The following is a 144,179-nucleotide window of genomic DNA, read 5'->3' on the forward strand; positions in this document are numbered from 1 at the left end:
AAGGAAACCAAGGCCGGGGTTGCAAGCGACCCGAAACCTCCAAGTAACGCCATAGATAGTCGCGTTACTCTGCTAAGCTTACGCAATAAAATTGGTTTCGTAAGTGATACAGGTCTTTATTTTTAATCATTTGAGAAACTTGAAGGCTCCATTAACTTCAATGTCATTACAGACGATATGGTTTCGTAACCAGTGGAGAAGTGGTACATCTAACGTTTTCGGTCTGCGTAGATAACCTTCGAGCCCAGACCGTGCGTGAGCTGAAACTCAGCATCAGCTCATTTACGCATACATAGCTTTTGTTGATAACGAGTAATTCTGGTGATGAATTTACAAACAATCTCTCTTTCGGCAACTCTGTACCCGAGGTCCCTAACCCAACGCTGTAGCCGGGATGCTCGAACCGATAGAGGCCGATTGGCGTCCTGGTGGTTGAAAAGTACTCGACAAGTATGGAGAGGAGGAGTAGTGGTGCAAAGATCCTGATCCTCAATGTGTGTGTGTGTGTGTAGCGTGGAGGATTAAATAATAAACCTCTCTACGTTCCCTCACGAAACGAGGGCGGGTTGAGATGGACGTTTTTCCTTACTAAAATCGTCTTTTTTGATAGCTCAGCGGTCCACAGCGAAGTAAATAAAGCAAACAATAATACGAGGAGCGTTCAATAAGTAATACATTACATGTTTTTCTAACAGCACGTTCCAGCGGAGTGCATTCATGGCTCCAATACACCATATTCTTCCCCACTACAAAATCCTGTTTTTCAACATACTCTCTGTTCAGTGCGCCGACCTTACGCCAACTACTTCTGAGGGTCTGTATGCCAGTATGGTACCACTGTGCTGGTCGACGTCAGAGCCAACGTCCTGCTGCATCAGGAACCTCACCACCATCCACCAGCTACTGCTTCCAGAGGAGTACATCCTTCATTGGGCCAAACAGGTGGAGATCTGAAGGTGTGGGATCCAGGGTGTAGGGTGGATGACGAAGAACAGCCCACTGAATTTTACTGAGCTCCTCTCAGGTGCGCAGACTTTGTGAGGCCTTGTCGTGGAGACGGACAAGTTTGTTTGTATTTTTGTGTCGTTTCTTCAACTTCCTGAGGGTAGAACGTACACTTCTCAGTTGATCGTTGCACCTGAGGGAGGACATCAGATTAACCCCTTCCGAGCCCCAGAAGACCGTCGTCATGATCTTACGGGCTGAGACTGTGGGTTTGAACTTTTTTTTTGGAGGAGAGCTGGTTGGCACCACAACATGGACTGCCATTTTGTTTCCGGTTCGAAGTGATGAACCGATATTTCATCACCTGTGACGATGTTCGGCAAAAAAAAAAAAAAATCACACGTTCAGCCCCGTAACGCGCAAGTATCCGCAATTCGTTGCTTTTTATGTATGGTCTTCTCTTAGGTGGCGAGGAACGTAACGGGCAGACACCTTGGAGTACTCCAACTGGTGGACGAGTTAGTCAGCGCACCCAACAGAGATGTCCAGTTGAGCAGCAAAGTGTTTGATTGTGATCCGTCGGCCACATCGAATGAGACTGTCTGCACGTTCCAACATTGCAGGAGTCACAGCTGTGGGCAGCCAACGGCCCGTTAAGCGGTCGTGCTATGGTGTCGACAGACGCCATCCCAGCGACTCACTATGCTTTTGTTCTCTGCCAGGTCTTTGTAGACACTGCGCAAGCGCCTATAAATATCTACGATGCTCTGGTTTTTGCCGAAAGGAACTCAATGACAGCTCTCTGCTTGGAACGCACCTCCATTGCAGACGCCATTTTGAAGGCTACATACGTACAGCGCCGCCTCTTGTCGGAGCTAGATGAAAGCATAGGAGCTGACAAGGGAATAGTCCATGATGTCCTGAACAAATCTGCGTTTTTCCAACCGAAATTGGACGAGAAAAAACATCTATTGCATTAGTTACTGAACGCCCGTCGTATAATCACCACTAGCTTAAACTAAAGCACACGAGGAGATTCATCTAAAACAGGAACATTTACAATGCCTGACAAGAAACGCGAAGCTCCGAGAACACATGGTAGGATGTCAATGTACTTTCGTACGCATACGCACCATCGGCGGGTGTGCAAATGATTCGAATTGCAGTTCTCCGTGACAAGAAGAACCGCTGCCAGAATACATTAATGTTGTTCGTGTTTAGTGTTGTTTCCAGGCGTGGTAGTGTATACAAGCGCCGTGAACTGCGTCAGATGCTGAGCGATCGCTGCGAAGGACACGGAGATGCTGTCTATTCGAGCGAGACAATCAGCACCTGACAGAATTTGAAAGAGACCTGACTGTGGGTCTCCATTTGGCCAGCTGGTCGAATCGTATGGTATCAAGATTCTTTGGCCATTGAAATGGGACTTCGGCCCATCATTGGACTGCACGGGAACTTCAGGACAAGTAAACTCGTCGTCAAGTTTCCGATCAACTACATTGGACCATCGTGAGAGGGATCGCCGTATTATGCACCAGGCACAACGTAATTCCTTAAACTGTATGTCTGCCATATCAGAACAAGAAATGGCCTCCATGCAACATTCCGTGTCATTCTACTCTACTGGTCGAAGTCTAGCAGCAGCTGGACTAGGGAATTAACACTTGATGCATAGGAGGCACGAAATTCTCACCGCAAACATCTCAGTTCGCAGTTCTGCCATCACCGTGTAGCATGGACTGCTGATGAATGGTGTTCAGCGACGACTCGCGGTTCTGCGTGACCCTAGATGACCATTATCAAATGGCTCTGAGCACTATGGGACTTAACATCTGAGGTCATCAGTCCCCTAGAACTTAGAACTACTTAAACCTAACTAACCTAAGGACATCACACACATCCATGCCCGAGGCAGGATTCGAACCTGCGGTCGTAGCGGTCGCGCGGTTCCAAACTGAAGCGCCTAGAACTGCTCGGCCGCATGGGCCGGCGATGACCATTATCGACAAGTATGACGGTGACCTGGGGATAGGTCTCATTCTGCCAGTGACGTTATTTCTTGCGTCATGGTCTGGGGAGCCATCGAGTGAGACTTCCGGCCACAGCCGATGCTGGTTGAGGATACTGTGATGGCACAATGGCACGACACGGACGTGCTGCATCCTCATGTGTTACCTCTCACGCGACTGTATTACGGTGAGCTTTTTCAATATGGCAACGTTCGTCTACACATGACAGGAGCCTCTACGAACCATCTGCGCCCCCGCTGGCAACAAGGTTCCCAGATCTGTCCCCAATACAATTCCATCCCAGTGCCAGTACACAGGATATCAATGACCAGTTACAATAGTTGTGGGGCAAGTTGCCTCAGGAGAGGGTACAACCGCTTTGGACGCCCTTCACAACAGAATCAGTGCGTGCATCCAGGTCAGAAGAGGTGCAACGTCATACTTATAGGTGGGCTTATTCTGTCGAGGTATTTCTAAATCGGACTCGATTTTCAGATGACCAAAATAACGTCACATACCCTCTAACCCGTGAAGTTCCATTTCGTTTTCTCATCTTCTTCTGGAAACTCCACTTTTTTTGGTCGGGCGGTGGATTTTTCAAACACCACCGAAGAAAAAAACACGAAAACTAGTCAGAATATTTTAATGAATTATCTATTTCATATTGTGGCCTGGTTTTGTATCTCGAACCGTTCTGGGTAAAATAATTTAGTTTTCACCATTATACACTACTGATCATTAAAATTTCTACACCACGAAGATGACGTGCTACAGACGCGAAATTTAACCGACAGGAAGAAGATGCTGTGATATGCAAATGATTAGCTTTTCAGAGCATTCACACAAGGTTGGCGCCTACAACATGCTGACATGAGGAAAGTTTCCAACCGATTTCTCATACACAAACAGCAGTTGACCGGCGTTGTCTGGTGAAACGTTGTTGTGATGCCTCGTGTAAGGAGGAGAAATGCGTTCCATCACGTTTCCGACTTTGATAAAGGTCGGATTGTAGCCTATCGCGATTGCGGTTTATCGTATCGCGACATTGCTGCTCGAGTTGGTCGAGATCCAATGACTGTTAGCAGAATATGGAATCGGTGGGCTCCAGAGGGTGATACGGAACGCCGTGCTGGATCTCAACGGCCTCGTATCACTAGCAGTCGAGATGACAGCCATCTTATCCGCATGGCTGTAACGGATCGTGCAGCCACATCTCGATCCATGAGTCAACAACCATCTGCACGAAAAGTTCGACGACGTTTGCAGCAGCATCGACTATCAGCTCGGAGACCATGGCTGCGGTTACCCTTGACGCTGCATCACAGACAGGAGCGCCTGCGATGGTGTGCTCAACGACACACCTGGGTGCACGAATGGTAAAACTTCATTTTTTCGGATGAATCCAGGTTCTGTTTACAGCATCATGATGGTAGCATCCGTGTTTGGCAACATCGCGGTGAATGCACATTGGAAGCGTGTATTCGTCATCGCCGTACTGGCGTTTCACCCAGCGTGATGGTATGGAGTGCCATTGGTTACACGTTTCGGTCACCTCTTGTTCTCACTGACGGCACTTTCAACAGTGGACATTACATTTCGGATGTGTTACGACCCGTAGCTCTATCCTTCATTCGATCCCTGCTAAACCCTACGGGCCTTTCTGGATACAGAAAATGTTCGACTGCTGCCCTGGTCAGCACAATCTCCAGATCTCTCACCAATTGAAAACGTCTGGTCAATGGTGGCCGAGCAACTGGTTCGTCACAATACACCAGTCACTACTCTTGATGAACTGTGGTATCGTGTTGAAGCTGCGTGGGCAGCTGTACCTGTACACGCCATCCAAGCTCTGTTTGACTCAATGCCCAGGCGTATCAGGGCCGTTATTACGGCCAGAGGTGGTTCTTCTGGGTACTAATTTCTCAGGATCTATGCACCCAAATTACGTGAAAATGTGATCTCATGTCAGTTCTAGTACAATATATTTGTCCAATGAATACCCGTTTATCATCTGCATTTCTTCTTGGTGTAGCAATTTTAATAGCCAGTGGTGTACGTTAAACGAATGTACGGTGCACAACGATGCTACATTAGTGTGCTCCAAATCAGTCATTGTAGACGAATATGCTGAAAACACAACACGAAAACTTAATTCTAATCTGAAGTGCCCCCCCCCCCCACCCCCACGAACCATACACCTGTCAATATGGGGGTGCCTTGCTCGGTTCAACGATACAGAGAGCCGTATAGTAGATGTAATCACAATGAAGGGATATCTGTGGAGATGCCAGACATACCCATGGTTCCTGAAGAGGAGCAGTTGCCTATTCGGTAGTTGTAGGGGCATCAGTCTGAGTGACTGATTGATCCGGCCTTGTTATATTGCTATGTTGGTACTGCAAACAGCTGAAAATGAGACGAAATTACAGTCGCTATTTTTCCCGAGGGCGTGCAACTCCACTTCATGGTTAAACGATCCTCTTGTATAAAATAATCCCCGATTCGGATCTCCAGGCGGGGACCACGCAAGATGATGTTGTCATCAGGAAAAACAAAAATTGGCGTTCCACGGGTTGGAGCACGGAATGATATATCCCCAAAACGAGTAGGTGTGTTAGAGAAGTTTAAAAAAATAAATGGGTTGAAGTTAGACGTAGTGAGATTAGCGAAGTGTGGTGGCGAGAAGAATAGAATTTCTGATCGGGTGAGTACGAGGACGCAAATGCGAAATCATATAGGGGTAATGCGGGAGTTAGTCTAATGATAAGAAAATAGAAATGCGAATAATCCAATATGAACAATTTAGTGAATGCATTATCGTAGCCAGGATAGATACCCTCCACAGCCAAAGCTCACCAAAGTAGTAAAAGCTTGTAACTTCACTAGCTCCGCTGATGAGATGATTGAAAGTATGGTCACATAAAAATTATCCAGAAGGGAGACTAAAATTTAACTGTGGATGGGGAGTAGAATTAGACAGCAGAAAATGAAAGCGAAATGGAGTGAGAACATGGACTGTGGGATAGGAATGAATATGGAAGCAGCCAGGTTGGACTTTGCTGGCCATGGACACCATCACAGCTACAACAAGCCAATATTCAAACCAAAACTATAACAATAAAAACAACAACCAGAATTCGCTTAATGCAGTCCGGCAAACCAGCGGTCTCAGTACATTGTCTGTTCAAAATATGTGGTGTGGAACACGATCGCACTAGGCTCCAACATCGCAGAACTGCTACTACGACATCAAGGAATTTATTGGGACACGAAGCAAGTAGCAACCAGTAATTCACGACGCTGGCTACAACCTTAGCAGATCTTGAAGCCCCGCCGCTGGTTTAACTAGGACCGGCCACCACGCCGAGGGCCCACGAGGGGCTCGAACTACGGACAGAACGCCGAACGTCGCGGCAGTCCACTAGCCATTTCGCGGAGGTTCAAAATGGCTCTAAGCATTATGGGACTTGACATCTGAGGTCATCAGTCCCCTAGACTCAGAACTACTTAAACGCAACCAACCTAAGGGCATCACACACATCCATGCCCGAGGCAGGATTCGAACCTGCGACCGTAGCAGCAGCGCGGTTCCGGACTCAAGCGCCTAGAACCGCTCGGCCACAACGGCCGGCGAAAAGCGTCTAAATCTTTGGTTTCCGGTATGGATGGTCTCTCCGAGGAGAGTTGCGGGCTTGTGAAGATATAAGCAGCAACTAAGTTACTATTCCAACACCGCAACAAGTCACAAAAACAAAAGCGACAGCCGACAGGCATCAGACAAACTCTAGGAAATTCCACTGATGTTAGCGGAAGAAGTGAAATACTAGAATTTCATTACGAACACCTGAACTATACCACCCACGTAAGACAGGCAATACACAAATCCAGAAAGAGACACAATTTAATCAGACGAGATTAGCGGCAGTTCCATGAACAGTGAGAGAACAGCAGTCCACACTACAAACCTTTATCTGTCCAATAGTGGGATATGCTCAGCCTTCCAAGCGGGCGTGAACAAGCCACGACTGACAGGCTATTCTCAGGCGGAAAGACAACTTATTCGAAGTATGTTATTTACTAGTTTAACGCTCGCTACATTGGTCGCGTTTGCGTAGTAATTACATCAAAAATAATTTTATAGACATTACCGAAAAATTAATATGGTAATGAGGCGTTTCTTTTTCTATATAATTCTGACAAGGTCACTTCGTCGTGTTGACTGTTCAATAGCTTTCTTTGATTTGGTTCACAAATTGCAACACCTTCTAAACTTTTCACTCTAATTAAGATCATGGAAGCATGGTCTTCTCAGAGTGTACTTCTGACCAAAAAGTGATTCTGTTAGCTGGAGTCCAAGATTTTTGTTATTCATGCCAGTTGCGTTCTTGTGGTGGAACTTCAGTAGAAACTTTGATCGCCTAACACATGCTTCTTAACATCTAACTGAGAAGTGAAATTCCAATTTCCATGGATTTAGCTTTATTTTAACATAACAGAATATTTTCTTGAAAATTTTCATCCCCTCTTATAGGTCGAATTTCCAAAAACAGTGAAACACGTCATTTTTATTTCTAAAAACAATGAAACACGCATTTCTTTACTTCTAGCAAGAACACCAAGTACAACTTTTCACAGATTTAGCTTTGAAAAGGCTTTCAGAATGAATGATTTCACAAAACTTTTCATCCCCTATATCACTCTTTAATGAGGCTGAATTTATAAAAACGCTGAAAGCCGTATTCTTTTATTTCTAGCTGAGAAATCAAATACTAGTTTTCATAGATGTAGCTTTAAAAAAGCTTTGGTACTTCGGTAATAATGATTTATTTTCAAAAAACTTGTCACACGCTGTTTTACCCCCTTAGTGGTTGAATTTCCGAAAACGCTGAAACATGTATTTTGTTATGTCTGACTGGGAAACCAAATAGAAATTTTCGTATCCATACCTTCAAGATTGTCGTAACAGCGACATATTTTCATTAGACTTTCATCCCCTATTTCATCTCATTAGGAGTGGAATTTCCAACAATCCCTTTTCAAACGATGCCTACAATATAAGATCAACACCCTCTCCAAAAATCAAATTTCTATAATTAGCGGTTTGCGCTAGGCAGTGATCAGTCAGCGAAACAAAAAATGGTTCAAATGGTTCTGAGCACTATGGGACTTAACTTCTGAGGTCATCAATCCCCTAGAACTTAGAACTACTTAAACCTAACTAACCTAAGGACATCACACACATCCATGCCCGAGGAAGGATTCGAACCTGTGACCGTACCATTCGCGTGGTTCCAGACTGTAGCGCCTAGAACCGCTCGGCCACTTCGCCCGGCAGTCAGCGAAACAGTCTGGCCCTATTCCACCTCATTAGAGGTTGGATTTCCAAAAACAATGGAACATGTTTTTTTTTCATGTCTAACCGAGATGCCAAATATCAATTTTGAAAGATTTAACTTCAAAAATGCTCCCCCAGTCAAACAGTTTCATAAAACATTTCACCCCCTATTTAATCCCCTTAGGGATTGGATGTCCAAAAACAGTGAAATTAGTATTTTTCTTTATTTCTAGCTGAGAAGACGATTACAAGTTTTCATTTAGCTCCAAATATCTCATAACGAACTATTTCCATAAAAGCTTTCATCCCTGTTTCACCTCCATAGGGGTTGAATTTACAGAAATTGTGAAATGCATTTTTTTAAATTACTAATCGAGTAGCCAAATACAGATTTTAATACGTTTAGCATTACAAATGCTTTCATAATGAAATATTTTCATAAAAGATTTCATCCCTTATTTCTCCCCCTTAGGCGTTGAAGTTCCAAAAACATCGAAACGCATGTTTCTTTCCTAACTAGGAAGTCAAATACCAACTTTCGTGGATGTAGCTTGAAAACAGTTTAGTAGTTCTTTCATTACGATTTTTTTTTTAAAAAAAGAACTTCCACACATCATTTCTCCTCATTTCCAAAAGGGCTGAGATCCTTATTTCTTTATTTCTGACCGAGAAACCAAACACAAGTGCTCGTAGGTCAAGCTTCAAAACTGTCTTAATGGCGATATATTTCAAAAATCTTTCATCCCATGTTTCACCCCCTTAGGGGTGAAATTTCTGATAATCACGTCCTAATCGACGCGTAAAGTATAACATCAACAACTTCTGCAAATTTCAAGTTTCTGTCCTCAGTGGTTTCGGCTGGGTGGTGATGATTCAGTGCGTGAATCCGCCCGCCGGGACATGGCCTTTTGTATGCATATAGAAATTTATTGCTCCCATCAGACCTACTTTCTCAATTTATATAGCATGTCGTGTTTTTAACATTTCTTGAAGTTGTTACATGTGTCTCAGCATAACGATTAAGTAATGGTAGAGAATGTTATGTAACAGTAACGAGATTAGTTGACAGATTACATACATTTCTGTTGACTAAAAAGATGACAAAGTGAAAGCTTAAAAGAAGAATGAATACTAGGCTCAATATTTAAGGACAAACGGAGGCCAAAAGCATTCTTGCACTTAAACATATATCTCCAAAAATAATACAGCTAAAATAGTAAAACTTGAGGTTGTTATGTACAACATAATGCTTAATATTCTGCCCAGTTTTTGTTTGAAAATGCGCATCGACACACATTTGATAAGGATTTGAATTTTTAATTACCATTGTTTCTATAATGTGCCTTTTCTCGTAAACTAATCAAGCAATAAAACTGGAATATCACAGTTTACCTCTGCATAAGAGGCTAATAAAACGCGTGGAATAGATTTTTGTTTAAGGTCATAGTTGGTTTGAAATTGATTTTTTAGTTTTGTGTTACCCAGGATTGCTCTGTTTTTCTCAAATTTTAAAGGAAAACTTTTCTCAAAGAAAAGGTAACGGAAAAGTGCTGCACAGGATGTTTTGAAATTAATTTTTCAGTTTTGTTTTACTCGAGATCGCTCTGTTTTTCTCAAATTTTAGAGGAGAACTTTCTCAGAGAGAAAATAACGGAAAAGTGCTGCTCAGGATTATTCTGTAAGTAATTGTTAAGAACTGTGCTAAATTTCAGGCCGTTGGCTTTTGTAGTTCCTGAGAAAAAGCACATTACATCTCAAAAAAGTCAGTTTACAGCAATTCGTATTTAAAGTTTGTATTTCAATTTTTGACAGTATTGCTACCGTCTGGTGACTAATGCTGTCCATATCCATAATCGTTATTCGCTTCCTCGTTTTTTCTTCAGCCACCTGAACAGATTTCGTCAGATCACCAAAGTTAACCGCTGTCGGGCTTGGGTAGCACTTGGATGGGTGACCATGTGGGTTTGCCGAGCGTTGGTGGCAAACAGGGTGCACTCAGTCCCGTATGAGGCCAACTGATGAGCTACTTGATTGAGAAACAGCGGCTCTCTCTCTCTCTCTCGCTCTGTGTGTGTGGGGGGGGGGGGGGGGGGGGGGGGGGGGGGGGGAGGGGGGTGAATGGGTGGATGGGTGGGTGCACGCCCGCGCTCTGAAATGACGTCAGGGCTCATTACCGTTCTACCACTGCCGTTACATGCACCTTTTGGTGTTTTAAAAGTCTCAGAAAAGCATCGGGTCTGTTAGAGGCTCTGTACTACACTTCATGTGTTACGCACCTCCCTTCGTCAGCGTCCCCGAGATGTAACTGGATGCTCTGCCGACGTGGGGATGATGAGGTCCTCAGGGCTCGGCCTCGTGTGGTGCTTTGATCTTGGTTGCACGCGCAGATCCCGTAACGCGACACTTGCTTTCACATCTTCCTCGACACCAGATACACTCGTTTGAGCTTCGGTATTCATTTTCACGCTTCTACTGCGATACAGTGCCGGACGGGAAAACTTTTTCACTGTCGTACCGTTGGCAAATTTTTCTTTTTCATGGCGAGAAATGCTGTTAGCTACATTGCCGATCATTGTTATCCATTCGTAATTTCTTAAAAATTCGTGTCGTCGTGTAGTATTTAGTCTCCGTTGGTTCCCTAACATTCTGCATGTCGAAGTTAAAAATAATGTGGTCAGGTTATAAACACACTATTATTCAAACTCTGCGCCACTACTATTAAACATAGAGATAAATCCTTCGCTACGCAACCGCCTTTGGCTCACCCAGCGTACGCCTTCCACAGCCTCTCAATAACTGCCTCTGTTTGCGACTCTCGGCGCCACTGGGCATTGTCGCCCTCCAAAGAACAACCACTCACAGATACTACACACCAGTACCCTCACAAGGTGTACAGATCAACTAGATAAGGGCCGTGTCCCAATAGGCAACGTACCACGCCCTGACTGGGGTTTACATGGCCAAGACCTTCGCTGCCGCGAATGTACGGGAAAAGTTGGTGGTGGACTCTCGCCCTATTTCACTGTTGCCACAGCTGTTCTGCTGTCGGTTCAGAAGTTGAGCTGAAGTTGATATACTTTTTTCAAAGTGCATTACGACTCCATCACAGGACACATAATGAATGCGTTTAGCAATCAGCTGACATGAAACCCGTCCACACTACAACGCATCTCTCTGGTGGGTAGCATGTCGATCTTTGTAATGAACTTCTGCCTCTCAATGTCTCGTAAACACAGAGCCACCACTTCAGAGACTCTACTGTGAACATTATACACAATAGTTTTAAACACTGTTGTTGTTGTTGTTGTGGTCTTCAGTCCTGAGACTGGTTTGATGCAGCTCTCCATGCTACTCTATCCTGTGCAAGCTTTTTCATCTCCCAGTACCTACTGCAACCTACATCCTTCTGAATCTGCTTAGTGTATTCATCTCTTGGTCTCCCTCTACGATTTTTACCCTCCACGCTGCCCTCCAATACTAAATTGGTGATCCCTTGATGCCTCAGAACGTGTCCTACCAACCGATCCCGTCTTCTGGACAAGTTGTGCCACAAACTTCTCTTCTCCCCAATCCTATTCAATACTTCCTCATTAGTTATGTGATCTACCCATCTAATCTTCAACATTCTTCTTTAGCACCACATTTCGAAAGCTTCTATTCTCTTCTTGTCCAAACTATTTATCGTCCATGTTTCACTTCCATACATGGCTACACTCCATACAAATACTTTCAGAAATGACTTCCTGACACAAATCTATACTCGATGTTAACAAATTTCTCTTCTTCAGAAACGCTTTCCTTGCCATTGCCAGTCTACATTTTATATCCTCTCTACTTCGACCATCATCAGTTATTTTGCTCCCCAAATAGCAAAACTCCTTTACTACTTTAAGTGTCTCATTTCCTAACCTAATTCCCTCAGCATCACCCGACTTAATTCGACTACATTCCATTATCCTTGCTTTGCTTTTGTTGATGTTCATCTTATATGCTCCTTTCAAGACACCGTCCATTCCATTCAACTGCTCTTCCAAGTCCTTTGCTGTCTCTGAAATAATTACAATGTCATCGGCGAACCCCAAAGTTTTTATTTCTTCTCCATGGATTTTAATACCTACCGCGAATTTTTCTTTTGTTTCCTTCACTGCTTGCTCAATATACAGATTGACCAACATCGGGGAGAGGCTACAACCCTGTCTTACTCCCTTCCCAACCACTGCTTCCCTTTCATGTCCCTCGACTCTTGTAACTGCCATCTGGTTTCTGTACAAATTGTAAATAGCCTTTCGCTCCCTGTATTTTACCCCTGCCACCTTCAGAATTTGAAAGAGAGTATTCCAGTTAACGTTGTCAAAAGCTTTCTCTAAGTCTACAAATACTAGAAACGTAGGTTTGCCTTTCCTTAATCTTTCTTCTAAGATAAGTCGTAAGGTCAGTATTGCCTCTCGTGTTCCAGTGTTTCTACGGAATCCAAACTGATCTTCCCCGAGGTTGGCTTCTACTAGTTTTTCCATTCGTCTGTAAAGAATTCGTGTTAGTATTTTGCAGCTGTGACTTATTAAACTGATAGTTCGGTAATTTTCACATCTGTCAACACCTGCTTTCTTTGGGATTGGAATTATTATATTCTTCTTGAAGTCTGAGGGTATTTCGCCTGTTTCATACATCTTGCTCGCCAGATGGTAGAGTTTTGTCAGGACTGGCTCTCCCAAGGCCATCAGTAGTTCCAATGGAATGTTGTCTACTCTGGGGGCCTTGTTTCGACTCAGGTCTTTCAGTGCTCTGTCAAACTCTTCACGCAGTATCGTGTCTCGCATTTCATCTTCATCTACATCCTCTTCCATTTCCATAATATTGTCCTCAAGTACATCGCCCTTGTATAGACCCTCTACATACTCCTTCCATCTTTCTGCTTTCCCTTCTTTGCTTAGAACTGGGTTTCCATCTGAGCTCTTGATATTCATACAAGTCGTTCTCTTATCGCCCAAAGGTCTCTTTAATTTTCCTGTAGGCAGTATCTATCTTACCCCTAGTGAGGTAAGCCTCTACATCCTTACATTTGTCCTCTAGCCATCCCTGGTTAGTCATTTTGCGCTTCCTGTCGATCTCATTTTTTGAGACGTTTGTATACCTTTTTGCCTGCTTCATTTACTGCATTTTTATATTTTCTCCTTTCATCAATTAAATTCAATATTTCTTCTGTTACCCAAGGATTTCTACTAGCCCTCGTCTTTTTACCTACTTGATCCTCTGCTGCCTTCACTACTTCATCCCTTAAAGCTACCCATTCTTCTTCTACTGTATTTCTTTCCCCCATTCCTGTCAATTCTTCCCTTTTAAACACTAATGGCTATAAAATCTGGCACTGTGTAGTGAAACCGCCGGCCGGAGTGGCCGTGCGGTTGTGGGCGCTACAGTCTGGAGCCGAGCGACAGCTACAGTCGCAGGTTCGAATCCTGCCTCGGTCATGGATGTGTGTGATGTCCTTAGGTTAGTTAGGTTTGATTAGTTCCAAGTTCTAGGCGACTGATGACCTCCGAAGTTAAGTCGCATAGTGCTCAGAGCCATTTTGTAGTGAAACGGAAGACGACACATCACATTTCTTTACTCCAAGACTGAGCCGTGCGTGGCTCGTGTTCCCGCTATCATGTAATTTACACCATGTTTTTAATGTCCTTCCACCTCACTACGTTAATTTAAATTACTACTGTCGCTGAGTTGCCGCTTCGCCTGATCGTGAGCGGCGTTAGCAGCGAGTATCGATACATCGCCTCTCGCAGTATCTTTGCTCAACTGCTATTACTTACCGGTCGTTGTCTTTCGCAAGCGAGTTCGGTCGCGAGTTCGGGCTGCCAGTCAGTTGGAATGCGTCTGGAGCGCAGTCCGGACCTGCCAGTCGGGGAGTTAACAACGCAGCACTAGTGCAGTCGGCTTGGAGCAACAGTGAGGTCTGCGTCGACATGGCTCGCCTGACCATTGCCGCCACGCATCACTTGAGCCGGGCCACGGTCTTGGTGGATCGGCGGTCGGTCGCCCTACCGTTGGGTATCGTTCAGGTCTTCGTGCAAGTGTTTGTCAGGTTGTGTGTGTAAATGGCGCTATTTCCACTGACGACTATTTTAGATGTTGGCATTCTGAGAGGAGTCCAGGGAAGTTATCTCCACGCGCTGCAGTCGGCTGGGTCCGCTGGCAGTCCCTGCACTGTATCGGAGCATGTGTGGAGCTGTCCAATCGCTACGAGCTTCGTGCTTCACCGACCCAGGACGTCAAAGTTGAGTAGTGGTTTCAACTACCCAAGCCACGTACATTCATGTTGTCCGGTTCATTTCAGTGGTTCGCTGTTGGGGAGGTTTTCCTGTGAGCAACACCGAGTGTTCCTATTGCTGAAATTTAGCCGCCATGTGGTGCAGTTAACTATATTGGTTGTGTGGTGTCACCGCCAGACACCACACTTGCTAGGTGGTAGCTTTTAAATCGGCCGCGGTCCATTAGTATACGACGGACCCGCGTGTCGCCACTGTCAGTAATTGCAGACCGAGCGCCGCCACACGGCAGGTCTAGAGAGACTTACTAGCACTCGCCCCAAGCCGACGTTGCTAGGAAAGGTTCACTGAGAATTACGCTCTCGTTTGCCGAGACGATAGTTAGCATAGCCTTCAGCTAAGTCAATTGCTACGACCTAGCAAGGCGCCAATTATCCTTTGCTATGTATCTAATGAAGCATGTACAGTAACAAGACCAATGTTCACCAATTGTGGATTAAAGTTAAGTATTCCAGCAGCTACGTACTTTTCTTTATAGCATTTATCACGTATCCTGTTTCAGACCTCACGCCAGCCTGCGTGAGTTAAACGCGTGCCTTTCGGTTACCCGTCACTGTGGATTGGCTGTCTTGCCAGTCCACAACAGGTTGACTGCAATTCAAGTGCACCAGCGGAATTTTCTGCCTTGTGGCCGTTAGTGTTTTGGTCACCTGCCCTGGCCACTGACATATATTGAGGCAGTATTCCTTTTGGGTGAAGTTAACTACATTACCGTATTTCGAATTCAAGTGTACCAGTGGAATTTTCTGCCTTGTGGCCGTTAGTGTTCCGCTTACCTGCTCTGTCCACTAAGGTAATTTCAGGCAGCGTCCTTTCCTCACCTGTTGTCGCTGTCCAACATGGTGTGTAGTTTTGACAGCTAATACATATTTCATTGTGGATAATAAGGTTCGTAACTTTTGGTGTTTGAGTTCTCATGTACTGATTTGTGGCAAGCAAGTCGTTTGGTCAGTCGGTCTGTGGCTGTCCCCTGGTTGGGTTCCGACAGATCAAGTGTAGTTGGGCTCACCACCTAAGTGAAAGACGGAAGGCCGACCTCCCTGGTGGCTTCTGAGTGCCGTTTTCTTTATTGTCCTTCTCACAGGTGTTTAATTGTTTATAATCTATCATAGCCAATGAATAAAAAAATTCTTGCTTTTACTGGATTTCATGTATTTTTGAATTTTGGAAAAACAATTGTGGCCTTTCAGTCACTTAAATCCTTATTCTAAAAAAAAAAAAAAAAAAAAAAAAAAAAAAAACATTGCGGCATTCTGCCTTTGAGAGGTTATGGTCATTTATTTTAAAATCTTGAAAATTTTATTGTGGGCCTTAAGCTGTTTGTATTGCATCTTGTTTGGATTCGTCTATTCACCCTTGCCTTGAGGCTCTCAGCCTTGCTATGTGTGTGTGTGTGTGTGTGTGTGTGTGTGGTTCAAAATGGCTCTGAGCACTATGGGACTCAACTGCTGTGGTCATAAGTCCCCTAGAACTTAGAACTACTTAAACCTAACTACCCTAAGGACATCACACACATCCATGCCCGAGGCAGGATTCGAACCTGCGACCGTAGCGGTCGTGCGGTTCCAGACTGTAGCGCCTTTAACCACTCGGCCACTCCGGCCGGCTGTGTGTGTGTGTGTGTGTGTGTGTTAATTATTTTATTTATTTTATTTGCAATTTTAACTGCTTGTTTTTACCAGTTGAGATTTATCTTGTTGCTTAAAGATTTCTCGTTTGGAGGCCTTCAGCCGTGAAATAGTAGCCTTTTTGACACTCGTAGTACTCAAGGGAGTGAGATAGGGTTGTAGCCTATCCCCAATGCTATTGAATCTGTATATTGAGAAAGCAGTAAAGGCAACAAAAGAAAAGTTCGGAGTAGGAATTAAAATCCATGGAGAAGAAATAAAAACTTTGAGGTTCGCCGATGACACTGTAATTCTGTCAGTCAGCAAAGGACTTGGAAGAGCAGTTGAATGGAGAGTATAATATGAACATCAACAAAAGTAAAACGAGAATAATGGAATGTAGTCGAATTAAGTCGGGTGATGCTGAGGGAATTAGATTAGGAAATGAGAAACTTAAAGTAGTAAATGAGTTTTGCTATTTGGGGAGCAAAATAACTGATGATTGTCGAAGTAGAGAGGATATAAAATGTAGACTAGAAACGGCAAGGAAAGCGTTTCTGAAGAAGAGAAATTTGTTAACATCGAGTATTGATTTAAGTGTCAGGAAATCGCTTCTGAAAATATTTGTATGGAGTGTGGCCATGTATGGCAGTGAAACATGGACGATAAATAGTTTAGACAAGAAGAGAATAGAAGCTTTCGAAATGTGGTGCTACAGAAGAATGCTGAAGATTAGATGGGTAGATCACATAACTAATGAGGAGGTATTGAATAGAATTGGGGAGAAGAGAAGTTTGTGGCACATCTTGACTACAAGAAGGGATCGGTTGGTAGGGAATATTCTGAGGCATCAAGGGATCACCAATTTAGTACTGGAGGGCAGCGTGGAGGGTAAAAATCGTAGAGGGAGACCAAGAAATGCGTACCCTAAGCAGATTCAGAAGGATGTAGGTTGCAGTAGGTACTGGGAGATGAAGAAGCTTGCACAGGATAGAGTAGCACAGAGAGGTGCATCAAACCAGTCTCAGGACTGAACACCACAACAACAAAAACATATCTGTGACACTTTCTCCCCTGTTTCGCGATAATACAACACGGGCTGCCCTTCTTTGGACTTTTCCGATGTCCTTCGTCAATCCTATCTGGCAAGGATCCCATACAGCATAGCAGTGCTTTTAGCAGAGGACGAAGAATCTTAGTGTATGCAGTCTCTCTGGCTTCTTTGTACTTTTCCGATGTCCGGCAATCCTATCAGGTAAGGATCCCATACCACACAGCAGTACTCTAGCAGAGAACGAACGAGCTTAATATAGGCAGTCTCTCTAACAGATCTGTTGCATAAATGTTCTCTCAATGAATCACAGTCTTTAGTTTGCCTTCTCCACAACATTGTCTACGTGTTCGTTCCAATAAAGGTTGTTCGTAATTGCAATTCCTGGCTATTTAGTTGAACTGACAGCCTTTAATCTCTATAGCCGCGAAGGTTCGTCCGAAGTAAATTGTATTGAAACTGATATTCACAAACGATAAGGACACAAATAAGTCAAAAATACAGAGAAAAGTTTTATTTTTCATTTTTACATATATTTTGAGATAGCCCTACAGTCTATGTTAATACAAAGAAATACATATGAGTGTTACAACAAAATTATTCTTAACATATAAAATAATCCTGTTTTTGTATAAGAAACGTAACATAAGTGCAATTTCACTTCTTGTGAAAAAGAGCAAAAAGAGCAAAACAATTTCTTTCAGATGTAAAGCGCAGGAACATTTGACATTTGCTACATCGTACAGAAGTTAGACCTCTACAACCCCCTAACCTGCATTTTGATCTCTTTTTCTGTATGTTGTTCATCATCTCAGGTATGTGCTTAGCATTTGATACCCTGAATGGCAAAGATGGTAAAGCTTTTGGTGCTCTTGCCCATTTTGCTGGTGGACCTTCCTCATCATCACCCACATCATCATCACTGATAGAGTCTGATCTTTGCTCATTTTCTGGCACACCACAGAAAATAAGATTTTGTGCCACATCATGCTTGAAAACTTGATATTGCGTGATGACTTTTCTCGTAAATTTATCACTTTGCGTTGCTTGCCTATAGTCTAGCCAAGCTACTGCAACAGCAAAATCTATGAAGTGATGTATCACGCATACTGTGCATTTGTTCTGTTTCTCATTAGTGATTTTCCCACTACCCTATACAGGTGATCCATACCACCCATATATTTGCTGTATTTGGTAACCGCATTTGGCCTATGAATTTGGACATAAATCTTATCATTGTTTGACCAACGTTGAATTTGGACAGTGGGATGAACACCAAAAGCAGAAGATGCAACGTAAATGGGTTTATTGGGAAACCATTTCATTGCAGCCATTTTTTCGTCACTCCTTACAACCTGATCAAAAGAACTTCTCCCCTCCCCTTTCAGATCTAAATCTCTCTTGAAATTTACAGCTTTTGGATGACGATTAACCATGGTAGTCCCAGTTGCTAAGATTGGCCTATGATTTAGGAGACTATCTAGTAAGGGAACAGATGTATATTACTGACCCAGGTGGCAAGGAATCTGAAAGCTTTAGAACAACTCGTCCTCCAAATATCAAGGTTGTCAGGTACAGGGATTTTTCCAGACGTGATATCTTTACCCTTTCCTTGGTATAGCAAAAAGTCAAGTGGTATACCGTTGGATGTAGGTAGCACAAAGTTCTTCAAGCCAACTGGGTGAGGTTTACCCCTGGCATACTGGCTTACTTGACCCGTAAACGGTATCATCAGCTCATGTACATATGCATGAGTTGGTCGGGGATGATTTCTAAATGCATTTCTTAGTCTCTCCAGGAGTGGTCGTATCTTCCAATAACTGTCACTTCATTTGGTTTCCTCTAATACATCATTGTCATCAACCACTTTCAGATTATCTCTTATCAGGTAAAACCTGTCCCTGCTGAGTGTATCTTCAATCAGTGAATAACGTGTTCGCCTTTCCCAACAGATTCTCAATCTAGTTAACTCCAGTAATGCAATCAGCATACTAACCCCTCAAAACTTCCTTAATTCTGCTCTACTACAGTCTATTGACTTTCCTGTTAGTGTAACATGACGTAAATTTATGTAATAAGCCATATCATCAAATAATGTTTGTCAATATATTGTGTGAAATATTCAAATGGTGACTTCACAGTTGGAATTTCAGGTGTTGCAAATTCTGGTACTTCAGGATTAAACCTAGAAATTAAAGTAAAATAACATAAATCTTTGCAAACTATACGTTAAATATGCCATATAAATGTGTATCTAGCAACTACTTACTCTGTCATGTGTCTCCATCTTGCACCTCTGTATTGGCTCTCACTTAAAGATATCCCAACATATTCTGATTCGGATGATAACTCATCAGCTGCTGCAGTTTGCGACCTGACAGCTACATAAAGCTCATCTTCTTCTTCAGACAGCCAAAATTCAGAAATATTTGGATCTTCAAAAATGGCTCTGAGCACTATGGGACTCAACTGCTGAGGTCATTAGTCCCCTAGAACTTAGAACTAGTTAAACCTAACTAACCTAAGGACATCGCAAACATCCATGCCCGAGGCAGGATTCGAACCTGCGACCGTAGCGGTCTTGCGGTTCCAGACTGCAGCGCCTTTAACCGCACGGCCACTTCGGCCGGCTAATTTGGATCTTCCATTGCCAAAAGTTCCGCTATTCCTTCATCAGTTAGCCCTACAGAAAGGAAAAATGGGATTACTGGGTTCATTATTTTCATTAAAGTAATACAATAAATACCCAATATATTTACAAGTAAGGGAAACATAATTTAGTACAGGATAACGACAGCAAACAGAAGAACATTTAGCAAAACATGAAGAAACAAACACATTCACCACTATAATGAAGTAAATAATGGACCGAAGATTTATAGTGATACAGATCCGAGGTATCAGGGTTGATATCTGCAATTATGTAGAACATTTTGTTCATGAAGAGTAGTTTCTCGGCAGAGATATTTATTCACTGGATAAATGAACCATTTGTGACTATAAATATGCTTCTAAATGTGTGAAATTGCAAAAGATAAGAATATTTATCTTTTTTTAATTCCCGAGATGGTGCATGTCGTTGTAACACTTACTTTCCAGCTGCTGCTGCCATCTGTTGATGGATGGCGTGAAGAAGTTTAAACAAATGACGAACAGAATGCGCTGAATGTATACTCTGTGATACCGGCAGGCGCTCTCCCTAAAGCGGTCGAAAAACGCGTAAAGAGATTTTAGACCAGAGGTATAACATATGGCACCTACGGACGCTAGAGGTTAAATCTGTGTGATCTATCGCGTAATCAAAATTTAACAGATTTCTTGTCGTAATCTTGTGAATGACGTCGCACTTTCCGTTCTTTGGAGCCAGCTGCCACGTTTCGCAACATACGAATATTGTGTCTGTCATTCTGCAGTTGGTTCTGAGAACCCCTGTCCTCATCAAAATCAAATCACGGAACTTCTATGAAGCCTCTCACATCAGGACATCAGTTCACTTGATCGACAAGATTACCCACAATTAAAAACGCCGAGAAGTACCAACAGACGTCAGTTTAGGCACCTGTAGTCATACCGTACTTTGTATCTTATAAAAATCCTTCTGACCAGAAAACGGAGTGTCACTGAGACTGTGGTTCTTCTTTAGCATCAGTCGACAAGTCGGACCGTCATTTCATCGACGCACCTGATGAGAGTGGTATGAAAGACCACCAGAATGCTATGCCCTTGGAAACCGAAAACCGGCAGTAAACCCATGAGTTGTTTTATTATCTCATAACATTTCAGCACGGAGCAGTGTGTTTGTCGCCCCGTAACGGCTAAAGCAATCTTGGCACGCGCTACTAAATGGCTTATTCTATCGCTTTTTAATCACGATAGCAATAAGGTTTTCTATTGTAGCGCATACCATTCTGAAAGCAAGCAGTAGTGCTTTAAAAACCATTCTCCCTGCGTCGGCAAATTACGTTTTGTATTCCATCTCGGCTGATTGCTCTTGACTTTCCTGTTACGTTGAAGCTGTGCTCGTTTCAGGTCTCTCACGAAAGCGGCGATAAAAGTCTTAAACGACGATCTCACTAAATTCATTTCCTCTAGTTGGTAGTTTAATGTCAGCCCGAAAACGAACCCATTAAAGTAAGGGCAGTAGTTTCGTTCGAGAGAATGCAGAAGGGACCTGGCCCTGTCTTTCCCCTATTGGTGGTATCATCAATGGCCGAGCGGTTCTAGGCGCTTCAGTCTGGATCCGCGCGACCGCTATGGTAGCAGGTTCGAATCCTGCCTCGGGCATGGATGTGTGTGATGTCCTTAGGTTAGTTCGGTTAAGTAGTTCTAAGTTCTAGGGGACTGAAGATCTCAAATGTTAAGTCCCATAGTGCTCAGAGCCATTTGAACCATTTAATATGGCCAACATCCTGTCTTGGAGCGCGTCCTTCCTTTTTTCCTTTCGCACGACCTTATCGCCAAGTACTTAGAATAAGTCTTTAACTCGTCACTGAAGTATACGTTGTATTTTATTTTTACGGATTAAATGTTTTTGCCAGACTGGAATCGAACCTGGAGCCTTGATTATCGTCGAAAATGTTTCGGTGAGCTGTACAGGCACACACGGAAGCGGTGTACCCGGTAACTCTCTCCCTACCTCTAATGGCATCGGCGCAAAAAATCCGACCAGTCTGGTAATAAGATACAGTAGATCAGGAAGTTTAATTACAGGTTCAGTTTGACGAAAAGTGATAGAGGTTTGGTTTCCATTTCCAGAGGATCGAAATGTTAACCCTTCAGGCAATCTAGTAGTGGTAGGTGAAGAAATGGGGTGTCCTACAGCTACCAATAAAGAAGGTAGTATAAAAATATTATTTTATGAGGGGGTTTGTTTGTGTTGTTGCCTCAGATGATGATTAAACGAATATTTTGTCAGGATTTGTAAGTGGTGGGTCCTTGAGGTACGGCAATACGTGAACACGGGAAGTACCGGGTGATCAAAAACTCAGTATAAATTTGAAAACTTAATAAACCAGGGAATAATATAGATAGAGAGGTAAAAATTGACACACATGCATGGAACGACATGGGGTTTTATTAGAACAAAAAAAGTTCACAAAATGTCCGACAGATGGCGCTGGACAGCAAAACGTCAGTTACTCCGCATGACAATCGTGTATAAAAGGAGCTGTAATGAGAGAGAGAATCTCCCCACTCCTCCCCCGGGCTTCCCCTACCCCCATTCCTCCGCTCCTACTCCCGTTTCCTCTGCCATTGGCATCTTTGCTCACCCCTCTCCCTCCCCCCTCTTCACAGGTCCCTGGACTCGCACACGCTACGTGGACATTCGCGCGCCGGAGATCATCGCCATCAGTTTCTCATGTGTGTGCCGTCGTGTTTGTGTTAGTGTTCACCGTCACACTCCAACGTTCACATGTGCCATCGACATCTTCAGTGTTTGTGCGCCGTGCCAACAAGTTTCAGTGCAATTTTCGTCGAGTGTGAACAGCTCTGCGTTTTGTATTTCTGTGTCTACTGTTTTTTCCCCCGTCAATCTATTATGTATCTTCTTCATGTTTTTTCTCATTGTCAACTCGAACGCTGAAGAGCAGCGTAAGATGCTGCTGCCAGCCTACGTATGTATATGTATAGGTATAAAAATTACAATAAAAGAAAAAAAAGAGAGAGAATCAGATGCGCCAGCATTTTTACGATCCTATCGCCATAGGCAGGGGTTCGAATAAGTAAAGTCCGTGACAAATGCAGCTGTGGCGAGAATGATTTCGAAGTTCGAAGCCATGGGTTGCTTAGATGATATACCCTGTAGTGGTCGACCGAGCAGAAGGCATAATGCTGCTGAGACAGTTCAGGAAGGAATGAAGACTGTAGCGGATTCGTCTATGCATGGGAAAGTCAGCGCTCAAGCAGTCACACGTCGCACCGGCATCCCATACACAACTATTTGGTTGGCACTGAGGCGTACCCTCCGATGCTATCGATACAAAATCCATCAGCTTCATGAACTGTTACCTGGCGATTTAGTGAAGCAGAGAGCATTTGCAGTGTGGGGGTTTGAAAAGTTGGCGGAAGATGACGACTGGTTGAGTAGTGTGTTGTGGACCGACGAAGCTCATTTCACGCTCCGAGCGTCTGTCAACGCCCACAACTGCAGAATTTGGGCTACCGAAAATCCTAGGACTGTCGTGGAAACTCCATTGCACGACGAGAAAGTCACGGTATGGGTTGGATTTACCACATCTACCGTTATCGGGCCTTTTTCTTCGAGGAAATGCGTGATTCTGGTTTTGTAACTGCTACCGTGTTGGGTGAGAGGTACGCCGATATGTTACAGAATCGCATCATCCCCAGCCTGGCTGATAAACACGTGCTGGAACGTACGATGTTTATGCAGGTTGGCGCTCCACCCCATATTGCTAGACGCATGAAAGATCTCTTGTGTGCGTCGTTTGGTGATGATCGTGTGGTCAGCCGCCACTTTCGTCATGCTTGGCCTCCCAGGTCCCCAGACCTCAGTCCGTGTGACTATTGGCTTTGGGGTTACCTGAAGTCGCAAGTGTATCGCGATCGGCCGACATCTCTAGGGATGCTGAAAGACAACATCCGACGTGAATGCCTCACCGTAACCCCGAACATGCTTTACAGTGCTGTTCACAACATTATTCCTCGACTACAGCTATTGTTGAGGAATGATGGTGGACATATTGAGCATTTCCTATAAAGAACATCATCTTTGCTTTGTCTTAGTTTGTTATGCTAATTATTGCTATTCTGATCAGATGAAGCGCCATCTGTCGGACATTTTTTGAACTTTTGTATTTTTTTGGTTCTAATAAAGCCCCATGTAATTCCAAGCATGTGTGTCAATTTGTACCTCTCTACCTACATTATTCCGTGATTTAATCAGTTTTCAAATTTATACTGACTTTTTGATCACCTGGTAAGTTTAAACAGTTTTATTAACAAAGACGGATTATAAAAGAGGCATGCTACGTGCATCCATCATCACTGTGTCTGACATCCTAACACCGGCTAATTACGGTCGTATCTAAAGGCTCCGTGGTGAGCTAAGAAAAGAGACCTATTCGCGCCCGAGGCCGCGCTAGTTAATACTGCCCGCTGCTGACGACGGCCAGCCGCGTACTCTCCGTCGCAGTGCGACCAGACCCCCGTCTACTGACCAAGCAAACTGTCAGCATTCCATAAAGGTCGGCTGGCGATCGCGTGTTACGTACCGTACGGCTGGGCGCAACCCATAGAGCCTTACAGTTTGGAGGTTGTACTGTAGTTAAGACCAACACAATGGAGCTGGGCCAGGCGATTTCGGTAACGTTGAAATCAAAGCAGACATTGATCTCTGGACTGGACAAATTAAAAATGTGTGCTTCTTTTTCACACACTTACTGAAACACTCTATGAGCGATTACCTAAGCATATAGTACGATGGTGAGTCAAACGAAAACCTTAAATTTGTAATAACAAATCGAAATTTCGCACTGTTATCCTGTAAGTTGGTAAGCGCGCTACAAACAGCGTGCATAATGGCCTGTAGGTGGCAGCATAGTGCAGCTGCACACATATGGTAGCAGTATCAGTATAAAGATGGCCGCCCCACTTGCGACTTGCACCAGGCAAGAACAGTGTTCTGCTATTCGGTTTTTGCGTAGTGAAGGTGTGAAACCTATTGAAAGTCATCGACGAATGAAGGTTCAGTATGGTGATGCATGTCTGTCACAGCAGCAAGTCTAAGAATTGAGTAGGAAGTTCGCAAATGATGTGACTTCAGTGGAAAATGCTCTTCGTCCAGGTCAGGCACAAGGAGTTGTGACTCCACAGAACATTGCAGCAGTTGAAGCCATAGTGAAGGAAAACCGAGGAGTGACACTACATGACATTGCAGCATGTTTACAGATTAGTCATGGGTCAGCACACCACATTGTGCATGATGTGCTCCAGTTTCACAAAGTGTCTGCAAGATGGGTGCCACGGCAGCTGACTCCTGAAATGAGAGAACGACGTGTTGATGCTTGTGAAGAACTTCTTCGGCGCTTTGAACGAGAAAGTGATGGCTTCCTCGCAAGAATCGTTCTAGGGACGAAACCCGTTTTCACTTCCACCAACCGGAAACGAAGAGAGCGAGCAAGGAACGGCGCCATTCCTCATCACCAAAACCAAAGAAGTTTTGAACTTTGAGACGAAAAGGCGTCATTTTGGAGCATTACATGCATAAAGGGACTACTGTCACCACTGAATCATACGCAGATCTCCTAAAAATCATTTGCGGCCTGCAATCAAATCAAAGGGACGTGGACTGCTGTCAGCAGGTGTACTTTTGCAACATGACAATGCAAGGCCCCACATTGCCCGTGCAACAGATGCAACAATCACAGACCTGCAGTTTGAGTGTCTTCCTCATCCACCATACTCACCAGACCTTGCCCCAAGTGATTTCCCTATGTTTGGACCACTCGTAGACGCAATGTGAGGAAAGAAGTTCCGTTCTCATCAAGAGGTAAGCCACACAGTGCATGGGTGGTTGCGTGGACTACCAAAAGAAATTTTTCTAAAGGAATTTACGCACTTTGTAAGCGCTGGAGGACTTGCATTGAGCGTGGGGAAGATTATGTTGAAAAGTGATATAGCTTTGCACCACTTCTGCACAGTGAATAATATTTTTAAAAATATTTAAGGTTTTCATTTGACTCACCCTCGCACAATAAACTTATTCTCATCTCAGAAGGATACTATATTATTTTACAGAATCACAAAACACGCGTATTTAGAGAAGTACAAAGTAAATCCTAGGGTGTACGAAAAGTGGAGGTGTTGATGACGAATATTCTTGCACCAAGAGAGTAGGGATGGCGGTTATCGCTGAACCAACCGGTTTTTGGTTGTATCTGTATTTTTCCACGTCACTTTAATCTGGCTGTTAAAACTACTTAAAACAACCCGTTTCCGAAACAACCAATTTTTTACTTCCTATAATAAACGGAGAAATCAAACAAAAATTGACAATTTTGACTGACTCAGTTTCAAGTTACAAGATTCAAAATATTACATTAAACAGTCAAGTGAAAGACAACTAGATCATCCAGTGTTGGCTGCTTTTCTCGAAAAGTAATAAGTGGTTAAATACTAGTAAAAATCGCCAGTATTTTCCTATTCATTCTGCTTCTTTTTTTTTAACTCAGCTTAAAAATCATGTTGTAATCGGGGATCGCAACACTATTTGGACATTACGAAAGCTCAGTTCTAAAGGGTGAAAACCGAGGATGAAGAACTGTTTTTCTTATTAATTTGTCCGTCTTCAACGGTTACAAACAGGGAAAGGTGTGTCGCGCAGACACAGGCAGCAGACCAGCTACCTTCTCTTTTTATTGTATACTATGAATGAATCTTTTAAGTTTTTAATTTATTACTGTCACCATAATGTCCTTCCTCTTCTATTATTTCACAGAAATGGCAGACAACTCTAATCTTTTAAAGGAAGTGAAGCATTGTACTTCATTACTACCTAACTTCGTAAAGATATTTCAAGACTAGTAGCGGTGCCATTCTGCAATACAACTGATGTCCAGTGATGACAGCCAGTAACTACCATCCAGACAAGGTGGAGGGCAACTCTTGCACACGGCACGTACACGCGAACATTAAGCCACGACACACAGCAACAGTGACGTTATTGTCTCAGTAGTGTTGAACCGATTCTTACGCCATGTATTTGCTGTTCGATTCTGTCGACACTGTTATTAAAATAGCACTGATCGCTCTTCCCATTTTCTATAATAACGCAAGGTGTCAAACCAATGCAAATTTTACGAATGTAAATTACTCCTTTTTCTCACAAAAAAAAGGTTTATTTAAAAACGAAAAATTTTAACATTGCTGTTATAGCTAATAGATATTTCGGGTTTTTACTGGGTTATTAGTAAAAAATAATAAAAACTGTGGTAACCGAGACCAAACAAATACAGAAAAATATCGGTTATTCAGAACTAAAATACCGGTGTCGATTTTACCGAGCGGTCTTCCCAATCCCTACCAGAGAGACACTGATGCAGACTAAATTTTTCGTCTCTTGGTCTTGAGCCGTGAGAAAATATGGAGCACATAACTAGCGCTCGGTAACTATGAAGCAAATTGCGTAACCATACACCGTGTGACAGCATTCGCCTGCGTTATTTCTTTGTTTGTCGTCCTCGGTGTCGACGTACAGACCAAACATTATCCTCCTCTATTCTTTTTTTATTTCACACATTGCCATCATTATCAACTACAAATTCAAACACCCCATCCTCATCACAACTGGATTCGTCGTTGCCATCATCATTACAACTGCTGTCAGAATCAGACCCACTTTCACTCTCTATATGCTTTAGATTTTGTACCTCTTCCAGCTTTTCCTCCATTTAAGTCAATTTTGAATCTACGTTTTCATTTACTTTTACCAGTTTTTCTTCTACCACTATTGCACGCTTCTTTTCTACCGCAGTTTCTGAATCATTTTTAATGGTTAAGTTTAACTCTACTTTCAGCACAAAATTTCTTGGAAACCTCCACCTTCCTACTATTGTCATCACAAAGTTTCTGTCTCTCTTCTACACATTTACTACTCAACGTTAATTTCTCATTAGTATTATGTACTTTCTTTATGCTATTTCCCAACCTACTAATATCCTTTTTCATGCTATTTTCCATCCTACTAATATCTTCTTTTGTCGCTATATTACTCAAACAACTCAAACTACTCATAATTTGCCTTAACATCGCTTCCACTTTTCCGTTTGCCATAAACTTTCGTTCTTGCTCATTTTTGCTACTAGGTTCCCCTCCTTAAACTCCTTAATCTCACTCCCTTCAGTACCGTTTTCGTCCATTTCGCTCACATCACCGCACAATGTAGATGCCGCTTTTGTCATTTCATATACAACAGGACACTCGTCCCCATTATTCAAACTCGTATTCATGTTTGATTTATAACCACTATCGATCTACAGAACCAGTCCCACTTATGTCCTTCTGTTCATTTAACAACTTATCGTCTGCAGCTTTCTTTTCAATCACATTGTCTTGTTTGTTAAGACCATTCATTATGTATCACCTAATATAAAACGGCTTCTGCTACGAAATACCTTATTTTTCAGTCACTCGTGTCCTGCTTCTGTTGTTGCTGCTGCTGCAGTCGTCATCTCGGTCCACCGTCTGCACAGCATGGCAAGTTGTAGTTCTCTTGGTGAAGACTTGTTTATCCCAGTCAGCTGTGTCCACCTGTGTGCTGATTCGCTGCTCCTGTACTCAATGGCTGCTTCCATAGAAACCACTTGCTGATTGGCTGCTGTCATACCGTGACCATGAAACCCAAGAACTGAGTAGCTGTTGCACTTTGTGCACTATAAATCGCTCTTGATTTCACTGTTCAAAGTTTGCAGGTTCTAGTTTATTGTGCCCACATGCAAATATCCTCACACGGGCACCAATGTGTGACGGTTCGTCTTCTTTATTTCTTTGTTTGTTGATCTCGGTGTCGACGTACTGTCTGAAAAATGGGGTGCAAAAGTGCAGTACTGTCTACTGTAAATGATGTAGCTGACAGTTGCACATTGGAGTTTCATAGATGTTTTCTTGCCGGCCGGTGTGGCCGAGCGGCTCTAGGCGCTTCAGTCTGGAACCGCGCGACCCCTACGGTCGCAGGTTCGAATCCTGCCTCGGGCACGGATGTGTGTGATTTCCTTAGGTTAGTTAGGTTTAAGTAGTTCTAAGTTCTAGGGGACTGATGGCCTCAGATGTTAAGTCCCATAGTGCTCAGAGCCATTTGAACCATTTTTGATGTTTACTTTCACTTTTCACCCCCCTCCCCCACCCCCCACCCAATATACACATTTAATATGACCAGTGTACTGCTGTTTAACTTTCGATAAGCCTCATTAATAGATTTCAGGCGAACATCCACATACTGCTAAAGTAGTTTACTGTTGAATATCTATGAACAGTAAAAACATAACCACATAATTCACAGTTCTTTCGGAATAATCAGGTATGTATGGAGCAGACACTGTCACACGGCCTAATTGTGTAACACTTATTTCACAGATAAGTTGAAGCATTGTTGTTCTAACCAATACAGGTCTCTCGTCTGAAACCCAGCTGTGGACTGACTGTCTCGGGCCCAAAAATTAGGTCCTTATATATCCCCACAATAATAGGTCGTGAAACTACACATTTTTCCAAGTTTAATTTACAAAAATTAGAATAAAAACTTAAGTCATTAAATTAACTGAATACATAGAAAAATTGTTTCTTTTTAAAAGTTTCTTCTGCTACAAGGGTTAAGCCGAATTATTTGTTTGAATCATGAAATTAACATATGTAGTTACGCAAACAATTCTATTGATAAAACTGTTAATTACTTTGGTATTAATGAAGGGCTGGCTTTGCTAACATGCTTTCAAATAGAGCTACATAGATACTTCAAGATTACTAGTATTTCGTCTTCCAACTGTTTATAATTAGTACAGAATTTATATTTGTTTATAAGTCAACAATAGAATTTAAGTTACGAAACAGTTAATGATTTCGCCCTATAATGAAAGCATTAACTAGAAACAGTGAAAATAAATTATAAAATGAATTACATACATAAACTTAGCACAAAATTAGATCGGGTGTTATATTCTTTAAAACTGAAGGCCAACCTTTCTGCTTTATGAAAATGCAGATTATATTCACGTATCCAGAATGAGATTTTCACTCTGCAGCTAAGTGCGCACACTCCGCCGCAGGGTGAAAAACTCGTTCTGGAAACATCCCGCAGGCTGTGGCTAAGCCATTTCTCCGCAATATCCTTTCTTTCAGGAGTGCTAGTTGTGCGGGGATCGCAGGAGAGCTTCTGTAAAGTTTGGAAGGTATGAGACGAGATACTGGCAGAAGTGAAGCTGTGAGCACCGGGCGTGAGTCGCGCTTGGGTAGCTCAGTGGTGCCGGCACGGTAGCTCAGCGTGTTCGGTTAGGAGGCTGCGTGCTCTCTGTAATAAAAAAACTGAGTCAAGGACTCAACGATCAGCTGAACGGATATCCTGTGACGCCCGCCCAGACCAAACGCAAACTACTGTAGCGAAAAAAAAGAAAAAAAAATGGTAGAGCTCTTGCCCCCGAAAGGCAAAGGTCCCGAGTTCGAGTCTCGGTCCGGCACACAATTTTAATCTGCCAGGAAGCTTTATATTCACGTATGTTAATGGTAATTAGTTAAAAGTGGACGAACAAATTTAAGGATGCAGATGGCAAAACAAGAGGGGAAGTAAAATTATTTCGCCTTGTTTTGTCAACTGTAGTGGTTGGGCTAGTGGTAATTTAGATCATGTTATTCCTTTCTGCATTATTAAAACATATTTTCAGAAACAGCGTCCCATACGGAATACCACGACGCCGATATGTTATTCTGTTCACTTATTGCTGTGGCCACCGAACGTTCTGTGTAGGCGTTGACATATATCTTAAACAAGATTTATGCTCTGTTTGGCGGTGCACATATTGCAACCCCAGGGCTCTTTCGTTACTTCCAGCAGGGATCTAGATACATCAAATGGAGTCGCTATCGCACGCTAGTACAGTGGTACTGGACCCAAAGGAATCTGTTTCGAATCATGTTGTATGTATGTTGTACGTTAACCGGGGACCTAGAAACGGCGGAGATGCTCCGTCCCCGCCGCAGCCGCAGTGGTCCACAACCCCACGACGACTGCCGCAGTTTACTTCACCCCTCCGCCGCCTCACATCGAACCCAGGGTTATTGTGCGTTTCGGCCCCCGTTGGACCCCCCAGGGAACGTCTCACACCAGACGAGTGTAACCCCTATGTTTGCGTGGTAGAGTAATGGTGGTGTACGCGTACGTGGAGAACTTGTTTGCGCAGCAATCGCCGACATAGTGTAACTGAGGCGGAATAAGAGGAACCAGCCGGCATTCGCCGAGGCAGATGGAAAACCGCCTAAAAACCATCCACAGACTGGCCGGTTCACCGGACCTCGACACAAATTCGAATCATAGATGTCAATAAATTTGCGATACCAGAATTTGGCGACTGGGGAGGAGAAGTTGGGAGAGAGGGGGTGGCGTACACTTCTTGATTGTCAGACGTTGCGCCAAAGTCCAGCATTAATCTTCAGACCTCTCCGCAGTGTCAAATCATGTGAGGGCATGTGACGTTGTTGACGGTGATCTGTCCACCGGATGTTGACTTTCAGCTTGGCGGCCCCTTTGGTGCTATTCGAGAGAAGCGGGCAATGTGCTAGCACTGGGTTTTAAACTATCTCTTTTTCCTCATCATCAACAACATATAGGCGACACTAAAACTACATACGCATTCATCACAGTCACCTACACTCAACGTGTCCACTTGCGAAGCAATATTCACATATCGTGCCACCGTGCATGAGGAAAGAAAACCTGTCTAATTAGGCAGCTGAATCTTCCCCTCAACATCTTCCAACGAACAAGCCATACTACATTACTTTAGGTGTAATGATGGAATTTTACATGTTTTGTTTCTATTTGTAACGCATCTCTTCGGTTTGACAGAAAAGTTATCATCAACCCGCAGATTGATTTGAACCCACAGTGCTTTATCAGGTTTGGTCCTATTGGATGTGTGGTGCTCTGGACTTCCTGCATTTGAAGTGCCTTCCGTAGCGACTTACAGGGGGACTTAACAATATTGCACCATCGGCCGTTATTTTGATATTGTTTTATTAGGCTACCAGTTTCGACATTCCAATCACGTAATCATCAGGCCTGTGCGTGAATGACGCCAAGTACCACCGGTGCGTGTAGAAGACAAGGCATCATTATTCGTATCTGGTTCCACAGCTTCATGAACATCTGTGCTCTTCACACTTGTGACAGTGACTCAGTTTCAAATGCTTCAAATGGCTCTGAGCACTATGGGACTTAACATCTGAGGTCATCAGTCCCCTAGACTTAGAACTACTTAAACCTAACTAACCTAAGGACATCACACACATCCGTGCTCGAGGCAGGATTCGAGCCTGCGACCGTAGCAGCAGCGCGGTTTCGGACTGAAGCGCCCAGAGCCGCTCGGCCACCCAGGCCGGCCAAACTCAGTTTGCTATCACATGTGTGAAGACCACAGCATGCTCATGAATTTCGGGTCTCAGCAGCACATGATGCGAATATTGACGCCTTGTCTTACAGATGCACAAGTGGCACTTACGAGAGAAAATCCCCATCGCACCCCACCGAGTTTAGTGGTAACACTGCCCCATTGGACAGCCCGTCAAAAACTGAACACAGATCAGGCAAAGAGGAAGGTTGTATACTGAACTGTGGAAAAAAAGAAACAAAATAGAAGCAGTGAAAGGTTTCAAGATCAAAATGTGCAACATCGAGCTACTGTCACTGAGTGTGGAGTCGTGATCATGTCATGATATTGGGCTGCGATGGGGGAGATCCGGGTTCAGATCTCCGTCGTCCCACCACTTTTTTTTCCGCAAAATTATGAGCTGTCCGTCCGATCATTGACGTGTCTGTTACCTGTATTCAAATTTGTGTCTGTATGGTGTTTGAACATCCGTTTGCAACAGCGATATGTTACGAAGGGACCTCCAGACGTACGTACCTCCTATTTGTTCTACACAAGTAGTGCATCTTGCGTTCCGATTTGGAAGTTTTGACTCCTTAATTCCTTCGGTGTTACCATAGTTCACGCAACTTTATTTGTTGCTTTCATTTCCGCGAGAGGTCTTTGCGGCATCTCGCCTCGTGTCACCATTCATCACATTAACTTGCGACGGTAATATATTCATATCACATGACTCAAAAATCAATGACCAGTGTAGAGTATGAAAATTGCAAAGACTACAGAAAGAGAACAGAAATGTCAATGACAGGACGGACAGTTAACAAATTCGTAAAAAAGAGAAGATTAGGTATAAGGGAGGATCGAACACGGTTCTGCCGCTTTTTACTCTATCACCGTGGCCACACAACCACGGCACTGTAATTTTTGCGAGTCGCCCGATGTTACACATCTTGAGCTGGGACCATTCACTTTTTCTATTCTGCTTCTTTTCTCACAGTTCTGTACACTTTCTTCTTGTTCTCATGCTTGAACTTTCAGTGTTTGACTGACAACCCACTGAGCCATTTTAGCACTAAATCTGAAGGAGGTGTGATGTGGTGTTTCCCTTGTTAGTGTCATTCATGCGACAGGCCTGAAGATGACGTGACTGGAACATCGAAACTGGTTGCCTAATAAAACAGTATCAAAGTAACGGCAGTTGGTACAATACCATTACATTTCACCAACTAACTGCTGTTTCACACTCCAGAGCCCACGATGGAATTAGATTTGCTTAACAATGGGATTCACTGAAAGACTTCGAACCACTATACACCGTAGCAGTATTCACATTAGCGTACGACTGGCAGAGGTGACAGAGGCGGCAAGTGATATATATATATATATATATATATATATATATATATATATATATATATATATATATATATGTTGTTCACGTGGTCTTCAGTCCTGAGACAGGTTTGATGCAGCTCTCCATGCTACTCTATCTTGTGCAAGCTTCTTCATCTCCCAGTACCTACTGCAACCTACATCCTTCTGAATCTGTTTAGTGTATTCATCTCTTGGTCTCCCTCTACGATTTTTACACTCCACGCTGCCCTCCAATACTAAATTGGTGATGCCTTGATGCCTCTGAATATACCCTACCAACCGATCCCTTCTTGTAGTCACGTTGTGCCACAAACTTCTCTCCAATTCTATTCAATACCTCCTCATTAGTTATGTGATCTACCCATCTAATCTTCAGCATTCTTCTGTAGCACCACATTTCGAAAGCTTCTATTCTTTTCTTGTCTAAACTATTTATCGTACACGTTTCACTTCCATACATAACTACAATCCATACAAATACTTTCAGAAAAGACTTCCTGACACTTAAATCTATACTCGATGTTAACACATTTCTCTTCTTGAGAAACGCTTTCCTTGCCATTGCCAGTCTACATTTTATATCCTCTCTACTTCGACCATCATTAGTTATTTTGCTCTCCAAATAGCAAATCTCCTTTACTACTTTAGCGTCTCATTTCCTAATCTAATTCCCGCACCATCGTCAGATTTAATTCGACTACATTCCGTTATCCTCGTTTTGCTTTTGTTGATGTTCATCTTATATCCTTCTTTCAAGACACTGTCCATTCCGGTCAGCTGCTCTTCCAGGTCTCTTGCTGTCTCTGACAGAATTACAATATCATCGGCGAACCTCGAAGTTTTTATTTTTTCTCCATGGATTTTAATTCCCACTCCGATTTTTTCTTTTGTTTCCTTTACTGCTTGCTCAATATACAGATTGAATAACATCGGGAATAGGCTACAACCCTGTCTCACTCCCTTCCCAACCACTGCTTCCCTTTCATGTCCCTCGACTCTTATAACTGCCATCTGGTTTCTGTACAAATTGTAAATAGCCTTTCGCTCCCTGTATTTTACCCCTGCCATCTTCAGAATTTGAAAGAGAGTATTTCTGTCAACATTGTCAAAAGCTTTCCCTAAGTCTACAAATGCTAGAAACGTAGGTATGCCTTTCCTTAATCTATTTTCTAAGATAAGTTGTAGTGTCGGTATTGTCTCACGTGTTCCAACATTTCTATATATATATATATATATATATATATATATATATATATATATATATATATAATACCTAGAGGCCATCGGAAATCGAAGTGTGGTTTTCTAGATACGTAGCGTTGAACTTAACCTACTGAACGACTTTTGAAATTTATTTTCAGCCCTACATTAGACTCTTCATTATCACCTTCTTCGGCAACATAATTTCTATTAATGTCCCGTCCAACGAGCCATGCTATAACTCTCTCACTCCATGTTTCGGACACTCTTGTTCACCGATGTTTTTTTTGTGGATTTATTTTATTTTGTAACTCTTGCGCCATGCTAATTAGCAAAGAAGCACTCGTTTATTCATTACAGTTAACGTTTAAACACTAGTGTAGAACCTATTGGCCGAGGACGTCTACAATCAGTAAAAGTGGTGGGGAATGCAGTGACGAAATCCGACCTCAGAGTGTCTTACGCTAGCCGATAGTAACGGGTTGAGTTCACGACCCATTCACATTTGCTTATCACGGCGGGAATACGAAGAAAAGAAGAATAAAAGAGACCCGGGGCACAAATTACAGCAAGAGTACAACAGTCACCGAGCGCGTATATAACCGTTTACACTGTCGCGCGCCCGCGGGTACTGCAAGAACTTCGGAGGCAGCCGTGGTGCCATTAGACCGCCGTGACGGAGTTACGGATATCTGCCGCTAGTTCCTGCACGTCGCGCCTCTCCCTGGATAAGCGATTCGACAGCACCGACACCCGTCCGACTTGCTAGCGGGCATCTGTTCGGGCATTCGGCGGGCTGCCGCAGTAGTAGAACGGTTGCAGTGGAGTAAGCTGCAGTGCAGTCACCAGTGTAGGGAGTGTCGACCGAGATGCCGTCCGCCTTGGCTTCGTTCTTCGTGAACGGCGTGGTGCTCTGCATGTACGGCAGCTATGGGCTTGCGGCCATGCTGGAACGCGTTACCTCCTCCTGGGCACACGTCACTTGCACGAGGCGCAGCTACGCCCAGACAGAGGTGAGTGGACGTTCCCCGCCTTACTTATACTCGAAGGAAAAGAATAAAGTGCTGCTTTTGTCAGGTAGATCGATCGAGTTCGAATAGCCTAGCTCCACCTGCAAACAGGACCACTGTTGCTTCGTGATACGAGAAGTGCGATCAGGAAGCGTTCGTACCTTTTTCCGGTTGCAGTCGGGCGTTTCAGCGAATGTAATTTATCAAATGGCTAGCCTTAAACTTCTCATTTTTATTTGAGCGCTGTATAACATGCCACTTTCAATAAAAGGACAGACTACCATTGACAAAAATCTACCTGCAGATGTATGTCAGTTTGCGGAATTTTAAAAGTGGGCATGCTCGAATTACATAGTTTTTGTACCTCGTATTTGGTTAGTTTTTATATAGGGCGTCAGGAAGTCGTCGTTACAAACTTGTAGGGCTTGTAGAGAGGAGTGAGTACGTAATATTTTGAATAGGAACCCATGCCCAGAAACGTACTGTTTCGGTTCTACGACGATTTAGATTCAGGTTCACCCAAATTTTTTCATAAGTGGTCAGCCAGTCTCATTTCCCTGTGCTGTTCTTTTAGCTCTTTTGTGGTTTGTTTTCCCTCTTTTACTTTCTCGATTAGCTGTCTTGCCTCCTCATTGGTTTTAGTGCATATGAGAGCGTCTGTGCGATAGTCAGTGTGTGGTCGTTTCGTGTGCATGCGTGTACGACAGTTTTTCTTCTTATCGACATTTGTTTGTTTTCATCGATGTCAGGGCGCTGATAACCTCGCCGTTGGGCGCCCATAAGTTCCCAAAACACACACACACACACACACACACACACACACACACACACACAATCCAGGTGTGTAACGCGTCCACGTCTGGTGAAGGAAAAAGAAAAGTCTAAGGACTTGCTTGTCCTGGTATCTAATAGGGTAGACAGGATGACGTGCACTACTTCTTGTGACGTCGTATGCAAAGTTTAATTTACGAGACTCCTGTAGAGACAGGGGAAGACCTGCTTACAAGAGTTCTGGTCGCTGCACTGGAAACTGAAGTGACACCAAGTGGGACGTAGAGTGTAGCAGAACATGCTTTGTAGGTACAACACTGTAATAACGTCGGTGGTGGGTGCACCGAGCCGCTGTACGTACAGTATTCTGGGTCCTTTCTTATTTTGTAATAATGTAAACACGTAATGTTTAAGTTTTAATACAAACGAATGTGCTCAAGTAATACGTGGATGCTTCTTTATGTTTCCTTTCGAAATGTTGCCTAACAATTGTCCTGCGTCACGTCTAATTGAGTTCCTCAAGCAGAAGTGGATCAGTTAAACATCTGAACTGGAACCGTCATAGAACGGAAACTGTATGTATCCGTACATGGAATTGACGGAAAGTCACCGAGTAAAACAGAAGTGATTTCTGGAGCTCCTCAAGGTAGTGTTACAGGCTCTTTGCTGTTCCTTATCTGTATTAACGATTTTCGAGATAAAAATGGCTATGAGCACTATGGGACTTAACAGCTATGGTCATCAGTCCCCTAGAACTTAGAACTACTTAAACCTAACTAACCTAAGGACATCACACAACACCCAGTCATCACAAGGCAGAGAAAATCCCTGACCCCCCCGGGAACCCGGGACTTTCGAGACAATCTGAGCAGCCGTCTTCGGTTGTTAGCAGATGACGCTGTCGTTTATCGACCAATAAAGTCACCAGAAGACCAGAACAAACCGCAAAACAATTTAGAAAAGATATCGGAATGGTGCGAAATGTGGCAGTTGACCCTAAATAACGAAAAGTGTGAGGTCATCCAAATGAGTACTAAAAGAAACTCGTTAAACTTCGGTTACACGATAAATCAGTCTAATCTAAAAGCCGTAAATTCAACTAAATACCTAGGATTTACAATTACGAACAACTTAAATTGGAAAGAACACATAGAAAATGTTGTGGGGAAGGCTAACCAAAGATTGCGTTTTATTGGCAGGACACTTAGAAAATGTAACAGATCTACTTAAGGAGGACTGCCTACACTACGCTTGTCCGTCCTCTTTTAGAATACTGCTGCGCGGTGTAGGATCCCTAGCAGACAGGACTGACGGAGTACATCGAAAAAGTTCAAAGGAAGGCAGCACATTTTATGTTATCGCGAAATATGGGAGAGAGTATCACATCAATGATACAGGATTTGGGCTGGACATCATTAAAAGAAAGGCGTTTTTCGTTGCGACGGAATCTTCTCACGAAATTCCAATCACCAACTTTCTCCTCAGAATGCGAAAATATTGTGTTGACACCAACCTACATAGCGAGGAACGATCACCAAGATAAAATAAGGGAAATCAGAGCTCGTACGGAGCGATATAGGTGCCCATTCTTTCTGCGCGCTATACGAGTTTGGAATAATAGGGAATTGTGAAGGTGGTTCGATGAACCCTCTGCGAGGCACTTAAATTTGATTTGCAGAGTATCCATGTAGGTGTAGATACATGGGCTCCTATTCAAAATATTATGTACTTACACCATTCTAAAACTTGTAGAAATTTGTAACGAGAATTTCCGAACACCCTGAACGTTGACTTTGTTGCCTTCGGAATATGATTCTTATCTTCGGATTTTCCTATACGAAGAAATCTGAAACTTTTCAAGATTATAAATGTTCGATATATATTTCTAAGTGCGAAGTAATAAATGCTCACACTTGTGACTTCTGTATTCTTAAGCACTTCAAACAAAAGGGTGCCAAAGAAGTTCCATCAGCTCCCATTACTTGCAGACTCCATCTAAATACAAAACATTTTTGTCCCTTACAAACGACTTCTCACGGCTCTCTCGTAGAAGGTAAACTCCCCATCGCACCCCCTCACATTTAGTGATAAGCTAGCCCAGTGGATAGCCCATCAACTACTGAACACTGATCAAGCAAGGAAACAGGAAGAAGGTGTACTGAACTGTGGAAAAAAGAAGAAAAATAGAAACTGTGAACGGTCCAAGCTCAAGATGTGCAGCACCGAGCTGAATTGGAAGAACCCTGACGTCGTGGTTGGCGTTTGGTGACGGCGTTGTACTGCAAAACGGTAGAAACGATTTCAAATATCACTCGTGCCCCATTTTTTTCCTTTTCACAAAATTATGAATTTTTCGTCCGGTGATTGACGTGTCTGTTCTCTTTGTGTAGTCTTGGCAACTGTCCTAGTGTACAGTGGTTGTAGAATATGAGTCATGTAGTAAGAATATATTACCGTCGCAAGTAAATGCGATGAACAGTGAGAGCAAGCGTGATGCCGCATACACCTCTCACAGAAATGAAAATAACAAACAAACGGGTGTGAACTATGTTACAACAAAGGAATCCAAAAGTCAAAACTTCCAAAACGGAACGCAAGAGTCATAACATGTTGTACTTGTCTAGAACAAATACGAGATACGTACGTCTTCCTTACACCTCGCTGTTGCAAACGGACGTTACACCACGACACAGACACAGATTTGAATACAGCGAACAGGCACGTCAATGACCGGACAGACAGTTCATAATTTTGTAAGAAAAAGAAATGGGGCACGAGGGAGACTGGAACACGAAACTTCCCCTTCGTCGTCCATCACCGTGGCCATATAACTACGAACCCAGGATTCTTCAAATTCGTTCGATGTTGCACATCTTGAATTTAGACTGTCCACTGTTTCTATTTTGCTTCTTTTTTCACAGTTCGGCACACCTTCTTCGTGTTTCCATGCTTGATCTGTATTCAGTTTTTAACGGGCTACCCTTGAGCCATCTTACCACTAAATTTAGTGGTAAGATGCGACGAGGAGTTTCCCTTATTAGACCTACTCATCCCGCCAATGCAGAAAGAATAACTATTACGATTGTATACAAAGGATCTAAGTTAGTATTTAAATTAACTTATAAATTCTTCACTTCAAGATTAACAACGTTCACTGGAAATTTTGTAAATAACTTTATAAAATTTACGGCTATGTTCGTACTCACGTCAAATGTAAGCAGTAAGGCACAACACATTACGTCGACGTACAAATAGTGCTGGATGAAGCCAAAGCCCATACATGTGTAATTATCGATATCCATCAGAGGGTTCATACTACGCATTAGGCTTGATTACATCACGATATACATGTGCCGCGTGTCTTTCCTTAGAGTTGTAAAATGACTTTTCTCTGCTGTTTCTAAAGACCTTTTTAATTTTGTTTTTGTCATGTGTTAGTTGAGCTTATTCTAACGCTGGTAATGTAGTGATGGCGTGTTCCACGAGACGTTACGTTTCAACTGAACGGAATGTTGTCTAAGTTGTAACTGTATGAGGTGCTACCATGATAATAATCAGTTTGAGGTAGGGACCATGATCTGGATACGGCTGAGTCGGAAGTAATAAGTGAAAATGAGAAAATTGCATATTTACCACTGGGTTGATGCCCACGATGAAAATCGAAATCGAAAAGCACTTATTTTTGTAATAATTTTACTATCTGAACGACACACACAAGGAGCTTCATTCAGAAAGGCTGTTGAAGTGGCACCTCACACCTTGTATGCGAGCATGATCGACACACAGCGTTCGAACAACCTCGCTGTTGTCACAGGCATTGTGAATTCTTGCCAGAAGACCCTTTCAGTTTAGACATGTGATTCCTACACGACACTCGTACTCTGCCGGCCGGGGTGGCCGAGCGGTTCTAGGCGCTACAATCTGGAACCGCGTGACCGCTACGGTCGCAGGTTCGAATCCTGCCTCGGGCATGGATGTGTGTGATGTCTTTAGGTTAGTTAGGTTTAAGTAATTCTAAGTTCTAGGGGACTGATGACCTCAGAAGTTAAGTCCCATAGTGCTCAGAGCCATTTCAACCATTTTGAACTCTTCTTATGAGCCCACGAAAATAAATCAACCTTGCCTACAGTTTTGTCTCCTTACCCGTACATTAAAAATATGTCTGCCAATTTTGTAAGAAGATTCGACGCCTTTGCTGTAGCGAATATTTACTGTGTACTTCAGTTTGCAAGCACAGACTGCAGTCTTTAGAAACCTCTCCGCCTGGCCTGATCGTGTCAGTGAACACAACACCCACTCCACCAGCGCAGTTCACTGCCCCCACCCCTAATGACACAGGCTTACATGTTGATCGAGCATGCCTACACTACAATGCTGGCAATTACACTGAGATAACAAAAGTCACGCGATAGCAATATGCACGTATACATATGGCGGTAGTATCACGTACACAAGGTATAAAAGGGCAGTGCATTAGCGGAGCTGTTATTTCTACTCCGGTGATTCAAGTGGAAAGGGTACGACGTGAATTAACAGATTTTGAACGCAGAATGGTAGTCGGAGTTAGACGCATGGGGCATTCCATTTCGGAAATCGTTAGGGAGTTCAGTATTGCTAGGTACACAGTGTCGAGAGTGTGCTGAGAATACCAAATTTCAGGCATTATCTGTCACCAAGCACAACGCAGTATCCGGCAGCCTTCACTGCACGACCGAGAACAGCGGCGTTTGCGTAGAGTTATCAGTGCTAACAGATAAGCACCACTGCGTGAAATAACAGCAGGGATCATGTGGGACGTACGGTGAACGTATCCTTTAGGACAGTGCCGCGAAATGTGGCGTTAATGGACTATGGCACCAGACGACCGGCGACAGTGACAGTGGGCTGGTCAAATGAGCCCGATTTTAGTTGGTGAGAACCGATGACAGGTTTCGAGTGTGACGCAGATTCCATGAAAGCATGGACCCAAGATGTCAAGGCACTATGCGAGCTGGTGGTGGCTTCGTTATGGTGTGACCTGTGTTTACATGGAATGGATTGGGTCCTCTGGTCCAACTGAACCGATCATTGACTGTAAATGGTTACGTCTGGCTACTTGGAGGCCATTTGCAATCATTCGTGGACTTCATGTCCTCAGAAAATGATGGAATTTTTATGGATGACAATGCGCCATGTCAGTGGGCCACCAGTGTTCGCCAATGGTTTGAAGAACATTCTGGACAGTTCGAGCGAATGATTTGGCCGCCCACATCGGGCACCATGCAATCCCATAGAACATTTCTGCGACATAATCTAGAGGTTAGTTCTTGCACGAAATCCTGCACCGGCAATACTTTCGCAATTGTGGACGGCTCCAGAGGCAACATGCCTCAACATGTCTGCAGAGGACTTCAAGCGACTTGTTGAGTCCAGGCCACATCGAGCTGCTGCGCTATGCTGGGCAGAAGGAGGTCCGATCCGATATTAGGAGGTATCACCACAGTGCGTACGCAGTTCGAATATAATGAATTTCCTTGAGACAGAGAAGTTGCTGTCTATGGATCAGCACGGCTTTAGAAAGCATCGCTCCTGCGAAACGCAACTCGCCCTTTTTTCACAAGATATCTTGCGAACCATGGATGAAGGGTATCAGACGGATGCCATATTCCTTGACTTTCGGAAAGCGTTTGACTCGGTGCCCCACTGCAGACTCCTAACTAAGGTACGAGCATATGGGATTGGTTCCCAAATATGTGAGTGGTTCGAAGACTTCTTAAGTAATAGAACCCAGTACGTTGTCCTCGATGGTGAGTGTTCATCGGAGGTGAGGGTATCATCTGGAGTGCCCCAGGGAACTGTGGTAGGTCCGCTGTTGTTTTCTATCTACATATATCCTTTTGGATAGGGTGGACAGCAATGTGCGGCTGTTTGCTGATGATGCTGTGGTGTACGGGAAGGTGTCGTCGTTGAGTGACTGTAGGAGGATACGAGATGACTTGGACAGGATTTGTGACTGGTGTAAAGAATGGCAGCTAACTCTAAATATAGATAAATGTAAATTAATGCAGATGAATAGGAAAAAGAATCCCGTAATGTTTGAATACTCCGTTAGTAGTGTAGCGCTCGACACAGTCACGTCGATTAAATATTTGGGCGTAACATTGCAGAGCGATATGAAGTGGGACAAGCATGTAATGGCAGTTGTGGGGGAGGCGGACAGTCGTCTTCGGTTCACTGGTAGAATTTTGGGAAGAGTGGTTCATCTGTAAGGGAGACGGCTTATAAAACACTAATACGACCTATTCTTGAGTACTGCTCGAGCGTTTGGGATCCCTATCAGGTCGGATTGAGGGAGGACATAGAAGCAATTCAGAGGCGGGCTGCTAGATTTGTTACTGGTAGGTATGATCATCACGCGAGTGTTACGGAAATGCTACAGGAACTCGGGTGGGAGTCTCTGGAGGAAAGGAGGCGTTCTTTTCGTGAATCGCTACTGAGGAAATTTAGAGAACCAGCATTTGAGGCTGACTGCAGTACAGTTTTACTGCCGCCAACTTATATTTCACGAAAAGACCACAAAGATAAGAGAGATTATGGCTCGTACAGAGGCATATAGGCAGTCATTTTTCCCTCGTTCTGTTTGGGAGTGGAACAGGGGGAGAAGATGCTAGTTGTGGTACGAGGTACCCTCCGCCACGCACCGTATGGTGGATTGCGGAGTATGTATGTAGATGTAGATGTAATACATTACCTGAAAAAAAAAGTGATGCACCCAGAAGATATGGTCAGATGACAGTGTAATTCACGCCGTCAGCGGGTTTCTAAATGATGAAACTGTAATGCTGTGTGACAGACATACCAGCTACCAGAATGCATTAGTGTTCTTCATTTTTAGTGTTATTAATAAGCTTGCTAAGGTATACACGGGGCGTCGAACAGCGTCAGATGTTGAGTGATCGCTGTGAAGGCCAAGATGATACCGCATACTCGTCTGAGGCAGCAGAGTTGGGTAAGCGTCCCATTGCAGGTCGCCAGTTAACTGGCTAGTTAAATCGTGCAGCATTATTTGTTAGGCTCAGATGCGACAGTGGCCCGATGTTGGATTGCAACGGATCGTGAGGGTGGTCATACTCGTCGTCAAGGTTGCAGCCAATTACATTGGACCACCAGAAGGGAAGACCGCCGTATTGCGCACCAAGAACATCGCAACTGTAGTATCCTCTTCGCCACCATAGTAGCTTGTGCCATAAGGAGGCAAGGGAGAGGATGTTGTTATGGGTAGCCAGTATCTTTACTGAACTTTGATTGAGTCCGTGTTTTTGGTACAAGCTCAGCAGTAATAGCGCTGTTGCAGACAATTTCGGTAATCTTGCTATTACACGAATCTGGTTGCTATGTACTGTCCTAGTCTGTGACTCGTTCTGCGAATAACTTACAGATGCCAAACTGGAGTGTGAGTTAGTGCGTCAGTGACGCCCTCTGGCCACCGAGGGCAGCCTAAATACATGCTGTCGAGAGGACGTTGGCGGCGTGTTGCTTGTCGGTGTGTGTCTGGCCTCTCTCGTGATAGGCGCGCTTGATCCAGCGCCTACTGTCGATCTCTGTGCTACATCTTTGCCGACCGGTGTGCTGGCGACAGCTTGCACCAGTAAAGCACCTCCTTTATATCTGAGAATAAATAAGGGACTCCTTGCAATATTTTGTGTCCTCCTGCACCATTCGTCGAACTCGTGCATAGGCTGCCTTTAGCACCACGAAACGAATGGCGGCTTTTGGAGTGGTGCGGCTAGCCGCACGGGACTAGCCGAGCAGTCTGGGGAGCTGCAGTCATGGACTGTGCGACTGGTCCTGGCGGGGGTTCGAGTCCTCCCTCAGGCATGCGTGTGTGTGTTTGTCCTTAGGATAATTTAGGTTAAGTAGTGTGTAAGCTTAGGGACTGATGACCTTAGCAGTTAAGTCCCATAAGATTCCACACACATTTGAACTTTTTTGAGTGGTGCCACAGCTGGGAAGCATGGACTGCTGACAAAAGGAGTCGCACTGTGTCTAGCCACGAGTCGCGATTCTGCTCTACTTCAGACGGCCATTGTCCGTTAGAATGGCGGCGACCTGGGGAAAGGTCGTTCTTCCAATGTTTTCGGGAGACACAGTGGTTTTACTGCTGGTGTCACAGTGTGCGGAGCCATTGGGTATGACTTCAGGTCATGACTGGTAGTGGTTGAGGTAACTCTTACGGTGCAAAGCTATGTCACTGACACCCTGCGCCTTGCGTGCTCCCTCTCATATCACAATATTGCGATGCCATTTTTCAACAGTACAATGCTCGTCCACACATGGCACTCCTCTCTGTCAACTGTCTGCCTGATGTTGAGATACTCCCGCAGCCAGCTACATTTCCAGATCTATCCTTGATACAACATTTACTGCACAAGCTCGCATGTCAGATCCTTCCCAGTGTGAGAATCCAGGATATGAAGTACCGGGTGCAACAGTTTTGCGTCAACCTGCGTCTGGAGACAATAGAACAATTTTGTGACATACTTCCCAACCGAATCGGTGAATGCATGCATGCAGGCTCAAATGTCTCTGAGCACTATGGGACTTAACATCTGAGGTCATCAGTCCCCTAGAACTTAAAACTGCTTAAACCTAAGAACATCACACATATCCGTGCCCGAGGCGGGATTCGAACCTGCGACCGTAGCAGTCGCGCGGTTCCGGACTGCAGCGCCTAGAACCGGTCGGCCACCGCTGCCGGCTGCATGCAGGTCACAGGGGGTGCAACGTCATATTGATAGTAACGCTTGTACTGCCGAGTTCTTTGTAAACCTGACTCGATACTGTAATTACTGAAATAACATCACAAACTCTCTCAACCAATGAAGTTTCATTTCGTTTCCTCATCCCATTATGAGAGATTCACGTTTTTCGTAGGACGATGTAAGCGAATTCATTACATCGTAAAAACAAAGTGGCGTAGGTTCTCATATTCTTCTCGCGGAGTTATTCCACAAACATTTAGCTTCGTAATTTTCGAGTCAGTCGTTTCTCGATCAGGGTGCTAAATGCCTAACTGACGCATTTGCCCTTCTCCAGCGTTGCTGATACTCTGTATCATAAACAGAGCAATTTCGTTATCAGTTCAAAGGTACTGACAGCGACAGCAAAACTGGGAAAATAATATCTCCAGCAGCTCTACTGACTCATTGTTTGTAACACGGGAGAATTAATGGAGGAGGTAAAGAATACCCAAAGAAGAATACTGCATCTTTTCCGAAATGTCCGTGACAATAGAGGAAATAGAGTTCATTCGGAGTTTTATCGATTAATGTCTTTCCTTCGCACGAGTCGGTATAAAATAGAAAAGAGGGAAAACTGAATTGAAACACAAAATACCACCCGGCGCACACAAAAAGCTTACTTACGTGTTAGACACCTAGGGCTTGTTTGTATGTTAGAAACTATTGAAATCTTCCAGATGTAATAAAAGAAATAAACAGATAACAACAAAGATTGCGTCTGATTCGACTGTGCGTCACGCGGAATGTGAGCAGGAAATAACGTGAGAGGCGAGTCGTGACTAATCCGGGTTGGACTTCCGTTTCCATGTATACCATTGGCCCCAACATCAGATTAATTTGTTACTGTAGTCAAAGTTCAGCATTCGTGGAACATTCTGGAAATCTTAGTCATCGAAATGTCAAATAACGATTGGGACAACGTTATCAAAACATGAAAGAAAGCCGCGAGACGTCGTAACGGGACAGTCCAATAACAGCTGTCGCTGCTCTCTTGAGGTACTGTCTGCATACCACACAGCAATCATTCCTGTCCTTGTGCCGCTGTGTCATCACTTTATCGCTTAAATTGGGCCTTAGAATCCGTAGATTGCCTCAGAGCATCCGTGACATGAGTTGACACACACCACGAAGATATTACTGAGAAATGTGAACATCGGTATAAGGGAAGAAGTGAGGTTTGTCGTTGGCCTATAACATGGTCACTGAACATTTTGCTTGCGTCGACACACGAACTGTTTCGTTTATTTAAATAACGTCATATTCGTTAAAGTCGAATTCACGAATATAAAGCCGCTTATTAAACAAAACAGATATTTACTACCAAGTACGATCATAGTAATTATCGTAAGGTATTACAAAATATCATTCCAGCATACTTAAAGCATATGATACTAAGTCGTCAATAACAAGACGTAACTCACAGAATTCTGTGATAATCATCGCACAGTGTAAGAGCTATGGTAGTCATATGAACTCTGTAAAGAGGGGAGCTCAGATTGACACACTTTGTGACTAAAGCCATATGATTATAATAGCTGTTAACCGTTTGATCTTTTGTTTGTTAGAACTACAAGCGCACTGTGCTGTATTGACATTTTATGGTACCTCATGACTGCGGTGCAATCGAAACTGAAAGTAATTTTTTTCATTATTCATAAGCTTCGTGTCATTGCCTGTACGAAATATACTGTTTGGTTTATGTTGCTAAAAAAACACGGTACTTATGAGTGATATGGGGCTAGTTCGTCGTTGACACGATTCGTGATGTGCCTAGAACGAAAATAAGAGTAAGGTACTCAGTTTAGCGCTATTGCAGAACGTGACTAGAAATATTTGAAATATTTTTTGAAGGGCTACTATATACCGATGAGTGAAAAGAAAGATTTTGGCCAGAAGTTTATTTAAACTTTTCTTCTCCTCTTGGTTGACGAAGCTCTTGTTAGTTTTGACGTAGCTTACGGTGTAAGAAAAAAACTGGATCAGAGACAAAGATCATTTATCTTAGATGTCTCGTATCATCTGCAGTTTCATTTGCTCCGAGATACGAAGCAGCATTGGGAGGGGGGGAGACTGTTTTGTGTCTCGTTATGCTCGAAACTATGTTCTTACGAAGTAGCCCATTTCCTTCATTTTGAGCAAGCAGCTATCCGACCGAACTTTTTGAAAGTTGGTTACCAACATGTTGCATAAATAATTTAAAAAATTCGCTTATCGAAATGATGTAGAACAAGTCACTTTACAGGACATGTACACGTGATTAAGATTAATATTAACATAAATGAACACAATATTTTTTAGTCTTTCTTATGAGACTATAGCTAAAAATTTAGTTTTTCTTTCTTTTGCTACCTGTCAGATATTTTAGGGTATTGAGCAAATGATCGGAAATGGTCTAGTTATGTATGCGTGAGCATCATTACTGTTCTCAGATTGTGACGGATTATTTAAGATGAAATTCATTAGCTAATATATGTATTATGATGGCGCAGTTAAAATGCCCAGCTCCTTGATGAGGTAACTACATGACGAACGCTGGTGAACATCACATATTAAATAACGGAACATCAGAAAGTTTTCCCTAAAATTAGGGTTGCGACATCGAATGATAAATATCGACGTTCGATATAATTGAATTAGCCGTACTACGTAACAACGACGAATAATCGAAAGAAATTTACCGATTTTTCGATATAACGGAGCAAAAAAATTAGTTTTTAAAGTTCAGACTATAAATTTTGACTTTACGTTTTATTTCAAAGTGTGAGGTGTGGGTTTTATGAATTAATAAAAAAATTAAGGAAAACCAGATTTAATTACACATCATTTTACTAAAACTTTTGTAAGACAGATGAAACCTTACGTAGTGTAAAATAGCACACTAAAAAACTTAACTCCGCCCGAACAGGCCATGAAGGCCCAACGACACTGACTGGACGCCGTGTCATCCTCAGACAAGAAGCATCACTGGACGTGGATACGGAGTGGCAGGTGGTCAGCACATCGCCTCCCGGATAAAATGGCACACATTCTTTGGAAATATTAAACATAATCGCTTCATTTATTTTTATTCGTCGTTTTGTTAAGAAGCCGATGAGATCGAAGTAATTGCTGGACAATGAGTGGAACTGATACATCTGTTTTCGATACCAACGCTATCAGTGTACGGTTTTGACAACGTGTTTCTCGATGAGCCCGTAGCTATCAGTTTCTGATCAAAATTTTTGGACTGCTGCGACTTTAAATGCGGTTTCAAGTTTTTGATGTTGCTACAGATTCGCACAATAATTGCACTTTTATTATCGTTTTATTTAAAATGCTTCTATACATCAGTATTGAGAGGCATTTCGTATCTTGTCTGCACACTGTAGAATCACTAAAATAAGCAAACAATAATCAACGAACAACACAGACAGGAGCGCTTGCTAGAATTTCTATCAACGTTACTTTCGAGTGGGGGGAGGTTACGAAAATATAAGATTGACAGTAGTCAAAATTTCTCCAAGAACGTCAAAGTAAATATCTCAATACTACAAATAAAATAGAGTTTTCTCTGTTATGAATTGGATGATGATGACAATAATATTATCCGATTATGTCGCGAAAAATATCAATGTTATCAGTATATGTAATGGACAACATAGATAAAAAATAAATCGCTTCTCATACAGATATATCGATACTTCGATATATCCTCGTCCGATATCTCAAACCCTCAAAAAGGCCTTAATTACCGACACCACTCCATGGATGCGAGATTGGACATTACTTGCCACGGTGGTAACACCGGTTCCCGTCAGACCAACGAAGTTAAGCGCTGCGGGACTTGGCTACTACTTGTATGGGTGACCATCACGTCTGCCGAGCGCTGTTGACAAGCGGGGTGGACTCAGCCCTTGTGAGGCAATCTGAGGAGCTACTTGACGAGAAGTAGCGGCTCCGGTCTCGTAAACTGACATACGGCCGGGAGAGCGGTTTACTGTTGACATGCCCCTCCATATCCCCATCCAGTGACGCCTGTGAGCTGAGGATGACACGGCGACCGGTAGGTACTGTTGGGTCTTCATGGCCTGTTCGGGCGGAGTTTTTTTTTTTATGTAGTTGTCCCTGACTGTCCAATCCTATAGTCCTGTGATGCTGGTGTGACTTTCTTAGCCAAATACTACCGACGTCGGTAGCAGGTAGTGGGACGTGACTCGACACCAGCTAGGTAGGCCAGGACGTTCAGTAAAACGGGCAGCTGTGACCTGCACTTTTAAATCACGTCTCCGTCCACCAAAGGCTCAGGTGTCACACGTCACAGATTCTATATTGTTTGGAAGTAAATTAAAGCTGATTAAATTTAGTGCTGAGGAAATAAGATCAGGAAGTGGGACACTACAAGTGATAGGTGAATTTTGATATTTACATTGCAAAATAACGTATGGTGGCCGAAGTAGAGAGCATTTCTGTAACCGAGTAATTTGTAACAATATGAATTTCAATGTTAGGCAGTTTTTTCTGCAGGTATCTGTCTGGAATATGGTCATGTATAGAAGTGAAACATGAACGATAAACAGACAAGGAGAGAATATAAGCTTTTGCAATTCGGTGTTACAGTTGAATTCTTAATATTAGATGGATCGGTCGAACAACTACTGACGACATATTCGACTGAATTGGAAAAAAAGAGAAATTTAGATCATCAACATGGCTAAACGATTGGGTTGTTTCAAAGGACAATGAGGGTGGTCACCATGTTTCCACCGTTGGGAAGGTCAATACGCGCCATGTTGTAAGTTCTGCGAAACGAGTGTGACGTTTCCTACACTCGCCATGTTGGAAGGCCTGCAAAGCGATACCATGTTTCCACCCCTTACGTTGCCGACTTGTGCAATGTTGGAAGCCCAGTAAAACGGAGCCATAAAATCTACAGGGTGACAACTATTGAACTGTATGAAGTAAAATCTTCATAACTTCTGAACGGTTTGCGTTAGGACTTCCAAACTGCATGGTTGTCCGCGGGACATGATGGGAATTAGTATACAATGAAGCCCACTCTCATTTGGATGGGTTCGTCAGTAAGCAAAATTGGCACAATTTTGGGGACTGAGACGCGCATTTCGCTATCGAGACGTCTCTTCACCTTCAACGGGTGACTGTGTGGTGCGCAGTCCCAGTCACGGAATAATCGGTGTGACATTGCTGGATGGCACGTGACTACCGAACAGTATGTGTATGTTTTGGAAGATGATTTCATCCCCATCATCCACAGTAATCCTGATTTCGATAACATGTGGTTCATGCAAGACGGAGCTCGACCCCATCGAAGCAGGAGTGTTTGATGTCCCGGAGGAACACTTTCGGGGCCGCATTCTAGCTCTGGGGTACCCACTGGTGTGGGCCTCGATTGGCCACCGTATTCTCCGCTTCTGAACACATGCCACTCCTTTCCGTGAGACTGTATTAAAAGCAAGGTGTACTGTAATAACCCCGAAACCATTGCTGAGCTGAAAAAAGCCATTTACGAGGTCATCGACAGCATCGCTGTTCCGACACTTTGGCGGGTCATGCAGAATTTCGCCATTCGTCGGCGTCACAATATATCGAACATGTCATAACCTAAATACGAATATCGATAGTGATATTTATATTTCAAATAAAGTGCTTGAACGCCGTAGTTTGTAACTAATCTACGTTTTCTTCATATAGTTCAATAGTTGTCAGCCTATATCATCGACTTAAGGTTCCCCTACTGAACGGTATTTTATCAGTGACAGAGGGGTGAACATTTCTGACCTAACAGAAGACTCTTGTGTTGTGTATGTGTGTGTGGAGGGGGGACGCATGTTGGAGGGAGGGAATTCAAAAATAATTCAAATGGCTCTGAGCACTATGGGACTTAACATCTGAGGTCATCAGTCCCCCAGAACTTAGAACTACTTAAACCTAACTAACCTAAGGACATCACACACATCCATGCCCGTGGCAGGATTCGAACCTGCGGCCGTTGCGGTCGCGCCTAGAACCGCTCGGCCACAAGGGCCGGCAGGGAGGGAGTTGGAGAGTTTCGAAATAAAAAGGCAAAGTTAAAACATTTCGGCGTGCTACAGGGGTGACGTTCGTATAGATGCAATTTAGTTTCAGTTACGTACATATACGAGTACATGACACACGATAGCGCAAGTGAAGTGTCAGCTTGGTCTTTCTTTTTTTTAACTATGTTAGTTTTTTTTTTCTTTCTTTTGCAGCCCAGATCTCATCTCACGCATTGTTTCTCCCAGTTGGCCCAGAATATTTGCCAGTAATTCTTTTACCTCCAGCAAGATAACCATTCCATCGTAGAATTGCTTCTTTTTTTCGTTTTAACGTCAGGGTAATACATCCACAGTTAGTGAAGGCAAATTGGGAGCATGTTCCTTAACCATAAATGGTTAAGAAATGAGCATGTGATTACGCCATACTCATTTTACTCGATGCTGAAAGACGTTTAGCGTGTCTCTAAACTGAAACCACAGATGAAAACATCGAGAAAATGGACAGTGTTATATATCACTACCGGAGATTAAAGGCCTGTGGAATAGTTGACGCCTAAAAGACATCATAAGTAAGACTTCTGTATATTCCAAATGACGGGAAATTCGAAAACTAACGTTGGGAGCTTTATTTTTTTATTGGTTTGATGTGCTGATTTGAGACGTCTGTTCACCGCGATCAAAACAATGACTGAAAATCGGTGGTTCTGCACGTAAAATAGAGTGCAGATTTTACGTAACACAAACATATGGCCAGCATCATCATCTTCATCCTCTTCTTCTTCTTCTTCATCATCATCAACATCAGGGATTGTACCACCTCTGGTTTGGTCCGCCGTCAAGCACTTTGCTCTGTACATCTTGACTTTGAGTAACTGTACTTCCTTCTTCTTTGCTTTGGCTTATACTTCAGCCGTGTCTTTGGCGTTCTACATTCCGGTATCGCCTCGGCAGCCATTGCGTATGCTGGACAGGTTATGTCACTGGAACGACGAGGAATGCCTCTGGGATTTCTTAGCAGCAGCGCCAGCAAATCCTACTGCCACATCCTCGATGGCAAATGCTGTGAAGCAGCTTGACAGTGTACTCCAAAAGGGATTAGGGGATAGAATCAGTGAGGGGGGGGGGGGGATGCGATGCACCTGGCGCCTTCGAACTGAGGAAGGCAGCCCTGAATTAGGTTAAGGGGACCACAGCCTGCCTATCTAACCCATGTTAATTTAGGCAAATATTTGACCCATTTCTGAAAAAAAACTATTTGATGCAGGACCTTCATATTTTTACTGTGTGTTACACGATGCCAAAAGAGTCAACTGTACTACAATCTACTTTATCCATTGTATAGTTTTTAAGAAATACTTTTTTTAATTTATTAACAAAAATATTAAGTTTTTATGCAGGAAATATTTTTTGTGAACTTCCTAATTTGGGAATATTAATGATTGTAGTACCAGAGGTGGCTTTTTATGTTATGCAGAGTCTCTGAAAAATTCATTCATTTATTTATGATAGTTTCTGATATAATGGGGCACATGTACTGAAAATTTTAATTTCCAGGAAATTGACTTTAAAGAAAAAACTTTTGAAATTTTGTTACTTACAATTAGTTAAAACTGTCCTGCTGCATATGATGACCCTTCTTTGGCCTCTATCATGTCTTCAAGCTTCTTTTTCACCTTCCTGGATGTTTGTCTTGCTTTCTTGGCCATATTAGATGGCAGACCTGTCTGCATCGGCTATCCTCGTTTTATCGCAGTGTTGCAGCCCGGTGATCATATTTTCACCAGGATTAATGTCCAGCTTTTTCAGTACCCAACACTTCCCAATATTACCACAATTGAATGTAATAACAGCATCACGAACTCCTAGTTACATTGTATGCATGTTTTAGGAAGGCGGTTCCAAATTATGCTGTTGAAACATTCATTTGGGTTCTGTTTCCTTAGGAGGTCAGGATGAGCCAAATCTCTGAAAATAGGTTTAATTGCTCTAATAACAGCAGCAGGAAGAGAATGCTGGTGAGAATAAGATTCTCCAGTTGCCTGAGCCCTATTGTATTTGCACCACGAATTTTCTCCTGATGGACAAAATCCATGACATGGCTTATCATCAGTAGGCGACTTATGGAAGAATATGGCCCAAATATCTCTCGTCATTGCCTCCAGATTTTCTTTATCTCTTCTAATTGCCTAGTCATAGTATACCTGCAAGTTTTCTATAACAACTACTCGCAATCTCACTTGAACAAAACTAACCGCGTGTTTGAAAGCGTGTTGCTTACAAACAGCAGAAACAAAAGAATACCGACTGTTGCATTCCAAGGAGATCCAACACACTCGGGAGTAAAAAAAAAGTCCCTAACGTGCAATGTAGGACATATAAAGATTATCTTGCCGGGGGTAAAAATATAACCAGCGATTACTACTTAAATAATCTGGATGAACTGGATAAAATAGTACATGGGATGAGGCCTAGGCTCCAGAAGGGGGAAGAAAATCTCATCAGAACAACTTAGTGGAACATTCATCCTATTTATCACACTTATCACACCTGATACCCTCTAACTACCAACTATTCCTGTACCTGATGAAACTTACTGTTGGAAAACAAAATTTTTGGGTCCAATGAGTAGGTTACAAAAGGTCATATAGAATCACAGTTCAGGAAAAAGATGTGTATAACATACTGACATTGAGAAAGACACGTCGATAAATAAGAACATTTTTTACGCAAGTAACAGTACTTGGCTCCGGGAAAGCACTGGCAGCCCTTGTTTGCCCCTTTTGAATCACCTACACTCGTCGCCCAGGAACCAACTTGAGCCCGCAGATTAATGATTCTATTTGCGCAGCTGTGATTAGATCGAGCCAGAGAACAGACTGCAGTGTATAAACGTTGACCTGTTGAGGATACCGACGACTGTTTGCAAGACAAAACAATCTCCCGGCATCGGTAGAGCGCCTCTAAATATTTCATGTGAAAGGTGTGTGAACCAACCACAGGCCAGAGGTAAATGCATTAACGCCACGACTGTAATACTACGGATCTGAAATAAAGATACAGCTACGACAAGGAATAAAAAAAATCCACTATAAATTAATTTAAGTTTGTAAGTACTAACCTGATGTGGTTCACGAGCTGAGTTCATTATCATTGCCCTTATACAGGGTGTTACAAAACGGTACGGCCAAACTTTCAGGAAACATTCCTCACACACAAAGAAAGAAAGTATGTTATGTGGACATGTGTCCAGAAACGCTTACTTTCCATGTTAGAGCTCATTTAATTACTTCTCTTCAAATCACATTAATCATGAAATGGAAACACACAGCAACAGAACGTACCAGCGTGACTTCAAACACTTTGTTACAGGAAATGTTCAAAATGTCCTCCGTTAGCGAGGATACATGCATCCACCCTCCGTCGCATGGAATCTCTGATGCGCTGATGCAGCCCTGGAGAATGGCGTATTGTATCACAGCCGTCCACAATACAAGCACAAAGAGCCTCTACATTTGGTACCGGGGTTGCGTAGACAAGAGCTTTCAAAAGCCCCCATAAATGAAAGTCAAGAGGGTTGAGGTCAGGAGAGCGTAGAGGCCATGGAATTGGTCTGCCTCTGCCAATCCATCAGTCACCGAATCTGTTGTTGAGAAGCGTACGAACCCTTCAACTGAAATGTGCAGGAGCTCCATTGTGCGTGAACCACATGTTGTGTCGTACTTGTAAAGGCACATGTTCTAGCAGCACGGGTAGCGTATCCCGTATGAAATCATGATAACGTGCTCCATTGAGCGTAGGTGGAAGAACATGGGGCCCAATCAAGACCACCAACAATGCCTGCCTAAACATTTACAGAAAATCTGTGTTGATGATGTGATTGCACAATTGCGTGCGGATTCTCGTCAGCCCACACATGTTGATTGTGAAAATTTAAGATTTGATCACGTTGGAATGAAGCCTCATCCGTAAAGAGAACATTTGCACTGAAATGAGGATTGACACATCTCTGGATGAACCATTCGCAGAAGTGTACCCGTGGAGGCCAATAAGCTGCTGATAGTGCCTGCACACGCTGTACATGGCACGGAAACAACTGGTTCTCCCGTAGCACTCTCCATACAGTGACGTAGTCAACGTTACCTTGTACAGCAGCAACTTCTCTCATGCTGACATTAGCGTTATCGTCAACTGCAGGAAGAATTGCCTCGTCCATTGCAGGTGTCCTCGTCATTCTAGGTCTTCCCCAGTTGCGAGTCATAGGTTGGAATGTTCCGTGCTCCCTAAGATGCCGATCAATTGCTTCGAACGTCTTCCTGTCGGGACACCTTCGTTCTGGAAATCTGTCTCTATACAAACGTACCGCACCACGGCTATTGCCCCGTGCTAATCCATACAACAAATGGGCATCTGCCAACTCCGCATTTGTAAACATTGCACTGACTGCAAAACCACGTTCGTGACGAACACTAACCTGTTGATGCTACGTACTGATGTGCTTGATGCTAATACTGTAGAGCAATGAGTCGCATGTCAACACAAGCACCGAAGTTAACATTACCTTCCTTCAATTGGGCCAACTGGCGGTGAATCGAGGAAGTACAATATAGACTGACAAAACTAAAATGAGCTCTAACATGGAAATTAAGCGTTTCCGGACACATGTCCACATAACATATTTTCTTTCTTTGTGTGTGAGGAATGTTTCCTGAAAGTTTGGCCGCACCTTTTGTAACACCTTGTAGATGTTAAAGCTGTTCTCCCACCAACACCCTGGTGCCTTAAATAGTAATGGTGGTAACTGAATGTCCATCCTTTTGACTGGAGGTCTTGGGAACCACGGACGCTCAATATTGTAAGAAAATGGAACGCCTACAGCCGTTCTTATGATCTTATTTATTGTGTAGGAGTTGAGGTGGCAGTTAATGGTTGGAGTGCTGACCCCAAAGTTTACAGGTAATCTGCGTAACGAGTTATGTTGGCCACTGATGCGATGTATATAAAGATAGTGTTAACCCCTTTAGCATCAACTACGGCCTGAAGGTAGAGCGTTGAAGCGCCGAAACTGGTAGCTACACAATAAATAAGATCATAAGGACGGCTTTAGGCGTTTCATTTTCTTGCGATTAAATAGTAATAGTTTTGGGGGCTCCACCAACAGTGATGGAATGTCATATTCATTATCTACTTTATTATAAAAACATCGAGTAAAACGGCATAGACGGCCGTTGTGGCCGAGCGGTTCTAGGCGCTTCAGTCTGGAATCGCGCGACCGCTACGGTCGCAGGTTCGAATCCTACCTCGGGCATGGATGTGTGTGTTATCCTTAGGTTAGTTAGGTTTAAGTAGTTCTAAGTTCTAGGGGACTGATGACCTCAGTTGTTAAGTCCCATAGTGCTCAGAGCCATTTTGAAAACTGCATAGTAGGTCATATTTTCGGAACGAAGAGGTTTATAAAGACTTACAAATTCGACGGTATTGAGTTCGATTCCCAGTCAGTTCTACGGTTTTTAGGGTGTCATACCTCAGTCTGTAAAAACGGAACCCTTACAGGATCGCTTTGTTGACCGTCTGTCTGTCCGACTGTTAAGAACTATTCAGGATCGCTTTGAAGTCAGTACCGCCATTGGATTGTTTTTTTTTTTTCTTTTGCAGTGTTACATTTGCACGATCATTATTTCGGCTTTACAATGCCATAATCAAGTGTTATAATTTTATCTAAGATGGCATACTGTTGTATTTAAAATACACTATTAGACACATTGTCTAAGGGTCAATATTTCTGCTAAAAGGCTACTGCTTTGCTTTATCACTGACAAGGGAACCTCCCCATCGCACCCCTCTCAGATTTTGGTGTAAGTTGGCACAGTGGATAGGACTTGAAAAACTGAACACAGATCAATCGAGAAAACAGGAAGAAGTTGTGTGGAACTATGAAAAATAAGCAAAATATACAAACCGAGTAGTCCATGTGCCAGACATGTAACATCAAGGAGAGTCTGAGTTCAAGAGTGTCGGGGTCCCGTGGTTAGCGTGAGCAGCTGCAGAATGAGAGGTTCTTGGTTCAAGTCTTCCCTCCACTGAAAAGATTAATTTTTTTTTATTTCAGACAATTATCAAAGTTCAGGCACTTACACATAATCAACTTCACTCTCCAAAATTCCAGGACATGTTCAGATTTGCTTGGACATATACAGGATTTGAAGGTCTACACACGGAAAAATTTGAAAACGTTAAAAACATATGTTTTGACAGAGCACAGGGAAAACTGTGCGACTGTGAAACTGTTGCAGTTTATGTGAAAAATTCTTATGTTTTCATCACTTTTTTGGGAGTGATTATCACACCCACAAGAAAAACTAAATCGGGCAAGGTAGAAGAATCTTTTTACCCATTCGCCAAGTGTACAAGTTAGGTGGGTCGACAACATATTCCTGTCATGTGACGCACATGCCGTCACCAGTGTCGTATAGAATATATCAGACGTGTTTTCCTGTGGATGAATCGGTTGACCTATGATCTTGCGATCAAATGTTTTCGGTTCCCATTGGAGAGGCACGTCCTTTCGTCTACTAATCGCACGGTTTTGCGGTGCAGTCGCAAAACACAGACACTAAACTTATTACAGTGAACAGGGACGTCAATGAACGAACGGAGAGATCATAACTTTGCGAAAATAAAAAATTGAACTTTTCACTCGAGGGATGATTTGAACCAAGGACCTCTCGTTCCTCAGCTGCTCACGCTAACACGGGACCACTGCGCTCCTGAACTCAGGCTCTCCTTGACGTTGCGTATCTTTCTCATGGACTACTCAGTTTGTATATTTTGCTTATTTTTTTCATAGTTCCACACAACTTCTTCCTGTTTTCTCGATTGATCTGGATTCAGTTTTTCAAGGCCTAAACACTGTGCCAACTTATAACTAAATGTGAGGGTGGTGCGATGGGGAGGTTCCCTTGTGAGTATTCCGTCTTGACCAAGACAACGTTCAGTCTTAAAGTTTCGGCCTTATGCAACATTTATTTTTACCACTGTATTGTGTCATCCTTGACCTCGTTCTTTCGTGGAATATAGTGACGCAATATAATTGTGTCAATAATACTGAGCGTGGGACGGTCGTTTTCAGGCAGAAACATTGAGGGGTAAACATCGGCTATTTTTCTAGCTAAGTGTGGATTAATGCCTTTGCCGCGCGGGATTAGCCGAGCGGTCTTAGGCGCTGCAGTCAAGGACTGTAAGGCTGGTCCCGGCGGAGGTTCGAGTCCTCCCTCGGGCATGGGTGTGTATATTTGTTCTTAGGATAATTTAGGGTAAGTAGCGTGTAAACTTAGGGACTGATAACCTTAACAGTTACGTCCCATAAGATTTCACACACATTTGAACATTATTTTTATTAATGCCTTTCATTTTCACTTTATGGTCTTCAGGCCAAAAATCACAAAAAAGAAAAATAATTATGTCTTTCATTGCCCATTCAGTTCATGCTTTCGTGCTATCAATTTGTGTGTGCTCATACCGTTCGGAATGTTCTTTTTTTTCTTTTTCTTTTTTAATAGCTCTAAACGAAACTTGGAACAATGTGTGTAAACATTAAACGAAATGTAGTAGCAAATGAACTAAGAAAAGAATCATACCTCAAACGATTTCAAGAAGTATTCAATAAACGGAAGACTATAGAAACAATAAGCTTGTGTACCCCTTCGCGCAAGAAGAAAATAGGTAAATAATTCTCACGCTGAAAGAGAAAAAAACAATCTCCAGGATCGGATGGAATCCCTGCGGAAATAGACTACTGGCCATTAAAATTGCTACACCAAGAAGAAATGCAGATGATAAACTGGTATTCATTGGACAAATATATTAACATTTTCACGCAATTTGGGTGCATAGATCCTGAGAAATCAGTACCCAGAACAACCACCTTTGGCCGTAATAACGGCCTTGATACGCCTGGGCATTGAGTCAAACAGAGCTCGGATGGCGTGTACAGGTACAGCTGCCCATGCAGCTTCAACACGATACCACAGTTCATCATGAGTACTGACTGGCGTATTGTGACGAGCCAGTTGCTCGGCCACCATTGACCAGAGGTTTCCAATTGGTGAAAGATAGGGAGAATGTGCTGGGCAGGGCAGCAATCGAACATTTTCTGAATCCAAATGGCCCGTACTGGACCTGCAACATGCCGTCGTGCATTATCCTGCTGAAATTTAGGGTTTCGCAGGGATCGAATGAATTGTAGAGCCACGGGTCGTAACACATCTGAAATGTAACGTCCACTGTTCAAAGTGCCGTCAATGCGAACATGAGGTGACCGAGACGTGTGACCAATGGCACCCCATACCATCACGCCGGGTGATACGCCAGTATGGCAATGACGAATACACGCTTCCAACGTGCGTTCACCGCGATGTCGCCAAACACGGATGCGACCGTCATGATGCTGTAAACAGAACCTGGATTCATCCGAAAAAATTACGTTTTACCGTTCGTACACCATCGCAGGCGCTCCTGTCTGTGATGCAGTGTCAATGGTAACCGCAGCCATGGTCTCCGAGCTGATAGTCCATGCTGCTGCAAACGTCGTCGAACTGTTCGTGCAGATGGTTGTTGTCTTGCAAACGTCTCCATCTGTTGACTCAGGGATCGAGACGTGGCTGCACGATCCGTTACAGCCATGCGTATAAGATGCCTGTCATCTCGACTGCTAGAGATACGGCGCCGTTGGAATCCAGCACGGCGTTCCGTTTTACCCTCCTGAACCCACCGATTCCATATTCTGCTAAGAGTCATTGGATCTCGCCCAACGCGAGCAGCAATGTCGCGATACGATAAACCGCAAACCCGATAGGCTGCAATCCGACCTTTATCAGAGTTGGAAACATGATGGTACGCATTTCTCTTCCTTACACGAGGCATCACAACAACATTTCACCAGGCAACGCCGGTCAACTGCTGTTTGTGTATGAGAAATCGGTTGAAAACTTTCCTCATATCAGCACGTTGTAGGTGTTGCCACCGGCGCCTACCTTGTGTGAATGCTCTGAAAAGCTAATCATTTGCATATCACAGTATCTTCTTCCTGTCGGTTAAATTTCGCGTCTGTAACACGTCATCTTCGTGGTGTAGCAATTTTAATGGCCATTAGTGTGATACACGCTTTATGTGAGCACACAGATACCTACATAAGTGAAGTGTACAATGAGTCTCTCTTGCAATCAAATGGAAGTACGAAGGATACCTGCAACTGAGGCCAGAACAAAAAAGTAAATACAAGATCGCATATTGTAACATCTACCTCGATACTCCTCAAGCCCCATACGGTACGTGACGGATGGTACCCTGTTCCACCACTAGTGATTTTCTTTCCTGTTCCCCTCGCAAATAGGGAAAAACGACTATCTACATGTCTCCATATGAACCCTAATTCTGTCGAATCTTATCTTCGTGTTCCTTACGCGCAGTGTATGCTGCCGTCAATAAAATCGTAGCTACAAATGCCAGATCTCTAAATTTTCTTAATAGTGTTTTCCGAAAAGAACTTCGCCTTCTGTCCAGGGATTTGAGTTCCCGAAACATCTCTGTAACACTTACGTGCTGTAAGTAACGGTAACAAATCTAGGAGCCCGCCTCTGAATTGCTTCGATGCCATTCTTCAGTCCGATCGGGTACGAATCCCAAACACTCGAGCAGTACTCATGAATACACTTTACAGGTGAACCACCCTTCCCTCCATTCGCTTCCCTACCACAGACGTCACATGCTCGTTCCCTTTTATATCGCTTTACAACGTTAACACTCACAAGGGAATTTCCACATCGCACCCCCCCCCCCTCCCCACCCCTTCCAGATTTAGTTATGAGTTGGCACAGTGGATAGGCCTTGAAAAACGGAACACAGATAAATCGAGAAAACAGGAAAAATAAGCAAAACATACAAACTGAGTAATCCATGCACAGGATATGCAACATCAAGGATAACCTGAGCTCAGGAGCGCCGTGGTCTCGTGGTTAGCGTGAGCAGCCGCGGAACGAGAGGTTTTTGGTTCAAGTCTTCCCTCGAGTGAAAAGTTTAATTTTTTATTTCCAGACAATTATGAAAGTTCAGGCACACACACATAATCAACTTCGCTCTCCAAAATTCCAGGACATGTTCAGATTTGCTTGGACATATGCAGTATTTGACGGTCTACACACGGAAAAATTTGAAAACGTTAAAAACATATGTTCTGACAGAGCACAGGGAAAAATGTGTGACTGTGAAACTGTTACATTCATTTGTTGCAGTTTATGTGACAAACTCTTATGTTTTCATCACTTTTTGGGAGTGATTATCACATCCACAAGAAAACCTAAATCGGGCAAGGTAGAAGAATCTTTTTACCCATTCGCCAAGCGTACAAGTTAGACGGGTCGACAACATATTCCTGTCAGGTGACGCACATGCCGTCACCAGTGTCGTATGGAATATATCAGATGTGTTTTCCTGTGGAGGAATCGGTTGACGCATGACCTTGCGGTCAAATGTTTTCGGTTCCCATTGGAGAGGCACGTCCTTCCGTCAACTAATCGCACTGTTTTGCGGTGCGGTCGCAAAACACAGACACTAAACTTATTACAGTGAACAGGGACGTCAATGAACGAACGGAGAGATCATAGCTTTGCGAAAATAAAAAATTAAACTTTTCACTCGAGGGAAGATTTGAACCAAGGACCTCTCGTTCCGCAGCTGCTCACGCTAACCACGGGACCACTGCGCTCCTTAGCTCACATTGTCCTTGATGTTGCCTATCTTGCGCATGAACTACTCAGTTTGTATATTTTGCTTATTTTTTTCATAGTTCCACACAACTTCTTCCTGTTTTCTCGATTGATCAGTTTTTCAAGGCCTATCCACTGTGCCAACTTATAACTAAATCTGAGGGGGGTGCGATGGGGAGGTTCCCTTGTCAGATATTTGAACGACCTGTGTCAAGTAGGACACTAGTAATACTGTAACCGAACATTACAGGATTGGTCTTCCTACTTAACCGCATCAACTTGCATTTTTCCACATTTAGAGCTATCTGCCATTCATCACACGAATTAGAAATTTTATCTAAGTCGCCTTGTATCTTCCCAGAGTCACTCAACTTCGACACCTTACCGTACACCACACTATCATCAGCAAACAACTGCACATTGCTGCCAACCCTGTCTGCCAAATCATTTATGTGTATAGAGGACAACAGTGGTCCTATCACACTTCCCTGGGCACTCCTGATGATACCCCCGTCTCTGATGAACATTCGCCGTCTGTGATGATGATGATGATGATGATGATGATTGGTTTGTGGGGTGCTCAACTGCGCGGTCATCAGCAACCGTACAAAGTCCCATTTTTTTTTACACAGTCCAATCTACCCACTGTCACTAATGATGATGATAAAATGATGAGGACAATACAAACACCCAGTTCCCGGGCAGAGAAAAATCCCCAACTCGACCGGGAATCGAACCCAGAACCCCGTGAACCAGAGGCAGCATTAGACCACGAGCTACGGACGTTTTTGCTGCCGAGGACAACATACTGGGTTCCATTATTTACGAACTCTTCGAGCCACTCACATATCTGTGAACTTATTCCATATGTTTGTAGCTTCGTTAACAGCTTGCAATGGGGCACCGTGTCCAATGCTTTCCAGAAACCTAGAAAATAGGGGTCGCAGTATAGCATGTGAGAAAAGGACAAGCTGAGTTCCGGACGAGGAATGCTTTCTAAAACCATTCTGATTCGTGGACATAAACTTCTCATTCTTAAGAAAGTTTATTATATTCGAACTGACAAGGGAACCTCCCCATCGCACCCCCCTCAGATTTAGTTATAAGTTGGCACAGTGGATAGGCCTTGAAAAACGGAACACAGATCAGTCGAGAAAACAGGAAGAAGTTGTGTGGAACTATGAAAAAAATAAGCAAAATATGCAAACTCAGTAGTCCATGTGCAAGATAGGCAACATCAAGGACAGTGTAAGTTAAGTAGCGCCGTGGTCCCGTGGTTAGCGTGATTCCCTCGAGTGAAAAGTTTAATTTTTTATTTTCAGACAATTATTATCTGTCCGTCCGTTATATTTTCATCACTTTTTTGGGAGTGATTATCACATCCACAAGAAAACATAAATCGGGAAGGGTAGAATCTTTTTACACATTCGCCAAGTGTACAAGTTAGGTGGGTCAACAACATATTCCTGTCATGTGACGCACATGCCGTCACCAGTGTCGTATGGAATATGTCAGACGTGTTTTCCTGTGGAGGAATCGGTTGACCTATGACCTTGCGATCAAATGGTTTCAGTTCCTATTGGAGAGGCACGTTCTTTCGTCTACTAATCGAAAGGTTTTGCGGTGCGGTCGCAAAACACAGAGACTAAACTTATTATAGTGAATAGAGACGTCAAAGAACGAACGGACAGATCATAACCTTGCGAAGATAAAAAAAGTAAACTTTTCACTCGAGGGAGGACTTGAACCAAGAACCTCTCGTTCTGTAGCCGCTCACCCTAACCACGGGACCACTGCGCTCCTTAGCTCACATTGTCCTTGATGTTGCCTATCTTACGCATGAACTACTCAGTTTGTATAATTTGCTTATTTTTTTCATAGTTCCACACAACTTCTTCCTGTTTTCTCGATTGATCTGTGTTCCGTTTTTCAAGGCCTATACACTATGCCAACTTATAACTAAATGTGAGGGTGGTGCGATGGGGAGGTTCCCTTGTGAGAATATGTTCAAGGATTGTGCAGCAAACCGAAGTTAAGGATATTGGTCTGTAATTTTCTTGGTCCGTCTTTTTACCCTCCTTATATACAGAAGTCACCAACTGCGACAATGTCGCGTATACAAACAGTGATCCAATACTGTCAAATGTTTTTTATTCCAGTCTTTGATCACAATATGAATTCTTTAGACGATGACCAGTTTAGTCTGTAATGGCCTTATCGCTTTAGGACATGGTGTAAAAAGATCTGAGGATGGTCATTGCGGACTGAAACCGGTCATCGTCTAAAGAATTCATATTGTGATCAAAGACTGGAATAAAAAACATTATACAGAAGTCTCTTGCACTTTTTACAGTCTCTTGGGACTTCGTGCTGGGCGAGAGATTCACGATAAATGCAAGCTACTCTTTGCAAAACCGAACTGGGTTCCAGCCGGACCTGGTGATTTATTCGCTTTCAAATTATTCATTTGTTTCTGTGCGCCAGTGATGGTTATTACTTTGTCATCCATACGGGAGTCTGTCCGATAGTCAAATGACTGTATGTTTGTACGATTCTCCTGTGTGAACGATTTTTTGAACGTGAAATTTAAAACTTCGGCTTTCGTTTTGCTATCTTCACCTGTCGCACTGGACAGGTCAACAAGGGACTGAATGGAAACGTTAGACTTGCTTAGGGATTTTACGTATGACCAGAATTTTCTCGGTTTCTGTGCCAGATCTTTTGATAAGCTGTGACGGTGGTAGTTATTGTATGCTTCGCGCACAGACTTTTTCACAGACGCACGAATCTCTCCTAACCTTTGCTTTGTGAGTTCTCTTTTCAACCAAGAGTGCAGCAGCCTCTGCTTCGCCAGCATATTCCGAATTTCGTTATTAAATTTTGATGGGTCTTTTCCGTCCTTCAGCCACTTATTAGGCAACCGTGGCAACACGAATAGGACGTAAAATGAATAGGACTCTTTAGGTATCAGAAGGAGGACATACGAATTTCTCCCTAACATTAACGACATACTAGAAATTGAGATTCTTTCAGCCCTCGAGTGGACTGATACATTACCTTACTGCTCTTGGCCCGTATGATATGTACGTGTAGAAAATCAAAAGGCAGATTAGTGGTAGCTGCACCTCCGGCAATGTGGACACTGCATTGCGGGACTGTGCGCTCTATGAAGATGTAGCGGGTAATGGCAACACCGACTCAAAGGAAGGCCTCGGCGCTTCTTCGTGACGTCACGTCACCTAGGCACGGCAAACGCCAGGTCTGTTGCAGGCATACTCGTGATGGTGGTGTTTCCCTCTCTGACACAGGAAAACGTGAAACTATTGGCGGTAGTTGACCAGCACACATTGTTCTGAGAGATTTCTGCAACCAATTAATTGAGCAATTCATTACAGTTCTTAACAAATAGTGTACTCCTGAACTTAAATTTCCACCTGTTTTAAGGATTGACATACAAAAACAACTTCATGATACAGCAGCAACAGTATTCGTGCTTCTTTACCTTATTTGTAAATGTGAGGAAGTTACGTTTGTACTGGGTTGCTTTTACAAGAAACTGTGAACATATTGGTGCTCTTCTTTAGGTATCTTAGTTGACTATGGGGTGAGGAGCACTGAATGTTAATGAAATATCTTGCGATTGTACACGTTAGGAGAGGGGGTGGGCGACAGAAGAAGAGGCAAAAGAGAGATACTTGTTTTATCAAATAAAATTTTTTTATCTTATAAAGTTTCTCCTTTCAGTTGCAAGAGGGGAATATTTATGTTTTCTAATGTGCATGTTTAAAAAAGTTTAAGCTCAGCGGTATTTTCGATGAATGAAGCTATTTTGTTTCCTGTTTAGAATTCCTTTCGTTGGAAACGACTGTAATCTAATGACTGGCAACAGTTGGACATTTACACATGTAAATTAGTTCACATTTCCAATGACGATGTCAAACAAAAATAAATAAATAAATAAAAGAAACGAGTTCATTGTAAGGGGGTTGGGGTAAGTTTCGATAGCAAAATGGATCAAGTAAATATAGTTACTTGAATGTAAAATTTACGAATCTTGCAATGAGGCAAAGCATCTTCTCATATTGATCTACGTTTGTTTCGACAGGATTCAGTAATACAGAAATATGATCTTCATTTGTAGCTTTACAATAGTAAGAAAACCTTTCATCTAAATAAAACTGCAGAATACAAAACAATACCAAACATTTTGTCGAAAAACAAGAGATTTATAGTGATAAGCACGCCCAGGCGTTTCTACCTGCAACAGACCTGACGTTCGCCGTGCCTAGCTGACGTGACGTCACGAATAAGCGCCGAGTCCTTCCTTTAAGTCGGTGTTGGTAATGGTCGTCAGGCATTATGGGCCCTGGATCCCAGATGAGCACTGAGGAATGAATCAGCTTGGGACATCTTGGACGATACTGTAGCCGCAGTGTCCAGGCGGGCGAAGGATGACTCCACAAAGCACTCAGTTGCTCGTCAGTGTGCTGCCCTTCCGGCTAGACGAGATACGCTAATGACGGACTAAAGACAGTTGCAGCAATACACTACTGGCCATTAAAATTGATACACCAAGAAGAAATGCAGGTGATAAACGGGTATTCATTGGACAAACGTATTATACTAGAACTGACATGTGATTACATTTTCACGCAATTTGGCTGCATAGATCCTGAGAAATCAGTACCCAGAACAACCACCTGTGGCCGGAAAAACGGCCTTGATACGCCTGGGCATTGAGTCAAACAGAGCTTGGATGGCGTGTACAGGTACAGCTGCCCATGCAGCTTCAACACGATACCACAGTTCATCAAGAGTAGTGACTGGCGTATTGTGACGAACCAGTTGCTCGGCCACCAATGACCAGAAGTTTTCAATTGGTGAGAGATCTGGAGAATGTGCTGGCCAGGGCAGCAGTCGAATATTTTCTGTATCCAGAAAGGCTCGTACAGGACCTGCAACATGCGGTCGTGCATTATTCTGCTGAAATGTAGGGTTTCGCAGGGATCGGATGAAGGGTAGAGTCACGTGTCGTAACACTTCTGAAATGTAACGTCCACTGTTGAAAGTGCCGTCAATGCGAACAAGAGGTGACCGACGGGTCGTAACACATCTGAAATGTAACGTCCACTGTTCAAACTGCCGTCAATCCGAACAAGAGGTGACCGAGACGTGTAACCAATAGCACCCCATACCATCACGCCGGGTGATACGCCAGTATGGCGATGACGAATACACGCTTCCAATGTGCGTTCACCGCGAGGTCGCCAAACACGGATGCGACCATAATGATGCTGTAAACAGAACCTGGATTCATCCGAAAAAAATGAGGTTTTGCCATTCGTGCACCCAGGTTCGTCGTTGAGTACACCATCGCAGGCGGTACTGTCTGTGATGCAGCGTCAAGGGTAACCGCAGCCATGGTCTCCGAGCTGATAGTCCTTGCTGCTGCAAACGTCGTCGAACTGTTCGCACGGATGGTTGTTGTCTTGCAAACGTCCTTATCTATTGACTCAGGGATCGAGACGTGGCTGCACGATCCATTACAGCCATGCGGATAAGATGCCTGTCATCTCGACTGCTAGTCATACGAGGCCGTTGGTTCAAATAATTCAAATGGCTCTGAGCACTATGGGACTTAACTTCTGAGGTCATCAGTCCCCTAGAACTTAGAACTACTTAAACCTAAGTAACCTGAGGACATCATACACATCCATGCCCGAGGCAGGATTCGAACCTGCGACCATAGCGGTCGCGCGGTTCCAGACTGTAGCGCCTAGAACCGCTCGGCCACACCGTCCGGAGGCCGTTGGGATCCAGCACGGCGTTCCGTATTACCCTCCCGAACCCACCGATTGGATCTCGACCAACGCGAGCAGCAATGTCGCGATATGATAAACCGCAATCGCCATAGGCCACAATCCGACCTTTATCAAAGTTAGAAACGTGATGGTACGCATTTCTCCTCCTTACACGAGGCATCACAATAACGTTTCACCAAGCGATGCCGGTCAACTGCTGTTTGTGTATGAGAAATCGAATGGAAACTTTCCTCATGTCAGCACGTTGTAGGTGTTGCCACCGGCTTCAACCTTGTGTGAATGCTCTGAAAAGCCGCTAGTGTAGAATGAAACACCTACAGCTGTCCTTATGAAGCCATTTATTGTATGGCTAGCAGTTTCGGTGCCTCAGTGCACCATTTTCAGAGCTTAGCAGATGGTGAGGGGGTTACCACCATCCGTGACACGATGCATCAGTGGGCAACACCTATAACTGGCCACTGACCACTGATGCATCGTGTTACAGATGGTGTTAACCCGCTCAGCATCTGCTAAGACCTGAAAGTGGTGCACTGAAGCACCGAAAGTGGTAGCCATACAACAAATGACATCATTAGGGTGGCTGTAGGCATTTCATTGTCTTACATAAGTGAATGGCCGAGGTACCCTAGACCTCCAATTACAAGGCTGAAAATACTTGAAGACAGCTGAGATCGGCGACCACGGAACGAGATGGTTTTTGAAGAATCTACATTGCGTCAGCGCAAATGATCTCGGATGTGTGAATTCTAAGGTGTTACAGTGAAACATGGAATCGCTTGTGAAGCAGAAACGCTGCCCATGTGCTGTCCTTAAGTCCAAAGAATCCAGTGGACAAAGACAATGGCTGTTGATTGGACTAATATGAGGGCAGATCCAGGAGCGGAAACAAATATGAATAGTGTAGATGCACGCTAATACATGAACATAAACAGAAAATAATCTGTAGCACTAATACAAAATTAACAGATGAATAACTGGTTAAGGTTTCTTTTTAATGGCAGTTTTGTTGTAGTAGCATTTTCGTAGAATTATCATTTTCTTTTTTAAAATATTTAAAAGTGCCAGTAATAAATGCATATATTTATTACTATCCATAAAAATATGAGCGTATGGCTTGTATTAGCTTTCTAAATAATAGGCTTTAATGAGAAGAAGAAATGAATTAATCAGTTTGCTTTTGAGCAGTCACCTTGCGGGATTAGCCGAGAGGTCTAAGGCGTTGCAGTCCTGGACTGTGCGGCTGATCCTGGCGGAGTTTCGAGTCCTCCCTCGGGCATGGGTGTGTGTTTGTCCTTAGGATAATTTAGGTTAAGTAGTGTGTAAGCTTAGGGACTGATGACAGAGGCGGATCTTTCTGTATCTTTCACATATCTTCCAGGTGCATCCACTTGTATGATTAGGAAGCGCGGACCAGCAGTGTATGGATGGGAAAGGGATGTAAACATCACGTGACTTGCATCCTTGACACGTGCCGAGCGACGATGGACAGCCCAGATGAAGACTTAACTCGCCCCACTTGACTTCTGCTCGCCCCCTGCATTCTCACCAGAGTCAGACTCTCGCACTGTAAACGGACCGCAATTACGCATGGGCCCGGCCGGATTCATTACAGGGCAACTAATGTGAAGGCGAATTAATGACTGCTTAACACTACAAGCCGTGTGCGGCAATCTGAAGACTGTTTGCATGAGCTAGAAATCATCACTCCTGTGCAGTACGAAGGTTCACGTCCTGCTATGAAGACCGGCGCGGTTCCGTTCGATTTTCGCACCTTCACAGCAAAGGACATCATTTCTTATCTTCCCGTGAGTGGTACTGTTTGTTATATCGAAGGCCATAATTTTAGATATTACACGCTGTTACCAAGGCCACAATTGAATTTAGTGGACGGAATGGTCTTTTTTCTAAGACAAACGGCGCAACTGGAGGTTCTGTAGCGTGTTCCGGCGTTGATATAAACTTACAGCAATCATGCAGAACGACAAAAATATCAAATCGAGATGGTGAACCCTGATCCAGAAAGGAACGTGTCGAAAGTTGTAAGCGAGAACGTGAAATTTTCAGTCTTACCATTGGTCGGCTGTCGACTTTGTGATGTTCACTTTGTAACACTTTTTTTTTATCCGCGCAATTTGTGCACTTTGCTACGTTCACAAAATTTGTTCACAGAGGTGCCATCAGCTTGTACGGTCCGCAGCCCGTGATCTCGCAGTCGCGTTCTCTCTTCCCAAGCACGGGGTCCCGGGTTCGATTCCCGGCGGGGTCAGGGATTTTTCTCATTCGAACTGTTATGCTGTCATTCATAAACAGCATACCTGGTGGCATTTTCAAACAGGATAGCACTCGCCCACATGCTGCTTTTGTAACCCAACATGCTCTACAGAGTGTCGACATATTGACTTGGTCTGCTCGATCACCACATCTGTCTCCAATGGAGCACATGTCGGACATCATCCGACGAAAACTCCCGTCATCCACAAACATCAAAAACCGGCCCTGTATGACCGACCAAGTGCAACAGGCATGGAATTCCATCCCACAAACTGACATGTGGCACCTGTGCAACACAATGTTTGCACGTTTGCATGTTTGCGTTGAACATTCTGTCGGTTGCACCGGTTATTAGTGTACCAAGCATTTCACATCTGCAATGGCTTATCTCGCAGTTACATTACTGTGATCTTGCAATATCAATCACTGAAATGTAGTACCTATATAAATGCATTGTAAGGATTTCATTACTTTACGTTAATTATTTTTTGATATTGTAGCTTTTTCCATTAGTGTTGAAACCTTTAAATCGTAAGCTCTCGTCAGTAATAACGTAATTCCCAAAGCCAGAGGTGCAACATAGTAACGAGAACAATGTTTTCGCCACTTCTCTCCCTGTGCAAACAGGTGAGTGAGTAAACAGCGCCGGCTGTGTTTGCATTGGTGTCAGTAACAGCTGTGCAGTGGCCGATTCCCCATCCATCACACGTGTCAGGCGTGGACAGAAGAGGATGAATGTTTGTAAAGATATCATGCATTACCTTACATGAATCATGTTCCACACATCTCACGGAGAGAAACGTCTAGGATCACAACCCAAGTGCCACTTTTTGTTTAAGTGTAATAAACATGATGGTTTAAAGTAATGAAATATCGGTATGTTAATGAGCCTATACGAGTTATCTATGCAAATACATAAATGAAATGTGGCTGTTGTTTATGTGACCAACAGCTACTTAATCAAGCATGAATTATTTAACCTACTGTGGAGTAGTTTTGCACGAACGTAGCTGCGGAAGTCTTAGACATATTGCCGTTTCAAAATATTCACCATTTCGAAAACGTGGCCATTTGTGTGACGCCCAACGAGTTAAAATTTCATAGAGTGGCTATAGGTCCGCCATGTTTGAAGCAAATTGAAGTTCTGGCCGCCATGTTTTCTTTAGTCAAAGCAATCGTCTGCTGTGTCCCGCCCCCTTGTAACTGCGTTTGACTTACTTGAAATAGCCCATACTAGCTTTATTTTTTCTAAAACAAGCAATAGACAGCAGTGATTTCAGTGTACACTGACAACAAAAGGGATGTTTTTGTCGAAATATGGCTAAACTTTTCGATGTAGATAACACTACAAGACAACTCAAATAAGTCTGTCCAGCCACTATAACGTTACTTGTTGTCCATAAATTAATGCAATTAGAGCAGGTACCACGAGAATATTACGGTGAAACTTCTAAACATGCTGTGGTTAACTATTAGAAACAGTAACGGGCGCAGAAATGCGATATTTTTGTCGCTATGCCTTGGCAGCATAAAAGTGTAGGGTCAGGGCAAATTTCCTTATTTGCTGAGAATAATGGCATACTTTAGCACTGCACTGAAGTTCCAATAGCTTCTTCAACAAACCAACTACATGTTCACTGTTTAACATATCAGAAACTGAACTACATAGCCTTCTTCTCAAACCAGCAACTAAAGTCTGTAACTGCACTATTCTTCTTTTGTGTCGTACACTAAGTTGCTTCATTTGCTTTATCCGCTTCTTTAGTCGCACATTCTCTGCTTGTACTCTATTATATTGTGTTTTCAACTTCTTAGGGCTTCGTAGACAGTAATTGTGGTCAGCAGAAACAGATGTGGGCCTGACAGGCACTGAAAGAATGCAGTTACATCATAAGTTTATAACAGAGTTACACCATAAGATTATAATAGAAAGTATGTAATTCAAAGTAATAAGAACACGGAGTAAAATTAAATTATTGACTTACTTTGTGCTAATGATGTCACTGTAACAGCACTATCTTGCAAATTGTCGAAAGATCGCTTTCTGGGTTGTGGTCGTAATACTTTATCTTGCTTTTGTAAATGTGGTTGAAAGTTAAAGATAGTAGGTCCTGCTTTTGACAAAAGGCGCCTCTGGACATTTGTGTGGTACATATATTTCTCTTCAGAATGAGCTGAACAGAGGTAACTGGCTGTAGTAGGAAACCAGTTTTCTCGCTTCATATTTATAACCCATCTTTTTGTAATTTCCTTACCTTTTAAAGGAAATCTGTAATCAACGATAAATAAATTACTTTCCTGCATTTGTCTTAAACATAATTACAGTTACAATGCAAATGACTCTTTAATAAACATTAAAAAACGTGTGTCGTATTTCGGTACTAATATACTTACTTATAATATGAAATATTTGTTGTTTTATCGCTGTGATTTATGCAGTTGAACGCTGAACACACTGCAGGCATGTTGACTTTATATTTTGTAACAAAAAAGTCAACTAGAAAAGTTAAATATTGCAGTAATATCACAACAGCTGACACACTTCCAACACAAACAACAGTAACGCTTTCCTAATGTTTTGACTAAGGAGAACATGGCGGCCGAGTTAGCGTTGGTTGCCGCTAGGAGCGCTGTAACTAGTATCTCAGCCACTCTATGATATTTTAACTCGTTGGTGACGCCCCTTCAAGAGCTTTCTGACTTCTCAAGCTTTACTAGCTGGGCGAAACATCACATCTAATCTAATTTTGGACGAAATATGGCAAATTCTTAAGATAATTTGCTACAGAATATTCATAAGCATTTTTTTCATATCTTCAGTCGTTTACTGCAAACTCAAGAACTTGATATGCTTACGAAAAAACTAACAATGAACGAAATCAATTTCTGAAACCATTGTTTTCCGGATATTAAAAAATAAAATGTTTAACGTTTGATCTTTTGTCGCATATTGTGAATTATAAATATCATTTACTACAACGAAGGTGATACTTCCACTTTCTCCAAATGTTTAATAATTTAAGAGTATTTAGAACAATGAAAAGAAAACATAGGAATCATGTGTTTCAGGATTTCCATTTGTTGCATTTGTCATCAGGAGCAAACTAAAGTTTTCTCCTGGGTTCTAAAAGAAGCAACTGAAGAAGGACAATAACTACTATTGTTGTTGAACACTGTGATACATTAAATGCTGTACAATTTACATTTCATCCAGTGCCAAGGCCGGGCACAAAGCTACCAGCGTAAGAACGGAAAACGTGAATGTTGAGAATCTCTGATGACGCGTATTTTATTTTTTTTTTTATTTTTTTATTTTTTTTTTTTTTTCAGTAGGCGATAGTGCAGAACTGTTTCGAATGGCTTCCGGAAGTCAAGGAACACGGCATCTACCTCTGCTTTCTGGGTCTCGTAGACAAACAAAGCGAACTGGACTTCACAGTATCGTTGTTTTCGGAATCCATCTTGATTCCTAAAGAGGAGATTTTCTGTCTCCAGGAACCTCATTACATGCAATCATAAAACATGTTCTAATATTGTTTCACGTTGAAAGTTATGTATTTAAATTTGAGGGTTGATCAGAAAGTAATGCACCGCATTTTTTTCTTCAGCATTTCTTTATTGAACATAATGAGAATTACGCACTCGAAAGAATGGTGTTTTATCTACACACCATTTTTTTAACGTAATCTCCATCCAGTTTTATGGCCTTCCTAAAGCGCGAAACAAGATACCGCGGGACCCATGTTGCACATATTTTTGAATATCCAAGAGTGCGAATAATTGCCTCTACACTTCCTCTGCTGATTGACACATGCTGCGGCAACTGCCGAGTACCGAGCGAGGTGGCGCAGTGGTTAGCACACTGGACTCGCATTCGGGAGGACAACGGTTCAATCCCGTCTCCGGCCATCCTGATTTAGGTTTTCCGTGATTTCCCTAAATCGCTTAAGGCGAATGCCGGGATGGTTCCTTTGAAAGGGCACGGCCGATTTCCTTTCCCATCCTTCACTCACCCAAGCTTGCGCTCCGTCTCTAATGACCCCGTTGTCGACGGGACGTTAAACACTAATATCCTCCTCCTCCTCCTGCCGAGTCGTAATGCATCTGTCCTCGCGAGTGACAACATCCGCTCCCTGCAACATGTCAGATGTGACGTCACCTAGATACGCCGACGCCATTTTGAAACTGTCCTGCAGCTACGCTATCTGTCGGAAGTGATGGGAACTTGGCGCGCTCACTCAAGAAACTTCAAAGAATATATACGTAACGTTTCAAATTCGTACCATTGTTTTCGGCTGAAAAAAGAAAATACGTTGCACTACTTCCTGGGCAACCCTCGTATTTTAGTGAAAGTGGCTCTGTAATGTTGATTGTGTTTTTAATGTTAAATTGGCTTTTGGATGCTAAACTTTGGACTCCCTGTTTTTCGCTCCCCTATATTATGCACATGACATTTAATATATCATCGAGAGGCTATCAGTACATGTGTATGTACCTAGGTACTTCCAAAAGTAAGTTACACGTGTCGGCCCACGCTCAAACATTGCGCGAGAAGAATGGTGCATTGTCAGAAGGGAGTACATGGTCGGGGAAATTTGTGGTAAGGACTATTGGACCAAACGGCTGAGGTCATCGGTCCCTAGGCTTACACACTAATTAATCTCACATAACGTAATCTATACACCCATGCCCGAGGAAGGACTCGAACCTCCGACGGGGGGAGCCGCGCGAACCGTGACAAGACGCCGTTTTTATTCCGTTGCGTTTGTCTGGGTGGACGTCACAAGATATCCGTTCAAGTTGCCCGTTGATTCCTTTACTCAGTTTCTTTATTACAGAGAGCGAGCAGCCCTCTGACCGAACATGCTGAGCTGCCGTGCCGGCAACACACAGGTGCAAGCATTTACAAGGTGTAAATTTTTACACCTTCCAAAAATTGTTTATCAGCAACTACCCACGCGATAATTTAGTGTTAGATATCGCCTAACATCTGCATCTACTCAGACAGTGTCCAGGTGCAGTATATCTTGTACAGATTAAGTAGAGTTAATTTACAAAGTGTTAATGTCACAAGTCACTAGCAGCGAAGCGTTTCCGATCTAGAGTAAAACTCATACGTGCTAAAAGTAGATTTCGACGTATTATTCTTCAGCGTTCGTGATTCTGTGTTCAGTAGTGTCATCGGCGCTTTGTGGAACGAAGGAATCAGTGGAAACTGGACTCGTGGAACGAACCTGCACTTCAGAACTAGCCCTGTTTGCGGAAATTTTCAGATTAACTTTATCACGCACACGACAGCTACAATCCATTAGCTGCTGAGAGAGCCACTCTTGCACAACGCGTGAAGTCTTCCGTCCATAAACTTGCAAAGAGCTTCCAGGAGTAACTTGTACTCAGCTAAAGAAGCGACCTTTGCTTCGAGGCCGGCCGCGGTGGCCGAGCGGTTCTAGGTGCTTCAGTCCGGAACCGCGCGACTGCTACAGTCGCAGGTGCGAATCCTGCCTCGGGCATGGATGTGTGTGATGTCCTTAGGTTAGTTAGGTTTAAGTAGTTCTAAGTTCTAGGGGGCTGATGACCTAAGAGGTTAAGTCCCATAGTGCCATTAGAACCTTTTTGCTACAAGATATTCGAACAGGCTGGGAAGAATCCACCTTTCACCGATCGCATTCAGAAAGGACATATAAGATAACAGTTGTAATAGCAAAAGTAGACACAGTTAGGTCTTATTATCGAAGAGTAATAACCTCTATTAAAAATTAATCATCTTTGCTTACTTATGTGTCGTGAACATCGTTTCTTTACTAACGGTGGTGCAGAATTTTGCAGTGGAAGTTCTTAAGACAGCAATTGTGAAACGTCGTTTATATAGAAACAGTGTACACGACACATAAATAAATGTAAACATCTGAAGAAGGGATGAAAGTAAAACGTATGTGCTCCCAAAACGAAAGCTTTTAGGCATAATTTGTCGGATACGTGTTTCAAGAAATTGTTGCCATTCACATCGGTGCGTTATCTCATAAACATTAACATCACGGTCACTATAGTTTTGACTTTATGAGCTAGGAGCGCTGCTGTCGCGTCATGTGACGACCCGGTCCACGACCTTTTAAGTGACTCAGGCCCACGGGTCACCAAAGTTTGCGCGTGCCTAGTCTAGATTTGCAACTACATTCGAACTCTGCAAACCACTGTGAAGTGCATGGTAGAGGGTACTTCCCATTTTACCAGTTATTGGGGCTCCCTCCCATTCCTTTCACGTATGGTGCATGGGTAGAATGATTGTTTAAACGCCTCTTGTGCGCACTGTAATTATTCTAATCTTGTCTTCGTGATCGCTTAAGTCCCTTGCAAACGATCAGAATTGTTTTTCAACGTCGCTCTTAGCCAGCGACGGATTTTCAATCAAGCCTACACATAAACCAAAAAAGTTTGTCAATTTAACCTCACACGAACAGCGTCCGCTTCAAAAATGAGGTTAAATTGACAAGCCTTTCTTGGTTTGTGTATAGGCTTGATAGAAAATCCGTCGCTGGCTAAGAGCGAATTTGAAACACAAGTCTCATCGTTTGCAAGGGTCAAGTTGCATCTAGCAGTATCTAGCCAGAAATGATGTTTCCTTTGATCTGTACCGACAGAGCCACTAATAACACTTTCTAGTTTGCAACATATTGCTAACATCGATACTGTAGTTCAGAAGTAGCTGTTACGACATTACGAACATTGTTGCCAAATATGCTTCGAAATCAGTACAAAGGCGGCTTTACGTTGCCCATCACGTTATCTGATCTTTTGACTTTTCCATTCTCGTACTCTGATCTAAGCTCCTACTGCTGCGTTCGGGCTATGTACGTAAAACCACACTGGCAAACGGTCTGGTACACTCGCGACATGCAGACGCAGTCGTATTTAAAACTACCCATGTGTGATTCGTACACAGCAGGCTTGCATATGAAAGGAAGCGGTACTGCTGTTTCCTGTGTTTTGTGCCCCCTGCAGCCGCTGGTGCAGATCGAAGAGCGACGCAACGAATATACCGGACGGACCCACAATCCCATATTGTTGTTTTTATTTACTTTTTATGGAAGAATTCAAGATAAACTGATTGGTGTAACCATTGCTCCGAATTGCTGTTTTCAGCTCTTAAGCCCGCCGGGGTGGCCGAGCGGTTCTAGGCGCTACAGTCTGGAACCACGCGACCGCTACGGTCGCAGGTTCGAATCCTGCCTCGGGCATGAATGTATAATATGTCCTTAGTTTAGTTAGGTTGTCGTAGTTCTAAGTTCTAGGGGACTGATGACCTTATAAATTAAGTCTTATAGTGCTCAGAGCCATTTGAACCATTTTAAAGCTCTTAAGATTACTGCATCTGCCAGGGTATGGGTGCTCTGTGCCAATGTGTTGAGAATACCACTTACGTATTCGTTCTTCCCACGTTACATCTGCGAATGGAACGGGAATAAGCGAAATGTGGGAATAAGGGAAATGTGCGAAGTATTACAGAGCGATCCACGAACGATGGCGGTTGGCGCACGTCGAGACACGGACGAGGATTGCTTTGTTGACGATTCAAAGCGACAGTTGCGGTACGCGCATGCGCGTGCCTTCCGCTTGGAGAAAGCGTATATCCTGCAAATTAGGCCTCTCGCTTCCATATGCGGATATCACCAACATCAGCGATGACAGTTCGCAACAAATGGAACAAAAATTCACTAAACGCCTCGCTGCGACAACTTTTAGTTCTCGCATTAGGTACGGCATTCAGAGCAGAACGCTCGGAACACTACTGGACCCTCATTGGCTGTCGGAGGATGTGTGACGTAGGCGAGCAGAACAAGTCTAAACTTGACCGCCATCGTTCGTGACTCCAACTATGTATTCCATGAATTTGTTTGAAAAACTGCCGAAAAGTGAAGCAAAGTATCCCTGCTTTATTGGTAAAGAACAACGGACACTTGGTAAGGGACCAGATGCTACGGAACAACCGACAATTGCAACGGAACACCCGGCCAATAATAGTGAAGGGAAATCTACAGGGTTGTTGTTGTGGTCTTCAGTCCTGAGACTGGTTTGATGCAGTTCTCCATGCTACTCTATCCTGTGCAAGCTTCTTCATCTCCCAGCACTTACTGCAACCTACATCCTTCTGAATCTGCTTAGTGTATTCATCTCTTGGTCTCCCTCTACGATTTTTACCCTCCACGCTGCCCTCCAATGCTAAATTTGTGATCCCTTGATGCCTCAGGACATGTCCTACCAGCCGATCCCTTCTTCTAGCCAAGTTATGCCACAAACTTCTCTTCTCCCCAATTCTATTCAACACCTCATTAGTTATGTGATCTACCCATCTAATCTTCAGCATTCTTCTGTAGCACCACATTTCGAAAGCTTCTATTCTCTTCTTGTCCAAACTATTTAATGTCCATGTTTCATTTCCATACATGGCTACACTCCATACAAATACTTTCAGAAACGACTTCCTGAGACTTAAATCTATACTGGATGTTAACAAATTTCTCTTCTTCAGAAACGCTTTCCTTGCCATTGCCAGTCTACATTTTATGTCGTCTCTACTTCGACCACCTTGAGTTATTTTGCTCCCCAAATAACAAAACTCCCTTACTACTTTAAGTGTCTCATTTCCTAATCTAATTCCCTCAGCATCACCAGACTTAATTCTTCTACTGTATTTCTTTCCCCCATTCCTGTCAATTGTTCCCTTATGCTCTCCCTGAAACTCTGTACAACCTCTGGTTTAGTCAGTTTATCCATGTCCCACCTCCTTAAATTATCTACAGGGTGGGAAGCATTAAATGCATCGAGGGCTGTGCACGAGCGCTCTTTACGCTTCCGACAATTCATGCAGTACGGTGTTTGACGATGGTTATTGTGGAATCGAATAGTGCGACAATTTCCTGTGGTTTGACAACACGTCTGCAACACTTCATTTGAGTTATTACGATCGTGGACGAGCAGTCTGATGGCTCGAAGCCGGTCAAAGTGTCACTGCTGTGGACACAGTAATGGGTGTGTCCAAAAGGATCATCTCGCGATTAAAGAAGGCCGCAGAAGGTGGAAGTGCTATGCAACAGTGTGAGCCAGCGGTCGTAGATGGACCATCATACGGGAAGAGGATCGATATGTAACTCTAGTGGCGCAAAAGAATAGACATCTCTCTGTAACCAGACCTTGCAACCGCAATGGGTACACGTGTCTCTGCCAGCATGATTTTGCGGCGATGAAATCAGGGTGGTTTGTATGCTCGGAAGCCTTTTAAATGGATTCCACTTCAACCACGCCACCGTCAAGAAAGAATTCTTTGGTGTAGGGAGCATGTTGGTTGGGGTTAGCACAGTGTTCCAGAGCGACATTTTCTGGCGAATCGCGCTACACTGTGGCAAGTGATTCTGGCCATCAGTTAGTGTCAAATGGGAGCGAACGTGTTACACACCATAGAATGTTGATGAACGTCATCTACAGGGTGTTTCAAAAATGACCGGTATGTTTGAAACGGCAATACAAACTAAACGAGCAGCGATAGAAATACACCGTTTGTTGCAATATGCTTGGGACAACAGTACATTTTCAGGCAGACTAACTTTCGAAATTACAGTAAATTGTCAACAACAGATGGCGCTGCGGTCTGGGAAACTCTATAGTACGATATTTTCCACATATCCACCATGCGTAGCAATAATACGGCGTAGTCTCTGAATGAAATTACCCGAAACCTTTGACAACGTGTCTGGCGGAATGGCTTCACATGCAGATGAGATGTACTGCTTCAGCTGTTCAATTGTTTCTGGATTCTGGCGGTACACCTGGTCTTTCACGTGTCCCCACAGAAAGAAGTCACAGGGGTTCATGTCTGGCGAATAGGGAGGCCAATCCACGCCGGCTCCTGTATGTTTCGGATAGCCCAAAGCAATCACACGATCATCGAAATATTCATTCAGGAAATTAAAGACGTCGGCCGTGCGATGTGGCCGGGCACCATCTTGCATAAACCACGAGGTGTTCGCAGTGTCGTCTAAGGCAGTTTGTACCGCCACAAATTCACGAAGAATGTCCAGATAGCGTGATGCAGTAATCGTTTGGGATCTGAAAAATGGGCCAATGATTCCTTTGGAAGAAATGGCGGCCCAGACCAGTACTTTTTGAGGATGCAGGGACGATGGGACTGCAACATGGGGCTTTTCGGTTCCCCATATGCGCCAGTTCTGTTTATTGACGAAGCCGTCCAGGTAAAAATAAGCTTCGTCAGTAAACCAAATGCTGCCCACATGCATATCGCCGTCATCAATCCTGTGCACTATATCGTTAGCGAATGTCTCTCGTGCAGCAATGGTAGCGGCGCTGAGGGGTTGCCACATTTGAATTTTGTACGGATAGAGGTGTAAACTCTGGCGCATGAGGCGATACGTGGACATTGGTGTCATTTGGACCGCAGCTGCAACATGGCGAACGGAAACCCGAGGCCGCTGTTGGATCACCTGCTGCACTAGCTGCGCATTGCCCTCTGTGGTTGCCGTACGCGGTCGCTCTACCTTTCCAGCAAGTTCATCCGTCACGTTCCCAGTCCGTTGAAATTTTTCAAACAGATCCTTTATTGTATCGCTTTTCGGTCCTTTGGTTACATTAAACCTCCGTTGAAAACTTCGTCTTGTTGCAACAACACTGTGTTCTAGGCGGTGGAATTCCAACAACAGAAAAATCCTCTGTTCTAAGGAATAAACCGTGTTGTCTACAGCACACTTGCACGTTCTGAACAGCACACGCTTACAGCAGAAAGACGACGTACAGAATGGCGCACCCACAGACTGCGTTGTCTTCTATATCTTTCACATCACTTGCATCGCCATCTGTTGTTGAAAATTGTAACTACTGTAATTTCGAAAGTTTGTCCGCCTGAAAATGTACTGTTGTCCCAAGCATATTGCAACAAACGGTGTATTTCTATCGCTGCTCGTTTAGTTTTTATTGCCGTTTCAAATATACCGGTCATTTTTGAAACACCCTGTATATGGAATTTTTTGGAAATCTGTGGTAAGTTCCTATGGGACCAAACTGCTGAGGTCATAGGTACCTAAGCTTACACACTACTTCGTCTAACTTAAACTTAGGCTAAGGAACAACCGACAATTGCAACGGAACACCCGGCCAATAATAGTGAAGGGAAATCTACAGGGTGGGAAATAGTAAATGCTTCGAAGGCTGTGCACGAGCGCTGTTTACGCTCCCGACAATTCATGCAGTACGGTGTACGCCCATGCTCGATGGAGGACTCGAACCTTCGACAGGGGTAGCCGCGCGAACCATCGATATGGTCTAGGCATTAAGGTGTGGTCAGGCATTATGCACAGTGGCCGAACACCTCTGCATATCTTTGTGCGAGGAACCGGCACAGCACAGCGCTATTGTAGCGACATTATTCTGGATCGTGTCCGCCTATTTATGGATGACAACGCCTGTCCATACAGGACTGCTAAGGTGTCGGACATGTTGGAAAGTGAGGACACTGAACGTATGGAATGTCCTACATACTCCCCGGACCTAAACCCTGTAGCTCATGCGTGAGACGTTCTTGACGGTCGTGTTTCTTAACGGACACTCCCTCCCCGAACGTTCAAGAACTGAAAACCACTTTGGGAGATGAGTGGGAGAATATCCCCCAAGGACTCCTCAACTGATTGGTAGCCAACATTAGTAATAGATGCAAAATGTGCATTAGTGCCCTAGGAGGGCATGTTCCTTACTGAGAATCTGATATCGACATTTATGTTGGGAGCCTGACATGTGTCGAACATGAACATTATTTGTGTCAGTTAGCCTGCTTTCCAGTGTCGTGAAATCTGTACCATTTATCGTTACAAACGTACACTATGTGTTCAAAAGTATTCGGACACCCGACTGAAAAGACTTACAAGTTCGTGGCGCCCTCCATCGGTAATGCTGGAATTCAACATGGTGTTGGCCCACCCTTAGACTTGATGACACCTTCCATTCTCGCAGACCTAGGTTCAATCAGGTGCAGGAAGGTTTCTTGGGGAATGGCAGCCCATTCTTCACGGAGTGCTGCACTGAGGAGAGGTATCGATGTCGGTCGCTGAAGCCTGGCACGAAGTCGGCGTTCCAAAACATCCCAAAGGTGTTCTAGAGGACACACATCAGGACTCTGTGCAGGCCAGCCCATTACAGGGATGTTACTGTCGTGTAACCACTCCGCCACAGGCCGTGCATTATGAACAGGTGCTTGGTCGTGTTGAAAGATGCAATCGCCATCCCTGAATTACTCTTCAACAGTGGGAAGCAAAAAGGTGCTTAAAACACTCATGTACGCCTGTGCTATGATAGTGCCACGCAAAACAATAAGGGATGCAAGCCCGTTCCATGAAAAACCCGACCACACCACAATACCACTGCCTCCGAATTTTACTATTGGCACTACACACGCTGGCAGATGACGTTCACGGTGCATTCGCCATACCCACACCCTGCCATTGGATGGCCACACAACGTTTTTGCACTGTTCAATCTCCCAGTGTTTACGCTCCATACACCAGGTGAGGCGTCATTTGGCATTTATCGGTGTGATGTGGGGCTTATGAGCAGCTGTTAGACCATGAAATCCAAGCTTTCTCACCTCCCGCCTAACTGTCATAGCACTTGCAGTGGATCCTGATGCAGTTTGGAATTCCCGTGTGATGGTCTGGATAGATGTCTGCCTATTACACTTTACGACCTTCTTCAACTGTTGGCCATCTCTGTCAGTCAACAGACGTGGTCGGCCTGTACGCTTTGTGCTGTATGTGTCCCTTCACGTTTCCACTTCACTATCACATCGGAAACAGTGGACTAGGGATGTTTATGAGTGTGGAAATATCGCGTACAGACGTATGACACAAGTGACACCCAATCACCTGACCATGTTCGAAGTCCGCGAGTTCTGCTGAGCGCCCCATTCTGCTCTCTAACGATGTCTAATGACATCTGAGCTCACTGATATGGAGTACTTGTAGTGGGTGGCAGCACCATACCTCTAACATGAAAAACGTATGTTTTTGGGGGTGTCCGGATACTTTTGATCACATAGTATACCACTCCACTTCTATTGCGCATATATCGTGTTTCATATCGTCCTTCATTGCCTGTGATAAGACTGTCTCTGTTTCTTAGCAATGTAGTTTTGAAAAATGACTTTCGAAAATGAGGTAAACTTCTAAAACCACGTGAAATCATGCAAGACATCAAAGGTTTATTTTTGGAATTTTATAACGTTTTAAATGTTGGAGCAAAGTAACCCCTGGAGTGTGTTACTTTGCTCCGTTTCATATAAACGTTTTTTTTAAGATGGAATAATAGCTTGGACCAATGTTACCTTCTTTAAAATCTGTTACGTATTCTTATAGGTCCATACTAAACACACATTTATGTAATTTTTTGTATTAAAGGGACAAAACTAATAAAAAAAATTTGCTACACTGAATTTTTATTTGAGAAACTAACAAAGGAACAAAAATGAACACTTTTTAGTTTTGTTTTGCTATCGAAGAAAAGGCCTACGTTTCATTACGTATGTCTGTGTATCAAAATGTCAGTGACTACACCGGCCGGCCGAAGTGGCCGAGCGGTTCTAGGCGCTTCAGTTCGGAACCGCGCGACCGCTACGGTCGCAGGTTCGATTTCTGCCTCGGGCATGGATGTGTGTGATGTCCTTAGGTTTGTTAGTAGTTCTAAGTTCTAGGGGACTGATGATCTCAGATGTTAAGTCCCATAGTGCTCAGAGCCATTTGAACCAACCAGTGACTGCACCAGGGAAATATTTTGCACAAATTCATCGCCATCGACCAGCTATGTCACTAAGAAAATCCTTCTTTCGCTTAATCATTCTGAGGAGTTTAGATATATTTATTTACATGCTGTTTTCAGTTATCAATGATGTGTTATTTACGGTTGCACTATCTTCGTTAATACTTTCAATTATACCAGAGTAATGTTTATTTTCATATTGTAAAACCACAAACATACCAATCTGCTTGCTGATTGTTTCCAGTTTTTCCTTTCGTTTTGACAGGGCCTCTTCATTCTCTGTAGATGTTGCTGACACTACCAGCTGGTTTGTTCTGTAATCTTCGTCTGAACTTTTGCCAAGAATTTGTTCTTCTAATAGGTCCTCATCGCTAGAATAATCAAGCACTGTCTAGATTTTTCTTCTTACATTGTTTACTAGTATCTGGCATTGATTTAGAAGCGTTTTCAAATGTTCAAATGGGTGTGAAGTCCTAAGCGACCAAACTGCTGAGGTCATCGGTCCCTAGACTTACACACAAACACACACACAAACACATGCGCCCGGCGGAGGACTCGAACCTCCGGTGGGAGGGGCCGCGCAATCTCTGACATGGCGCCTGAAACCGCGCGACCACTCTGCGCGGCTAGAAGCGTTTTGTGATATTTCAAGCAAGTGTTCCATTTTTTATGGATTCCGGGCTTTCTTTCAGATTTTTGATGCTGCACCAGTAATCTGCATATCGACGATGTCCTAGCTTCGTTTACCCTCGTGCCGTACTATAACAACATTAATCTCTTAGCAGTAGGCCTACTCATTTACAGCGTAATAATATTCATCCCAAGCCGAGTCAGTTCTAAAGTCAAGTAATGAAAATACTGTGGAGCTATTTTAATCCACTTTGTCAGTGGCGCAAAGTTTCTCCAGTTTTCCCAGAAAGTCACTTTTACAAGTGCTTTCGATCGTATAGTGAGAAATAAAGACAATAATTAATTTCTAGATATAAATGAATATTATTTGCCTTTTGTTCAAGTAGTTTTCTGTTAGCAAAATACCACTTTTTTGATAAAAATGTCAAAAATACGGTAGTAAACATTTGGAACAGAAGATGGCTAACGGGATAATAGTTCAAACATCACCCCGTTTCTATGGGGTTTCCAAAACCGGATTTCGCAAACCGATTTCCTAATACTGCTTCTGGATGGTCATGTAAACACTTGAAGACCAATTCTGGAAATGGGCTTCTAGTTGCTGGTATTGGAATTCCGCAATCGAGTTTCGCTCCCACGTGAACGCAGCCGGTTTTGAAACGTGCTTGGCCTGTCAGGTTTCGTCTTGTTTTTAAATTTTTTTGCCTAATATGGACAGAGTCGCTTTTTGTACTGCGAAGGATAAGTAAAAATATTAGACTGAAGCTGTGCACACCTCGTCTCAATGAACAGAAATCGTTATTGTGCTAACTGGTTAAGAAACTGTAACAGCTGTTTTTCAGGCGCCATGTTTAACTGTGGTAGTAAATCCGCTTCAGACCTTAACATGTAAACACAACAGCGAAAAACGGTGTTCGAAATTCGGTTTTCGTCTTTCAGAAGAGGTGTCCTAAGTAAACTTAGTGTATATAAGCTAATAGAAACTGTGAACCGTTAGAAATGATCAATCGAAACTGTTAGCAAATCTTTATTAGAATCTTCTCTGCATATAAAAGACAATATACTGACTCACTGACTCACTCATCGCCCAGTCGAAACCGCTAAGAACAGAATCTTGGAATCTGGAGGTGTGGATCTTATTCTGTAGGCGTTGTATCAGAAGGGAATTTTCGAAATAGAGGATGCAGGATTTATTGAAAAATGTCGCAATTAAGGCAATTTTGAAACTAGATCCACGAAAATTGGTATTTGGTTTCTCCGTCAGAAACTAAGAAATACGTGTCCCAGAGTTTTCGGAAATTTAACCCTATGGGGATGAAATAGTGGGTGAAAGCTTTTTTGAAAATATATCATTATTAAATAACTTCTAAAGTATTTTTAAAGCTACGTGTATGAACATTGGTACTTGACTTCTCGTTTACAAATAAAATAATACGTGTTTCAGTGGTTTTTGAAACTCCCTAAGTGGGTGAAATTGGGGTGAGACTTTTTATGACAATATTTTATTATGAAAGCATTTTCAATCTAAATCTATGAAAATTTAACTTTGACTTCTCAGTCAGAAATTAAAAAAATCGTGTTCACTGGTTTTGGAAATTCAACCGCTACGGAAGTGGAAGACATCAAAGATGTTGTTGTGGTGTTCAGTCCTGAGACTGGTTTGATGCAGCTCTCCATGCTACTCTATCCTGTACAAGCCTCTTCATCTCCCAGTACCTACCGCAACCTACATCCTTCTTAATCTGCTTAGTGTATTCATCTCATGGTCTCCCTCTACGATTTTTAAAATCCACGCTGCCCTCCAATACTAAATTGGTGATCCCTTGATGCCTCAGAACGTGTTCTACCAACCGATCCCTTCTTCTAGTCAAGTTGTGCCACAAACTTCTCTTCTCCCCAATCCTATTCAATACTTCCTCATTAGTTATGTGATCTACCCATCTAATCTTCAGCATTATTCTGTAGCACCACATTTCAAAAGCTTCTATTCTCTTTTTGTCCAAACTATTTATCGTCCATGTTTCACTTCCATACATGGCTACACTCCATACAAATACTTTCAGAAATGACTTCCTGACACTTAAATCTATACTCGATGTTAACAAATTTCTCTTCTTCAGAAACGCTTTCCTTGCCATTGCAAGTCTACATTTTATATCCTCTCTACTTCGACCATCATCAGTTATTTTGCTCCCCAAGTAGCAAAACTCCTTTACTACTTTAAGTGTCTCATTTCCTAATCTAATTCCCTCAGCATCACCGGACTTAATTCGACTACACTCCATTATCCTTGTTTTGCCTTTGTCGATGCTCATCCTACATCCCCCTTCAAAACACTATCCATTCCGTTCAACTGCTCTTCCAAGTCCTTTGCTGTCTCTGACAGAATTACAACGTCATCGGCGAACCTCAAAGTTTTTATTTCTTCTCCATGGATTTTAATTTCTACTCCGAATTTTTCTTTTGTTTCCTTCACTGCTTGCTCAGTATACAGATTGAATAACATTGGGGACAGGCTACAGCCCTGTCTCACTCCCTTCCCAACCACTGCTTCCCTTTCATGCCCCTCGACGCTTATAACTGCCATCTGGTTTCCGTACAAATTGTAAATAGCCTTTCGCTCCCTGTATTTTACCCCTGCCACCTTCAGAATTTGAAAGAGATTGTTCCAGTCAACATTGTCAAAAGCTTTCTCTAAGTCTACAAATGCTAGAAACGTAGGTTTGCCCTTCCTTAATCTATCTTCTAAGATGAGTCGTAGGGTCAGTATTGCCTCACGTGTTCCAACATTTCTACGGAATCCAAACTGATCTTCCCCGAGGTCGGCTTCTACTAGTTTTTCCACTCTTCTGTAAAGAATTCGCCTTAGTATTTTGCAGCTGTGACTTATTAAACTGATAGTTCGATAATTTTCACATCTGTCAACGCCTGCTTTCTTTGGGATTGGAATTATTATATTCTACTTGAAGCCTGAGGGTATTTCGCCTGTTTCATACATCCTGCTCACCAGATGGTAGAGTTGTGCCAGGACTGGCTCTCCCAAGGCCTTCAGTAGTTCCAATGGAATGTTGTCTACTCCGGGGGCCTTGTTTCGACTCAGGTCTTTCAGTGCTCTGTCAAACTCTTCACGCAGCATCATATCTCCCATTTCATCTTCATCTACATCCTCCTCTATTTCCATAATATTGTCCTCAAGTACATCGCCCTTCTACCTTCTATATACTCGTTCCACCTTTCTGCTTTCCCTTCTTTGCTTAGAACTGGGTTTCCATCTGAGCTCTTGATATTCATGCAAGTGGTTCTCTTGTCTCTAAAGGTCTCTTTTATATTCCTGTAGGCAGTATCTATCTTACCCCTAGTGAGATCTGCCTCGACATCCTTACATTTGTACTCTAGCCATCCCTGCTTAGCTATTTTGCACTTCCTGTCGATCTCATTTTTGAGGCGTTTGTATTCCTTTTTGCCTGCTTCATTTATTGCATTTTTATATTTTCTCCTTTCATCAATTAAATTCAAAATATCTTCTGTTACCTAAGGATTTCTACTAGCCCTCGTCTTTTTACCTACTTGATCCTCTGCTGCCTTCACTACTTCATCCCTCAAAGCTACCCATTCTTCTTCTACTGTATTTCTTTCCCCCATTCCTGTCAATTGTTCCCTTATGCTCTCCCTGAAACTCTGTATAACCTCTGGTTCTTTCAGTTTATCCAGGTCCCATCTCCTTAAATTCCCACCTTTTTGCAGTTTCTTCAGTTTTAATCTATAGGTCATAACCAATAGATTGTGGTCAAAGTCCACATCTGCCGCTGGAAATGTCTTACAATTTAAAACCTGGTTCCTAAATCTCTGTCTTACCATTAGATAATCTATCTGAAACCTGTCAGTATCTCCAGGCTTCTTCCATGTATACAGCCTTCTTTTTTGAAATTTTATAATGTTTTAAAAACTGGAGCAAAGCATCATCTGGGATCGGTTACTTATTACGGAAAGATTTCATCGTGCAAGCAATTTTGAAGCTAAATCTATGAATATTTGCATTTGAATTATCCGTTAAAAATAAAAAAACACATGTCACTGTTTTTGCAAATTCACCCTCTAAGGGGATGAAATAGGGGGCGAAACGTTTTATGAAAATATTTCATTGCGAAAGCATTTTTAAAGCCAAATCTTTGAAAACTGCTGTTTGGCTTCTCGGTTAGAGATGAAAAAATACTTGTTTCATTGTTTTTGGAAATACATCCCCTAAGGGAGTGAAATAGGTTCAGACTGTCCAAACTGCTAAGAACAGAAATTTGAAGTTTGGAGATGGTGTGGTTCTTATATTGTAGACCTCGTTTAAGAAGGAACTGTCTGAAATTCCACTCCTAAGGAGGTGAAAGACTTGTTGAAAGTATGTTGCTATTGAGGCAATTTTGTAACGAGAACTACGAAAACTGGTGTTTTGATTCTTAGTCAGAAAAAAAATGTACGTGTTTCAGCAATTTTGAAATTCATCGACTAAAGGGGTGAAATAGTGGGTGAAAGTTTTTTTGAAAATAAATATTTAAAGAACCACTAAAGGATTTTTTAAGGCTATGTCTATGACAATTGGTATTTCACTTCTCAGTTAGATATAAATAGATATTTTTTAGAGGATGAAAGTTGCTATGGAAATATCTCCATAAGAACGCAAAAGGCATGATTAACAATATCTTTGGACTCCAGCTACCAGAAACGCTTTTTGGTCAGAAGTACCGTTCGTGCTTATATGGGCTCAATTTGCTTGAAAAGCTTAACACGTGCTGCAATTGGTGAAAAATATCAGAATTCGATTAAATAAAACAAAAAAACAAAAATCTCAACAAGCCATACAGTGTAGGCGAGCGAAGCAGCGGGCGCTAAGCTAGTAGGTTTCTATGCGGTATTGAATATTTTTTCAAAGGTGGAGCAAATTTACTCCTGCAGGGGTCAAATATCCGCTCTTTACGGTAATCTATTATTAACAGAATTTTCATCACTTTTATTACGACACTTTTCCTGTAAGTAGTTAAATTATACACCATAATATTTACACAAGACGCTAAGAGTCGACGTTCCATTTTCATCGACGTGCTCTGTCATCATATTGAACAGCGGCTCGGAAGACTGATTCCTATTGGTCGAGAGGCACCGACGCAGCACTGTAACAACCAATGGCGGCGAAGCTGGAAATCGACCGCTGCGCCGCCAAGAGCGGTTTATACGCGCGCACCAGCTGCAGCGTGCTCAGTCGTAGACTTTCTTTCGGTGGGGGAGTTGCTGTGGTCTTTCCGTCGTTTGGTGGAGAGACTTGGAAATTTTTATCATGGTTTGCTGAGATTAAAGAAACACCTCTTGTCTGCTGCTGTTTTGTAGTCACGAACATCTGGAAGAGAGTTTCAGCAGTCAGGTTTGAGGTGGATTTCGGCTGCGGCATATAGGGTAAAAACAGCAACCATGCCGAGCACAGCGTTTTACAGCAGCAACATGTCGCTGGATCGCGCGAAGGATCTGGTGAAAGGGTCATTGAAAGCATTGAACATCGGAGGGTCTGTGGACCATAAGGATGTCGAATCCAGACAACCCATTCTGGTTGCAGAAGATAATAGCTCGAAAGGGGTAAGCTTGTGCAAATAAATCTGCTGCAGTTTTCCTCGGCATTCGTTTGTAAAATTTGATTTACATTGTCATTTATAGAATTCATGCTACATTTTGTATCATAATTTCGTATTACCTGCAGCTGTACTGAATTCTGAAAGTTTACATTCCTCTAAGTCCCTTGAACCTTTGTTATATACCGTACCTAACAAAAATACGGCAATGCCAGAACATATTCGTTGATAAACGTCTTTTAATGGAGGCAGAAGAGCCGTTTCTGGTACAGTGCTAGCGAAATAATTTGTTGCTCTTGTTAACTAACTAGTGTGTGAACGGTAGTGTTAACAAATAATCGTGAAAGCGTGATTTACCTTTTGTTTTACTGTCACGTACTGTGTTCACAGCAGCAGCAGGGATGGACACCATTGCTCGTCTTTGTTGGAATTATTACGGCTGTGGGTTCCTGCATTCCTGTTGGGTACAACATAGGCGTTATGAATACTCCAGCTCACGTAAGTCAAAGGGTTCGCAATGAGAACGAGAAAATGTAATTTAAAGATTTTGTGTTACAATGTTTTCTTTATCTTTTTCAGATTATCAAACAGTTCTGCAACGAGTCAGTAATGGAGACTTACGGAATCCAGATGTCTACATCTGAACTGAACACACTCTGGTCTGTCATTGTTTCGGTCTTTCTGGTGGGTGGCATGACCGGGTCTTTGACGGGCGGTTGGGTGGCTGATCGATGGGGCAGGTAAAGTGGTGTTTTTTTTTTTTTTCCCCTCCAGTGTTGGCTTTTTTTCTTTTTTTTCCAGTGTTGGCTTTCTTGTTACTCTGATCAGTTTCCTGTTCTGTTGCATTTGTATACTATCCTTGTAACCCCATAATTTGTCATTCTCCTTTTATAATTCTTTCCGCTACTGTACATCACTTTTTAGGCTATTATCAGCATAGCCCCTAGTGTTAAAAGCTTAAGTGTCCCCCAACATACAACCCTAATTTTTAAAATATAACCTATGAGTTCTTGCTTATGAATTGGGGTTGGATCGTTTGGAAGAAGACACTTTCTATTTTATGGATTAGTGAAGTTAATGGAGTGTGGCACTTATTCTGTCGTGTATTTTTCCAGGAAAGCTGCAGTGGTGATCAATAATGGCCAAGGACTTGTTGCAGCAGTTTTGTTCGTCTGTTCTCGTTATGCTAAATCTGTTGAAATGCTCATAGCTGCTAGACTGATTGTAGGGCTTTCCTCTGGTGAGTTAAATGTTTACATTAATAGAGGTAATTTAGTGGTAAAATCTTTTTCGTGTGTAGTACACATTTATTTTTTTCCCCTCTTTCAGGTCTTACAACGACCACAGTGCCTATGTATCTCACAGAAATAGCACCTGTAGCTATCCGTGGAGCTATGGGAGTGCTTTGTCCTATAGGACTTAATGTTGGGGTCCTCCTGGGCCAGATAATGGGATTGAAAGATGTGCTTGGTGAGTTTTTTTCCTTTGATATTGCATGAAAAACTTATGAATTTTGCCTGACTTCTAATGGTTCATCATTTGTGTTGCTATTCTCTTTTATGTGCACACTGTATTCTGAAAAAAAATTGATTTCAATAATGCAGTTCATAAAATTACCAGACATAGTTTCTGCCAATAGTTACACTGAGATCGATTTTTAAATTAAATTTATAACTGTATCAAAGTGAACTGGGGATAATGCAGCTTAACAAAGCAATCTTAATATGTACACAGCAATTTTGCTGTGGAAATTCCCATTACTATCCTGTTAACTCCCCCCCCATGAACCATGGACCTTGCCGTTGGTGGGGAGGCTTGCGTGCCTCAGCGATACAGATAGCCGTACCGTAGGTGCAACCACAACGGAGGGGTATCTGTTGAGAGGCCAGACAAACGTGTGGTTCCTGAAGAGGGGCAGCAGCCTTTTCAGTAGTTGCAAGGGCAACAGTCTGGATGATTGACTGATCTGGTCTTGTAACAATAACCAAAACGGCCTTGCTGTGCTGGTACTGCGAACGGCTGAAAGCAAGGGGAAACTACAGCCGTAATTTTTCCCGAGGGCATGCAGCTTTACTGTGCATGGAGAGCTGCATCAAACCAGTCTCAGGACTGAAGACCACAACAACAACAACAACAACAACAACAACAACAACAACAACAACAACTCTGGATATGTTCATTTCTTTATGTTGAGTGTGGGCTGCATGCTGTGATCCCATTGTTGCAGATGTTACGATGCTTTCAGTTTGTTAGAAGGAATTAATTGATAATTGCACGTAATGAGGTGCGGGTGTGACCTTTTCGAATTTGTAGAAAACAGTGCTATGATCTATCAGTGGATTACTTTCAAGAAATCAGTCTCAAATAGAAATGTGTAACTTTCATGCACACAGACAAAACACAAACAGAAGCAGGATTGTAGCTAAACTGTTGTCTTAATTTTGGGACCTAGAGAACAGTCAGTTACCTTCATCAATTTTCCAACCTTCTTTCTCAATATTGTGATAAATTTTCTCATTATGCCTTTGGAAACAGTTTGTATGGAGATATTTATGTTATTGTAGGTCATGTAGCGCAAAATCCCAAAGTTCAAAATTTACTTACGTGACATGCAGATATTGTAGACATCAACACAGCTTCTTAAACTTGTGTGTGTGCGCTTGCAATTAATCAAAATGTGCAGTTAGTTTCAGCTTTCAGGAAAGGGTTATTGAAACCCCTTCCATATACATCTATACTCTCATGGTGTAGCAAGATTGCGTATTAACAAGAAACTAATGGACACAGAGTTGGGTATGACAATAGTATTCCTTTATTTAGTATCCCTTAAAAGTTACATTCGGTTCGAAATGTCACTGCACATTACAGACAGGACATTTCTTTATCAAAATTGTTAATTTTTCATTAAAAGTACATACAATATAAAAGTCATAAGATATCAATGGAAGTAGCCCGTTTTTAAAGGCAGTGATTTACGGCACATGTTTGTACTAATGTGAAAATGTTTCTGTTGTGCTAGATTTATTTTTTTCCATTCTGATTAACTGTTTGCCATTTGTGCTGAAGTAAATGTATTGTTTTGCCTCTCCTTGACCTTTGTAGAAAGGAGTCTTGTAGTATGGAATATTGAACACATTTACGAGCTACATTTTAAAACAGAGTATTGATGAAATTATTTTTAATAATTCAGTTTTCAGTATGATGATTTGAAAAATTTCAAAGGCTCCTTTCTCTTCTGCCACCAACAATATTTAATTCCTTGTGCTCTTTCATTAATACTGAGTTTGGTGGTTTGAAGTTTTACAGTCAGGGAGCCACTTTAGAGGTATGTATGGCCTCTTTTTTTTCCTATTTGAGACGAAGTCTGCTGTCATTCATCGTATCGGTGCTCTCAGAGCAGTTTTACGGTATTTGTACTAAAGTCTGAAAGTTGTTCAAATAATACATATTGTATTTTGAAACTTAAGAATGTGGCTTACATGCCCTGAAGTATTAAGTGATGGTAGACTACCCATAAAACGTATAGCATACTGTAAAGGTGGGGGGGGGGGGGGGTTGCAAGGAGTTGTGGGACGTACATTAACTTCCTCCTCATTATCATTGCACATCCTTCTGGTTTCATTTAATTTTTAGTTTTTACAGATAGTACTAACACTCTGTGATGATACTTTTTTCTATAGTAATTTATTTGAACAACTTTTGCATTTTCTTAGTTCATAATGCAGTAGCAAAAGGGGTTCTGTTGACATTGTAAATTGCAGTAGTTCAGTACCCCCTCCACAGATCTCCAACAAAATACTACAGTATAGTTATTTCCTAAAATAACTCCTTTTGCACTTGTGTTAAAACAGCCACAACAGCAGCATAAGCCTTTGTAGAATGAAATATTTTCTTTTTACATGCTCTATGCTGAAGGGTGCAGCGACTAAGGTTGGTAAGTTGTTGGCTTTGCTGAGCCATGATGCCTGATCCACCAGGATGACCTTAACAGCAGCGGTCTGGGTCCTGAGGGCAGCGCGTGTTAAGGTGAGGAGGGAGAGGATACAATAAATTGACCCTGCAGGTGTGGGCTGTTGCGGTCATCTTATTGTAACTTGCCCCTAAAAGATGGGTTGTAAGTAACATTTTCTTTGTTATGCTTTTTTATTTGTTACAGCTGTCATCTAATGCTTCGTGGATCATTCGTGTTATCTGTAAAATAAGAGTGTGGGAATGGCATGAAAAATATTTCACCCAAGATTTGAGTTTTTTGTAGCTGAAGTCTCATTAACATCAAAAATTTAGTTGACTGGTGATACAATCCTTGGATGAGGAATTTTGGGTAGCACTCAAAAAGAAGGCAAGGTTGGTGGTGCAGGGCCCAGTGCTGGGTTGTGAGCATTGCACCCTAGTCTTCTTAGTGACTGAAGGCTTCATGATTCCTCCAATCCAACAATTCTGAATTTGTTTGATTTGATGGGCGCATGGCCCACAAAACAACTCTTGACTGTAGTGTTGTACAAAGTCATTTGGAGATTATGCTCAGGTTAATTGTTTGGAAGATAAATTAATAGTACACACTGAAACATATATAAGCAGGTGTAAATTTAATTTGAGCAATTTGTGCATGTGTCAGAGATAAAGATCTGTTGTTCATCAGTGCTTGATTGGCCAAAGATAATGTTTTCATATGCTGATATGCAGATAAGAAATAGTGTGTGTGTATATGTTTTCTAGAGTTGTAGTTAGGCATAAAATGATCATATTTTAAATACAATAATGTTTGTAGTAATTATAAGGCCAGAATTAATTTTCCTGTAAGGCTAACTCTGAGAAAAAGATAAAGCTATCTGATAAAGCTCTTAGCCTTAAGTTGGGGTGACAATCAGAGGTATTGGTCACTCAAAAAGAGACATTTGCTGATGTCATTTACAATTGGTTTTGTTGTCATTGTTACTGTAAAGACAGTCAGAAAAGGCATGGTAAAAAGGGAAGAAGTTGGTGTTACATTCATATAATGGTTCATTTAGACATTGTAATTTGACACAGCAGGCATGGAGTGCTCGTTTTGTATTTAGAAATGTTTTATATTTATTAAGCTATTGACAGTGGACTAAGTCTTTCATCACTATAAAGTGACTGAAAATTTGTGTGTGTACTCTATAATACTTGCAGAGTTGAGCACCATTGCAAATTGAATTGAACTGATATTACTGATTACTGAGAGCACTAAAGTTTATTAGCAGCAGTTTCCACGTAGGTCTTGTGTAGAGTGGGTGGTTGTGCTATTTTTCTTTTTTTTGAGGCATTTTCATTGTATTGAAAATTGTAGTTTGAGAATTGGAAAAGCTAGAAGAATTTGGCTAGCTTTAATATAGCATTTAATGATCTTCGTGAACATGCATTTATGAGCCTCCACATGGAGTCATTTGAGGAATTAGTGTTCAAAATACAACAATGGGCAGTGCAGGATGGAATAATAGTAATATTATGAAAGGGATATAATGCTGCTCACCACATAGAGGAGGCATTGAGTCCCAGACAGGCACAATGGAAAGACTACTAAATATTATTCTTTCAGAAAAAAAGGCCATCTTCAGAAAACTCGTACATCTTCACACAAGAACAACTCTCACATATGTGGCCACTGTCTCAGGTGATTGTAGCAGTTGGATCACAATGACACGAGAGTCTCTCTCTGTCTCTGTGTGTGTGTGTGTGTGTGTGTGTGTGTGTGTGTGTGTGTGTGTGAGGCCTTTTGGTCAGAAGAATAAATGTTTTTAGTAGACTTCCATTGTTTGGGACTCGACCCCTTCTCTGAATGATGTGAATTATCTTTCAACAATATTATATTTAAAATAGCTGTTATAGTTAACAGTAGTGGTGACAACTGTAATCAGACTGGCGACTGAATTGAATAAAGACAAGCGATGAACTATCTGATCAACACTGCAGTGTTGTCGTGTTTGATATTCAGTGACTGAATAACTGCTAACTGTTTTCCAAATCTACTGAACTGTGTTGAGGACGCCTTTTACGAAATTCACTGTCAGTCATATCTTATTTGTTTTCACTTTTACTAATATTGTTTTTAATTCAGGTAATAAGATTAGACATTGCCTTTCGTAAGCATGTTGTATGTAAAATGGCAGGAAGTCTTATAATTGCTTGCAGTATATTTTGTTCGTAAGTTCAGAATTGAGGGACTTACACTCAATACATTCTATAGAACATAAAGAAAGCTTGAATAATTTGAAACAGCTTTCCAAAGTGCCCTGAGAATCTGCACATTTGAAAATCTATTTGAAATAGAAATAATTGTTTTTTGTATACTGAAATAAGGCAAGGTACATAGTAGAGTGATTTAATGCTTTCCAAGCAGCTGTTCATAAAGGTAGAGATTTGCATAAATAAAGGTTATTTGCTTATGTTGTACATTCTGTACCACAGAGCATTTAGAGAAAGTCAAAGTATGTGTATTGATATGCAAGTGGAAATAGGACACCTTATATTCACCATAATGTAAGAGAATGATTTTAGTTGATAATGGATATACAGATTAACAAAATTGGTTCAGTAAAAATAAAGCACTCCATGCATTAGTTCTGCTGAGGCAACCTTTGTGCTAGAATATTTTGATTACAGAATATTGGAGAAAGTTGGGCGTACATTGATATTTCATTTTGAAAATTAAGTATGCAAATGTAATAATCTGCGAAATTATGTATATGTTCACTGCATAGGTGCTGAAGCAGTGTATTGCAATACAATTTAGGTGGTCTTTCTTTATCTCATGAAGTTAGAAAACTGACTGCTACAACAGTTATGTTGAACATTTACATTATAGTATTCCCAGACTGAAATAATTGTTTGACCATTGATGCAAATACTGAGTTGAAGAAGGCATTAGAAAATTCAAAAATTTGACAATTAAGAAAGACAAAGAAAATGTACGCTGAACTTTGTGTAGATTTACAAAGTACCAATCTAGCATGTATGTTTTACAAAGTACCAATCAAGTATAAGTATCAAATCGTGTTTTCTAATAGTAGCAATGATATTAATGTGAAAGCAGATTATTTCAATCCCCCTCTTCACACGTTTATATTTCTTATTTCAGTATGTACATATGTTGTCATTTTAATTTCAGTTTGCTACTGTTAGGAAAGACAGACAAATATAAACATTAGTCATTAACATTGTTATGTGCAGCACAACATCTCATTAGTGTGCTACTGTACAACCAATGAAGTAATCTAAGAGAATGCTTAGTCCACACATTGGAAGAAGCTGTTCTGTCATGCTGCAGGCTGAAACAGTGAACCTCATACTGTCAGTATGTTCCTATTACTATTTTTTTAGCTGCGTGGACTTTTATTATTGATATAGGTAATCTATTGGTCTTTGAGTGACTTTTTAATGTTTTTTTAGTGTTCTTAGAACTGAGTAAAGCGTTTATCATGTGGTTGAATTCGCATCATATAAGAATGTTCCATGTAGTTGCCACAATAAGGTTTTTGAGCCTTTCACTTTGGTTTGTTGGTTATTCACATGAGACTGTTCTGCTGCACAAAATTTGTAATCTACCATTAGCACATAAACTTCTAACGTTAAGATGTATAATACGTTTGGATGGTCAAGGCTAAGGCCAAATCATTGTGATTGCTTCTCACAGCTCTCTTGTATCAGGGGTAGAAATAGGATAAACGTAGCAAAGTTTGAGGAATGTTAAAGTACTTTGGCGCTATGTTAAAAGAATAAGAAAGCATTCTAAAACTTCTGCTGAGTGATTCAAAGTTTTTTTTTTTTTTTTTTTTTTCCAAATTTAAATCAGAAGTTTCTTAAGCCTCAAACCATCTGATATTGCTAGATATTTGATGCTTTATGCACAAAATTTTCATATTCTACCTTTTCATTACGGTAGATGCACAGGCTCTGCTTAGCAGTTACACTGATCATTGCGAAGTTATTTACTGTAGCAGATTAGTTGCATCACACCAATTTGTCAGGCACAGTGAGTTTCTCTGCAATGATCTAGTTTCTCTCTCTTTGGCACTCATTTTATCAAAAGATAAGCTTTTAAAATTGAAGAATATTATCCCCAGAGAATAAATTTCCATTATTTCAGATCACTGCACTGTTCCTTATTAAAAGTAGTTGTGAAAGTACAGTGCAAAAGACTGATGCCTATACACTTCAAAGTTTCACAAGTTATTTTCACTACTCTTTCCAAGGCATCTCAGGAAACTGCATTTTCTCTACTTGAGTGGAACAGTAATTTGATCAATTGAAGTAAAGTCTCGGCGAAAAGAATGTGAGAGTTGTGAAATGACTGGGAAAGTGGTTAGACAGGTTTGTTTACCTGTAAAGGCAGAACTAAAATTTTGGAAAATGAAATAAAGTCACTTAGTCAAACTTAAGATGAAATTGTGTGTCAAACCTTCAGCTAATTTTCACAAATATAATGTTGTGAAGATTAGTGGAAGATTTTTAAGATGGCAGCTGTGACTGGATCCAATTTTCCAATTGTGATTTGTTGAGCATTTTTGCTTGGACCCTGCCTGAGCACTATCCTTTCGTCATTTTGAATTTCCTCTTGCAGCGATTTCTTTCCACTGTGACAAAATAACTAAGTCTTTGGAAGAAACTGCCTAAGATTCAAGCACTTGCATTGCTGCTTGCATGTCTTTACCTCAGATGCTGCTCAGTGGGAGCCTTACCATCAAATCTTCATTCAGGGCATCTGGTCTGTGCCAGGTGACTGCAAAATAAAAGGAAGTCTGATATTACTGACGTTACTAATTTGTTTTTCTTTTCTTTTCAGGAGTTGAAGAAACCTGGCACTTTCTTCTTGGACTGTATGCCATTCCAGTACTCCTGTCAGTATGTGGTATTTGCTTCTTGCCGGAAAGCCCTAAATATCTTTGTGTGATACGTGGTGAAGAACAGAGGGCAAAAATGGGTGAGTAATTTAGCGTTCTTGTAAATACACTGCTCAAAACAATTAGGGGATCGGTTGAGGGATAAAAAATAGACATATGGATTTTTTTTTTTAAATATATATATATATATATATAGACACACACACACACACACACACACACACACACACACACACACACACACACACACACACACACACACATTGAGATAATTTGCTGCCTCAATGCTTCACTTGAGGTTTACATGGCGTTTAGGTAGAGTGAGGCACCATGGGGCTACCATAAGAGTGAAACAGTCTCGTTGCTCTCTAATATGATGTGTGATCACCTTGGACAGCCAGTATAGCTGCACACCGGTGTGGCATGGGCAGTATGAGGTTATCAACCAGCTATTGAGGGATATTTGGCTATCTTCTGTGAGTGCAATATCCAGATCTGCAACAGTTGTGGAATGTGCTGGTCTGGCTGCAATGCCTCTGCTAAATCCATCGCAGACACACTTAATCGGGTTTAAGTCCGGTGAACAAGCTGGCCACTCCATTCGTTCAATTCCCTCAGCTTCTAGCATGTTGTCCACCTGTGCAGCTTTAGGGGACTAGAATTAACAGCCACCAGAAGGAACCCGTCTCCTATGGCACCGGTGTAGAGCACAGTAAAAGTCGGAAGATCTCACTCTATACCTCTGAGCAGTTAAAGCTCCATTCTGAATGGCATAAAGGTCCGTATGTCCACCAACACTGACTCCTGCCCACATCATTCGTCCAGCACCACGATACGGCGATATTTCCTGCACATAAGCAGGATTGTTCAGGGTTCCACGTTCTCTCCAGATGAGGGAATGAAGATTCTACGGCTGAATACAAAATCTTGACAAATTTGTGAGCAACACTCGGTGCCATGCATTAAGTCTCCAATCCTGATGTTTCTCTACCCAGTTTCTGCAGGCTAAATGGTGCCGTGGTTTTAATAGAACAAACACCATAGGCCTCTGTGCATAAAGGACACATTCCCAAAGGCAGATTTTGGACTGTGTGTTGATATTGCGCGTCCTGTTGCTGCCTGGAGGGTGTGTTGCAGCTGCGTTGCATTCAGCATCCTGTCTCGACGGGCTGTTAACCGAAGCTGTCATCTCTTGCTGATGGTACCCATGGACAACCTTAGCCTTGCTTCTTGTAACGGTTACTGTTGTCTGAAATCACATGCAGGTCCTGGATATTGTACTTTGAGACACTCAAATAGCTGCAGCCACCTTGCTGTGTGTGTCCGCTTCGAAGTGTCCTATGGTTCTCCATGCCATAGCTTCGGTTAAGTCGCATTGTTGTTGCATTGCAATACCTGCTCACTACGCTATCTGAATCCAACTGCTTGTATAATTCGTTGTAATTTGTTTGGTAGAGTAAACACAAGCCAACACCAATCCCCTCTGGAGCAACTTTCCATTATTACCACTATCTCGGCAACTGTAATGTTGTTGCCTCCACTCCGTAGAAATGTTAGAAAGACGTTGAACCATTTTAGTTCATTCTGACAATGACAATACTTCAGAACCTAGATATCTCAACTGATTGCCTAATTGTTTTGACCAGTGTATGTTCTATGAATTATTGATAATTGCAGTGGTATTTTTTGCTTGATGGCTCTGTAAAATTTGATCTCTTGGGCTAAAATAGTAATAGTAATAGAGTGTGTGAGTGTGTGTGTGTGTGTGTGTGTGTGTGTGTGTGCGCGCGCGCGCGCGCGCAACGTAGAGCTGCCTCTCAGGTGTTTGCATCTGTATTATCGTGTAACTTTAACTGAACTTAAATGTATGAACTTGAAAATTTTTCATGATATGAAGCATCTTCTTAACAAATTAGTAGCCTGTTTAACATTACCAGTAACTTAACTTCAAACACCTGTGCCTGTAATGGCAGGTATGACTGAACTTACAAAATTACTATTCACTTCCAGTGAAACCCATGAAACAGATTAGGCCAAAGATTCATATCAGCATAAGCAGATGCACATAATTAGCACATGTTAGTGGAAGAAGTCATTTCCGTGCCATTTAGTAAGGCACAGTTCTTGAAATCACTCTTCTCCAAACTTATTCAGAGTCGCCTGATAAACATGTCGCATATGTTGTCTACATTGTCTCAACCAAGTTGCCTGAAGTAATTACCAGAGTTATAACATTGTACAATGCATGTATATGAAAGGGTAATTTCATATCAGCAGGAACCTTAGGAAGCAGGAGAGATGGTACACAGGGTATACACAAGATTGCACAACAGTTAATGTGTTAGTGCCTTGTGGGATTTGAGAGTAGTTTCCTATCTTACGTTGTTGTTCAGTGTGTTACCTACTAGAGTTCCTTGTCTTTTTGCACTGAATTTCCTTACATGAAAATCTTTACAACTTGTATTCTCAGGCATCAGCACCATGAGTTGGGTAAGCGACTTCACAACTGGAAAATAGTAAGCTCCCGTCCTGATGATCCTCTTGCAGGACACTACAGATGTGATAGTACAGGAACTTGATAAATACTGTAGTAACATTATTATTTTACATTTGTTAAATTTAACAATTATGGATCCTAGTTAAGTGTGCTTTTTGGACTTTCTCGCTTGTGGCATTTGACTTGCATCAGAACATTCTGCACTGGTAGGCAACGAGTTGGTTGTGGTACAGCTGCCTGCTGCATCAGTGAAAATGCTTAAGATTTAGAGAAGGCTCTGTCACATGAAACAAATGGTGAGGCGGTGGGGGGGGGGGGGGTTGAAGAGAAGTTGGAAAAGTAACTCATCATTACCAAAAAGTGGATTCGATCACCAGAATTATCTTCCTGGTAAGGATGTGTCTCAACAGCAGTGAGCAGTCATTTATCTGGATACTAATTGGGAATTGTGGGTGACAACTCCACTACAACATTTAACAGTAAAATAAAGTAAATAAATATATTGCTGCCTTTGCTGTAATAATATCGTGGCCAGACATAGAGTAAGAATAGCGTTCAACTAAAAATTTGTTATATTGGGGAAAAAAGAAGGAAATCTACAGATGGAACATGTCAATGGCAATGGTAACAAAAGTACATTGTGCAGATGTTTTGAAGGAAGTATGGCTTTTCCTACTGACTTGCCTTTGTTGCAGAGCTGTGCAGACTGCGTGGAACTTCACCAGAAGCTGTGGAAGGTGAAATGCAAGAACTGCGACAGGGTCGTGCTGCCGTTCAGGGAACTGCGGAAGTAAAAGAATGGGGTGCAGGCAAGGTGCTTACTTCACCATCTCTCATGCTGCCATTACTTCTAGTTTGTTCCATGCAGTTTGGACAACAGTGCAGTGGAATAAATGCTGTGAGTATCTAGACACACACAATTCTGAATGTAGGACTTACAGTTTTAATGTTTGTATATCATTAGCAGCAGTTTAATTTGTACAAGATTTTGCAAGTACTGTCTTCATTTGTAATTCTTTTCAGATGGTATATTTGACACTTCTTTTCCTCCATAGGTATTCTACTACTCAGTTACCATATTCAAAAGTGCTGGGCTGTCAACAGATGCTAGTCAGTTTGCAACAATTGGTGCAGGAGGTGTGAATCTTTTGGTCACAATTTTGGCTATCCCTTTGCTGAACAGATTCGGCCGTCGTTATTTGGTACTGCTTAGCTGCTGGACTGCAACACTCTGTCTAGTGGTTCTCTGTGTCTCAATTACGTACATTGTAAGTTGTGGACTTTATTACCGTATTTATATTACTGTCATAACTGTTGAAGATTTCATTATGCCTTTTCACTTTACAGACCTCTACTTCTTGGATGCCTTATTTCTGCATATTTGCTGTCCTTTCGTACGTTTTCTGTTATGGACTTGGTTTGGGACCCATTCCCTATTTTATTGGTTCAGGTAAGGGTACTGACAAATTATAAATTAACTAGGATTAAAGCGAGCTGCCTAATACATTTATTTTAAGGACACATTATTTCATTAGCTTTTATGAGAAAAGCAAATTGAAAACTTAAAAATTTGTTGATTGGATATTGAAGCATTGAAAACTGGGGCAGGTAGTCATAACTTATTTTCATCATCCCAAGGCCTGAAAGTACAAGCTGAGCAAAAAAGAGAGAAACTTCCAAAAATCTCTGCATTGTTTGTATTGTCAAAAATCTTTTTTGTAATGCATGAAGAATAGTGTAAGGATCTCTTTACCACGTCCCTGTTTATGTAATTTAGCCAGTATCGTAAGATGTAGCCTGTGTCAAACAAGGGTAAATCCAGCATGGAATAACGACAATATTATGTAAAGGATAGATCGCTACTCACAGTATAGCGGAGATGTTAGACAGGCACAACAAAAGACGGCTAAACACGAAAGCGTTTGGCCAGGAGCTCTTATGAAACACACACATGCACAAAAACACATCCTCTGGCTGCCCGGGTGAGGAGTCTTCTCAACATCTCTGCTATACAATGAGTAGCAACTTATTCTTTACATAATATTGATGTATCCATTGTCTTTTGAGTTGAAGTCGGTAAAGGCAATGTGTATATTCACTTGATAGAAACATAACTGCTTTTGTTACAGAGCTGTTTGAGACCGGACCACGGCCAATAGCTATGGCATTTGGCAGCATGTCAAACTGGGCAGGGAACTTCATAATTGGAATGACTTTCCCATGGCTACAGAGTGTGATTGGTCAGTTTTCATTCCTGCTATTTGCAGTGGCAACTGCTCTCTTATCCGCATTCTTAAAGTAAGTACTTTCAACTGTATTCTTTCTAATAGTTCTATTGTTAGTAATATGTCTGTGTATTTGAAGTAAAAACTGTTACACCGAGGAATCTGCAATATTTCAATGTATCTGTCTGCTTTATTCTAGGTTCTATTTTCCAGAAACAAAGGGCACGAGGATTTCAGACATTGCAGATATGCTCAAATATGGATTCAGAAGCAAAATATATTCTGCACCTGCTTTCTCTGGCTCGGTGGGAAATCTTGAAACAGCAGTAGCGAAATCTGAGCTGTATTCGAATGTTGGACAGCTACACAATGCAGGAAATGAACCCCTCGTCCTTGTCCTTCCTCAGAATGATGATGTGAAGATACCAATAGCTCCTAGCCATCACAGCCTCCCCCTAACTCCCAGTCACCACACATTGCCCCGCGTCATGCCCAGTATTCCAGAGAAGCTGTCTGATATGGCACATGAGGGGCTGCAGATGCCAGACACAGAAGAACATAATGACCAACTGTAGATTATTTCTCACTTCATCTGAATACAAAAAGATAAAAAGCAATTGTGATAATAGGTTAAGACACTGTAACTTCGTGGTTACAGGGTGCTCTCTGGTTTCTCCTGTTCTCGAAATACTCCAACTTTATACTTCGCTGCATTAATATACCTCAGAACAAAATGAGCACTGTCACTAGAGCACCAAGCTTAGAATAAGATCATCTACTTAATTTAATGTAATTCATCAATCATGAAGTTTATTTGCATTTAAAAATGTGTACTGTTTCAAATATTGATCAGTATTTCTTTCTTATGGTATATTCTGTATAGAGTGATTCTGAGAGAGTATTTTAGTAATTGTAGAAGTGTACATGTATTTATTTGATGATATGGATTTATTGAATAAGTGATAGTTCCATTAAAATTACAATAATTTATCATTTTATATGCCATAATTTTTTTTTGTAACTATTAACTCATTATGCTATGAACTGAATTATATAGTATGCAGTTTGACCATTGTGAGAAACTTCATCTTGAGTTCAAATTTTATTGTAATGACCAGAAAAGAGAGCAGATATATCTTAAGATTACTGATGTTTTAATCAGTGTAGTTTCAGCTTAAGGCACACTGTACAACAACAATTTGGGTCGGTAGTAATTCCTTTTGCATTGAAGTAGCAATGCGTTGTTACTCTACTCATCTATGGTAAACCTAAGATCTTAGATACTGAAACAGCAGTAACTATATCAGTGGCTATCAGTGTCTCAGTGTTAAAAGAAATTTTGAACTTAGTTAGTGATTAAACTGTTCGTATTTTGTCACAGAGAATTACATCCCACAATAAATTGTGTTGGTACAGTGGGAAAAGTGTGTATTTGGTAATAGAAAAGTGACTGAAGTGATTGTGCTGTGGTACTAATTTTACACTGCAAATAAATTTTTTATATTTGTATCAATGTGTTGCTTCTTTTTATGCACAACAGTGTTGTAGGGAAATAAATTTTTGTGAGTGATTTTAAAGATCAGAATGTGTTACTACTGTTGGGGGTTTGTATGGTTATTCGGCTTTACTGTAACTGAAAGAACAAGCCGTGAGACTTGAGTTCTGTAAACATATTACCTCCTGTTGTAGTTTCAGTAGAAGCGGGAAGTTCATAAGAAAATATAAATACGACAGCATTGTTATTGTGGAACTCTGTGGTAGATTTCTGTGTTACACTGTTTGACACTGGAATTCTTATGTGGAAGAAAGACTTACTACTTCTGTGAATTGAGGTGAATGTAATCTGATAGATAGAGGGTCACATCACATAAATGAAAGAATCAAAAAATAGTGAATTATTGACCTGCAGGGAAAAGATCAATAGACATACAAAAAAGAGGAAGCAGTTACATCAAATAGAAATTAACACTCGACAGTAGACATGCTGAAGAAGAGCATGTAATAGGCAGATGCCTAATACTTAAAGAAAGTACATTATCTGGTAGAGTAGCCCTTTTTTTCTTCTTTTTATATATAAATAAGGAAAGAAAATTACCTCTTCCACTTCAGGCATTAACCCCTATCACCCATACTACCCCCAAAAACCTATCTAACTTAAAAAAAAAAAAAAAAAAGCTAGTGCCACTGCCACTTTCATCCTAAATCTAACTGGGACGGCTGTTCGCCACCACTTCAGGTTCCGCCAACGAAACAAAAATTAAATATGCCTCTGAACTTTTTATAAAAAAAAATAATAAAAGGAGAAAGGAAAGGGTATAATACTATATTATATTTTATTTGTTGTTCATTTTGTTCTTAGTTTGTTCTTGTGTATTTATCTGGATTTGAAAGCAGGTCTCCTGCCCACTTTTTTTTATCTTTTTTTTTTATTTATATAGATATCAATGTGCGAACAGTCATAGTTAATCAAGCCTGGAAAACCAAAACAGAATGAAGACACCATCGAAGATATTAAACATAAATAACATGAAAAGAAAGCTACCATGTTGTAGTTAGGCTTCCCAGCGACTGCGCCCACTGATAAAGATTGTTCAATATATGCTCGTTTGGAGTTCGTTCTGACCTCATCTGACACTGCCTGGAACATTCCAGCTGCATGGCGGGCTGTGAAAGGCACTCCATAGGTAGTTTGCGAAGCATTGTCGATATCTGGTATGCCCGAAAATAGCATGATGTCTTTCTTGCAAATAGAGCCAGAAGTCAAGGAAATTCTTGTGTCCGTCACGACAGAGGTAATGGACCGCATGTCCACGTATCCAGGTGACAGAGTTGGTTCGAGTCTTGGGGTAAAATGTCTCGTCTGAAAACAATAACGTGCATGCAGATATATGCTCTGGCCTAACTCGCAAGAGATAAGCCAGCATCTGCCGCACTAGGTGCCAAACCGGTTCCGCCTCTCCACAGCTGAGGTGATGCTTGTCAGAACCTACTGTACTACAACCCACACAATTGGGAGATTCTGCCATGTGGATATTGTAGAGACGTTCTTGCATCACCAGCTTCCCATTAACAACTACGTACCATTGGGAAACAACATCGGAATCGAGCATGGCATCGTTTAGTCTTCCACACCACGCGCCACCGTACGTAAGGATATTTTTGTTCGACCACATTTAGGGGGCGTCGTAGCATGTCGTGATATAGGTGTTGAGTCGTGGCCATTTGTGGTGTCGTGAGCGCTACACTGCAATAACTTTGTTCTAAATAGAAACGTCCTATATAAAAGATGTCCTGTAGTGGCACCGGCGCTCTTAGTGAAGCAGGTCGTAGTGCTGTCAGCAGCAGGCTCGTAGGACAACGGCGCAGCAGACATAAATGTGAGCTAACATAGAGGGCAATGGCCCTATCATGGACGTTAACTAGGCCGAGACTGCCTTTTTCCTTGGGGAGGGTAAGAGATACGTAGCTGATCTTCAGTAACATACCAGCGGTGACGAAGTATCCCAGCACTGCCATAATGCTACAAGCCAAGGGTTTCGGAATGGGAAGCATTTGGGCGACATGTGGTATCCGGGACGCAAGGTATACATTGGCATAATACGCCCACTGAATGATGTTGAGGGATCGCAAGCGCTGATTTGCAATTCCGGCCCTAATTAGGTGAAGAAGGCGTCGATAACTGAGCGTCGTCGCGCGTCGCATGTCGTTCATGAAATCTAAGCCCAAGCAGCGGAGAGTATCATTGAAGCGTCAGGGGGCAAAGTGTTCCTGCGGTAGCCCAATCCCGATGCTCAAGGCAACAGACTTGTCAACATTGATCTACCAGAAGCTGTACCGTAGGTTGCAATCCAGTACAACGCCATGGCCATATCGTCAGCTCCTCGTATGACGATCATCAAATCATCCGCGTATGCGGTGCAGTGATAGATGGAGCCGCCAAACTGTATCCCAGTGAGCCTGTCTCGGAGACCACACAACAAAGGTTCTAAGGCCAATGCAAATAACAATGTTGATAATGGACATCCCTGTCGTACTGATCGGTGGATCGGCATGGGTGCTGTCAGTCTTCCATTAACAAGAACTCGAGAAGTAGCCCCATGCAGAAGGCGTATCAACACTGTGATAAAGGGGCCAGGATATTCCATGGGCCATAGAATGGCCGTGAGGAAAGTGTGGCCCACACGGTCGAAAGCCTGGCTAAAGTCGATAGACGCCAGGGCTGCCGGCAAACGTCTCACCCGTGCAAGGGAGATGAGATCTCTGTAACGACATAACGCAGTTCTGATGTTGTTGGGGCCCCCCAAGGACATCTGATCGCTGGACAGGATTTGCAATAGTGTGCCGCGAAGACTTTCTGATAGCAGCCTCGAAAAGATCTTGAAGTCGCTGTTCAATAATGTTAAGGGGCGATAATCGCGGACATGATTCCGTCCCTTCGGCTTATAGATGGGGACAATCAGTCCTTCCAAGAATGGTGCAGGCAATGGTATACCCGGGGACATCAATTCCTGACAAATTTCAACCCAACACGGTATCAACAGTTGTTTAAATGCTCGATAGAACTCTAATGGTAATCCATCGATTCCTGGTGATTTATGGGGAGCACATTTACCAATGGTGTCGAGCACTTCCTCTTCTGTCACTTCCCCAGTAAAGTCGGTACCATGTCTGTTGGAACTGTACCGTGGACATGTGCTGAAACGGTGTCTACTGTCGCCATATCAGGGAGCACTGCTGAATAAAGTTGAGCGTAATGCCCATAGAAGGCTTCTGCTATATCTGCTTGTTCTGCCACGTATCGTCCTTCGTCCGTTATCATGTCGGTTACCAGTGCCCTATGGCGCCTCCTGCGTTCTAGGAGCACGTGATGCATAGATGGCCTTTCTGATTGTATTATGTCTGGAGCACGTGACTGTATAACAGCGCCTTGTAAATGATGCCGTGCTAAAGAGACGAGCTGCACTTTCGCGCAATTGACTATAATCTGCCGGTCAGGTGAGCCTCCATAACAAGATATTCCCGTAGGACGGTGTAATAAAAGTTTTCCATGCTCCTCCTCCATGCCGCCGCTTCCCGGCCGTAAGCCATGAAGGTGCGCCTAAGAGCAGGCTTCGCACATTCAATCCACCAACTGAGGGTCGATCGGTAATGACCACGACGCTGTAAGGACGCGTTCCACGACTCTTTGATAGCACCTTTACATGCCGGCTCGTCCAGATGGGTGATGTTCAGTTTCCAGGGGGGCCTACTGCGCCACACACACGCAGGTTGGTGGGCAATGGTGCAAATATAGGCTGTGTGGTCGGTGAATGCAGTGGGCCAGAGCTCTGCTGCTCTCGTCGCCGTCGAAAGGCTGCTTGTGACGTAAATCCTGTCTAACCGACTTGATGAATGACTTGTATAATGGGTGTAACCAGGAGCTGGGCCATGGATGTGGTGCCATGTGTCAATCAGGTGGAGGTCACGCACTAGCATTTCCAATTCCATACACGGGACGTGATGTGGCTGCTGATCAGACGGAGATAATGTACAGTTAAAATCTCCTCCGATCACCATATCGTCTATGCAGCCCATAAATAGACGCGTAATATCTTCCGAAAAAAAGCGGGCCCGATCTCTCCATCTCCCTGATCCTGAAGGGGCAATTACATTGATGAGTCCTACACCGTTGACAGTTACTGCCATGGCTCTTGCACTCAGTAAGTACAGTACGTCCGTAGCTGCCAAACCGTCCCGTAGCAGAACAGCCACACCACAATCGGTAGAAGAAGCGTGGGAGATGTGGGCGGTATATCCATAGAAGTGTGGGGAACTAGCGACACATACTTCCTGTAAGAGGGCCACGCCGACGTCCGGCGCATCAAGCATGTGTTGTAGCGTTGTCAGTTTGTGTGGTGCCCTTATGGCGTTGATATTGATTGTGGCAAGGCGAAAGGTGTGCTGCCTAGCCTCTTCACCTAGGGTAGACGCCATGGCAATCAAAGCTAACCGCAAGAGATGCCGGACCCACCAAACCCGTTACAAATTATGAGTCTTTCACGCTAGGAGTGGCATCCCCAATGCCGCCCCCTCCCCTGTCACCCGTGCCCTCTTCAGGAAGTTCCTCAACATCGTCCGACCACAGTGGCTGCAACATGATGCTGTGTAGCTGATCAGCACCTAAATCTCTCTCACGTATGTCGTCTTTGGTAGAGGTAGACGGGGCGCCATCCATCGACGTGACCTGCTGCATCTGTGGTGCAAGAAGTAACTGGGCACTCGTAGTATGGGCAAGTGAACCGTCTACACCACTTAGATCCTCAGCAGGTGCAGCATCCATGCCGTCTGATGAGATGTCACCTTCTTGACCGGCCGTGTGTAGGAGGCAATCGTCAGAAGGGGTCCACCGACGTTGCTTCCGTCGTCGAGGCGAACGTTGCTTTCGAACGTGGACGTCCGTATCCAAATGTGGGAGGCAATCCAGCATCTTATCACCTTCCGCTAGGAAAGCCGCGGTCGGGACAATGTTCGCGTCCACGTCCATTGCATTCTGAATGTTATGTTGCGTCTGGAGTCCATGGGACTGTTGCTGCTGTTGTTGCTGTGGAGGGGGCGACATGTGGGTTGGCATCGGGGGTCCTTCCTCTTCCTCCCTTGGTACGTCCGACGACGATGGGTGTGTCTGATTGCCCTTTTCGTCCTAAACTATGGTGCGCATCGTCGTCTGAGCGTACGTGAGGGGCAGGATTGTCGTCCCCATCGGGGAAACGGAGTCTCCCTCTGGTCTCTGCATAATTCGACGTTGTAAGCAGCTCAATCAAACATGGCCTTCCTGCCCACATCCGGAACAGGTACGCGGTTGACTGCCGTACATGATGATTGCACGACAGCCACCGATGTTCAAATAGGACGGCACATGTTTCTTGAGCTCAAGTTTAATTTGGCGCACACCATTGTAGACCTTATACGTCGAGAAAGTTTGCCACTTTTGTGCAATGTGGCTGATAACATTGCCGTATGGTCGGAAGGCGTCCTTGACAACTTCCTCTGGGACCTGGAAGGGGAGCTCAAAAACCCTTACAGTCCTTAGGCCCATGCCTGCATGATCCACTGTCACGGCACCGATATGCCCGTCAGAATGTTTGAATCTGAGAGAGTTCGAGTATTTAGACACCACTGTCGCGCAGACCTCTGCACTAATCATTTTAACATAAACCACGCTCGCTGTAATAGAAAAATGTATTCCGACGACAGTCGCCGGATCTAAACGTAGATCGTCGCGTATGAACTGTTCTATTTCATAGGCTCGAGGACGCGCATGATCTGGTTGGAAAGTAATTTTGATCGGATCGTGGTGCCATGTATGTGCCATAGTCACACTGAACTTGGAACAAATACAACTTGCGCCGCAAGAAGGTAAACACAAGCAAGCGATCACGGTCGTGCACGGCGGGGCGCAGCGGACGTCCTCGCCCCACCGCAGCCGAAAGCAGACTGATGGATCAGTTTGGTCAAGGAATCACTTACATTCCCCAAACTGTGCACTGATCTAGTTGTAAGTACGAACTGCTTTCTGCTAGGTCATGCACACCTTAGTTTTTTTGTCCATTGGCAGATTTATTTTGTATGAGAGTGCTTTGGCATTTTATTTCTTTCACAACATTATCATCCAAAACAGTGATTTAACGTAACCTGTTCTTAAGTATGACATCGAACGCCATGGAGCTTAGAATTAAATGAAATCTCTGCATACACTGTGTGCTTTGCAACTTGACCGTAATTCACTCACTTCGTAGACATGAAGTTGGAAAGCATACTACTTGTTTGCCCATACATACACACATACTTAGCAAATCCATTAGTAACTTTACTACAAGCGTTTGTCACCATAACGGAATGTAGGGATATGAAAAGGTGAAACAGATTTCCAAAAGAGCAATTAAACTTTGTGTACTGAAGACAATGTACAGTCACAAAAAAAAAATTGTAAATGAAAGGATTCAGACACACATTTGTGATTTGACAGTGACATGAAGTACAGGGTGGCACAAACAAAAGTAGCCTGTCACTATAAATGAAATTCAGAAACAAAGTGCTGAAATGGACTTACCATTTCTTTACAATGAAAAAGAGTGAAAATTAAGTTTATAGAAAATGTTGAGAGACCCCTCTGTTTGCAAACAGTTCATTTCTCGGTAGAGGCATTATATATTTGTTCCAGGCATATGTTGGACGTGTGGCTTGTTACCCTGTCTTGCTGGCAGAAGCAGTATTGTCTTTCATATTCCGTGAGTTGAGCTCAAAATGTTTCAAAAGTTCCCATATTTGCAACTGTGTTGAGAGTAGCGTCAACAAAAACTGACCAATGATGCAGATTCCCGTTACATTGCACCAAATGCCAATTTTTTCATCGTGAAGTGGTTGCTGACACAAAGTGTTAGGGGTCTCCTTTGTCCAGTACCTTGTGTCCTGTGAATTCATGTGACTGGAGACATGAAACTGTGCTTTATCACTCACGATGTAATGAAAAGGGTCAAACAAGCCATCGTCGATGATGTTCAAAAGCCACGTGCAATTATCTACATGTTTCATCCTCCCACAATTGCTGCACAACCGTCACACAATATGGCTTCAGATTAAGACTTTTCAATATCCGATGGCAACTCCTACAGGGTGGAGCACGAAATGTGTTACCACTTTGTTTTTGAATATAAACTTTATTGTCAATACAAACTGAAAGGAATATATACTACAATGAAGAGCTGTCCATGGAGATTTGTTCTAACTCAGCACATGCTCAATATGTCCACCATTTCGTTTCCTAACTTCCTTCCAACGAACACTGAAGTTAGTGATTACCCTACGGTACATGTCTTTCACTGCAAGCTTGAAGAATAAGTCTTCTGAGGTCCATTAAATCACGTGGACGTTTTGGGAAAATTCTTTCCTTTAGGTACCCCCAAAGAAAAAAGTCACATGGATTGATGTCTGGACTATTGGGGAGCCAATTTTGTCAGTCATTGAAGCAACCTGGAAACCTGAGTGAAACGATCCGCATGTTGAAATGCTCGTGTACAAACTCTAATACAGTGTTTGCAGTATGTGGCCTTGCTCCATCTTGTGTGTTGAAGGGCAAGGCAGTAGCAAGAAGCTGTGGATTGAAGCTATTGTGAAGCATGCTCAAATAACGCTCGCTGTTCACAGTTTCTTCAAAGAAAAAGTGTTCAATAAGTCCATGACTAGAAATTGTTGCCCACGCTGTAATCCTCGGAGCATAATGTTGTTGTTCATGAAGCGTTTGTGGGTTTTCAGTGGCCCAAACCCGTACATTTTGTTTGTTAAACACACCGTCTAAATGAAAATCCTCCTCGTCTGAAAACCAAATGTTGTTGAGAGTTTCTTCCCTATCCTCTGCCCACTGAGCGAACAGTAGTCTCTGCTGCTTGTGTTCTTCAGTGAGCTTCGGTTCACAGGTCATCTTGTATGGGTACATATGGAGCTCACTTTTAAGAATGCATTGAACGGAGTGTCTGGATGTTCCCAGTTGCACTGCTGCCTTTCTGCACGATTTCCCGGGACTTCTCTGTACAGTAACTCGTACTGCTTCAATATTCTCTGGCGAACAAACAGGCTTAGGCCGAGGTCACTTCACTTCCAATACTGTTCCTTCCTGTACAAATTTATCGTACAACCTTCTTGCAAGGGACCCATCGTGTGTTAAACTGTTGTCAAAAATGCCTCCGAGTCACAACAAGGCTTTTCATTTCATGAAAAAGTAACACAATTGTCGATCGTTGCTGTGTCGTCAGTCTTCCATTGTCAGCCATTCCTGCTTACTTGTCTCCTAGCGGCAGTATTGTGAACTACATGTCATTTCATAACTCATTTGTTTTTCCAAGCTCTGCTGGTACTGCTGTAGAGATCCCAGCGGGATATCTAACATGCGTCGTAAATTGTGAAAGAAACAATTGGTAACACATTTCATGCACCACCCTGTACTTACGTGCGCCTTTCGGGCCAATTTACATGCAGACTTCTTTGGGCTCTGAATAATTCTTTGGCAGATGTCTGCAATAACTTCCGATGTGTGAATTGAAGGAATTCTTTGTTTTACGTTTTGCATGGATCTGTAGGTGTGCCTGTTTTTATACAGACACACTGTATTGCTCTCTTTGATGGTAGTCCTATATCCAGATACTTGACCTCCAAAGATTTTATGACTTCCCATTATTGAATCTTTTTGACATATGCTTCCACCATTTCCATTCATTTCTCTATCAAGAAAGTCATTTTGCAGACTGCAAAGAGAAACATCTAATGTCACTGATGAAATAAACTGAAATACTGATGTAATAATGTTAACAATAAATCATTACGTAAAACAGTCAATTGTTGCAACTGTTACTCTGTTTCAGAGGTGGAAATACTGCATTCACATTCAAAGGGGAGGTGGCTACTTTTTAACTGCACCACCCTGTAGCAAGTTGGGAGTTGCTGTGCTTTGTTGGCCCAATTTCCAAATGTTGTATCCCACTGTGTTATTTTCTGATGAATGTCCAATATATCGCAGTTCATGCAGGAGGTTTTATGGTTCAAGGAAAATCCCGATTACGTGCAAGAGTTGGAAAGGAACTCGCCACATGTTATGATATGGGTGGAAATGTCATCATGATATTCGTAGGGACCTTATCATTTTGAAAGATGCGTGAATGGAATTTATTATTTGGATATGTTCCAAACATGATTAATTTGTCAGCTCAAAAATAAGAGAATAATCGATCATGTATGGTTACTGCAGTCTAGAGCTCCAGCCATTCCTGTGCACAAGTTCCATGATGATCAATTTCGATGCTTTGGAAGTATCTGTAGTGCCACTAAAATGGGTGTAAGAGTAAGGAAGAATTGCACAAAATGTGGTGAGGAAGCCTTTCAAAGCATGAGTCCTGAGATGTGTAGCAAGACTGCAATGACAATATGTAGACCTATAGATCTCTTAAGGCACAATGGTGCATATACAGGTCTGCTGGATACATATTTTTTCTATGTAAGAAATGAAATGTGTTGTGTTGACCTATGAGTAGGGTGACTTCTCTGACACATTGTACATGTATACAAAGACAGTGATCACATCGAAGGGCTTAAAATGTATGAATCAATCTATCCTGACAAATTACAGCAGTTTATTGGATAATGACTTAAAATTGGCACTTGTCTTTCATGGGTAACAGTAATGGCTGACAAGGAGCATACCCAGGTGTAAATAAACAATCTTGATAAAACTTGGCCGGTATATAGAGGGGTCAAAGTAATTCAATGCATGATATTGTTTTTGCCCCAATTTAACTTTTAAGGGGTTGAAACATACCCCTAAAAATAATATGGCACATTAGGTTTGGAGAGAATACACTCAAAACCACGAAACATAATGAACTCTGGTAAGAATTTGAAATTTTACAAAATACCCAACCACCATTAATCAATTTTGCAAAATGAAAATATTTTTACAACAAATTATGGAAACTTTCATGCCACCTCTGAACATGTGTAATAAATGGTTTATGAGATGCTATTCATTGGAAAATAAGTTGTACATAATGTGCTATTGGAGTATTTTCAACATTACTAATTAAAATATCTAAACATTCATAATATAATAATTATAATAATAATAATAAATATACACACTATAATAATAATAATAAATATACACACTAGGCAGAGATCAGAACCAACCAACACACAGAAGAAACCCACAAAACCGGCATGGCAACACAGGCTACAGATCAGAATAGAAAAACTGAGAAAAGACATCGGACAGCTAACACAATTTTTAAGAAATGAAATATCAGACAAAAAACGAAAAAGGTTTGGTAAAATCTCACAGCAAGAAGCGATAGAGCAATTAGATGAAAAGAAGCAGAAATTACAAGCATTGGCCAAACGACTTAGAAGATACAATAAAAGTGAAAGTAGAAGGAAACAAAACCAAACATTCAACACAAACCAAAAGAAATTTTACCAGACAATAGATAACACACACATTAAAATAGACAATCCACCAAACATAGCAGACATGGAACACTTTTGCAGCAACATATGGTCAAACCCGGTACAACATAATAGACATGCACGGTGGATACAAGCAGGAACAGACACATACAAGATGATACCACAAATGCCTGAAGTGATAATTTTGCAACATGAAGTCACCCAAGCAATTAATTCTACGCACAATTGGAAAGCCCCTGGAAATGATAAAATAGCAAATTTCTGGCTAAAGAAGTTCACCTCAACACATTCACATCCAACTAAATTATTTAACATATTTAAAAACAAAGATGATGTGACTTACCATACGAAAGCGCTGGCAGGTCGATAGAAACACATACATACACACAAAATTCAAGCTTTCGCAACAAACTGTTGCCTCATCAGGAAAGAGGGAAGGAGAGGGAAAGACGAAAGGATGTGGGTTTTAAGGGAGAGGGTAAGGAGTCATTCCAATCCCGGGAGCGGAAAGACTCGCACACACACACACATATCCATCCGCACATACACAGACACTGCGGATGGATATGTGTGTGTGTGCGAGTGTATACCTGTCCTTTTTTCCCCCTAAGGTAAGTCTTTCTGCTCCCGGGATTGGAATGACTCCTTACCCTCTCCCTTAAAACCCACATACTTTCATCTTTCCCTCTCCTTCCCTCTTTCCTGATGAGGCAACAGTTTGAATTTTGTGTGTATGTATGTGTTTGTTTGTGTTTCTATCGACCTGCCAGTGCTTTCGTATGGTAAGTCACATCATCTTTGTTTTTAAATATATTTTTCCCACGTGGAATGTTTCCCTATTATATTCATATCATTAATTTGACCCCATAAATTATTTAACAATTACATTGCAGACCCATACACATTCCCTGATACACTTACACATGGAATAACTTATCTGAAACCTAAAGATCAAGCAGACACAGCAAACCCAGCAAAATATCGCCCCATAACATGCCTACCAACAATATACAAAATATTAACTTCAGTCATTACACAGAAATTAATGACACATACAACACAGAACAAAATTATAAATGAAGAACAAAAAGGCTGCTGCAAAGGAGCAGGAGGATATAAAGAGCAACTGATAATAGATACAGAGGTGACATGTCAAGCTAAAACTAAACAAAGGTCGCTGCACTACACATACATTGATTACCAAAAAGCTTTTGATAGTGTACCCCACTCATGGTTGCTACAGATATTGGAAATATACAAGGTAGATCCTAAGTTGATACAGTTCCTAAACATAGTAATGACAAATTGGAAAACCACAATAATAGCAAAACAAATTCAAATAATATCACGTCACAGCCAATACAGATTAAATGTGGAATATACCAAGGAGACTCATTAAGTCCTTTCTGGTCCTGTCTTGCTCTGAACCCACTATCCAACATTCTAAATAATACAGATTATGGATATAATATTACTGGAACATACCCACACAAAATCACACATTTGCTATACATGGATGATACAGGGTGTTTCAAAAATGACCAGTATATTTGAAACGGCAATAAACACTAAACGAGCAGCGATAGAAATACACCGTTTGTTGCAATATGCTTGGGACAACAGTACATTTTCAGGCGGACAAACTTTCGAAATTACAGTAGTTACAATTTTCAACAACAGATGGCGCTGCAAGTGATGTGAAAGATATAGAAGACAATGCAGTCTGTGGGTGCGCCATTCTGTACGACGTCTTTCTGCTGTAAGCGTGTGCTGTTCACAACGTGCAAGTGTGCTGTAGACAACATGGTTTATTCCTTAGAACAGAGGATTTTTCTGGTGTTGGAATTCCACCGCCTAGAACACAGTGTTGTTGCAACAAGACGAAGTTTTCAACGGAGGTTTAATGTAACCAAAGGACCGAAAAGCGATACAATAAAGGATCTGTTTGAAAAATTTCAATGGACTGGGAACATGACGGATGAACGTGCTGGAAAGGTAGGGCGACCGCGTACGGCAACCACAGAGGGCAACGCACAGCTAGTGCAGCAGATGATCCAACAGCGGCCTCGGGTTTCCGTTCGCCATGTTGCAGCTGCGGTCCAAATGACACCAACGTCCACGTATCGCCTCATGCACCAGAGTTTACACCTCTATGCATACAAAATTCAAACGCGGTAACCCCTCAGCGCCGCTACCATTGCTGCACGAGAGACATTCGCTAACGATATAGTGCACAGGATTGATGACGGCGATATGCATGTGGGCAGCATTTGGTTTACTGACGAAGCTTATTTTTACCTGGACGGCTTCGTCAATAAACAGAACTGGCGCATATGGGGAACCGAAAAGCCCCATGTTGCAGTCCCATCGTTCCTGCATCCTCAAAAAGTACTGGTCTGGGCCGCCATTTCTTCCAAAGGAATCATTGGCCCATTTTTCAGATCCGAAACGATTACTGCATCATGCTATCTGGACATTCTTCGTAAATTTGTGGCGGTACAAACTGCCTTAGACGACACTGCGAACACCTTGTGGTTTATGCAAGATGGTGCCCGGCCACATCGCACGGCCGACATCTTTAATTTCCTGAATGAATATTTCGATGATCGCGTGATTGCTTTGGGCTATCTGAAACATACAGGAGGCGGTGTGGATTGGCCTCCCTATTCGCCAGACATGAACCCCTGTGACTTCTTTCTGTGGGGACACTTGAAAGACCAGGTGTACCGCCAGAATCCAGAAACAATTGAACAGCTGAAGCAGTACATCTCATCTGCATGTGAAGCCATTCCGCCAGACACGTTGTCAAAGGTTTCAGGTAATTTCATTCAGAGACTACGCCATATTATTGCTACGCATGGTGGATGTGTGGAAAATATCGTACTATAGAGTTTCCCAGACCGCAGCGCCATCTGTTGTTGAAAATTGTAACTACTGTAATTTCGAAAGTTTGTCTGCCTGAAAATGTACTGTTGTCCCAAGCATATTGCAACAAACGGTGTATTTCTATCGCTGCTCGTTTAGTTTTTATTGCCGTTTCAAATATACCGGTCATTTTTGAAACACCCTGTATAAAACTACTGGCAGCAACAAATCAACAACTCAACCAACTACTAAAGATAACAGAAGTATTCAGCAATGATATAAATATGGCTTTTGGAACAGACAAATGTAAGAAAAATAGCATAGTCAAGGGAAAACACACTAAACAAGAAGATTACATATTGGATAACCACAGTGGCTCCATAGAAGCGATGGAAAAAACAGATGCCTATAAATATCTAGGATACAGACAAAAAATAGGAATAGATAATACAAATGTTAAAGAAGAACTAAAAGAAAAAATATAGACAAAGACTAACAAAAATACTGAAAACAGAGTTGACAGCAAGAAACAAGACAAAAGCTATAAATACTTATGCTATACCAATATTGACCTACTCATTTGGAGTAGTGAAATAGAGTAACACAGACCTAGAAGCGCTCAATATACTTACATGATCACAATGCCACAAATATAGAATACATCACATACATTCAGCAACCCAAAGATTCACATTAAGCAGAAAGGAAGGAGGAAGGGGATTTATCCACATAAAAAACCTATATTATGGACACGTAGACAGTTTAAGAAAATTCTTTATAGAACGAGCAGAAACTAGCAAAATACACAAAGCAATCACTCATATAAATACATTTGCTACACCATTGCAATTTCATAACCACTTCTACAACCCTTTAGATCACATAACATCAACAGATACGAAGAAAGTAAATTGGAAAAAGAAAACACTACATGGCAAGCACCTGTCTCATCTAACACAGCCACACATCGATCAAGACACATCCAACACATGGCTAAGAAAAGGCAATATATACAGTGAGATGGACGGATTCATGATTGCAATACAGGATCAAACAATAAACACCAGATATTACAGCAAGCATATTATTAAAGATCCCAGTACCACAACAGATAAATGCAGACTTTGCAAACAACAAATAGAAACAGTAGATCACATCACAAGTGGATGTACAATACTAGCAAACACAGAATACCCCAGAAGATATGACAATGTAGCAAAAATAATACATCAACAACTTGCCATACAAAATAAACTAATAAAACAACACGTTCCCACATACACGTATGCACCACAAAATGTACTGGAGAATGATGAATACAAATTATACTGGAACAGAACCATTATAACAGATAAAACAACACCATATAACAAACCTGACATCATACTCACCAATAAAAAGAAGAAATTAACACAACTAATCGAAATATCCATACCCAATACAACAAATATACAGAAGAAAACAGGAGACAAAATTGAAAAACACATCCAACTGGCTGAGGAAGTCAAGGACATGTGGCATCAGGATAAAGTTGACATTATACAAATTATATTATCAACTACAGGAGTCATACCACACAATATCCACCAGTACATCAATGCAATACAGCTACATCCAAACGTATATATACAACTACAGAAATCTGTAATTATTGATACATGTTCAATTACCCGAAAGTTCCTAAATGCAATGTAACATATACCGTACAGTTAAAAGGAAGTCACGCTTGATCAAGGTCCGCGTCACTATCCATTTTTAACCAGACATAACGTCTGAGACAGGAAAGAGAATAATAATAATAATTATTATTGTTATTATTATTATTTGTGTCTCTCATTTTCATTCAATGTTGTCATTTTACATTTTAAATTCATGGTTTTTTCATATACTTGTATTTTGTAAATTGGAAATAATAAGTAACTCATACAAAATCATTACAATAATGATAATCTGCAAAGATATGCTTAAAACACGACTTTTTTTACATCACACACATGAAGATGAATGAAACTACTTGATATAGCACACACAATAGACAACACAATACAAAACAAAATTCAGCAGCATTCTCAAATTTTGGTGAATGATCCCCTAACTATCCTGATTTGTACAAGTCAATTTCAGCACGTTGGTAAACACAGACAAAGAGAATTGGTTATGTACTGGTGATTGCAGCATTATTATATTGTTTCTCAAGTGCAGAGTGCCATCATAGTCATTCAACAGAACTTGATCTAAAAATGTTCTCATAAAGTTCCTGTAACAATAAAAGCTAACAGCTGTACCCGTTCCATTGACTGTTTTGGGATCAGCAGATGGAAAAGTTCCTTGTCCTCAAGTGCAACACTCAGAAAAGTTCTTCCATTCTGAACATCCTAACAATCTTAACAGTAAGGCAGATTTTTCTCCCACACTGGAAATGAAAATTTCTGTCAAATATTTTTTGACATGGTCAGATGATATTTTATAAGATTTAATGTCATCACAAGAAAATTTGTGGCTTTAAAAAAGTTATCTGTCTAAGCTTTCCATTTGTTTCTTTCAAAACAATAGAAATGGGGATTAAGCAATTTGCCAGCTGCAGATTCTGTAGGATGAATTGTGTCTGTGAGTAACTGATGACAATGACTGCACAATGGATACAATTTTCTTTGCCCCCTTTTGGAACAAAGTACGTCCAGAGCGCAATTTCCAGTTGAATCCTCTTAGATCAGAGTTGAACATATTTTCAGCTCCCAAAACTATGATATGCTCCTTAGTTTGCACTACAAATTGAAAAATAACCTTGTCGAGATCATTTTTATGGTTATAAATTTCATTATTTTCCAAGATACAATTCCATGTGTCTTTTTAAAAGTCAACAGTCACCTTAGGCTTGCTTAAATTACTTAACATTACTGCTCCTTTGTAATGCCCACTTTTGAAGGTCAGTATCAGGGATAATCAGTTGATGGGTCATACCCTCTAATACTTCTTGTAAACTCCAGCAGTGTATTACCTTCGTGTTCTCACATTTTGAGCCGTTGTGAAGAACATACTTTTCCCAGCGATACAGCTTTGACACTGAAGTAACTTTGTGATGTTTATGGTTCATGGATGAAAGCGACTGTTTTCCCTTCTTTCCACTTTTCCAAAATGCAACTGCAGATTTCTCATATTCAAAATTTGATGAGGTTTCTGAAGAAAATAACTTTGCTTGGGGTAAAGGACTCCTCATGAGTTTCTGATACTCAATCATCTTCAGTCATTGCTGCATCATGGAGCTCTGATCTGTCAAACCGCAGCCCATTACCGTGTACCATAGTAGTTACTGTCAAACCCACACTGTCATAAATTGATGCTCCAGTGGTGTCCTTCAGTTCCTCTTCCTGCAAATTAACATAACTCTTAAGGAATTCCGTAGTCCTGAAATCAACAATTAGCATTCAGTGAATATCAATTGTATTAACACTTAGCATCTTTGCTGTTTGTAAACTGATGTATTTTATACACAGACTCAAGTCAGTAACAAGTTTATTCACCAACACAAGCACAGTGAATACTGGCAAGTACAGACAGTCTGAAGAATAATCCATAAAGAAGTCCCCATTGAAGGCCAATTCCAGAAATCTGTGTGATGCATAGTAATCCAAACAGCATTCCATGAGAGAGAGAGAGAGAGAGAGAGATCCTGAAGAGCATAGCAAGGTGCAGATGTCAAGCGATGATGTACTGTTCCACAGTAGTGGCAAGCAGTAGATGAGACTTGTGCAGAGTTGGCAGCACTGGCTTGTATATTGGGAAGTCCCAATCAACAGATGCCAGCACATGCATCTCTTGCCAGCCTCACAGTGTAGACTACGGAGTTGCCACCTAGTGGTACAGTGCTGTACCCCAAGAACTGCTGTTGACAAACCTCAATGAACTGCTGGTCACAGTGTGCAACATTTCTTGGCTGCAGCTAGCAAGATGTGGTGTTGGACAGGGCTGGCTGTCAGAGGTAGTAACAAGACTTGTTACCACATGGTGCAATCCTTCTATGATCTTCAAATAACAGCCCTCATAAATAGCTATTACTATATGAAACAAGACCTGAATTTGCCATTATCCCTTTGTGAAGAACTTGTTGTAAGTGACTGTTCTCGGCAGGTAGTGCACCGAACAGTCTGCAAGCATACGTATCGGCTCACTGCACTGATTTTAGCTGATGGTACATACACTGTCAATGTGCGAGATCCTCTTTGCAAGAGCCTACAGAGAGACATCACAAAGAGAACCTCAGTTACATGATTTAACCTATAGCCTCTGCAGTTGGGAAATTGCTCTTCTCCTTTTTGTAGTTTTGAAAGACACTAATAGCAAGCTTGGATCAATAATTCAAGAATCTCTTTTTGAAGCACTAAATGTTCTTATGATAGCACTGAAATCTGGTAAACTAAAATCTGACCATATCAAAAGATATTTGACAAAAGTTTCCTTTCCCAGTGTGACATTATATTCGTGGGATGGTCAGTGTGAAAGAACTGTTTTGAGTGTTGTACCTGAAGACAAGGAACTGATACATCAAGACACAAAGGAATTAATGACATCAGTTGATAGTGGGCATTGATTTAAATTGATGGGGGAAGTTAAAAATTTGTGCTGGACCAGGATTCAAAACCAGGCTTTCTGCTTACAAGGCAGATACGCTGACCACCATGGCATCTGGACACAGTGGTCCTCAGAACGGCACAGAATACCCTAGCACGTCTGCAATCATCCTGAAATTCTCAACTTATTCACACAACTGATGTAGTGCCCCTTATCCATTACTCTCGACATTTTGCCAGTTCCTGTAAGAGTTTGATCATCATGTGCATTTGCACTGAAGTGATCAACTGGTCATCCTTGTCTTAATTATTTATGTCACACCTGTTCTTTTGGGCATGCCCAAAAGATCAGACCTTTTGATCCTGCAGCCACCATGAATCAAGACATGTCCGCAAGAACTAACACCACACATATAATTAGGGCAAGGACGACTAGTTGATCACTTCAGATCAGGTGCTAACCATGCTCAAGCTCTTATGGGAATTGGCAAACTGCTGCGAGTAATGAGGATAATGGGCAAGGGGCACTACATCAGTAGTGTGAGGACGAGTTGAGAATTTGAGTCTGATGGGAGGCATGCTAGTCAGTCTGTGCAGTTGCGATGACCAATGCATCTAAATGTTGCAGTGGTCAGTAAACAGGTGGCCCAGTTTCAAATACCAGTCCAGCACAAATTTTCAAACTTTCCCCATAGGTTTAATCAGTGCCGACTGGCAGCTGATGTCATTAATTCATTGGTGTCTTCTTCTTGAATTCCTTGACAGCCTGCTCAATGTACATATTGAATAACATTGAGGATAAGCTACAAATCTGTGTCAGTCTCTTCTCAGCTACAGCTTCCCTTTGATGTCCTTCGACACTTACAATTGCAATCTGGTTTCTGTGCAAGTGATAAAAATCCTTTCACTGCTTGTATTTTATCCTTGCTGCGTTAAAAATCCTCCAATGAATTATGGATGTTGCCTACATAGAGTGGTTTCTTTGCACCAGTGATAAAGGTAACCATACTACAATGGTGAGGTATCTACGGAAAGCCCAGATTAATCTAGTTCCTGAAGAGGGGCAGGAATGTTTCCAGTAGTTGCTGGGGCAACAGTCTGGATGATTGATTGAGCTGGTTTCCTTGTAACATCAATCAACATGGTTTCGCTGTGCTTGTGCTGTGAATAGCTGAACTGCATCCTTGATTTTTTTTTTTCGTCGGGGCACACAGTTCTTCAATGTGGTTAAATGGCAATCGCATACTCCTGGCTAAAATCTAAAATACTCCAGAGGTAAAACAGTCTACTATTTGGATATGTGGACAATGTCTACTCAGCAGAATATCATTGTCAGGAAAAACAAAAGTGGCTTCCTATGAGCCAGAGTGTGGAATGCTGAATTTCTTAATCAGGTAAGTACAAAAGAGAATTTTAAAAGAGAAATTTCCAAGTTGAAGTTAGGTATAATGGGAAATAGGGAAGTACAGCAGCAGGAACAAGGAAGAACATACATCTGGTCGAGGGCATACCGGATTATCATCACCCACTCAGATAGGAGTTATACAGGAGTAGTCAACTAATGAATAAGAAAATAGCAATGTGAATAAGTTACTGTAAACAGCATAGTATATGTATTGTTGCAGCCAAGATATACATGAAGCCAACATCCACCACACTAATAATCCATACTAATATCATAAATGTGAAAGTATGTTTGTTACTTTTTTACAACGAAAGTGTTGAACTGATTTTCGTGTAATTTGAAATGGAAATAATTTGAATGCTAATGAACAACATAGGCTATTTAAAATCTATGTAGTAGAAGATATTTGTTGATTTAAAGAAAAATATTTACTCTTTGAAGCAGCTATTTACTCTTTGACTTTTGAACTTTATTGTATTTGTGAAAACGCTTTTATCGGATGAAATGTGCTACATGATATGATTCAACATAGTTAATATAGTGCTTACACAATCCTCAATGTGTTTGTATTATAAGTATGAAAGTAACAGCATGAGTTATGCTTTCTCAACTAAATCGCTCAACCTATTTCAATGAAATTTGGTGCCATATTAAGATAGCTTGAAACATGAGGAAGCAGATTGGCTAATCTGAATGGGAAGAAAAAAAGTAATAAAGAAATTGGCTCCTAAGAAGATGAATTAGGGAGTGGAAATCTCTTTTATATCAATGAACAGGAATTATGATAAAAAAGTCCGCCCCCAGTAGCTGAGTGGTCAGTGCGACAGAATGTCAATCCTAAGGGCCCAGGTTCGATTCCCGGCTGGGTCTGAGATTTTCTCCGCTCAGGGACTGGGTGTTGTGTTGTCCTAATCATCATCACTTCATCCCCATTGATGCGCAAGTCTTGAAATTGGCGTGAAATTGAAAGACTTGCGCGCAATGAGCAGTCTGCCTGATTGGAGGCCCTAGTCACATCACATTTATTTATGATAAAAAAATTATTAAATTTGCTGCATAATGTCCATGTTGTATAATGTATAGCTACTTCAACAGCACGATGTAAGATGGGCGCTCCTGCCAATGCCCTTCTGCATGCTCCACTTGGAAGCGATGCTGCACAAGCTGTGTCATCATGCACTGTGGCATATATTGATAGCTGACATATTTGCTTGTACAGTAGATTACTTACCATCATGCATCATAAAAAACTACCAATATGTTAATGCAGTTGCAGGTAATTGCTAGTATTTTATAAGCCAACAACTGCCGCAGTTGATGAATAAAACTGAAAGAATGTGTAATGAGATAAAAGAAATTATTCAGGTGGTTGAGGGTGCCAAAAACTTAATTGTGACAGGTGACTAGAATTTGGTAGCAGGAAAAAAAAAAGAAGTAGGAGAACTTGGACTGGGAAAAAAAAATCAAAGAGAAAGCTCTCTGGTAGAATTTTGTAAACAGCATAATTTAATCATCACTAAACTTCATTTGAGAGTTGTGAAAGAAGATTCTATACTTGGAAGATACCTAGGACACTGGAAGGTTTCAAATTGATTATATGGTGGTAAGACAGAGATTTCTGAGACCAGATTTTAAACTGTAAAACATTTCTGGGGGCAAATGTGGATTCTGATGACAATTTATTGGTTATGAACTGCAGATTAAAACTGAAGAAACAGCAAAAAGGTAGGAAATTAAGGAGATGGGATGTGGATAAATTGAAGGAACCAAACGTTATTGAGAGTTTCAGAGGGAGGACAGGGCAATATTGGACTGAAACAGGAGAAAGGAATATATTAGAAGATGAATGAGTAGTTTTGAGAGATGAAATAGGAAAGGCAGCAGAGGAACACATAGGTTAAAAGTCAAAGCCTAGTAGAAATCCGTGGATAACTGTAACTGTAACTGAAGGATGCAGTAAATGAAGCAGATGAAAGGTAATACAGGCATCTAAAATGCAAAATACAAATGGACAAAGTTTTTGAATGGCTACAGAACAAATGGAAGGCTGCAAAAAATGCACAATGTGGGGAAAGATAGATTCCGCCTACAGAAAACTTAAAAAGACCTTTGGAGAAAAGAGGAGCAGGTGTATGAATATGAAGAGCTCAGATGGCAAGCCACTACTAAGCAAAGAAGGGAAAGCTGAAAAGTGGAAGGAATGTTCAGAAGATGCATATAAGAGAAACAAATATGATGACAATGTTATTGAAAGAAAAGAGGAAGTAGGTGAAAACGAGATGGGAGATGCAATTCTGTGAAAAGAACTTGACAGAACACTGAAAGGTACAAGTGGAAACAAGGATCCTGGAATAGAAGGCCTTTCCTCAGAATTATTGAGATCCTAACTGTGAAAACACTGTTCCACCTAGGGTGCAAGAGATATGAGACAAGTGAAATTCTCTCAGACTTCAGGAAGAATGAGATAATATCCATTCCAAAGAATGCAGGTGCTGACAGGTGTGAATACTACTCAACCATCAGTCATGGTTGCAAAATATTGACAACAATTGTGTACAGAAGAATGGGAAAACTAGTGTAAGTCAACGTTGGGGTAGTGTCATGAAAAAAGATTATAAGATGAACATCAAGAAAAGTCAAACATGGGTGGGAGTGTAATGGAATTAAACCAGTAATGCTGAGGGAATTAAATGAGGTCAAGAGAAACTGAACGTAGAAGATCAATTTTTTTTTTTTTTTTTTATTTGGGCAGTAAAATAACTGACAATGTCTGAAGTAGAGAGCATATAAAATGCAGACTGGCAAAAGCAAGAAGAGCTCTTCTGACAGAGGAAATGGTTAATATCCAATATCAATTAAAGTATTATGAAGTAATTTCTGGAGGTATTTGTATGGAGTGTAGCCACAATCAGAAGTGAGATGTGGATGGAAAGCAATTCAGACTAGAATATAATTTAAGTTTTGATATGTAATGCTACAGAAGAATGCTGATGATTAGGTGGGTAGACTGCATAACTACTGAGGAGGTACTTGATTCAACTGGGGAGAAAATAAATTTCTGGCATAACTTGACTAAAAGAAGGGATAGGTTGATATGGTACATTCTGAAGCATCAAGAAAGTGTCGGTTTGGTATTGGAGGGAAGAGTGGGGGTAAAAACTGTAGCAGACCAAGGTTTGAATACAGTAAGCAGGTTCAAATGGATGTAGGTTGTGGTAGGTATGCAGAGATGAAGAACTTGCAAAAGATGACTAGCATGGTGAGCTGTATCAAACCAGCCTTTGGAATGAAGACAACAACATTCAAAATCACACAGAGCATAGTCCAACCAATATTGTGAAAAGCTTTATCCAAACGTGTAAGTGCTATAAATGTATGTTTACCTTTCTTTGAACCATCTTCTAGAATAAGTCTTAAGGTCATTACTGCCTTGTGTGTTCTTATATTTTTCCAGAACACAAACTGATATTCCCTGAGGTTGACTTTTACCAATTTTTCCATTCTTCTGTAAATATTTTGTGTCAAAGTTTTGCAATGTTGAATTATTAAACTGATAGTTCAGTAGTATTCATACCTGTCAGCAGACCTCAATAATTTTGAGGAAATGTTGTCTGCTCCATGTCATAGGATGGGTATTACCTCTCATGTTCCTGAATTGTTCTAGGTCCAAACTGATCTTCCATGAGGCCAGCTTCTACCAGCTTTTCCATTCTTCTGTAAATAATTCATATCAAAATTTTGCAACATTGACTTATTAAAATGATGGTTCAGTAGTATTTGCACCTGTCAGCACCTGCCTTCTTTGGAGCTGGAATTATTATATTCTCCCTGGAGTCTGAAGGTATGTGCCCATCTCTTATACTTTGCACACCACACAGAATAATTTTGTTATGGCTGGCCATCCCAAGGATTTTAAGAATTCTGAGGGAATATCGTGTAATCCAGGGATGTACACTCCATATGGATCTTTCAGGGTTCTGTCAAATTCTTCTCACATTATTATGCCCACCATCTCATTTTCACCTACTTCCTCTTCTTTTTTTATATAATATTGTCCTCTACCTACTTCATCTTTTCTTTCTCCAACTTCAAGCTTTCCCTTCTTTGCTTAGCACTGGCTTGCACCTACACTCTTGATACTCATACAATTGTTTCTCTTTTCTACAAAGACCTTAAATTTTCCTGCAGGTGGAATTAGTCTTTCCCCTAGTTATTCATGCTTCTACAGCTTTGCATCTGTCCACTACAGATTCCTGTTTACCAATTTTGTACTTTCTGTCAGTCATTTTTTTAGACATATATTCCATTTCACCTGCTTCAGTTGCTACATTTTTTCACCTTTCTCCTTTTGACTGTCATATTCAGCAACCTCTGTGTTATCCATGGATTCCTACTAGGCCTTGTATTTTTACCTACATGATGTTCTGCTGCCTTCCTTGTCTTATCTGTCATTGCATTCCTCTCACCCATTTCATTAAACTTTCCCTGATACTCCCTCTGAAATCTCTGGTTCCTTCAATTTATCCAGATCAAATCTTCTTGATCTTCTACCTTTTTGCAACTTCTTCAATTTTAATTTGCTGTTCATAACCAATAAATTATGGTCAGAGTCCTACTTCTGACCGAGCGAGGTGGCGCAGTGGTTAGACACTGGACTCGCATTCAGGAGGATGATGGTTCAATCCCGCATCCGACCATCCTGATTTAGGTTTTCCGTGATTTCCCTAAATCACTCCAGGCAAATGCTGGGATGGTTCCTCTGAAAGGGCACGGCCGACTTCCTTCCCTATCCTTCCCTAATCCGATGAGACCGATGACCTCGCTGTCTGGTCTCCTCTTACCATTGCACAATCAGTCTTAAACCTTCCATTATCCCCAAAAGCCTTTCACACATACAGCCTTCTTTCATGATTTTTGAACCAAGTAGTAGTGGCGATTAAATCACACTCTTTGCAAAATTTTTGACAAAAATCAGGTGACTGGATAGGTAAAAAAATATACTTACCAAGCAGTGGCAGAACACACACATAAAACAAGATTATAATTAGGCAAGCTTTTGGAGCCAGAGGCTCCTTCTTTAGGCAGAAGAGTTGAAGGGGAAGGAAGAGGGGTGAAGGAAAAGGACTGGAGAGGTCTACGAAAATGAGTAGATTTCGGGAAAGTCGCCCAGAACTGTGGGTCAAGGGGGACTTACGAGACGGCATGAGAGAGAAAAACTGATTGTTGGGGCTGCATCAGGTGAGATTTGAAAACAAGAGAGCTTAGAGGTGGAAGACATGGTAATATGCAAGACAGAGATTACTGCTTAAGACTGAAAAGCTAAGTGTATTCAGTGTGACAGAAGTGGGAGGGGGCAGCAATAAATAGACAGGAAAGAAAATGAAAGACATATAAAACTAAAATGGAGTGAAGGAATGATTAGTTACTGCGAAGAAATGTTGAGGTGCAAGAAAAGTAATGTAAATTAAGGCCAGGTGGGTGGCAAGAACCAACGACATGTTGTAGGCTTGTTCCCACCTGCGGAGTTCTGAGAAACTGGTGTCTGGGGGAAGACTTCAGATGGTGTATGTGGTGAAACAGGCACTAAATTCATGACTGTCATGTTGTAGAGCATGCTCTGCAACAGGAAATTGCATGTTGCTAGTACACACCCTCTGCTATGCCCATTCATCCTAACTGATAATTTGCTGGCAGTGGGAATTAGTGCTACAACATGTCCTTGGTTCTTGCTACCCACCTGGCCTTAATTTACATTAATTTTCTTCTGCATCAGCAGTTCTTCACAGTAACTACTCCTTTCTTCAATCCATTTTAGTTTTTTACATCTTTCATTTTCTTACCTGTGTATTTTTTGCCACCTTCTTCCACCTCTGTTATATACAATGCACTTAGCTCTTCACTCTTATTGGCTCATACATGATGTTTAAGCAGTAATCTTTGTCTTGAATATTACCATGTCTTCCACCTCTAAGCTCTCAGGTTTTCAAATCTCATCCGGTGCAGCAGTCCACAACAATCATTCTCTCCTTCTCATTATAATGATTCAGTCTTCCCCAAAATCCATATGAAATGTCTGATATCACCTTTTTTATATGCATCTGGATAGTTATCGGACAATTCAGTTCTTCCTAAGGCCTAGTATGTGTGTCTCTATATATCATTCTGTCCTATTTGAGAAAAAACTTGATATTCATTGAGAAGGCGTTTGGAATGTTCTGGAAGGACGTGCGTTGTCATAATTATCGGTGGATTGTTCTCACTGATAAAATTATGTACATATACTAAATTAAGTAGCTAATCAAGAAATTGAAGTAATAAGTCCTTAGAAATAAATAATTAGAGACTGCAGAGATGTTAGCATGAAAAATAAATGCTTCTAATTAACAAAATGGTAATCTAAAATTCCAGTAACAGAAGACCTCACTATCTTGAGAAACAGTTTAAAAGTTATTACCAAGCGACATATTTTCATTTGTTATTTATTTTTATGTCTTCCTCTGTAATTAATATTCTTTGTAATTACATTTCTAATTAACTCTCCAATTGTTTACATGTCACAGTTTATCAGTATCCAGAATTTGAGGCCTTATTTGTGGATTTTATGTATGTAATCGGATAAAGCACGAGCTCTGTACTACCATTAAATGTTAGTAACCAAATGAAAACTGTAATTAATTATGTAACTAAAATTATACAGGACACATTATTGTAATTAAAGTCCAGAATGATTTTCTTATGGAAAACTAAAGATATTACTACACAAGATTGTCATTCAATATTGTATTTTAAATCTTATTTGGCTGTAACATCAGCTTCTTTATGTTTTGTAAAGTTTAATTGTAAAATCAAAATTGTACAAAATTAATAATGCTTTATTTTGGAAGCTATTGTTAAAATACTATATAAAGTGATGCAGTAATGCTCCCGACAGTGTAACAACTGCCAGCGATTCGGCCACTTGGCGCTTCGTTGTGGCCTGGCAACTCGTTGCCGCAGATGTGCTGGCAATCACAAATCCAACACCTGTACACAAACACAGCCAAACCAGTGATGCTGTGCCAACTGCAGTGGGCCCCAAGCAGCCAGTTTCTGGCAGTGCAGTGCATACAAACAGGCAAGACAAGAACAGGGTGCAGCATGACATTCCACATGCAAGGCCAGCACCGAGCCCAGTAAGGAACGGCGTAACGTTTGGCACGGTTGCACACCCTGGTGGAACGACACAGGCCGCGGAACCTCAGTCCCCTTCACACTCATGCAAACCAACCACTGCAACAGCTACACAACAGCCACAGACAACACCAGAAAACTAACAAGCATCGGTGCCAACACCTATGCCCCCCAAACAACTCGGCCCCACTCCCGGAAGTCATGTGCTGCAAAGAAATGCACACCATACAGGAAAACACACCCACACAAGAACCCCAAGCCCAGAGGAGGAATAGACACACACGTAAGCACAGGGCGAGGAACACCAAATCACCACAATGGGCCACCCAGCAACAACAGACCAATAACACACAGGTAAACAGTCAACAAGACATCGAGACTGTAACCCACACCACCACCCCCTCACCACAGAAGTAACAAAGGCGCCACAATCTCTGCCACAAACATAAACACAAATGCCACTCCTAACAACACACCAATACCCACACAAGCAGCCGCTAACTCTACAACAGCACCTCAAGCTGCCACACCCAACACCAACACATCACCTGGGGGAATATTGGAAACACTATTCCCTCGACACGACCATTCAGAGCCTTACCAAGGTGCTGACAGCCGTCGCTACACTCTTCACCCAGCTCTTGAGTGCCGAACCCAGGCAATACTGGGCTGTCATACACACTGCCATCACAACACTCTTTCACACTCTTACATGAATAACATACCACACCCAGCCCGTAACGCAAACCCACACACACTATCACAGATCCTGTTCTGGAATGCAGACTCGATCTTCAACAAAAGGGCAGAATTTGCCACATTCATGGAGTGCAAGGGAATCCTTGTTGCACTAATGAGTGAGACTAAGCTTAAACCGCAAAAACAATTAAACTTTTCTGGCTACTGTATCTATCGTACCGACCGACCGAGCGATGCTGTGGCAGGTGAAACTGCAATCATCATACACAAAGACATTGAGCACACAAACATAGAGCTCCCTGAACTGGAAAAAATCAAGGTCATGGCCATCAGAGTCAAGTTCAATGGAGCCTACACTACACTGATATCAGTATACAACAGTCCTGAAGGCATTTCAACACTTGATATCAGCATACTACTCAACATCTCACCGCAAGTAATAGTCGCTGGAGATCTGAACGCAAAACACCCAGAATGGAATTCATGCATACGAAATCCCAACGCAAAAAACTATATGAACTTTCACTAGGCGGAAAATACATTACACTAGTGCCGACCGAACTGACGCACATTCCCTATCAGAGGGGACACAGGCCAGACATGTTAGACATGGCCCTCATCAAGGGCATTACATCCGCACTCAACATTGCCATTGAAAATGATCTGCCCTCAAACCACCAACCTGTAATACTATACATTGAGGAAACACTGCAGCACATGGAACAACACAGGATGTTGGACTACGGGTGTGCAAATTGGACATTGTTCAAGGAAACACTCGATAGCCGCATCCCACCGACATATGAAATTAACAAAACAGCACAGATTGATGAACCAGTAGAAACCATCACTAACGCCGTCCAGGACGCAATGGCGGGCACCATACCTGATCGCACCTCACAACAACACAGTGCGGCCTTGCCCCAGGAAATCCTGGGCCTAATCTCAATGAGGAATCACCTCAGGTGACAATGGCAGCATACCAGGCGTCAGTACTTCAAACGACACATTAACAGGCTACAGGGCATCATACACGACAAAATACAAACACATAGAACACAACAGTGGAACCAAAAACTCCAAGGGCTGGACACCACGCGACCTGGCATGTGGCAACTAGCCCGACACTTCACCAGGGAGAAAATGTGCACCCCAATGCTTCAAGGGCCTGACGGACCTGCATACTCAGTGGAAGAGAAAGCAGAACTAATGGCCCACACACTCGCAGCATCATTCACACCGAACTTGGTACCATCAGATCCAGTGTTTACACTTGCTACTGACCTGGAGGTTACATGCACTTTAGCCCAACCATTGCGTGACAACATTAGACATGCTAGTACAGCTGAAGTCTCCTGGGCTATAATGCATTCTGCTGCTAGGAAAGCCCCTGGTCATGATGGCATTCAAAACCATGTCCTCCAGGAATTAACGGATAAAACCACTGAATACCTAACACACATAATGAATGCCAAACTAAAACACCAACACTTACCCACCTTTTGGAAGATGGCCAATGCCCTGATGTTCAGGAAGCTGGGGAAAGACCACAGCCTCCCACAAAATTACTGACCCATGAGTCTCCTGGGCTTGCTCAGCAAGATTATTGAGAAGGTGATTCTCAAACCCATCACTAGGCACTGCATAACAAATGACATCCTGAGACCAGAGCAATTCGGCTTCAGGAATCACCACTCCACAACACAACAACTCTTATGGGTCATTGAACACATAACACATAACACAAACAAAGCAACAGAGGCAGTGTTCCTCGACATCGAAAAGGCTTTCGATTGTCTATGGCACAACGGCCTCATTCACAAACTCAGCGATGTGGGATTCCCCGGCGGGCTGGTGCGTCTCATACACTCATACCTCACAGACAAGAGTTTCAACACTGAAGTGCAGGAAAAACTATCAACATGACAGGGTATACACGCGGAAGTACCCCAGGGAAGCATCCTAGGGCCCCTACTGTTTAACCTGTACATAAACGATCTCCCAACCACACACAACACAACGATGGCAATCTACACGGATGATACAGCATCCTCGCGCAAGATTGGAAACCATCAAACATTACATCATGCTTACAGACCGCACTCAGAGTGGCTGAGCCTTGCTTGGAGAAATGGCGTGTTAGAGTAAATGTTGATAAGTGCGAAGCCATTCTGTTCACTAGAAGACCGAAGCAACTATGCAAACACCGATACTGCAGACCAATAACTCTACATGCATGCCCAATACGTTTCCGTGAGAAATTCAAATACCTCAATGTCTGGCTGGACAGGAAATTACTCTGGCGGCCCACATACAACACATGACCAACTGAGCAAGTGCAAGGCTCAAACAGCTCTACCCTATGCTCAACAGGTGTAGCACACTGAACAGAAGGGTGTCGAGGTCCATGTACATGACACTTATTCGACCCCTGATGATGTACGCAGCTCCTGTCTGGGGATACGCTGCACCCACACACCTGTGCCATCTGTAGATCATGCAAAACAAAGTACTCAAAATCATAAGCAATGCTCCATGATACACACGCACCGCGGAACTTCACTAGGAATACCGACTTGAGACTCTCACGGAGGTAATCCACAAACTCACCACAAGACTATACAGAAACTCCAGACATTCGCAGAACCCATTTATTCTGAATCTGGAGAACTACGACCACAACCATAGATGGAAACATGAAAGACCAAAAGACATACTTGTAAGGACCTAACATCTACGGCCAAGTACACGCAAACACAACGGTACAGGTGAGCCCCTGTTAATCAGACACCATTACTGGATATCCAGTTGGAACACACTTGCCGAATAACTGGCACCACGCAGGGAAGCTGTACCATATACTACATGCGGATGAGCTCCACACACCCCCCACACAGTGAGATGATCTATGGCCAATCTCCCACTACAATATAATGATCTTGATTGTTCCAGGAATGCAGTGGCTGCAGCAAACTCAGATACATCGCCATCGCTTGCCACGGTAATGATGCATGATACCCATACTAACAAACCCAACCTTGCATGAACTATCTCATCTAGTAAGACACTACTGCTCTTACTAACCATCCCACTGTCGCAGAGGTTCTTTCCCCATGGCACGAGCCTTGGCACATTTTCCCTCTGCTTTTCAAATTGCTACCCTCATTCGCACTTTGTCCACTATCTATCACCTGATGGACCATGTTAATGCGTAGTCTTACCCTGACACACGGATAACATCACAGCTCAGCATCCCGTGATCCACCTATTAGATAACTAACATGTTGATGGATGTGACAGTAGAACTTTTGGTTTGGTCACCACGTTGGTGTGGGCCATTTTGCTATGACAAGTCAGTTTTGAAGTTACTTTTGGAAGTCAAAGAGATCAGTGAATTCTGTCCATGCTTTGTTTACATGATGAGTGTGCAATTAAATTGAATGTCAAGTAATTTGAATAAATTTTGTGAAGCATGAAAATTTCCCATTCATTCATCAGTGGACCAGGCAGAAGAAACTTAAGTTAAGTAACATTCAACATGAATCATTACAAATGGTGGAGTTGAGCTGCAATCAATGTTTGAAATGTGGAAATATGTTTAACAAATGACTGTTTCAGGTGAATGTAAGAAGAATGCCAAACATAAACTGTCTTGAAAAATTTTGTGTTATGGACACACAGAACAAATGGATGTCGGCGCAAGGAAAGAGTTGGTGTGGAGTCCAAATTATCGGACAACTCCATCAACCATCAGATGAGTAACAATTTATCTTTTTAATTAAATAGTTTTGTGACAGTGACAAATTTTTGTGTGGAAAGTTTTTATATTTTGTAATTTAACATGGCCGATAACAACAAGGTAAAAATGAGTGAGGAAAAACTTGTAAGCAGCAAAACAATGGAAAACACTTCGGACCTATGAGCAAGTATCAGTGAACTATCACCCAGTAGTAATCAAAGGGTAGATCGAAGCTTTGGTGGAGGGGGTTCCAGGGAAAATGTCACCACGAGTACTCCAATTGCACAGGGAAAAGTAGGTGAAGATGATTTGTTAATGTTATTAATGCAGCATATGAAAGAAGTGAAGGAACAGATGGGACAGATTAAGGATATTGGTCAACAGGATCTACAGTTAAGTCAGCAGTTCAGTGAACAAATGGAGGAATTAAAGAATGCTGTTGCTGAAAATACTAATCAGATTTGGGAAATCCAGGAGGGTTTGGCAGCACTAAGAATTCCTGTTGAGACAGGACAGGGTGAACCCAACACTCATGTAGGAGCAGTAGAAGGAAGGTTAGAGATATTAGAAACTAATATCACACAAGAGTTGTCCAAAAAAGAGGAGAGGTTCGAAAAACTAGATAAACATGTAGAGGCAGAAAATTCTAAACTTACAGTAGAGGTTGTTCAGACTAGGAGACTGTTAGAAGAGAAAGTATAACTTACAGACATTTGCAATCAAATCAGTAATGTAGAACTAAAGTATGATGAAAAAATAGATTTGTGTAAAAGTAATGTTGTAGATTTAAGTAAGAAAGTTGTAGAACTACAAGAGGGTGTAGCTCAAAGAAATTTTGTTAGCAAAATGCTTTCCAGGAGATGGTAAATTGCATCCTGTCGATTTTTTACAGCATTGTTAAGGTAATTTTAGTAATGACATGACAGACAATGTTAAAATTAAATTTGTTAAGAGATTTTTGGATGGAAACACAATCTCATGGGCCAATCAGAATGATAATTGTACCATGCCATATGATAAATGTAAATGTCATTTGGCTAGGGCCTCCTGTCGGGTAGACCGTTTGCTGGGTGCAGGTCTTTCGAGTTGATGCTACTTCGGCGACCTGTGCATCGATAGGGATGAAATGATGGTGATTAGGACAACACAACACCCAGTCCAGCCAGGAATGTAACCCAGGCCCTTAGGATTGACATTCTGTCACGTTGACCACTCAAGTACCGGGGGCAGACATGTCATATGATGAATTTGAAAGAAAGTTCTTAAATAAGTTTTGGTAAGAATCTGAGCAACCTAGGATTAAGAGTGTGGTTTTGAATGGTCGAATGTACAGGGAAGGTGATGGTTGCTTGAAGCGTTTTTGTGAAAACCAACTGAGGAAATTAGTACACTTAGACAAACCTTTTGACGAACTAATACAAATAGATACCTTAAAAAGGAGATTACCAAAAAGAATATAGTGGAAGTTGATTTATGGACTAGATAACTATGTAGATCAGTTCTTGAGATATGTAGATAAGTTGGATAGAGCCTTTGAGAGGAATTAGAGGTTAAGTAATGGCAGATTTGACAATCAACTACCTGGGGGGGGGGGGGGGGGGGGGGAGGGCTCAGAATAGGAATCAAGATAGGAGTGACAATGAAAATCAGAATAATAATAATAGTGGTTACAATAGAAGTGATAATAGATGGATCAACCATAGAAATGGGAATGGAAACAGAGGATAAGACAACAGGGAGAGACCTTCGGAGAATATTAACAGACAATTGGATAATCACCAATCAAGACCAGGCAATTTAAACTAATGAATGCCTGATTGGGAGCCTGTCAGTTTGGGGTGAGAAATAAGTACCAAAATCAGGCTAAACACCACTGGCATAGAGACACTGAAAATAATTACAGAAGACAGAATGATCGAAGGTATTGGAGTGGAAATGACAGAACTAATGTAAGAAGAGCACATCAGGTTAGCAAATTACAATTTGACAGTAAATTCTGGAAAAGTATGAATGAAAGTGAAGATGGAAATAACAGCATCTGTAAGAATGTTGAAGAGGTTCCGTTAGAGGAGGAAACTATCTCAAGTCTATAAAATCAGTGTGGTGAAGAAGTTTGCGAAGAAAATGTTGGTTCTGATAATAATCCTGATGAGTTTGGATTAGGTAAATTAATGGAGGAAGAATTTATCACTGTTAAGCACTTAAGTGATGATACTTGTACTGACACACTTGTCAATAATTCTGGTGATCATTGTAAAGATATTATAGAAGTGTCTAGTATTGGAGATGATAGCATGTGTGACGCTGTTGATAGTGAAAGTGACAGTAGTAATGATGAATGGGAGGAAGAATTAGACAGCATGGTGTATATGGAGGTTAAAGAAGATTTAATTAATGGTGGAGAGGATGATGTCAGTAGTATTTGTGAAGAATATGAGAACCAGATTGTACCAATGTAAACTGGGGAGGTATCATCAGATAAGGAACATGTGGACAGACATTATGATTTAGATGTGATGCTAGAAACTTTATTATGAGATACTTACAAAGGTTATAGAGTTATAGGTGACAGAGTTAAAAGGTTCATAAAGATTATTTGTGAAGAATTGCATTCCAACTGGGAAAGTAGAATCAATCAGCAGGCTTACAGTGAGATCAGTTCTGGGAAAAGTAGACAGTGTGTAAAAGAGGGTCATGACATCAAGCAATCATCTGATGTAGCTCTAAGCAAAATTCAGACAAGTAAGAGAAACTGTGCAGAAAAAAATGATGTAAACAACTTGGACTTTAGAGAGATTGAGGATGATTTGTTGCATGAAGATGAGGAAAGCAGGAAGGAATAAGTTTTAGGTTGCCTGTATATACGTGTAAAAGTTGCTGCCATTTCTGAAAAATTTAGAGAACAGGTAAGACATATTGCTGGCTTTGAAGAATATCCTGTTATTGGAATAAAAATTAAGGGGCAACTGATAGGCACAGCAAAGTTATAAACAGGCAAGCCTTGACGTCTTTCACCATTAGTTGTGCAATATAACCAAGGATGTTCTGTAGTACCTGACCTCAATGAAAATATTTTAATTAGAATGAACTGGATACAAGGAGTAAATGCAGATTTTGACTGGAATAATAAAAAGTTAAGGCTTACCAAGCCAAAGACGGATGTAACACATGTGACTGAACTAATCATCCAAAATTGCCTAGAGAACAATTTTCAGATTATAAGAGTGACTTATGCAAATGAAAAAATTAACGTTAATGAGGAAGGCAATGAATAAGAATGCAGTGAAGACAAGTATGCTGTATTAGTGGCCACCAAACTAAAAGAACCTGGAACTCTAGATGAAGAACAGACAGATCAATTAGGTAGCTTGTTGTGGGAATACAAAGATGTGTTAAGTGAGAAACCTGAGAAAGTGAAAAACTATGAATGTAGACTTAAACTAAAACCTCATGAACCATTTTTTTATCAAACCATATTGAGTAAGTGTCAAACACCAAGGAAAATTAAGATGATGTAAAAACCCTCAGGAGGACACATCTTTGTGTCAAGTGCGTGGCGAGCATTAGGTCTCTGACCTTTGTAGCATTCTATTTTCTTCTTTTCGGTTTTGGATGCTACAACTTTTACTTATCAATAAACCTGTAATGAAGTTATCTCTTACTGTCCATTGTCTGTAGTATAAGTTTTCTGGATGTAATATGACAATTGAGTGACATTATTAGAGGAATAATTTGAAAATGTAAACTGTGTACTAAATTTGACCTTCCTACAATAGTGATTGACCAATTATTGTAGTTATACTCTGTAGAGCATATATTTGATTTGTGGGTGCTTCTTTGATAATTACAGGCATGGTCATGATTTTATGAATTTGGTAATGAGATGAACAAATGGACAATGGTAAAGATGTACATGTGTTACTAAATGGACAAGTTGCACTGTGACAAAGACATTTTGTGAAAAGTTTGTTATTACATGATGGTATGATGATGAGCAGCCTGTGAGTTTGCTTGATATGATAAAGAGTTAAATGAGATCTGGGGGGGGGGGGGGGGGTCAAATATACTGTATAGTGGAATATACTGAAATATTAATCAAAAAGAAAGGATACATATGCAATTCATTTTTGGTTCATTGACATTAATCTGTATATAGCTAAATCTTTACAGTTTAGAGATGCTTAATGTTGTGTGGTTTTGTTTGTAAATATGCTGATAGTGTAGGATAATATGTGAATGCTTTTGATATATTCATTCCTGATGTGATCTTAATTGTAACCTACACGAGTACTTTGAGTAATGAGTTCATCCCTGTTCCTACCTAGAGAACTGTATTGTAGATCCTACCTGACCTGGAACTGAAAATTAAAAAAACTGTGAAACTAATGGTGGACTGTGCTTTTGCAGCATAGAGACTGCCAGAAAATGAGGGGTTGCAGACACAAGATGGACAGCACAAAAGAACTAATGATTGTGAGCTGCCAATTCCTTAAGATATGCAGTGTGAACCAGTGACTGGAGTGACAGCTAAGAAAAGAAAACTTTTTTGATTGTGTGTATGTATTTAGCAGACATTCATACAAGTAATACTTGTAAGAGTGGCTGGGGGCGGGGGGTGTATAACGATACAGCCTTCCCCAAAATTCATATGAAATGTCTGATACCACCTTTTTTATACGCATCCAGATAGTTATCGGACAATTCAGTTCTTCCTAAGGCCTAGTATGTGTGTCTTTATATATATAATTCTGTCCTATTAGTTAAAAAACTTGATATTCATTACGAAGGCGTGTGGAATGTTCTGTTTTGTCATAATTATCGGTGGATTGTTGTCACTGATAAAATTATGTACATATACTAAATTAAGTAACTAATCAAGAAATTGAAGTAATAAGTCCTTAGAAATAAATAATTAGAGACTGCAGAGATGTTAGCATGAAAAATAAATGCTTCTAATTAACAAAATGGTAATCTAAAAATCCAGTAACAGAAGACCTCACTATCTTGAGAAACAGCTTAAAAGTTGTTACCAAGTGATATATTTTCATTTGTTATTTATTTTTATGTCTTCCTCTGTAATTAATATTCTTTGTAATTACATTTTTAATTAACTCTCCAATTGTTTACATGTCACAGTTTATCAGTTTCCAGAATTTGAGGCCTTATTTGTGCATATTATGTATGTAATCGGATAAAGCACGAGCCCTGTACCACCATTAAATGTTAGTAACCAAATCAAAACTGTAATTAATTATGTAACTAAAATTATACAGGACACATTATTGTAATTAAAGTTCAGAATGATTTTCTTATGGAAAACTAAAGATATTACTATACAAGATTGTCATTCAATGTTGTATTTTAAATCTTATTTGGCTGTAACATCAGTTTCTTTACGTTTTGTAAATTTTAATTGTAACATCAAAATTGTACAAAATTAATAATGCTTTATTTTGGAAGCTATTGTTAAAATACTATATAAAGTGATGTTCCTTTTTCTTCTTCATTACTTGGCAACTCCTGCATTACTATTATTTGATTTCCTGTTGATGATCCTGTGCTTACCTGACCAGAAGCATTGTTTTTTCTGCACAGTAGTTCACTAATTCCCACTATATCTAACTTTAATCTATCCATTTCCCTTTTATAACTCTCTAACCTACCTACTCGATTGAGGGATCTAAGCTTCTACATTCCGAACTGAAGAATGCCAGTTTTGTTTATCTCAGTGGTAGTATCCTCCTGAGTAGTCCTAGATGGAGTCTGAATGGGATTCTATTTTAACTCTGGAATAGTTTATGAAAGACAATGCCTTTGTCATTAAGCCATACAGTAGAGCTGCATGCCCTGAAGAAAAAAATTACTGCTGTAGGTTTTCTTGCTTTCAGCTGTTCGCAGTACCAGCATAGCAGGGCCATGTTGTCTAGGGTTACAAGGCCAGATCAGTCAATTATCTAGACTTCTGTCCCTGCAACTACTGAAAAGATTGCTGCCCTTCTTCAGGAACCAGGAGTTAGCTGTGTCTCACCACAGAAACTCCTTCATTGCAGTTCCACCTGAAGTATGCCTGTCTGTGTCATCAAGGAACACAAGCCATCCCACCTTGGCATAGTCCACAGTTCATAGTGGGGCTATACTATGTTTGTGCACAATGAGTAAAATTCCTTCATTTACTAGCCTTTCTGCTGTTGGAATTTTAATGGCTAGCTGTGTGCATTTTGCTTGCCTTCCTAGGGTGCAAGGTGGATCTCTTTAACTAGGTCCAAGAAATCTGGACAAGCTCTCCACTGACATAAAACTGGAAATTACATTCCTTCAATAAAGAGCACTCATTAATTACACATCTCCAGTAAATACTACTCTAATATCTTCCATCCTGTTAATTTATTATTTATTAAATTTGGTTACTGATGCTTGTTCATTTACATGGGTTGGCAGGTAAGAGGATACAAGATTTTCCACTATTTTATTGGCAATAATTTCAATTAAAAGAACCATTTGATTAAAAGGGGGCTCCTATACTAGCTTCATGTATAATGAACAAGTGTACATAGTTGTGCTTTTAGGTAAAGTTGAATATCATATGTAACAGACCAATTTAGGAGGTTTACTGCACTGATCAATACCACAATTCTTACTTCTTATATCACATATAACCACCCAGATTCTAATAAACAGTACAATTATAATGTAGATACAGTGTTCATACAAGTAATCCCTACCTATGAGATGTACATCATCTTGAAATAGCAATGTAATAGACCTAAAGAACTCGTTTAATTGGTAGGAACATCAGAAATCAGTGTATTCTGTTCTAAGTATTGAAATAATGAAATTGTACAATGCCGTGCTACTTGATTTTCATCTGCTGGCCAAAATACCTGATATTACATCTGAAATGCTACCACCAATCTGTAAAACAAATATACATAACGTAAGTCCATAATCCTTAAAGTAATTAGAATAATTTGTGAAACAATGCACCCTGAAATGTGTAAACAAATTACCAAACAGAACTTCAATATAAAAGAACAGAGCTCTTGTGCATATTCAAGGCAGAAACATAGTAGGAACTTTGAATGTATTTTTGTCTCCATGTACTCATAATGAAGAAAACTAATAAGTTGATTGTTTGCTTTACATATTTGAGTATAATGCAAATTCCTGTAGCATTGTAATTTGTCCGAACTGTATGTCTAAAACTGGTGAGAGTGTTTGAAATGATTATGTACCTGAATCACTTCAATTGTATGAAATTACTTTCAATTTTAATGCTGAAAATGTAAAATAGTAACAGCGAAATATTCTTTGGAATGATACATGAGTGAGAAGGCGAGTTTGGTGGTTGTCATTCTTGATCGGAGGTCTTGTGATGCATCATATAAATCTGTGTCTATACTCCACAAACCACTGTGAAATGCATGGGAGAGGTTATATCTCATTGTACCAGTTATTAGGGCTCTTTTCCATTCATGTATGTTGTTTGGGAAAAACGATTGTTTAAATGACTCTGTGCATACTGTAATTAATCTAATCATATCCTCATGATTTCTATGAGATTGATACGTGGGTGGTTTGTGGTATATTCCTGGAGTTATCATTTCAGGCTGATTCTTGAAACTTTGTTAGTAGACTTTCTTGGTACAGTTAATGTTTATCTTCAAGAGACTGCCAGTTCAGTTCCTTCCACATCTCAGTGACACTCTCCCTTGGGTCAAACTACCCCTCGCTAGTCCTATTTGGTACAGAT

The 144,179-nt window shown here is 41.8% G+C and overlaps 1 protein-coding gene across 4 annotated transcripts; it reads left to right on the forward strand.

Annotated features, from left to right (window-relative positions):
• Positions 1–35,540: 35,540 nt before the first annotated feature.
• LOC124790156 (solute carrier family 2, facilitated glucose transporter member 1-like) lies at positions 35,541–105,504 on the forward strand. Of its 4 annotated transcripts, none has more exons than XM_047257750.1 (11): positions 35,541–35,949; positions 90,803–90,910; positions 90,992–91,152; positions 91,528–91,652; positions 91,742–91,882; positions 99,216–99,353; positions 102,466–102,668; positions 102,826–103,038; positions 103,118–103,220; positions 103,900–104,068; positions 104,195–105,504. In XM_047257750.1, exons 1-11 carry the CDS (start codon positions 35,806–35,808, stop codon positions 104,568–104,570), a joined length of 1,881 nt encoding a protein of 626 aa, XP_047113706.1. In that variant the 5' UTR covers positions 35,541–35,805; the 3' UTR covers positions 104,571–105,504. The 4 variants fall into 4 exon arrangements, with proteins under 4 accessions (XP_047113706.1, XP_047113707.1, XP_047113704.1 ...); XM_047257751.1 differs by having other exon boundaries at positions 90,806–90,910; XM_047257748.1 differs by lacking the exon at positions 35,541–35,949 and adding an exon at positions 90,055–90,419.
• The last annotated feature ends 38,675 nt before the right edge of the window (positions 105,505–144,179 follow it).

Source organism: Schistocerca piceifrons, chromosome 3 (genome assembly GCF_021461385.2).
Source record: "Schistocerca piceifrons isolate TAMUIC-IGC-003096 chromosome 3, iqSchPice1.1, whole genome shotgun sequence".
In the NCBI taxonomy this organism is placed as follows: domain Eukaryota; kingdom Metazoa; phylum Arthropoda; class Insecta; order Orthoptera; family Acrididae; genus Schistocerca; species Schistocerca piceifrons.

Bases quoted from the DNA above. Each gene is read 5' to 3' on its own strand.
- LOC124790156 (XM_047257748.1), top strand. From the start codon at position 90,258: ATGCCGAGCACAGCGTTTTACAGCAGCAACATGTCGCTGGATCGCGCG. The intron at 102,669-102,825 runs GTGAGTATCTAG...TTTCCTCCATAG, and splicing joins AGTGCAGTGGAATAAATGCT to GTATTCTACTACTCAGTTAC. The intron at 103,039-103,117 runs GTAAGTTGTGGA...TTCACTTTACAG, and splicing joins GTGTCTCAATTACGTACATT to ACCTCTACTTCTTGGATGCC.